Source organism: Coregonus clupeaformis, chromosome 16, assembly GCF_020615455.1.
Source record: "Coregonus clupeaformis isolate EN_2021a chromosome 16, ASM2061545v1, whole genome shotgun sequence".
Lineage (NCBI taxonomy): Eukaryota > Metazoa > Chordata > Actinopteri > Salmoniformes > Salmonidae > Coregonus > Coregonus clupeaformis.
The window spans coordinates 29368396-29512574 of record NC_059207.1 but is presented as its reverse complement, the minus strand read 5'-3'; the positions used below and the strand labels follow the sequence as shown (position 1 = coordinate 29512574).

At 44.1% G+C, this 144179-nt stretch overlaps 2 protein-coding genes across 3 annotated transcripts in view; both read left to right on the top strand.

The window, feature by feature from the left end:
• The first annotated feature begins 47242 nt into the window (after positions 1–47242).
• Positions 47243–90160, top strand: LOC121584471 (E3 SUMO-protein ligase PIAS2). 2 transcript variants are annotated; one of them, XM_041900359.2, is made up of 12 exons: positions 47243–47517; positions 47868–47955; positions 56115–56165; positions 57043–57133; positions 67017–67151; positions 67300–67405; positions 67636–67709; positions 68597–68757; positions 70214–70347; positions 84618–84786; positions 84940–85079; positions 88777–90160. In XM_041900359.2, the coding sequence occupies exons 1-12, from the start codon at positions 47406–47408 to the stop codon at positions 88998–89000; spliced, it is 1485 nt and encodes a 494-aa protein (XP_041756293.1). In that variant the 5' UTR covers positions 47243–47405; the 3' UTR covers positions 89001–90160. The 2 variants fall into 2 exon arrangements, with proteins under 2 accessions (XP_041756293.1, XP_041756294.1); XM_041900360.2 differs by having other exon boundaries at positions 47243–47530.
• Positions 90161–107197: 17037 nt separating this feature from the next.
• The window catches only part of cfap299 (cilia and flagella associated protein 299), a 375917-nt gene continuing 338935 nt past the window's right edge, over positions 107198–144179 (top strand). The window contains exons 1-2 of the mRNA XM_045225655.1: positions 107198–107319; positions 123476–123606. Coding sequence (XP_045081590.1) covers positions 107209–107319; positions 123476–123606 — 242 coding nt within the window. The 5' untranslated portion in view covers positions 107198–107208. The remainder of the gene's footprint in view (positions 107320–123475; positions 123607–144179) is intronic.

The following is a 144179-nucleotide window of genomic DNA, read 5'->3' as shown; positions in this document are numbered from 1 at the left end:
GTTGTCTAGTCACTTTACCTCCTACCTACAGTATACTGCTGCTTACCGTTCATTATCTATCCTGTTGTCTAGTCACTTTACCCCTACCGTATACTGCTGCTACTGTCTATTATCTATCCTGCTGTCTAGTCACTTTACCCCTACCTACAGTATACTGCTGCTACTTGTCTTATTATCTATCCTGCCTAGTCACTTTTACTCCTACTCTACAGTATACTGCTGCTACTGTCTATTATCTATCCTGTTGCCTAGTCACTTACCTGCATCAAGGTATATCACATACTTGCTCATTATCTATCTTATCTAGTCACTTTTACTCTCACCTACAGCATAATATTACTGTCTATTATCTATCCTGTTGTCTAGTCACTTTACCCTACCTACAGTATACTGCTGCTACTGTCTATTATCTATCCTGTTGCCTAGTCACTTTTACTCCCCTACCTACAGTATACTGCTGCTAATAATCAATATCTATCCTGTTGTCTAGTCACTTTACCCCTACCTACAGTATACTGTTAAGCAACAACATATTCATCTGTTGTTTGAATGCATTACCTCTCACTACAGGAGTAATGCAGCAGCACGCTCCAATATTCATCTGTTGTCTAGTCACTTTACCTCTACCTACAGCATACTGCCACAATGTTTATTATCTATCCTAAGGTTTAGTCATCTTTACTTACCTACAGTATACTGCTGCTACTGTCTATTATCTATCCTGTTGTCTAGTCACTTTACCCCTACCTACAGATACTGTTGTTGTCTGCACACTGTTCCGTGTCTAGTCACTTACCTCACTGCAGTAACCAAAAAGGTCGCTGGTTCTAACTCCCAAGCCGACTAAGTTAAAAATTCGTCGATGTGCCCTTGAGCGCGCACTTAACCCTAATTGCTCCTGTAAGTCGCTCTGGATAAGAGCGTCTACAATGACTAAACAATAAATGTATATGGAGACTACGGCAATGTTCACATCTATCCTGTTGTTCAGTCACTTTTACTCCCTGACTTACAGTATACTGCTATACTGTCTATTATCTATCCTGTTGTCTAGTCACTTTACCCCTACTCTACAGTATACTGGTTGCTACTGTCTATTATCTACCCTAAGCAATTAGCCATTGACTTTTAAACCTGTTATATACTGCTGCACAATACATACGCAGATCTACATTCAAATAATATCTCACTTTGTATATCATGGCATGTTCATATCTTCATCTATATTTTAGTCACGATTCTACCTACAGAAATATGCATGGCTATTGAGCATTTCTGATCATAATAGCCACAATTTCTACTGTATATAATGCTGGCACTAATAATATTCATCTGTTGTTTAGCTACTTACCTTACTGGGTGTTGTGGAGCACATACACATCTATTATTCATCTGTTAACTGAACATGCATTTCCCTACTACATAGACACTTAAGGCAATGAACACACATTTTCATCTCAAGGTTTAGCTAATTTTACTTCTTTACCTGGCAGGGCATTGCTGTATATTGTTCACATTTATCATCTGTTATTAGGCCATTAATTTTTACCGCAAAGAATGTTGGCATTGTCAATATTTCATCAAGGTTGGCCACTTACTTTTACCAGAGTATTATACATGTCAATATTCATCCATATTCATTACTTTTATCTCACCGCAGGACATTGCCACGTCAGCGATTATACCCATATTTAGGCCATTTTACTTAATGTATATATATGCATTGTTGCGCTGCTCATAGATCATCTTTAAGTTGTCAGTCACTTTATTTTCCACCAGGCGCACGGCGGCAACAACTAAGATCATCTGTTGTCAGTCACGATTTCACCAGCAGTATAATAATGCTACTGTCTTAATATTCAACTGTCTAGTCACTTTATTACTTCCTTTCATCTGCAGGATACACAAGTACAGCTGCCCATATCTATCCTGTTGTTCAGTCACTTTACCCTACCGTATGTATACTTGCTGGCAGCTGTCTTCACGATCATTCATGGTCTTAGACACACTTACCAGGAACTGCAGGTCGTTGGTTTAACTTTGCTGACTGCTAAAAACGGTCGATGTGCTCCTTGAGCAAGGCATTCTAACTCCTAATTTGCCTCGTAAGTCGCTCTGGATGGGAGTGTCTGCTAAATGAATAAATTGTTAAATGTAATGCAGTAGGCCACAAGCGCATTGTCTATTATCTATCCTGTTGTCTAGTCACTTTACTTCCTACCTACAGTATACTACGGCTACTGTCTATTATCTATCCACGTCTAGTGACTTTACCCCCCCGTATACTGCTGCTACTGTCTATTATCTATCCTGTTGTCTAGTCCTTTACCCCTACCTACAGTATACTACTCTACAATGTGTCTCACATTATCTATCCTTTCTTTCAAGTCGACTCTACCTCATGTGTATACTGCTGCTACTGCTCTATTATCTATCCTGTTTTCCTATCACTTTCACCTGCGTATCTGCTGCTACGGTCTATTATCTATCACTGTTGTCCGTAGTCCTTTTCCCCACTTTATACTGCTGGCAACATTCTATTATCTATCTATTGTCCTAGTCTAGCTCACTACCTACAGTCTCTGCTGCTACAATGTGTATCTATCCTGTAGTTGCAGCCTAGTCACTTTACCCTCCTACAGGTATACTGCTGCTACTGTCTATTATCTATCCTGTTGTCTAGTCACTTTTTACTACCTACAGTATACCGCTGCTACACTTGTCTATTATCTATCCTGTTTGCTAGTCCCTTTACCCCTACCTACAGTATACTGTGCTCTGTCTCATTATCTATCCTGTTGTCTAGTCACTTTACCCCCCTACAGTATACTTAACACTATCATCATTATCTATCCTGTTGTCTAGTCACTTTACCCCTACCTACAAGTATACTGCTGCTACTGTCTAATATCTATCATGTTGCTAGTCACTTTTACCCCTACCTACAGTATACTGCTGCTACTGTCTATTATAACTCTGTTTCTAGTCACTTTACCTACCTACAGTATACTGCTGCTCACTGTGTATTATCTATCCCATGTTTCTAAGTCACTTCTTCTACAGTATACTGCTGCTACTGTCTATTATCTATCCTGTTGCTAGTCATCCCCTACCTACAAAAAGTATACATCACTGCTACTGTCTATTATCTATCCTGTTGTCCTAGTCCTTTTACCCCTACCTACAGTATACTGCTGCTACTGTCTATTATCTATCCTGTTGTCTCCAATCACTTTCACCTACAGATACTGCTGCTACTGTCTATTATCTATCCTGTTATCTGTTTCACTTTTCTACCACAATACTGCTGCACTATTTCTATCCTGTTGTCCTGTCCTTTACCTACAGTATACTGCTGCGTCTATTATCTATCCTCTTTCAGTCACTTCTACTACCTACAGTATACTGCTACTACTCTATTATCATATCCTGTTATCCTAGTCCTTTACCCCTACCTCCAGTTATCTGCTGCTACTGTCTATTATCTATCCTGTTGTCCTGGTCACTTTACCCCTACCCACAGTATACTGCATTTCACTGTCTTTCTTCCTTTTGACTAATCAAAACTTTGCCAGCAGGTACTTAACCTTACTGTCTGTTTTCTATCCGATGTTCCATATCACTTTACCCTGGGGGACCTGCAGTGGACCATACCCACTGTCTATTATCTATCCTGTTGCCTAGTCACTTTACTACCTACAGTATACTGCTGTACTGTCTATTATCTATCCTGTTAGTCACTTTGGACATATACTGCTGCTGGCTGTCATATTATCATCATACTTTTATCACACCTTACCTACGGTATACTGCTGCTGTCTATTATCTATCCTGTTGCCCTAGTCACTTTACTACCTACAGTATACTGCTACAACACTGGTCTGTATTATCTATCCTTGCTGTCTAGTCACTTTACCTCTACCACATATATAAAAGCACCACTGTCTATTATCTATCCTGTTGTCCCGAGTCCTTTACCCCTACCTACAGTATACTGTTTCTTTGCTGTCTATTATCTATCCTGTTGCTAGTCACTTTTTGCCCCTACCTACAGTATACTGCTGCTACTGTCTATTATCTATCACCTTTGTCTAGTCACTTTACCTATTTACAATTGTATACTGACTACTGTCTATTATCTATCCTGTTGTCTAGTCCTTTACCCTACCTACATTTGCTGCTACTGTCTATTATCATCTGTTGTTATAATCACTTTACCCTACCTACAGTATGCTGGCCCTCACTGTCTATTATCTATCCTGTTGTCTAGTCACTTTTACCCCCTACCTACAGGCATAACCAAAAATTAAGCTGGTTCTAATCTAACGACTAATTAAGTCTATCGTGTACTTGTACTAGTCACTTTACCTATATTTGCTCCTGTATTAGTCGCTCTGATAACGTCTGCTAATATTCAAAATTTAATTTATAGTATCAGTATACTGCTGCTACAATGTCCTCACATTATCTCCTGTTGTGTAGTCCCTTTACCCCTACCTACAGTATACTGCTGCTACTGTCTATTATCTATCCTTGTTGTCCTAGTCACTTACTACCTACAGTATACTGTGCTACTGTCTATTATCTATCCTGTTGTCTAGTCACTTTACCCCTACCTACAGTGATACTGCTGCTAGTCTATTATCTATCCTGTTGTCTAGTCACTTTACCCTACCTACAGTAACCAAAAGGTCGCTGCTAATCCGTGTCGATTAGTTAAAATCCTGTTGTAGTCACTTTAGCTACACTAACCCTAATTGCTGCTGTAAGTTGCTACTGTCTAAGAGCTGTATCCTGTATGACTAGTATACCCCCTACCTACAGTATGCTGCTACTGTCTATAATCTATCCTGGTTGTCCTAGTCACTTTACCCCTACCTACAGTTATACTTACTTGCTACTGTCTATTATCTATCCTGTTGTCTAGTCACTTTACCCCTACCTACAGTATACTGCTCTACTGTCTGTTATCTATCCTGACTTCTTTTAATTCCTTTACCCCTACCTCAGATAAATGCTGCTACTGTCTATCTATCCTGTTGTCCCAGTCACTTTATACCCATTATACTGCTGCTACTGTCTATTATCTATCGCTGTTGCCTAGTCACTTTACTACCTACAGTATACTGCTGCTACTGTCTATTATCTATCCTGTTGTCTAGTCACTTCTTTCCCACCTACAGTATACTGCCGCTTACTGTCTATTATCTATCCTGTTGTCTAGTCACTTTACTTCCACTACCTACAGTATACTGCTGCTTTACTGTCTATTGTATCTATCCTGTTGTCTAGTCACTTTACTCCTACCTACAGTATACTGCTGCTACTGTCTATTATCTATCCTGATGTCTAGTCACTTTACCCCTACCTACAGTATACTGCTGCTACTGTCTATTATCTATCCTGTTGTCTAGTCACTTTACCCCTACCTACAGTATACTGCTGCTACTGTCTATTATCTATCCTGTTGTCTAGTCACTTTACTCACCTACAGTGGATAGTGCTGCTAATCTGTCTTTTATTACCATATCCTGTTGCTCTAGTCACTTTAAAATCCCTAACTAAAGTATACTGCTGCTACTGTCTATTATCTATCCTGTTGTCTAGTCACTTTGCTCCCTACCTACAGTATACTGCTGCTACCTATTATCTATCCTGTTGTCTAGTCACTTTACCCCTACCTACAGTATACTGCTGCTTTCACTGTCATTATCTATCCTGTTGCCCTAGTCTTTACCTACCTACAGTATACTGCTGCTACTGTCTATCTATCCTGTTGTCTAGTCACTTTACCCCCTACCTACAGTATACTGCTGCTACTGTCTATTATCTATCCTGTTGTCTAGTCACTTTACCTACCTACAGTAACTGCTGCTACTGTCTATTATCTATCCTGTTGTCCTGATAGACTTTATTCCCTACCTACAGTATACTGCTGCTACTGTCTATTATCTATCCTGTTGCCTAGTCACTTTACCCTACCTACAGTATACTGCTGCATACTGTCTATTATCTATCTGTTGTTAGTCACTTTACTACCTACAGTATACTGCTGCTACTGTCTATTATCTATCCTGTTGTCTAGTCACTTGCTACCTACCTACAGTATACTGCTGCGTACTGTCTATTATCTATCCTGTTGCCTAGTCACTTTACCCCTACTACAGTATACTGCTGCTACTGTCTATTATCTATCCTGTTGTCTAGTCACTTTACCCCCTACCTACAGTATACTGCTGCTACTGTCTATTATCTATCCTGTTGTCTAGTCACTTTACACCTACCTACAGTATACTGCTGCTACTGTCTATTATCATCCTAAGTTGCCTAGTCACTTTATCCCTACCTACAGTATACTGCTGCTACTGTCTATTATCTATCCTGTTGCCTAGTCAATTTACCCTACCTACAGTATACTGCTGCTACTGTCTATTATCTATCCTGTTGCCTAGTCACTTTACCCCTACCACAGTAACCGGTCGCTGCTAACCCTGACTGTTAAAATCTGCGATGTCCCTAGCAAGGACCATTGTTCCTGAAGTCCTTTTATAAGAGCGCCTGCGACTAAAGATGAGTACATATACTGCTGCTACTGTCTATTATCTATCCTGTTGTCTAGTCATTTACCTACACCACAGTATACTGTCTGCACTGTCTATTATCTATCCTGTTGTCTAGTCACTTTACTACCTACAGTATGCTGCTGCTACTGTCTATTATCTATCCTGTTGCCTAGTCACTTTACTTCCTACCACAGTATACTGCTGCTACTGTCTATTATCTATCCTGTTGTCTAGTCACTTTACCCCTACCTACAGTATACTGCTTACTGTCTATTATCTATCCTGTTGCAGAATCACTTTACACCACAGTATACGCGCACGATTAATCCTGTTGTCTAGTCACTTTATCCCCTACCTACAGTATACTGCTGCACAGCTGTCTATTATCTATCCTGTTGTCTAGTCACTTTACTACACAGTCATAATGCTGCTACTGTCTATTATCTATCCTGTTGTCTAGTCACTTTACTTCCCTACCTACAGTATACTGCTGTCTGTCTATTAATCTATCTGTTGTCTAGTCACTTCTACTCCCTACCTATTGCAGTATACTGCTGCTACTGTGTATTATCTATCCTGTTGCCTAGTCCCTTTGACTCTACCTACAGTATACTGCTGCTACTGTCTATTATCTATCCTGTTGTCCTAGTCACTTGACCCCTACCTACGGTATACTGCTGCTACTGTCTATTATCTATCCTGTTGCCTAGTCACTTTACCCCTACCTGCAGTATACTGCTGCTACTGTTATTTCTATCCTGTTGTCTAGTCACTTTCCCTACCTACAGTATACTGCTGCTACCTGTCTATTATCCTATCCTGTTGTCTAATTACTTACCCTCACACCACAGTATACTGCTGCTACTGTCTATTATCTATCCTGTTGTCTAGTCACTTTATCTCACCTACAGTATACTGCTGCTACTGTCTATTATCTATCCTGTTGTCTAGTCACTTTACTTACCTACAGTATACTGCTGCTACTGTCTATTATCTATTGCCTAGTCACTTTACCCCCTACCTACAGTATACTGCTGCTACTGTTTATCTATCCTGTTGTCTAGTCACTTTACCCCTACCTACAGGTATACTGCTGCTACTGTCTATTATCTATCCTGTTGCTAGTCACTTCACTTCTACCTACAGTATACTGCTTACTGTCTATTATCTATCCTGTTGTTAGTTACTTTACACCTACAGTATACTGCTGCTATCTGTCATTATCTATCCTGTTGTCTAGTCCTTTACCCCTACCTACAGGTATGCCACTGTGTATTATCTATCCTGTTGTCTAGTCACTTTACCCCCTACCCTACAGTATACTGCTGCTACTGTCTATTATCTATCCTGTTGCCTAGTCACTTTACCCTACCTACAGTATACTGCTGCTACTGTCTATTATCTATCCTGTTGCCTAGTCACTTTACCCTACCTACAGTATACTGCTGCTACTGTCTATTATTTATCCTGTTGCCTAGTCACTTTACTCCCACCTACAGTATACTGCTGCTACTGTCTATTATCTATCCTGTTGTCTAGTCACTTTACCCCTACCTACAGTATACTGCTGCTACTGTCTATTATCTATCCTGTTGCCTAGTCACTTTACCCCCTACCTACAGTATACTAGGCTGCTACTGTCTATTATGTTGCCTAGTCACTTTACCTACCTACAGTATACGCTGCTACTGTCTATTATCTATCCTGTTGTCCAGTCACTTTACCCCTACCTACAGTATACCGCTGCTACTGTCTATTATCTATCCTGTTGCCTAGTCACTTTTACTCCCTACCTACAGTATACTGCTGCTACTGTCTATTATCTATCCTGTTGTCTAGTCACTTTACCCCTACCTACAGTATACGCTGCTACTGTCTATTATCTATCCTGTTGCCTAGTCACTTTACCCCTACCTACAGTATACTGCTGCTACTGTCTATTATCTATCCTGTTGCCTAGTCACTTTACCCCTACCTACAGTATACTCTACTGTCTATTATCTATCCTGTTGCCTAGTCACCCCTACCTACAGTAAGCTGCTACTGTCTAATCTATCAATTGCTAGTCTCCTGCAGTATCCTAGCTTGCTCTGTTAATCGTCCTGTTGCTAATTACTTAAATGAAATACCTACAGTATACTGCTGCTTACTGTCTATTATCTATCCTGTTGTCTAGTCACTTTACTACCTACAGATACTGCTTGCTTACTGTCTATTATCTATCCTGTTGTCTAGTCACTTTACTCCTACCTACAGTATACTGCTGCTACTGTCTATTATCTATCCTGTTGCCTAGTCACTTTACTCACCTACAGTATACTGCTGCTACTGTCTATTATCTATCCTGTTGTCTAGTCACTTTACTCCCTACCACAGTATACTGCTGCTACTGTCTATTATCTATCCTGTTGTCTCAGTCACTTACCCCTACCTACAGTATACTGCTGCTACTGTCTATTATCTATCCTGTTGTCTAGTCACTTTACCCACCTACAGTATACTGCTGCTACTGTCTATTATCTATCCGTGTCTAGTCACTTTACTCCCTACCTACAGTATACTGCTGCTACTGTCTATTATCTATCCTGTTGTTTAGTCACTTTACCCCCTACCTACAGTATACTGCTGCTACTGTCTATTATCTATCCTGTTGTAGTCACTTTCCCCACCTACAGTATACTGCTGCTACTGTCTATTATCTATCCTGTTGTCTAGTCACTCTTTCCCTACCTACAGTATACTGCTGCTACTGTCTATTATCTATCCTGTTGTCTAGTCACTTTACCCCACCTACAGTATACTGCTGCTACTGTCTATTATCTATCCTGTTGCCTAGTCCCTTTACTCCCTACCTACAGTATACTGCTGCTACTGTCTATTATCTATCCTGTTGCCTAGTCACTTCACCCCTACCTACAGTATACTGCTGCTACTGTCTATTATCTATCCTGTTGTTCAGTCAATTTACCCTACCTACAGTATACTGCTGCTACTGTCTATTATCTATCCTGTTGTCTAGTCACTTTACCCCTACCTACAGTAACCAAAAAGGTCGCTGGTTCTAATCCCCAAGCCGATCTAGTTAAATCTGTCGATGTGCCCTTAGCAAGGCACTTAACCCTAATTGCTCCTAAGTCGCTCTGGATAAGAGCTGCTAAATGACAAAATGTAAATGTAAATGTACAGTATACTGCTGCTACTGTCTATTATCTATCCTGTTGTCTAGTCACTTTACCCTACCTACAGTATACTGCTGCTACTGTCTATTATCTATCCTGTTGTCTAGTCACTTTACTTCCTACCTACAGTATACTGCTCTACTGTCTATTATCTATCCTGTTGCCTAGTCACTTTACCCCTACCTACAGTATACTGCTGCTACTGTCTATTATCTATCCTGTTGTCTAGTCACTTTACCCCTACCTACAGTATACTGCTGCTACTGTCTATTATCTATCCTGTTGTCTAGTCACTTTACCCTACCTACAGTATACTGCTGCTACTGTCTATTATCTATCCTGTTGTCTAGTCACTTTACTCCCTACCTACAGTATACTGCTGCTACTGTCTATTATCTATCCTGTTGTCCTAGTCACTTTACCCCCTACCTACAGTATACTGCTGCTACTGTCTATTATCTATCCTGTTGCCTAGTCACTTTACCACCTACAGTATACTGCTGCTACTGTCTATTATCTATCCTGTTGTCTAGTCACTTTACCCCTACCTACAGTATACTGCTGCTACTGTCTATTATCTATCCTGTTGCCTAGTCACTTTACTCCCTACCTACAGTATACTGCTGCTACTGTCTATTATCTATCCTGTTGTCTAGTCACTTTACCCCTACCTACAGTATACTGCTGCTACTGTCTATTATCTATCCTGTTGCCTAGTCACTTTACTTTCCCTACGCTACAGTATACTGCTGCTACTGTCTATTATCTATCCTGTTGTCTAGTCACTTTACCCCTACCTACAGTATACTGCTGCTTTACTGTCTATTATCTATCCTGTTGCTCTAGTCACTTTACTCCCTACCTACAGTATACTGCTGCTACTGTCTATTATCTATCCTGTTGCCTAGTCACTTTACCCCTACCTACAGTATACTGCTGCTACTGTCTATTATCTATCCTGTTGTCTAGTCACTTTACCCCTACCTACAGTATACTGCTGCTACTGTCTATTATCTATCCTGTTGCCTAGTCACTTTACTCTACCTACAGTATACTGCTGCTACTGTCTATTATCTATCCTGTTGTCTAGTCACTTTACTCCCTACCTACAGTATACTGCTGCTACTGTCTATTATCTATCCTGTTGCCTAGTCACTTTACCCCTACCTACAGTATACTGCTGCTACTGTCTATTATCTATCCTGTTGCCTAGTCACTTTACCCCCCTACCTACAGTATACTGCTGCTACTGTCTATTATCTATCCTGTTGCCTAGTCACTTTACCCTACCTACAGTATACTGCTGCTACTGTCTATTATCTATCCTGTTGTCTAGTCACTTTACTCCCTACCTACAGTATACTGCTGCTACTGTCTATTATCTATCCTGTTGTCTAGTCACTTTACCCCTACCTACAGTATACTGCTGCTACTGTCTATTATCTATCCTGTTGCCTAGTTCCTTTACCCCTACCTACAGTATACTGCTGCTACTGTCTATTATCTATCCTGTTGTCTAGTCACTTTACCCCTACCTACAGTATACTGCTGCTACTGTCTATTATCTATCCTGTTGTCTAGTCAATTTACCCCTACCTACAGTATACTGCTGCTACTGTCTATTATCTATCCTGTTGTCTAGTCACTTTACCCCTACCTACAGTAACCAAAAGGTCGCTGGTTCTAATCCCCCAAGCCGACTAATAATCTGTCGATGTGCCCTTGAGCAAGGTACTTAACCCTAATTGCTCCTGTAAGTCGCCTCTGGATAAGAGCGTCTGCTAAATGACTAAAATGTAATGTAAAATGTACAGTATACTGCTGCTACTGTCTATTATCTATCCTGTTGTCTAGTCACTTTACTCCCTACCTACAGTATACTGCTGCTACTGTCTATTATCTATCCTGTTGTCTAGTCACTTTACTCCCTACCTACAGTATACTGCTGCTACTGTCTATTATCTATCCGAGTCACTTTACTCTACCTACAGTATACTGCTGCTACTGTCTATTATCTATCCTGTTGTCTAGTCACTTTACCCCTACCTACAGTATACTGCTGCTACTGTCTATTATCTATCCTGTTGTCTTAGTCACTTTACTCCCTACCTACAGTATACTGCTGCTACTGTCTATTTTATCTATCCTGTTGTCTAGTCACTTTATCCCTACCTACAGTATACTGCTGCTACTGTCTATTATCTATCCTGTTGTCTAGTCACTTTACCCCTACCTACAGTATACTGCTGCTACTGTCTATTATCTATCCTGTTGCCTAGTCACTTTACCCCCTACCTACAGTATACTGCTGCTACTGTCTATTATCTATCCTGTTGTCTAGTCACTTTACCCCTACCTACAGTATACTGCTGCTACTGTCTATTATCTATCCTGTTGCCTAGTCCCTTTACCCCTACCTACAGTATACTGCTGCTACTGTCTATTATCTATCCTGTTGTCTAGTCACTTTACCCCTACCTACAGTATACTGCTGCTACTGTCTATTATCTATCCTGTTGTCTAGTCACTTTACCCCCACCTACAGTATACTGCTGCTACTGTCTATTATCTATCCTGTTGCCTAGTCACTTTACCCCTACCTACAGTATACTGCTGCTACTGTCTATTATCTATCCTGTTGCCTAGTCACTTTCCCCTACCTACAGTATACTGCTGCTACTGTCTATTATCTATCCTGTTGCCTAGTCACTTTACTACCTACAGTATACTGCTGCTACTGTCTATTATCTATCCTGTTGCCTAGTCACTTTACTCCCCTACCTACAGTATACTGCTGCTACTGTCTATTATCTATCCTGTTGTCTAGTCACTTTACCCTACCTACAGTATACTGCTGCTACTGTCTATTATCTATCCTGTTGTCTAGTCACTTTACTCCTACCTACAGTATACTGCTGCTACTGTCTATTATCTATCCTGTTGCCTAGTCATTTTACCCCTACCTACAGTATACTGCTGCTACTGTCTATTATCTATCCTGTTGTCTAGTCACTTTACCCCTACCTACAGTATACTGCTGCTACTGTCTATTATCTATCCTGTTGTCTAGTCCTTTACCCCTACCTACAGTATACTGCTGCTACTGTCTATTATCTATCCTGTTGTCTAGTCACTTTACCCCTACCTACAGTATACTGCTGCTACTGTCTATTATCTATCCTGTTGTCTAGTCACTTTACTCCCTACCTACAGTATACTGCTGCTACTGTCTATTATCTATCCTGTTGTCTAGTCACTTTACCCCTACCTACAGTAACCAAAAGGTCGCTGGTTCTATATCCTAAGTTGAAATCTGTCGCTGTACCCTTGAGCAAGGCACTTAACCCTAATTGCTCCTGTAAGTCTCTCGATAAGAGCGTCTGCTAAATGACTAAAATGTACATGTAAATGTACAGTATACTGCTGCTACTGTCTATTATCTATCCTGTTGTCTAGTCACTTTACCCCTACCTACAGTATACTGCTGCTACTGTCTATTATCTATCCTGTTGTCTAGTCACTTTACCCTACCTACAGTATACTGCTGTTACTGTCTATTATCTATCCTGTTGTCTAGTCACTTTACCCCTACCTACAGTATACTGCTGCTACTGTCTATTATCTATCCTGTTGTCTAGTCACTTACCCCTACCCACAGTATACTGCTGCTACTGTCTATTATCTATCCTGTTGCCTAGTCACTTTGCTCCCTACCTACAGTATACTGCTGCTACTGTCTATTATCTATCCTGTTGCCTAGTCACTTTACCCCTACCTACAGTATACTGCTTGCTACTGTCTATTATCTATCCTGTTGTCTAGTCACTTTACTCCCTACCTACAGTATACTGCTGCTACTGTCTATTATCTATCCTGTTGTCTAGTCACTTTACCCCTACCTACAGTATACTGCTGCTACTGTCTATTATTTATCCTGTTGCCTAGTCACTTTACCCCTACCTACAGTATACTGCTGCTACTGTCTATTATCTATCCTGTTGTCTAGTCACTTTACCCCACCTACAGTATACTGCTGCTACTGTCTATTATCTATCCTGTTGCCTAGTCACTTTACCCCTACCTACAGTATACTGCTGCTACTGTCTATTATCTATCCTGTTGTCTAGTCACTTTACTACCTACAGTATACTGCTGCTACTGTCTATTATCTATCCTGTTGTCTAGTCACTTTACCCCTACCTACAGTATACTGCTGCTACTGTCTATTATCTATCCTGTTGCCTAGTCACTTTACCCCCACCTACAGTATACTGCTGCTACTGTCTATTATCTATCCTGTTGTCTAGTCACTTTACCCCTACCTACAGTATACTGCTGCTACTGTCTATTATCTATCCTGTTGTCTAGTCACTTTACTCCCACCTACAGTATACTGCTGCTACTGTCTATTATCTATCCTGTTGTCTAGTCACTTTACCCCTACCTACAGTATACTGCTGCTACTGTCTATTATCTATCCTGTTGTCTAGTCACTTTACCCCTACCTACAGTAACAAGTAACGCTGCTTCTAATCCCAGCCGACTAGTTAAAATCTGTCGATGTGCCCCTTGAGCAAGGCAGTATAACCCTACTTGCTCCCTGTAAGTCGCTCTGGATAAGACCGTCTGCTAAATCACTAAAATGTAAATGTAACTGTACAGTATACTGCTGCTACTGTCTATTATCTATCCTGTTGTCTAGTCACTTTACCCTACCTACAGTATACTGCTGCTACTGTCTATTAATCTATCCTGTTGTCTAGTCACTTTACCCCTACCTACAGTATACTGCTGCTACTGTCTATTATCTATCCTGTTGCCTAGTCACTTTACCCCCTACCTACAGTATACTGCTGCTACTGTCTATTATCTATCCTGTTGTCTAGTCCCTTTACCCCTACCTACAGTATACTGCTGCTACTGTCTATTATCTATCCTGTTGTCTAGTCACTTTACCCCTACCTACTGTATACTGCTGCTACTGTCTATTATCTATCCTGTTGTCTAGTCACTTTACCCCTACCTACAGTATACTGCTGCTACTGTCTATTATCTATCCTGTTGTCTAGTCACTTTACCCCTACCTACAGTATACTGCTGCTACTGTCTATTATCTATCCTGTTGTCTAGTCAATTTACCCCTACCTACAGTATACTGCTGCTACTGTCTATTATCTATCCTGTTGTCTAGTCACTTTACCCCTACCTACAGTAACCAAAAGGTCGCTGGTTCTAATCCCCAAGCCGACTAAGTTAAAAATCTGTCGATGTGCCCTTGAGCAAGGCACTTAACCCTAATTGCTCCTGTAAGTCGCTCTGGATAAGACGTCTGCTAAATGACTAAAATGTAAATGTAAATGTACAGTATACTGCTGCTACTGTCTATTATCTATCCTGTTGTCTAGTCACTTTACCCCTACCTACAGTATACTGCTGCTACTGTCTATTATCTATCCTGTTGTCTAGTCACTTTACCCCTACCTACAGTATACTGCTGCTACTGTCTATTATCTATCCTGTTGCCTAGTCACTTTACCCCCCTACCTACAGTATACTGCTGCTACTGTCTATTATCTATCCTGTTGTCTAGTCACTTTACCCCTACCTACAGTATACTGCTGCTACTGTCTATTAATCTATCCTGTTGTCTAGTCACTTTACCCCTACCTACAGTATACTGCTGCTACTGTCTATTATCTATCCTGTTGTCTAGTCACTTTATCCCTACCTACAGTATACTGCTGCTACTGTCTATTATCTATCCTGTTGTCTAGTCACTTTACCCCTACCTACAGTATACTGCTGCTACTGTCTATTATCTATCCTGTTGCCTAGTCACTTTACCCCTACCTACAGTATACTGCTGCTACTGTCTATTATCTATCCTGTTGTCTAGTCACTTTACCCCCTACCTACAGTATACTGCTGCTACTGTCTATTATCTATCCTGTTGTCTAGTCACTTTACCTACCTACAGTATACTGCTGCTACTGTCTATTATCTATCCTGTTGCCTAGTCACTTTACCCTACCTACAGTATACTGCTGCTACTGTCTATTATCTATCCTGTTGTCTAGTCACTTTACCCCTACCTACAGTATACTGCTGCTACTGTCTATTATCTATCCTGTTGTCTAGTCACTTTACCCCTACCTACAGTATACTGCTGCTACTGTCTATTATCTATCCTGTTGTCTAGTCACTTTACCCCTACCTACAGTATACTGCTGCTACTGTCTATTATCTATCCTGTTGTCTAGTCACTTTACCCCTACCTACAGTAACCAAAAGGTCGCTGGTTCTAATCCCCAAGCCGACTAAGTTAAAAATCTGTCGATGTGCCCTTGAGCAAGGCACTTAACCCTAATTGCTCCTGTAAGTCGCTCTGGATAAGAGCGTCTGCTAAATGACTAAAATGTAAATGTAAATGTACAGTATACTGCTGCTACTGTCTATTATCTATCCTGTTGTCTAGTCACTTTACCCCTACCAGTATACTGCTGCTACTGTCTATTATCTATCCTGTTGTCTAGTCACTTTACCCCTACCTACAGTATACTGCTGCTACTGTCTATTATCTATCCTGTTGCCTAGTCACTTTACCCCTACCTACAGTATACTGCTCTACTGTCTATTATCTATCCTGTTGTCTAGTCCTTTACCCCTACCTACAGTATACTGCTGCTACTGTCTATTATCTATCCTGTTGTCTAGTCACTTTACTCCTACCTACTGTATACTGCTGCTACTGTCTATTATCTATCCTGTTGTCTAGTCACTTTACCCTACCTACAGTATACTGCTGCTACTGTCTATTATCTATCCTGTTGTCTAGTCACTTTACCTACCTACAGTATACTGCTGCTACTGTCTATTATCTATCCTGTTGTCTAGTCAATTTACCCCCTACCTACAGTATACTGCTGCTACTGTCTATTATCTATCCTGTTGTCTAGTCACTTTACCCCTACCTACAGTAACCAAAAGGTCTGGTTCTAATCCCCATCCGACTAAGTTAAAATCTGTCGATGTGCCCTTGAGCAAGGCACTTAACCCTAATTGCTCCTGTAAGTCGCTCTGGATAAGAGCGTCTGCTAAATGACTAAAATGTAAATGTAAATGTACAGTATACTGCTGCTACTGTCTATTATCTATCCTGTTGTCTAGTCACTTTACCCCTACCTACAGTATACTGCTGCTACTGTCTATTATCTATCCTGTTGTCTAGTCACTTTACCCCTACCTACAGTATACTGCTGCTACTGTCTATTATCTATCCTGTTGCCTAGTCACTTTACCCCTACCTACAGTATACTGCTGCTACTGTCTATTATCTATCCTGTTGTCTAGTCACTTTACCCCTACCTACAGTATACTGCTGCTACTGTCTATTAATCTATCCTGTTGTCTAGTCACTTTACCCCTACCTACAGTATACTGCTGCTACTGTCTATTATCTATCCTGTTGTCTAGTCACTTTATCCCTACCTACAGTATACTGCTGCTACTGTCTATTATCTATCCTGTTGTCTAGTCACTTTACCCCTACCTACAGTATACTGCTGCTACTGTCTATTATCTATCCTGTTGCCTAGTCACTTTACCCCTACCTACAGTATACTGCTGCTACTGTCTATTATCTATCCTGTTGTCTAGTCACTTTACCCCTACCTACAGTATACTGCTGCTACTGTCTATTATCTATCCTGTTGCCTAGTCCCTTTACCTACCTACAGTATACTGCTGCTACTGTCTATTATCTATCCTGTTGTCTAGTCACTTTACCCCCTACCTACAGTATACTGCTGCTACTGTCTATTATCTATCCTGTTGCCTAGTCACTTTACCCCTACCTACAGTATACTGCTGCTACTGTCTATTATCTATCCTGTTGCCTAGTCACTTTACCCCTACCTACAGTATACTGCTGCTACTGTCTATTATCTATCCTGTTGCCTAGTCACTTTACCCCCTACCTACAGTATACTGCTGCTACTGTCTATTATCTATCCTGTTGCCTAGTCACTTTACCCCTACCTACAGTATACTGCTGCTACTGTCTATTATCTATCCTGTTGCCTAGTCACTTTACCCCTACCTACAGTATACTGCTGCTACTGTCTATTATCTATCCTGTTGTCTAGTCACTTTACCCTACCTACAGTATACTGCTGCTACTGTCTATTATCTATCCTGTTGTCTAGTCACTTTACCCCTACCTACAGTATACTGCTGCTACTGTCTATTATCTATCCTGTTGCCTAGTCACTTTACCCCTACCTACAGTATACTGCTGCTACTGTCTATTATCTATCCTGTTGTCTAGTCACTTTACCCCTACCTACAGTATACTGCTGCTACTGTCTATTATCTATCCTGTTGTCTAGTCACTTTATCCCTACCTACAGTATACTGCTGCTACTGTCTATTATCTATCCTGTTGTCTAGTCACTTTACCCCTACCTACAGTATACTGCTGCTACTGTCTATTATCTATCCTGTTGTCTAGTCACTTTACCCCTACCTACAGTAACCAAAAGGTCGCTGGTTCTACCCTCAAGTCTAAGTTAAAATCTGTCGATGTGCTCTGAGCACTTTACCCTACTCTACTGTAACTGCGCTCTGTCTATTACCCTGCTAAATGACTAAGTAATGTAAACGTACAGTATACTGCTGCTACTGTCTATTATCTATCCTGTTGTCTAGTCACTTTACTCCCTACCTACAGTATACTGCTGCTACTGTCTATTATCTATCCTGTTGTCTAGTCACTTTACCCCTACCTACAGTATACTGCTGCTACTGTCTATTATCTATCCTGTTGTCTAGTCACTTTACCCCTACCTACAGTATACTGCTGCTACTGTCTATTATCTATCCTGTTGTCTAGTCACTTTACCTACCTACAGTATACTGCTGCTACTGTCTATTATCTATCCTGTTGCCTAGTCACTTTACTCCTACCTACAGTATACTGCTGCTACTGTCTATTATCTATCCTGTTGCCTAGTCACTTTACCCCTACCTACAGTATACTGCTGCTACTGTCTATTATCTATCCTGTTGTCTAGTCACTTTACCCCTACCTACAGTATACTGCTGCTACTGTCTATTATCTATCCTGTTGTCTAGTCACTTTACCCCTACCTACAGTATACTGCTGCTACTGTCTCATTATCTATCCTGTTGCCTAGTCACTTTACCCCTACCTACAGTATACTGCTGCTACTGTTTATTACTATCCTGTTGTCTAGTCACTTTACTCCCTACCTACAGTATACTGCTGCTACTGTCTATTATCTATCCTGTTGCCTAGTCACTTTACTCCCTACCTACAGTATACTGCTGCTACTGTCTATTATCTATCCTGTTGTCTAGTCACTTTACCCCTACCTACAGTATACTGCTGCTACTGTCTATTATCTATCCTGTTGTCTAGTCACTTTACCCTACCTACAGTATACTGCTGCTACTGTCTATTATCTATCCTGTTGCCTAGTCACTTTACTCCCCTACCTACAGTATACTGCTGCTACTGTCTATTATCTATCCTGTTGTCTAGTCACTTTACCCCTACCTACAGTATACTGCTGCTACTGTCTATTATCTATCCTGTTGTCTAGTCACTTTACCCCTACCTACAGTATACTGCTGCTACTGTCTATTATCTATCCTGTTGTCTAGTCACTTTACCCCTACCTACAGTATACTGCTGCTACTGTCTATTATCTATCCTGTTGTCTAGTCACTTTACCCCTACCTACAGTAAACCAAAGGTCGTTGGTTCTAATCCCCACCGATTAAGTTAAAATCTGTCGATGTGCTCTTGAGCAAGGCACTTAACCCTAATTGCTCCTGTAAGTCGCTCTTGGATAAGAGCGTCTGCTAAATGACTAAAATGTAAATGTAAATGTACAGTATACTGCTGCTACTGTCTATTATCTATCCTGTTGTCTAGTCACTTTACCCCTACCTACAGTATACTGCTGCTACTGTCTATTATCTATCCTGTTGTCTAGTCACTTTACCCCCTACCTACAGTATACTGCTGCTACTGTCTATTATCTATCCTGTTGCCTAGTCACTTTACCCCCTACCTACAGTATACTGCTGCTACTGTCTATTATCTATCCTGTTGTCTAGTCCTTTACTCCCTACCTACAGTATACTGCTGCTACTGTCTATTATCTATCCTGTTGTCCAGTCACTTTACCCCTACCTACTGTATACTGCTGCTACTGTCTATTATCTATCCTGTTGTCTAGTCACTTTACCCCTACCTACAGTATACTGCTGCTACTGTCTATTATCTATCCTGTTGTCTAGTCACTTTTACCCCTACCTACAGTATACTGCTGCTACTGTCTATTATCTATCCTGTTGCCTAGTCCCTTTACTCCCACCTACAGTATACTGCTGCTACTGTCTATTATCTATCCTGTTGCCTAGTCACTTTACCCCCTACCTACAGTATACTGCTGCTACTGTCTATTATCTATCCTGTTGCATAGTCCTTTACCCCTACCTACAGTATACTGCTGCTACTGTCTATTATCTATCCTGTTGTCTAGTCACTTTACCCCTACCTACAGTATACTGCTGCTACTGTCTATTATCTATCCTGTTGCCTAGTCACTTTACTCCCTACCACAGTATACTGCTGCTACTGTCTATTATCTATCCTGTTGTCTAGTCACTTTACCCCTACCTACAGTATACTGCTGCTACTGTCTATTATCTATCCTGTTGCCTAGTCACTTTACTCCTACCTACAGTATACTGCTGCTACTGTCTATTTTCTATCCTGTTGTCTAGTCACTTTACCCCTACCTACAGTATACTGCTGCTACTGTCTATTATCTATCCTGTTGTCTAGTCACTTTACCCCTACCTACAGTATACTGCTGCTACTGTCTATTATCTATCCTGTTGTCTAGTCACTTTTACCCCTACCTACAGTATACTGCTGCTACTGTCTATTATCTATCCTGTTGTCTAGTCACTTTACCCCTACCTACAGTATACTGCTGCTACTGTCTATTATCTATCCTGTTGCCTAGTCACTTTACTCCTACCTACAGTATACTGCTGCTACTGTCTATTATCTATCCTGTTGCCTAGTCACTTTACCCCTACCTACAGTATACTGCTGCTACTGTCTATTATCTATCCTGTTGTCTAGTCACTTTACCCCTACCTACAGTATACTGCTGCTACTGTCTATTATCTATCCTGTTGTCTAGTCCTTTACCCCTACCTACAGTATACTGCTGCTACTGTCTATTATCTATCCTGTTGCCTAGTCACTTTACTCCCTACCTACAGTATACTGCTGCTACTGTCTATTATCTATCCTGTTGCCTAGTCACTTTACCCCTACCTACAGTATACTGCTGCTACTGTCTATTATCTATCCTGTTGTCTAGTCACTTTACCCCTACCTACAGTATACTGCTGCTACTGTCTATTATCTATCCTGTTGTCTAGTCACTTTACCCCTACCTACAGTATACTGCTGCTACTGTCTATTATCTATCCTGTTGTCTAGTCACTTTACCCCTACCTACAGTATACTGCTGCTACTGTCTATTATCTATCCTGTTGTCTAGTCACTTTACCCCTACCTACAGTAACCAAAAGGTCGCTGGTTCTAATCCCCAAGCCGACTAAGTTAAAAATCTGTCGATGTGCCCTTGAGCAAGGCACTTAACCCTAATTGCTCCTGTAAGTCGCTCTGGATAAGAGCGTCTGCTAAATGACTAAAATGTAAATGTAAATGTACAGTATACTGCTGCTACTGTCTATTATCTATCCTGTTGTCTAGTCACTTTACCCCTACCTACAGTATACTGCTGCTACTGTCTATTATCTATCCTGTTGTCTAGTCACTTTACCCCTACCTACAGTATACTGCTGCTACTGTCTATTATCTATCCTGTTGCCTAGTCACTTTACCCCTACCTACAGTATACTGCTGCTACTGTCTATTATCTATCCTGTTGACTAGTCACTTTACCCCTACCTACAGTATACTGCTGCTACTGTCTATTATCTATCCTGTTGCCTAGTCACTTTACCCCTACCTACAGTATACTGCTGCTACTGTCTATTATCTATCCTGTTGTCTAGTCCCTTTACCCCTACCTACAGTATACTGCTGCTACTGTCTATTATCTATCCTGTTGTCTAGTCACTTTACCCCCTAGCTACTGTATACTGCTGCTACTGTCTATTATCTATCCTGTTGTCTAGTCACTTTACCCTACCTACAGTATACTGCTGCTACTGTCTATTATCTATCCTGTTGTCTAGTCACTTTACCCCTACCTACAGTATACTGCTGCTACTGTCTATTATCTATCCTGTTGCCTAGTCCCTTTACCCCTACCTACAGTATACTGCTGCTACTGTCTATTATCTATCCTGTTGCCTAGTCACTTTACCCCTACCTACAGTATACTGCTGCTACTGTCTATTATCTATCCTGTTGCATAGTCCCTTTACCCCTACCTACAGTATACTGCTGCTACTGTCTATTATCTATCCTGTTGTCTAGTCACTTTACCCCTACCTACAGTATACTGCTGCTACTGTCTATTATCTATCCTGTTGCCTAGTCACTTTACCCCTACCTACAGTATACTGCTGCTACTGTCTATTATCTATCCTGTTGTCTAGTCACTTTACCCCTACCTACAGTATACTGCTGCTACTGTCTATTATCTATCCTGTTGCCTAGTCACTTTACTCCTACCTACAGTATACTGCTGCTACTGTCTATTTTCTATCCTGTTGTCTAGTCACTTTACCCCTACCTACAGTATACTGCTGCTACTGTCTATTATCTATCCTGTTGTCTAGTCACTTTACCCCTACCTATATCTACACTACTTCGTCTTCCAGGTCGAAAAATTGGATTTCTACATACATTTTTCCATTCTTCTAGAGAGTTTGAATTTTGGAGAACATGTTTCTAGAGAAACAACCAATCATTGCATAATAAATGTAAGGGTACATTCAACTTAGTGCTCATCAAGTACATAATCAAGCCTAGACCCACTTGGGTTTCCATGAAAGAAGCTGGATCGTGCAGGGAGTTGGGTTGGAGTTTTTGGTCGGTTTGGTAGTTGGGTTGGAGTTGTTGGTCGGTTTGGTAGTTGGGTTGGAGTTGTTGGTAGGTTTGGTAGTTGGGTTGGAGTTGTTGGTCGGTTTGGTAGTTGGGTTGGAGTTGTTGGTCGGTTTGGTAGTTGGGTTGGAGTTGTTGGTCGTTTTGGTAGTTGGGTTGGAGTTGTTGGTAGGTTTGGTAGTTGGGTTGGAGTTGTTGGTTGGTTTGGTAGTTGGGTTGGAGTTGTTGGTCGGTTTGGTAGTTGGGTTGGAGTTGTTGGTCGGTTTGGTAGTTGGGTTGGAGTTGTTGGTCGGTTTGGTAGTTGGGTTGGAGTTGTTGGTCGGTTTGGTAGTTGGGTTGGAGTTGTTGGTCGGTTTGGTAGTTGGGTTGGAGTTGTTGGTCGGTTTGGTAGTTGGGTTGGAGTTGTTGGTCGGTTTGGTAGTTGGGTTGGAGTTGTTGGTAGGTTTGGTAGTTGGGTTGGAGTTGTTGGTCGGTTTGGTAGTTGGGTTGGAGTTGTTGGTCGGTTTGGTAGTTGGGTTGGAGTTGTTGGTCGGTTTGGTAGTTGGGTTGGAGTTGTTGGTCGGTTTGGTAGTTGGGTTGGAGTTGTTGGTCGGTTTGGTAGTTGGGTTGGAGTTGTTGGTCGGTTTGGTAGTTGGGTTGGAGTTGTTGGTCGGTTTGGTAGTTGGGTTGGAGTTGTTGGTCGGTTTGGTAGTTGGGTTGGAGTTGTTGGTCGGTTTGGTAGTTGGGTTGGAGTTGTTGGTCGGTTTGGTAGTTGGGTTGGAGTTGTTGGTCGGTTTGGTAGTTGGGTTGGAGTTGTTGGTCGGTTTGGTAGTTGGGTTGGAGTTGTTGGTCGAGTTTGGTAGTTGGGTTGGAGTTGTTGGTCGGTTTGGTAGTTGGGTTGGAGTTGTTGGTCGGTTTGGTAGTTGGGTTGGAGTTGTTGGTCGGTTTGGTAGTTGGGTTGGAGTTGTTGGTAGGTTTGGTAGTTGGGTTGGAGTTGTTGGTCGGTTTGGTAGTTGCGTTGGAGTTGTTGGTCGGTTTGGTAGTTGGGTTGGAGTTGTTGGTCGGTTTGGTAGTTGGGTTGGAGTTGTTGGTAGGTTTGGTAGTTGGGTTGGAGTTGTTGGTAGGTTTGGTAGTTGGGTTGGAGTTGTTGGTCGGTTTGGTAGTTGGGTTGGAGTTGTTGGTCAGTTTGATAGTTGGGTTGGAGTTGTTGGTCGGTTTGGTAGTTGGGTTGGAGTTGTTGGTAGGTTTGGTAGTTGGGTTGGAGTTGTTGGTAGGTTTGGTAGTTGGGTTGGAGTTGTTGGTCGGTTTGATAGTTGGGTTGGAGTTGTTGGTCGGTTTGGTAGTTGGGTTGGAGTTGTTGGTCGGTTTGGTAGTTGGGTTGGAGTTTTTGGTCGGTTTGGTAGTTGGGTTGGAGTTGTTGGTATGTTTGGTAGTTGGGTTGGAGTTGTTGGTCGGTTTGGTAGTTGGGTTGGAGTTGTTGGTCGGTTTGGTAGTTGGGTTGGAGTTGTTGGTCGGTTTGGTAGTTGGGTTGGAGTTGTTGGTCGGTTTGGTAGTTGGGTTGGAGTTGTTGGTCGGTTTGGTAGTTGGGTTGGAGTTGTTGGTCGGTTTGGTAGTTGGGTTGGAGTTGTTGGTCGGTTTGGTAGTTGGGTTGGAGTTGTTGGTCGGTTTGGTAGTTGGGTTGGAGTTGTTGGTCGGTTTGGTAGTTGGGTTGGAGTTGTTGGTCGGTTTGGTAGTTGGATTGGAGTTGTTGGTCGGTTTGGTAGTTGGGTTGGAGTTGTTGGTCGGTTTGGTAGTTGGGTTGGAGTTGTTGTAGGTTTGGTAGTTGGGTTGGAGTTGTTGGTCGGTTTGGTAGTTGGGTTGGAGTTGTTGGTCGGTTTGGTAGTTGGGTTGGAGTTGTTGGTCGGTTTGGTAGTTGGGTTGGAGTTGTTGGTAGGTTTGGTAGTTGGTGTCACGAGTTACAAAGCCAGAACCCAGAAGCAGACCAGGACAAGGTAAGTTGAAACGAAGGTGAGTGTTTATTTACAAGTTCAAGAGTGATGCTGAATAATCCAGGGAACAGAGCGGGCGGCGTTGATTAGTTGTTGGGGGTGCAGTGGTTGATCCGATCATGGCTCGGCAGCCGCCGACCACCAGGCAGAGGTTGGATGAAGGTTCCGGACGAGTGACTGCAGATGGAACAAAACGGAGGTAAGTAAACAACAAATCAACAAAGTGCAAAACAACAAAACTAACGCTAGAAGCTCTACGACTGATACTCTGGTAAACCTACTGTTCATGGCTAACGATCCGGCAGGGAATGGATGTTAGGCCAGAGCCTAAGAAGGGTGATGATCAGGACCAGGTGTGCAGATTGCTGATGGGATGCAGGTGCGGAAATCAAGAGAGCTCCCCGGAGCGTTCCAGAACCCTCGGGAAACTGGAGATCCCGAGCAGAAAAACTAGTCCACAGACAGGACCCGACTCAGACTGCCGGGATCGTTACAGTACCCCCCTCCGACGAACGCCACCGGGCGGACTCCCGGAGCGCCAGGATGGAGGCGGTAGAAGTCACGGATGAGGTCAGCATCTAGGATCTGTCGCCGCGGGAATCCAACTCCTCTCCTCAGGACCATACCCCTCCCAGTCCACGAGATACTGGAAACCCCGGCCCCGCCGTCTGGAATCCATGATGCGTCGCACCGTGTAGGCAGGACCACCTCCGATCATCCGAGGAGGAGGAGGAGGAGGCGGAGGAGGCAACAGAGGACTGAGGAAAACAGGCTTGAGGCAGGAGACATGAAAGGTGGGATGGACTCTGAGCGTCCCTCGGGAGTTTGAGTCGAACTGCCACCGGATTGATCACCTTCTCCACCACAAACGGACCAATGAACTTCGGTAACAACTTCCTAGACTCAGTCCGTAAAGGAAGATCCCGTGGCCAACCAGACCCTATCTCCGGTGGTATAGGTGGGAGCGGGGATCCGGCGACGATTCGCCTGGAGCTGATACCGGTCCGAAACTCTAAGGAGTGCCTTTCTGGCCCGATGCCAGGTCCGGTGGCAACGACGAATATGGGCCTGAACAGAAGGCACTGAGAGCTCCTTCTCCTGAGAAGGGAACAAGGGAGGTTGGTAGCCATACAGGCACTGGAAGGGAGACATCCCAGTGGCAGATGTAGGGGAGAGTATTGTGGGCATACTCAACCCAAGGCAACTGAGAGACCCAGGAGGTGGGGTTGGAAGAGGCCAGGCAGCGTAGCGTGGATTCCATCTTCTGGTTGGCTCTCTCCGCCTGCCCATTAGATTGGGGGGTGAAAACCAGATGTGAGACTGACTGTAGCTCCAATGGCCAAACAGAAGGACTTCCAGACAGCAGAGGTAAACTGAGGGCCACGGTCGGAAACGATATCACTGGGCAAACCGTGGACCCTGAAAACCTCCCTAACCAGGATCTCGGACGTCTCCGAGGCAGAGGGAAGCTTGGCAATTGGCACAAAGTGGGCGAACTTGCTGAATCTGTCCACGATAAGTCAGAACGACCGTGTTCCCTCAGAAGCGGGCAACCCAGTGACAAAGTCCAGGGCCAGATGCGACCATGGTCGCCGGGAATAGGAAGGGGGTGAAGTAGTCCAGAGCTGGGCCGATTGGTACTCTTATTCTGCGCACACACTGGACAGGCAGCAACATAACCCCGAGTATCCTCGGCCATGGCAGGCCACCAAAACGTCTGCGAAGAAGCGCCATCGTCCGAGCCACGCCAGGGTGACAAGCCATCTTGCTGGCGTGGGACCATTTGAGGACCGCAGGACGAACCGACTCAGGCACAAACAACCGACCGGGTGGACCGTTACCGGGGACCGGGCTGCGTCCAAGGGCCGCCATCACCTCCTCCTCAATCTTCCACCTAACAGCTCCCACGACGCAGTTCCGGGGGAGAATTGTCTCGGTCTTGGACCCACTCTCCTCCGTCTTGGAGAACATCCGAGACAAGGCGTCCGCCTTTGCCGTTCTTAGATCCAGGTCGGAACGTCAGGGAAAAATTGAATCGTCCGAAAAACAACGACCACCTGGCCTGGACGGGAGTTGAGACGTCTAGCCGATTGCACGTAAGCAAGATTCTTGTGGTCAGTCCAGACAATAAACGGTTGCTCCGCCCCTCCAACCAGTGGCGCCACTCCTCCAAGGCAAGTTTCACCGCGAGAAGCTCCCGGTTACCCACATCGTAATTCCTCTCCGCAGGCGAAAGGCGACGAGAGTAGTAGGCGCAGGGATGGAGTTTACTGTCCGTGGAGCATCGCTGCGACAGGATGGCGCCAACTCCCACATCAGACGCTGCCCACTTCAACGCACGAACTGACGGGCCGTGTCCGGTTGAGAGAGAATCGGTGCGTTGGTGAATCGCCTCTTCAAATCCAGAAACGCTCGATCCGCCTCCGGATTCCACTTGAAGCTCCTGATACTGGAAGTCAAGGCAGTTAACGGAGCGGCCACACGGCTGTAATCCCCGGATGAATCTGCGGTAGAAATTCGCAAACCCCAAAAATCTCTGGAGCTGCAATCTCGTACCGGGCTGGGCCCATTCCAGAACCGCTCTAACCTTCTCCTGGTCCATCCTAATCTCTCCCCTGGAGATGATGTACCCGAGAAAGGATGTCGTGTGGGCGTGAAACTCGCACTTCTCGGCCTTCACGAACAGGCGATTCTCCAACAATCGCTGCAGAACCTGCCGGACATGCTGGACGTGGTCGGAAGGTTCCTTCGAGAAGATCAGAATGTCATCCAGATAAACAAACACAAAGAGACCGATCATATCTCTCAGGACGTCGTTCACCATACTCTGGAATACCGCTGGAGCATTGGTCAGTCCAAACGGCATCACCTGATACCGAAGTGACCCATCGGTGTATTGAAACCCGTCAACCACTCGTCTCCCTCTCTGATCCGGGACCATGTGATACGCATTGCGTAGGTCTAGCTTGGTGAACACCGTAGCACCCTGTAAGGAGTCGAAGGCAGAACTCATCAAGGGCAGGGGATACTTGTTCTTGACCGTGATGTCATTCAACCCCCGATAATCAATACACGGTCGAAGAGAGCCATCCTTCTTACCCACAAAGAAGAATCCTGCCCCCAGGGGTGATGACGAGGGACGAACGAGACCAGCAGCTAGGACTCCTTGATGTAGGTCTCCAAAGCCTCACGTTCAGGGCGGGAGATACTGTATAACCTTCCCTTTGGGGTAGACAGCTCCAGGGAACAGGTTGATGGCACAATCATATGGTCGGTGGGGAGGGAGTGACAGAGCCTTCTGCTTACTGAACACTTCCCCCAAATCGTGATATGTCTCGGGAACCAGGGACAAATCTGGGGGTTTAGCCTCAATCACCTGACTGGGAACCGAATGGGGACAGGCAGTCTTGAGACAGTTAGCATGACAATCAAGGCTCCAACTCGTTACCTTGCCCGTCACCCAATCGAACGTGGGATTGTGTTCCTTCAGCCAGGGGTATCCAAGGACCAGAGGAACATGGGAAGACGGCAGAATGAAGAATGAAATCATCTCCGAATGATTCCCCGACAACAGCATCTTAACCGGTTCAGTCCTCATCGTGATACGTGCCAGCCTACTGCCGTTCAGAGTGGTCGCTTCAATGGCTTCCGGCAATTGCTCCTTGGAAAGCCCCAGCTGTTCCACCAACTCGGCATCAAGAAAGCTTCCATCGGCACCTGAATCGATAAAAAGCGTTAATCGCTAAGCTCTGATTCCTGTTCACAAGGGTAGCCGGAAACGGGGTCTGACAGAGGTATTGAGAGGTCGAAACTGGCTCGCTAAAAGTCCTCCCAACTTTAGCGAGCCGCGCAGTTTGACGACCGCCGGGAACAGGTGGCGAGGTAATGTCCCGAACCACCACAGTAGAGGCAACAGTTAGTCCTACGTCTGAGTTGGCGTTCCTCCTTGGTTAACCCGTGCCGCCCTACTTGCCTTGGTTCCGAATCGGGAGACAGGACCTCTCCACTAATCCTGTGTGGTGGACGATGATCGACGTATTCTGGTCCAATCCCCGACCCGACTGGAACCTGAGAAGCTGATCGATTGGACGGACCCCATTGCTTCTCCCTCCTTCGCTCTCGGACTCGATTATCCACCCGAATAGACAAGGCTACCAAGCTGTCCAGGTCACTAGGCTCCGGATAGAGATCAACTCATCCTTGAGCTGCTCCGACAGACCCTGGTAAAAGGCCGCTTGCAGAGACTCCTCATTCCACCCACTCTCCACGGCCAACGTCTTGAACTCGATCACGAAGTCGGCCACGCTGCGAGTTCCTTGGTGAAGCGAAAACAGGCGCCTAGCTGCGTCCCTCCCTCGGACGGAATGGTCGAAAAAGCTTCCTCAGCTCGGCCGTGAACCCCGGGTATGAAGCCATGCAGGGGTCTTGTCGTTCCCAAACGGCTGAAGCCCACTCCAGCGCTCGACCACGCAGCAACTCAATCACAAAGGCTATCCTAGCCTTGTCTGTGGCATAAGAGTAGGGCTGTAGATCGAACACTAACCCACACTGCATAAGGAAAGAACGGCATCTTCCCAGCTCCCCCTCATATTTATCCGCGCCGGAACCTTGGGCTCACGGAAGGACACCGCTCCAGACGCGGCAGGCGAGATGGGTGAAACCGGTAGTGGATCCTCCACCGGAAACTCGCGCTGGTTCTGGACCTCCGTCAGACCGGTAGAAAGGTTCCGAACTGCCAACGCGATCTCCTGTAGCTCCGTGCTATGATGGCCCAACATCTTCTCCTGATGGGTAATGGCATGGCGAACAGAGTCCAGGTCCGCTGGGTTCATTACTGGCCGGATCGTTCTGTCACGAGTTACAAAGCCAGAACCCAGAAGCAGACCAGGACAAGGTAAGTTGAAACGAAGGTGAGTGTTTATTTACAAGTTCAAGAGTGATGCTGAATAATCCAGGGAACAGAGCGGGCGGCGTTGATTAGTTGTTGGGGGTGCAGTGGTTGATCCGATCATGGCTCGGCAGCCGCCGACCACCAGGCAGAGGTTGGATGAAGGTTCCGGACGAGTGACTGCAGATGGAACAAAACGGAGGTAAGTAAACAACAAATCAACAAAGTGCAAAACAACAAAACTAACGCTAGAAGCTCTACGACTGATACTCTGGTAAACCTACTGTTCATGGCTAACGATCCGGCAGGGAATGGATGTTAGGCCAGAGCCTAAGAAGGGTGATGATCAGGACCAGGTGTGCAGATTGCTGATGGGATGCAGGTGCGGAAATCAAGAGAGCTCCCCGGAGCGTTCCAGAACCCTCGGGAAACTGGAGATCCCGAGCAGAAAAACTAGTCCACAGACAGGACCCGACTCAGACTGCCGGGATCGTTACAGTTGGGTTGGAGTTGTTGGTAGGTTTGGTAGTTGGGTTGGAGTTGTTGGTCGGTTTGGTAGTTGGGTTGGAGTTGTTGGTCGGTTTGGTAGTTGGGTTGGAGTTGTTGGTCGGTTTGGTAGTTGGGTTGGAGTTGTTGGTAGGTTTGGTAGTTGGGTTGGAGTTGTTGGTAGGTTTGGTAGTTGGGTTGGAGTTGTTGGTCGGTTTGGTAGTTGGGTTGGAGTTGTTGGTCGGTTTGGTAGTTGGGTTGGAGTTGTTGGTCGGTTTGGTAGTTGGGTTAGAGTTGTTGGTAGGTTTGGTAGTTGGGTTGGAGTTGTTGGTAGGTTTGGTAGTTGGGTTGGAGTTGTTGGTCGGTTTGGTAGTTGGGTTGGAGTTGTTGGTCGGTTTGGTAGTTGGGTTGGAGTTGTTGGTCGGTTTGGTAGTTGGGTTGGAGTTGTTGGTCGGTTTGGTAGTTGGGTTGGAGTTGTTGGTCGGTTTGGTAGTTGGGTTGGAGTTGTTGGTAGGTTTGGTAGTTGGGTTGGAGTTGTTGGTCGGTTTGGTAGTTGGGTTGGAGTTGTTGGTCGGTTTGGTAGTTGGGTTGGAGTTGTTGGTCGGTTTGGTAGTTGGGTTGGAGTTGTTGGTAGGTTTGGTAGTTGGGTTGGAGTTGTTGGTCGGTTTGGTAGTTGGGTTGGAGTTGTTGGTCGGTTTGGTAGTTGGGTTGGAGTTGTTGGTCGGTTTGGTAGTTGGGTTGGAGTTGTTGGTCGGTTTGGTAGTTGGGTTGGAGTTGTTGGTCGGTTTGGTAGTTGGGTTGGAGTTGTTGGTAGGTTTGGTAGTTGGGTTGGAGTTGTTGGTCGGTTTGGTAGTTGGGTTGGAGTTGTTGGTAGGTTTGGTAGTTGGGTTGGAGTTGTTGGTCGGTTTGGTAGTTGGGTTGGAGTTGTTGGTCGGTTTGGTAGTTGGGTTGGAGTTGTTGGTCGGTTTGGTAGTTGGGTTGGAGTTGTTGGTCGGTTTGGTAGTTGGGTTGGAGTTTTGCCTCTCCATCAAGGTTGTACCGCCCTCTTGTGTTGAAAAGAACGTACTTCTGGTCCAGGAGCTGGGGAAAAAAGAAAATCTTACCATATATTTTTGTAACATAGCGTAAATTAATTTGATTACGTCTATTACCAATGTTATGATCCTTATGCAGCATTCACATTGTTGATTCAATGATTCGTTCAATAATTCAATGCTGATCAAGTCTCAAGTTTTTGCTTACCTGAGTTAGAGTACCTCATAATAGGCCATAGACCTGTAGACCACACTATTTACCAGGAGAGTTTTCATCTATTTTTTTCGTAGCTGTCTGTTTACCATCACAAACCGATGCTGGCACTAAGATTGCACTCAATGAGCTGCATACGGCCATAAGTAAACAGGAAAACGCTCATCCAGAGGCAGTGCTCCTAGTGGCAGGGGACTTTAATGCAGGCAAACTGAAATCCGTTTTACCTAATTTCTACCAGCATGTCACCTGTGCAACTAGAGGCAAAAAAAACTCTAGATCACCTTTACTCCACACACAGAAACACATACATGGCTCTCCCTCGCCCTGCCTTTGGTAAATCTGACAATAACACTATCCTCCTGATTCCTGCTTACAAGCAAAAACTCAAACAGGAAGTACCAGCTCAATACATGCTAAGCTTCAGGACTGCTTCACTAGCACAGACAGGAATATGCTCCAGCTTCATTAATAAGTGCATCGACGACGTCGTCCCCACAGTGACCGTACGTACATATCCCAACCAGAAGCCATGGATTACAGGCAACATCCACACTGAGCTAAAGGCTAGAGCTTCCACTTTCAAGGAGCGGGACACTAACCAGGACGCTTATAAGAAATCCCGCTATGCCCTCCGATGAACCATCAAACAGGCAAAGCGTCAATAAAGGACTAAAATGTAATCCTACTACGCCAGCTTTGACGCTCATCGGATGTGGCAGGGCTTTTAAACAAACGATCACGGATTACAAAGGGAAACCCAGCCGCAAGCTCCCAGTGACGTGAGCCTACCAGATGAGCTAAATGCCTTCTATGCTCGCTTCGAGGCAAGCAATACTGAACCATGCATGAGAGCACCAGTTGTTCCGAACGACTGTGTGATCGCGCTCTCCGTAGCCGATGCGAGTAAGACCTTTAAACAGGTTAACATTCACAAGGCCACAGGGCCAGACGGATTACCAGGACACGTACTCAGAGCATGCGCTGACAAGCTGGTGGGTGTCTTCACTGACATTTTGAACCTCTCCATGACCCAGTCTTTAATACCTTCATGTTTCAAGCAAGCCACCACAGTCCCTGTGCCCAAGAACGCCAAGGTAACCTGTCTAAATGACTGTCGCCACGTAGCACTCACATTTGTAGCCATGAAATGCTTTGAAAGGCTGGTCGTGGCTCACATCAACACCATCATCCCAGACACCCTGGAACCGCTCCAATTCGCATACCGCACCAACAGATCTACAGATGACACAATCTCTATTGCACTGCACACTGCCCTCTCCCATCTGGACAAGAGGAACACCTATGTGAGAAAGCTATTCATTGACTACAGCTCAGCGTTCAACATCATAGTGTTCTCCAAGCTCATCACCCTGGGACTTAACACCTCCCTCTGAACTGGATCCTGGACTTCCTGACGGGCCGCCCCCAGGTGGTGAGGGTAGGCAACAACACATCTGCCACGCTGACCCTCAACACGGGGGCCCCTCAGGGGTGCGTGCTCAGTCCCCTCCTGTACTCCCTGTTCACCCATGACTGCGTGGCCAAGCACGACTCCAACACCATCATTAAGTTTACTAATGACACGACGGTGGTAGTCCTGATGTCCTGATCACCGACGACGATGAGACAGCCTAAAGAGAGGAGGTCAGTGACCTGGCAGTGTGGTGCCAGGACAACAACCTCTCCCTCAACGAGGAGCTGATCGTGGACTACAGGAAATGGAGGGCCGAGCACGCCCCCCCTTCCACATCGACGGGGCTGTAGTGGCCCGGGTCGTGTGCTTCAAGTTCTTCTGTGTCCACATCACTACGTCTGGAACCAACAGGACCCTGAACAGCTTCTACCCCCCAAGCCATAAGACTACTAAATATTTAACCAAATAGCTACCTGGACTATCTGCATTGACCAAGTTTTCATTACTCATTGTGTATTTATTTATTGTGTATTTATTTATTGTGTATTTATTTATTGTGTATTTATTTATTGTTATTTATTTATTGTTATTTTCCTCTCTGCATTGATGGGAAGGGCTCGTAACGGCCGTAAGTTTCACTGTATTTGATGTTACCCTACATATTTATTATACACTGGATTCTTGGGATAGCTCAGTCTAATATATCTACTGCTGTACATATACATTCCTAATAAAATGCATACGCACTGTTACACCATGGGTTGTTAATTGGACATTTCTTGTGGTTATTTCGTATTTTTTATTATTTTTTATTATTGATTGTGTACCTGTGTGACATTTTATTGCATTATGAGGAACTAGTAACGTAAGCATTTCGCTGCACCTGCTATAACATCTGCTAAACTGTGTACGAGACCAATAAACTTTGATTTGATGTGATTTTGATTCATGATGACAGAACAAAAAAGGATGTCATTGTTTTCAACGACTAAAAGTAGTATTAGACCAAACCGGTTGTTGTTCTTCTTCTATGGTATTATGGCGGTCCGCAAACAAACGTTATGCCACCACCACCTACTGGATGGGGTGAAAACTGATAAACCTTAACGCAGAAATAATGGGGGAAGGGGGAAAAACATGTTCCAAAAGTAAACTAAAATAAATAAATGACTCCTTCAGTCGGATTCAAATGTCTAGTCAGGCCCCTACACAGGGAGCCTGAGAGGGGGGGGACCTCTTCATTCAGTATTCCCTGCAACGCTTTGACCATGAAGTCCTGGAGATCCAAAAATATTTTCGCCATCTTCACAATGTCTAGTTTCTTAGATGTTTTATTAGTTTGTCCAGTGCAATTTATCACTTGACAATAAACGCAACAAAGTCCACCTTCTTCACTATTAGTATTTCATGATCCCCTGATTAATGGCATTTCACCACAGGCTGTGGGGCCACTACCATCCACTACCATCCACTACCATCTCATCTCCACTCGCTCCTTCAGCTATTTGTACTGCCTCCACATAGGAGACCTGCTGGATGGCCCGGAGACCTGCTGGATGGCCCGGAGACCTGCTGGATGGCCCTGAGACCTGCTGGATGGCCCTGAGACCTGCTGGATGGCCCGGAGACCTGCTGGATGGCCCTGAGACCTGCTGGATGGCCCGGAGACCTGCTGGATGGCCCTGAGACCTGCTGGATGGCCATGAGACCTGCTGGATGGCCCTAAGACCTGCTGGATGGCCCTGAGACCTGCTGGATGGCCCTAAGACCTGCTGGATGGCCCTGAGACCTGCTGGATGGCCCTGAGACCTGCTGGATGGCCCGGAGACCTGCTGGATGGCCCTGTGACCTGCTGGATGGCCCTGAGACCTGCTGGATGGCCCTGAGACCTGCTGGATGGCCCTGAGACCTGCTGGATGGCCCTGAGACCTGCTGGATGGCCCGGATGCCAGCTACTGGGACCTCCTTCACCCTTACAGGGCACTCTGGGAACTCGGGAATGTGGTTCCCACCGCATTTGCAGCACTGTGCTTCCACAGACTCTTCACCAACGCATACAGTATGTATTCCTTCTGCGAACATTTGCCACGTGTCCAAACTTTTTACAATTATTACCCTGCAGCATTTTTTGTACATATCTCACATTACCCAAGTTCTTCATGAGTCGGGAGAAACATTTCATCAAACCGCTTTCCTCCTTCTTTCCGTCTATTGTTTGGATCAAGTGACGTGCGTCTACCACTCGCTAATGGCTTGTTCAAAACAACTGAGAACTTGGAATTCGGAACTTGAAAATCTCAATCTTCAGTATGACAACTGGGAACTCGTGGAAAAAACAAGCACCAACTGGGAACAATAATTTTCTTTACGCCGTACGTCATCTTCTTCACGCAATCTCGTGGCTCTGTTAGTTTTTAACCATATGATGAGGATTGTTCAGTGGACTATGGGATAGACATGGTTAATCAACAAACACGGAGCCAGGATTGAACATTGATACATCTCTGTTGCTAGGCAAGAACGTAATTGGTTTCTCTCCCTGGGTTCATGTGTTTGTTCTCTGGTCATCTGACCTGTCTTCGGTTGTCTTATCTGATGAAAGTCGCTCTGGATAAGAGCATCTGCTAAACGACTAAAAATGTTTTGTTTTTTTATGTAAATAAAACCAGGCCTCACCCTTTGTCTCTCCATGAGCGTCTTCCTGATTAAATTACAGCGTGACGGGGTGGGACATTAAAACCTCCCCACTATACCAACTAACCCTACACCCTTTAAACCTCCCCACTATACCAACTAACCCTCCACCCATTAAAACCTCCCCACTATACCAACTAACCCTCCACCCATTAAAACCTCCCCACTATACCAACTAACCCTACACCCTTTAAACCTCCCCACTATACCAACTAACCCTACACCCTTTAAACCTCCCCACTATACCAACTAACCCTACACCCTTTAAACCTCCCCACTATACCAACTAACCCTACACCCTTTAAACCTCCCCACTATACCAACTAACCCTACACCCTTTAAACCTCCCCACTATACCAACTAACCCTACACACTTTAAACCTCCCCACTATACCAACTAACCCTACACCCTTTAAACCTCCCCACTATACCAACTAACCCTCCACCCATTAAAACCTCCCCACTATACCAACTAACCCTACACCCTTTAAACCTCCCCACTATACCAACTAACCCTCCACCCATTAAAACCTCCCCACTATACCAACTAACCCTACACCCTTTAAACCTCACCACTATACCAACTAACCCTACACCCTTTAAACCTCACCACTATACCAACTAACCCTACACCCTTTAAACCTCACCACTATACCAACTAACCCTACACCCATTAAAACCTCACCACTATACCAACTATCCCTAAACCCATTAAAACCTCACCACTATACCAACTATCCCTAAACCCATTAAAACCTCACCACTATACCAACTATCCCTAAACCCATTAAAACCTCACCACTATACCAACTAACCCTTAACCCATTAAAACCTCACCACTATACCAACTATCCCTAAACCCATTAAAACCTCACCACTATACCAACTAACCCTACACCCATTAAAACCTCACCACTATACCAACTAACCCTACACCCATTAAACCTCACCACTATACCAACTAACCCTACACCCATTAAAACCTCACCACTATACCAACTATCCCTAAACCCATTAAAACCTCACCACTATACCAACTAACCCTTAACCCATTAAAACCTCACCACTATACCAACTATCCCTAAACCCATTAAAACCTCACCACTATACCAACTAACCCTACACCCATTAAAACCTCACCACTATACCAACTAACCCTACACCCATTAAACCTCACCACTATACCAACTAACCCTACACCCATTAAAACCTCACCACTCAAGAGTAACAAACAGCAGTAACATTGATTTATTGATGTATTGATTTATCTTAGATTCATGCTGACTACTTTGAGGATTTGTTTCTGGCTAAGTTGTTGATACGGTGGCTCAAGAGGGACAAACAGTAATATTTTACAAGCGAAGGTCTTTAGAGAGTATGATGGTCACTTCGCTTAGCTGAGTTCTGAAAGTAGCAAACCAAATCTAGCAAGTATTCAGACCCCTTCCCCTTTTCCACATTTTGTTACGTTACAGCCTTGTTCTATAATGGATTAAACATATACTTTTCCTCATATCTCTAAACACAATACCCCATAATGACAAAGCAAAAATAGGTTATCACATTTACATAAGTATTCAGACCCTTTACTCAGTACTGTGTTAAAGCACCTTTGGCAGCGATTACAGCCTCGAGTCTTCTTGGGTATGATGCTATAAGTTTGGCACAGGTTAAATGGGGAGTGTCTCCCATTCTTCTCTGCAGATCCTCTCAAGCTCTGGCAGGTTGGATGGGGAGTGTCGCTGCACAGCTATTTTCAGGTCCCTCCAGAGATGTTCGATCGGGTTCAAGTCCGGGCTCTCCTGCATTGTCTTGGCTGTGTGCTTAGGGTTGTTGTCCTGTTGGAAGGTGAACGTTCACCCCAGTCTGAGGTCCTGAGCGCTCTGGAGCAGGTTTTCATCAAGGATCTCTCTGTACTTTACTCTGTTCATCCTTCTCTCGATCCTGACTAGTCTCCCAGTCAATGCCGCTGAAAACATCCCCACAGCATGATGCTGCCACCACCATGCTTCACCGTAGGGATGGTGCCAGGTTTCCTCCAGACGTGACGCTTGGCATTAAGGCCAAAGAGTTCCATCTTGGTTTCATCAGACCAGGGAATCTTGTTTCTCAAGGTCTGAGAGTCTTTAGGTGCCTTTTCGCAAACTCCAAGCAGGCTGTCATGTGCCTTTTACTGAGGAGTGGCTTCCATCTGGCCACCCTACCACAAAGGCCTGATTGGTGGAATGCTGCAGAGATGGTTGTCCTTCTGGAAGGTTCTCCCATCTCCACAGAGGAACTCTAGAGCTCTGTCAAAGTGACCATCAGGTTCTTGGTCACCTCCCTGGGGGCAGAGGGAACACCTATACAGGTACTGATGAGGGGATATGAACCAGGTGTGTGTAAAAACAAGACAAAACAAATGGAATGATGAGATGAGGAGCGGCAGTGGCTAGAAGGCTGGTGACGATGAACGCCTAAGCCTGCCCGAACAAGGAGAGGAGGCAGCCTCGGAGGAAGTCATGACAGTACCAACAGCTCCCGATCACCAACGTCGTAGTTCTGCTCCGCCGAGGTGAGCTTCTTAGAGAAGAAGGCACAGGGGAGGAGCTTGGGTGGCGTGCCCAAGGGTTGGGATAGGACAACGCCGATAGGACAACACCGATAGTACAGCACCGATAGGACAGCACCGATAGGACAGCACCGATAGGACAGCACCGATAGGACAGCGCCGACCCCTACCTCGGACGCGTCCACCTCCACTACGAACTGTAGTGATGGATCGGGATGGGCCAGTACCGGGGCTGAGGTGAACAGAACCCTCAGGTTACTGAAGGCCCTGTCAGCCTCCGCAGACCAGCGGAGCCGGGACGGCCCAACCTTCAACAGAGATGTGATGGGAGCTGCGACCTTGCCAAAGCCCCGGATAAACCTCCGACTAGTAGTTGGCAAAGCCAATAAAGCGCTGCACCTCCTTAACCGTGGTTGGAATCGGCCAATTACTCACGGCTGAAATGCGATCTCCCTCCATCTCCACACCTGAGGTGGTAATGCGGTATCCAAGGAAGGAGAAGGACTTTTGAAAAAACAGACACTTTTCTGCCTTGGCATGAAGGTCATGTTCCAGCAGTCGGGCCAGACCTCTGCGAACCAGGGACACATGCTCAGCGCGTGTAGCGGAATAAACCAGAATGTAATCGATGTAGACCACTACACCGCGACCAAGCATGTCCTGAAACACCTCGTTCACAAAGGACTGGAAGACGGATGGAGCATTCATCAAACTGTAAGGCATCACCAGGTATTCGTAATGCCGAGGGCGGACCCCTTCTCCCGCTCCGATGGAGCCGGGCTGATGTTTGAGAGGTATACCTCCAGTTTTAGGAGGAATCCCTGGCAGAGGGCAGCTGGCCAATGGTGTGAAGTGTCCGTGTGAAAACAGTGCTTCAGGGTTACCTCCATTTTGAGGCCCTTATTCCTTCTCATGCCATAAATGTGGAAACCTCCTCCAGTACTGGTTATGGACCTTGACAATGTTTTACTGTGACATGAATTCTGCTGTGTTGAATTGACCATATTTTACTGTGACATGAATTCTGCTGTGTTGAATTGACCATCTTTTACATAAAATCTGTTGTATTGAATTGACCATCTATTACATGAAATACAGTGGGGGAAAAAAGTATTTAGTCAGCCACCAATTGTGCAAGTTCTCCCACTTAAAAAGATGAGAGAGGCCTGTAATTTTCATCATAGGTACACGTCAACTATGACAGACAAATTGAGATTTTTTTTCCCAGAAAATCACATTGTAGGATTTTTAATGAATTTATTTGCAAATTATGGTGGAAAATAAGTATTTGGTCACCTACAAACAAGCAAGATTTCTGGCTCTCACAGACCTGTAACTTCTTCTTTAAGAGGCTCCTCTGTCCTCCACTCGTTACCTGAATTAATGGCACCTGTTTGAACTTGTTATCAGTATAAAAGACACCTGTCCACAACCTCAAACAGTCACACTCCAAACTCCACTATGGCCAAGACCAAAGAGCTGTCAAAGGACACCAGAAACAAAATTGTAGACCTGCACCAGGCTGGGAAGACTGAATCTGCAATAGGTAAGCAGATTGGTTTGAAGAAATCAACTGTGGGAGCAATTATTAGGAAATGGAAGACATACAAGACCACTGATAATCTCCCTCGATCTGGGGCTCCACGCAAGATCTCACCCCCGTGGGGTCAAAATGATCACAAGAACGGTGAGCAAAAATCCCAGAACCACACGGGGGGACCTAGTGAATGACCTGCAGAGAGCTGGGACCAAAGTAACAAAGCCTACCATCAGTAACACACTACGCCGCCAGGGACTCAAATCCTGCAGTGCCAGACGTGTCCCCCTGCTTAAGCCAGTACATGTCCAGGCCCGTCTGAAGTTTGCTAGAGTGCATTTGGATGATCCAGAAGAGGATTGGGAGAATATCATATGGTCAGATGAAACCAAAATATAACTTTTTGGTAAATACTCAACTCGTCGTGTTTGGAGGACAAAGAATGCTGAGCTGCATCCAAAGAACACCATACCTACTGTGAAGCATGGGGGTGGAAACATCATGCTTTGGGACTGTTTTTCTGCAAAGGGACCAGGACGACTGATCCATGTAAAGGAAAGAATGAATGGGGCCATGTATTGTGAGATTTTGAGTGAAAACCTCCTTCCATCAGCAAGGCCATTGAAGATTAAACGTGGCTGGGTCTTTCAGCATGACAATGATCCCAAACACACCGCCCGGGCAACGAAGGAGTGGCTTCGTAAGAAGCATTTCAAGGTCCTGGAGTGGCCTAGCCAGTCTCCAGATCTCAACCCCATAGAAAATCTTTGGAGGGAGTTGAAAGTCTGTGTTGCCCAGCAACAGCCCCAAAACATCACTGCTCTAGAGGAGATCTGCATGGAGGAATGGGCCAAAATACCAGCAACAGTGTGAAAAAACCTTGTGAAGACTTACAGAAAAAGTTTGACCTGTGTCATTGCCAACAAAGGGTATATAACAAAGTATTGAGAAACTTTTGTTATTGACCAAATACCTATTTTCCACCATAATTTGCAAATAAATGCATTAAAAATCCTACAATGTGATCTTCTGGATTTTTTTTTCTCATTTTGTCTGTCATAGTTGACGTGTACCTATGATGAAAATTACAGGCCTCTCTCATCTTTTTAAGTGGGAGAACTTGCACAATTGGTGGCTGACTAAATACTTTTTTTCCCCACTGTATGTTGTATTGAATTGATTAATCTGTTGTACTGAATTGATTAATGGTGTCCACGTATGATGCTAAGTTTTTTGTAAAGCTTGTATTTTGTCATTGACAATATCAAGACAACTGGATCAGTTAGTCAATCATTTTATTTAAGCTTTTCCCACTTAAGTGGATGGGCTGTTGTGATGAGCCCCTGTGCAGTTGTTTACAGCATAAAGTTCCTATTCAGAGCAGAATCTCCAGGTGACATCTTGATGTCCTGGCAGCACATTCCAAATGAGGACTTGCAACCCATGCCAACCTACGCAATCCAACAAAGATGCCCTTCAGGCCTCATGAAGGACGGCTTCTAGAGACAACAGATGCTGACTTAAAGCTTGTGAAAGAAGGCAAGCTGAGGGTTGATTGGCTGAAGCAAAGGAAAGATATTCCACACCCTGATGGTCATCCTTTGACAGGATCCTCTGACCACTTTGTCTTAATGATCCATTTCAGGAGGATAACACCAAGGACACACTGAGACGGATGGAGCTCGTACCAGACCTGGCGTGGTGGGTGAAGGATGCACTGAGACGGACGGGGCTCGTACCAGAGCTGGCGGGGTGGGTGAAGGATGCACTGAGACGGACGGAGCTCGTACCAGAGCTGGCGTGGTGGGTGAAGGATGCACTGAGACGGACGGAGCTCGTACCAGAGCTGGCGGGGTGGGTGAAGGATGCACTGAGACGGACGGGGCTCGTACCAGAGCTGGCGGGGTGGGTGAAGGATGCACTGAGACGGACGGAGCTCGTACCAGAGCTGGCGTGGTGGGTGAAGGATGCACTGAGACGGACGGAGCTCGTACCAGAGCTGGCGTGGTGGGTGACGGATGCACTGAGACGGACGGAGCTCGTACCAGAGCTGGCGTGGTGGGTGAAGGATGCACTGAGACGGATGGAGCTCGTACCAGAGCTGGCGGGGTGGGTGACGGATGCACTGAGACGGATGGAGCTCGTACCAGAGCTGGCGTGGTGGGTGAAGGATGCACTGAGACGGACGGAGCTCGTACCAGAGCTGGCGTGGTGGGTGAAGGATGCACTGAGACGGACGGAGCTCGTACCAGAGCTGGCGTGGTGGGTGAAGGATGCACTGAGACGGACGGAGCTCGTACCAGAGCTGGCGTGGTGGGTGACGGATGCACTGAGACGGACGGAGCTCGTACCAGAGCTGGCGTGGTGGGTGAAGGATGCACTGAGACGGACGGAGCTCGTACCAGAGCTGGCGGGGTGGGTGACGGATGCACTGAGACGGATGGAGCTCGTACCAGAGCTGGCGTGGTGGGTGAAGGATAAACTGAGACGGACGGGGCTCGTACCAGAGCTGGCGTGGTGGTTGAAGGATGCACTGAGACGGACGGAGCTCGTACCAGAGCTGGCGTGGTGGGTGACGGATGCACTGAGACGGACGGAGCTCGTACCAGAGCTGGCGTGGTGGGTGACGGATGCACTGAGACGGACGGAGCTCGTACCAGAGCTGGCGTGGTGGGTGAAGGATGCACTGAGACGGACGGAGCTCGTACCAGAGCTGGCGTGGTGGGTGATGGATGCACTGAGACGGACGGAGCTCGTACCAGAGCTGGCGTGGTGGGTGACGGATGCACTGAGACGGACGGAGCTCGTACCAGAGCTGGCGTGGTGGGTGACGGATGCACTGAGACGGACGGAGCTCGTACCAGAGCTGGCGTGGTGGGTGACGGATGCACTGAGACGGACGGAGCTCGTACCAGAGCTGGCGTGGTGGGTGAAGGATGCACTGAGACGGACGGAGCTCGTACCAGACCTGGCGTGGTGGGTGACGGATGCACTGAGACGGACGGAGCTCGTACCAGAGCTGGCGTGGTGGGTGAAGGATGCACTGAGACGGACGGAGCTCGTACCAGAGCTGGCGTGGTGGGTGAAGGATGCACTGAGACGGACGGAGCTCGTACCAGAGCTGGCGTGGTGGGTGACGGATGCACTGAGACGGACGGAGCTCGTACCAGAGCTGGCGTGGTGGGTGAAGGATGCACTGAGACGGACGGAGCTCGTACCAGAGCTGGCGTGGTGGGTGAAGGATGCACTGAGACGGATGGAGCTCGTACCAGAGCTGGCGTGGTGGGTGAACTCCCAGGTAGCAGAGCAGCTTCTCTAGAATGAAGAAAAACATTTTTTAAACATGATGACCCCGCCGGCTCACATCTTTCTTGCGCCCAACATTCTCTACCACTACAACACTGCAGAGAACCAAAATGAGCAGCCAATCTTAACAAGGACTTGAATGGTGTGCAAACTGATCTTGACATGAACGGGCAAGCTGTCCCAGGTAAGTCTTTATTCTTCCTCATGTTGTTATTGTCTTTTTTAATGTCCTCCAGCTGTCATCATGCCTGCCATTCATTATATCATACATTATGGCTCAACCTGCACATTTCATCCAATCCACAGCTTAGCATTGTGTTGTCATATTGTATTATGTGCGATCATAGGTGAGAAGTTAGGTTGCTGTGACGGAATATGAGAACTACATATGCTCTTTATGTATACTGTGTCATTGGAGAGAGATTTCATGGGAGTTTGGTTTCGTGGTATAATGGTCTGCACTTCTTAGTATGTGTTGTTTTTACATTTAAATTGTGCAGACACTCTTATCCAGAGCGATTTACAGTTAGTGAGTACATACATTATTTTTTATATTTTTCATACTGGCCCCCCGTGGGATTACCACATTGTCTGTAACCAAATGTGTCTTATGTAATCAGGAACATCCCAAAGCCAATGTGGGGATCACTGTGAGACCTTGATTCTGCCATCAAACCTCAAGCCCTGCAGATCAACCTTGACCTTGGGATGTCATCCTCTTCAGGAGAAACTGGTACACAGGAACATAATCGCATAAAACTTTTAGTTTTTCCTCACAGCTATTGTTTAGCTGAGTGGATGTGAAATGCTTTTGGTTTGCTTGGTTTGATAGGTTATAGCTATGGTGATTAATGGCACTGCCAAGGTGGAGAGAAGGTCCAGGAAGATAGAAATCCTTGTGGATGTGGCGGAGCGGTTCCTTGGGCTGAAAGATTTCTCGGTGAAGGAGTTACATGGAATATTGTGACAAGCCGTACCAACTTCTCAGGCCCTAGAGCAGGGAGATATGGAGATTTGAAAGAAGGAAGAAGTGGGAGTTTTTGTTTTGTCAATTTACTATTTTTATTTGGGTCGATTAAGTTAGTTTCCCCATTAGGTATGGATTTTCTTTTTACCTTGTTTTGGTTTCAACCCGTCCAGTTGGTGGCAGCAATACACCTTTTGGGGTTGTAGTCCGCCATAAAACCCACAGAAGAAGAAGGACTTTGAGGAGCTACGGGTAGGCAGCGGCACAACGATTGATTTCGCTATTTTATAAATGTGTAGTGTCAGTTTAAAGGCGCTAGACTTTGCTTTATGTAGCCGAAAAAAAACTTAGCGAACTGTGAAATGATGCATATCTGTTGTTTTACCTAGTTAACATGTAGGTACCTAACAACGATTAGCCATCGGCTTAGGAAAGCCAAATCGTTTAGTAACAGCTAGCTAATGCACCTAAACATTGTTTTACTGCATAAAACAGGAAGCATGTTAACTGTTCGCTATATTGACGTTCAAATGTGTGGACTAGCATAGCTAGCTAGCTAACGTTAGTATTTCCAGTGTAGGCTAGCTATTTTCGCTAGATATGGACAGCTGTTAGCTAGCTAGCATCACACACGGGTATAAAATAAGGATACTTTCAGAGGATTGAGCTTGTAGACAAGGTGCCCTAGACTGCCATGATTTACTCTGCAAACATTACTGTAATGTAATAGATCAAATAAGATACTTTAGTTAGCTACGTGGAAGCTAGCTAGCCAACGTGAACTAGCCACCAATCTATTCTGGAGGTGTTTATTACGGCGTTTTGCAACAAAACCGTTTACTCCAAACGCTCTTCAACGTGACGTGAAAGCTGTTGGGTTCTTAAATGTAAATTGTAGTACATTTTAATTGTATGGTTGCCATTAGTCTGCAAAGTGTGGCACAAACTGCATATCTATAAGTGATCGCTTCTTCCATATGCTCTAAAGTGGAGTTAAGTCCCAAATTCTTCCAGCCACTTTATATATTTTTTAAAGGAGACACGACTGAACTACAACTTCCGTCTTAAGAACAAAATGGAAGTCGACCGCGTTTGGAGTAAACTGTTTTGCAACAATCGGCGTAATGAATACACCCCAGGTTAGTTGTTATTATTCTCGCTAGAAAAGTAAATCACAGCTGTTAGTGCAGGGCTTTCCAAACCCGGTTCCTGGAGAGCTACCCTGCTGTAGGTTTTTTGCTCCAACCCCAGTTGTAACTAACTTCATTTTATCAACCAGCGCATTAGTAGAATCAGGTGCGCTAGATTAGGGTTGGAGTGAAGACCTCTTCCAGGAACAAGGTTTGGGAGCCTTGTTCACATTGGCAGGTTGAAGTGACTCAAATCAAAATAAAAATACATATCCGACTCGAATCTGTTCTTTTTCCTACAGCCAAAAAAATAAATAAAATCGGATATTTCAAGCCAAGTCCAATAAAAATCTGATTCCTGGCCACGTGACTTGTCTGTGGTCAGATCTGATTTATTTGCCCTCAAGTGGTTTGTAGACTGTTATTTGGCATATCTTGTTGCTTCCTAGCTACTCTGTTCACAGTTTGATAAGAACATGTGGTAGCTAACTAGCTTGTAAATAGTTTACAAACAAATGAGTGAATGTGCTAGTAAGCTAAACAGCTACCAAGCTAGCAAGTTGACTGCTGTGGCTAGACAAAAAGGACTCGTTTTGGAAAGTTGGATCATTTTATTGAGGCTTTAAAAGTGTCCTTTACATTATGATTTTGAACATTAAAAGCAACTGGGAAACGTCTGTGGCAGGCATTTTCAGTGTATCTTGCTACACGTGGTCCTCTGTAGCTCAATTGGTAGAGCATGGTGCTTGTAACGCCAGGGTAGTGGGTTCGATCCCCGGGACCACCCATACGTAAAAATGTATGCACACATGACTGTAAGTCGCTTTGGATAAAAGCGTCTGCTAAATGGTATATTATTATTATATTATTACATAACTCCTGAGTGATGGGAAGCACCACCACCTATCAGCCTACACCACTGTGCACACACCTGTTGTTACTATGACAACTAGCTTAGCCATGTCAGCCAATGACTGCTGTCTGAACACTCGTCAGGCTCCGGACCTGGTAGAGTAAGAGAGGAATACCCCTGCCCCATAACAATACCTATTTGTGTACAGCGTTATTGTATAGCCTAACCAATTCTTATCCATGAGCGTGATTCTGCAGTCCCACAGTTTTCCGTTGCCTACCTGACCACAGTGTTGTTTTTCTATTTTAAAGTCAAGCTCGGCCTCACTGTTCTTCTTCTGCCTTGCCAATGCTATTCTCTCCCTGCTGGATGTTTGATTTGATCTAATGGCTCTGGCCTTATTCTCAGCATTTCAGATGCTTAGTGGTCACATATAAGACAACAGGAAGTAGACATTTAACAGCTGAAGGATGGACCATGTAATGAAGGGTCAGTTGGGGCTTTCTTCCTGTTCTGTTCTGTGGGGGCTGTGGATGGAGTATGTGGGAGGGATGGGACTGATCAACATCTTCATTTCCTGTTCTGTGGGGGCTGTGGATGGAGTATGTGGGAGGGATGGGACTTTAATTCACACGTATTATCAAATGTATCAATTGATCATCAAAATAGCTATATTCTGGGTAGTTTCACAATGTCAGTTAGCCATTAAGTTCTAGAAGACGTGTTTTGTGTTTTTGCTTTTAACAAGTTTCTAACCTGGCTGTGCCATGTAAGGATATCATTACATTTAGTCATTATAAAATGTCTTATTTTGTTAAAATATGTGCTTTAATATATTGCCTAGACGTGACATTGTGCTATATTTCCTCTGTATTAATTTAAATCTAGCTTTTACAATTGCATCCTAGTTAGCCTACATAGTTTTCCATTTGTAAACACATTTTACAATTTCAAAATGTGGCTAATCAATCATAATTTGAATGAAAGAAAACATGCGCATGAGAACCTGAGTTTTCCTATATTGGCAAGATGATTAGCAAAATTATTCATTACACTGTTCAAACAGATGAACATTGCTGCCTTACATTGACAATGTGTCCTCATGTCTGCCCTTGTCTTCCAGAGCATGGGATCAAGTTTCAGACTGTTGCTGGGCTTCACCGGGCGAAACACAAGCGGTCGCAAGCATGAACTCCTTCTGAGGGCCTTGCACCTCCTAAAGAACGCCTCCTGCAGTCCAGCCCAAAATCAAGGAACTTTATCAACAGCACTACCCCAGGGCGATAGACAGTAGTCTCCCCGACATAGCGGTCATCACGTCGACGTTCTTCTAGGCAGTGGAAGGTGGTGTTGGTGTTATCGTGGTGAGCTCTGACCTCACTGACCTGTCCCCCGACGGTGGTGTCGCCCTGGACTCTTACCTGCTATCTGATTCGCTGGTCCTGTCTGGTGATTCGCTGCTGCTACACGAGGAGACCAATAAGGAGCTGAGGATGAACCTCCAGCAGCCCGACCCTCTCATCCCCCCTGTCCACCCAGACGTCCAGATGAAGTCTCTGCCGTTCTACGACGTGTTGGACATCCTCATCAAACCCTCCAGCCTGGGTCAGTGTCTCTGGTAAATCTATCTAGGTGGAACCCTACCATATTACTGGGCAGGCTTTACGTTACTGGTGACGTGAATGATTACTGATAGACTCTGATTAGGTGTCTGAACGTTCGTTCACGCTGGTCACAATCGGTCCATTTCTTGTTGTAAATTCCATTTTTGAGCCTGAAATCAGCCTGTAGGCTCTAAACTTTAGACAGTTCTCCTAGATCCAATGATGGGTGTTGTCAATATCATAATAGCTTTCTGGTCATCTGGATACTGGCCAGGCTTGACGTTACTGACCAAAGACTGCAATGAAGTGTCTGAATGTTTGTGTCACAATCTGATGTCCTTATTCTATTAGGAGGCAGCACTGTTCAGAGATACCACCAAGAGAAATACTTCCTCTTCGCCTTGACGCCTCAACAAGTCAGGGAGGTGTGCATCTCCAGGTATGGCCTACCCTACCCTACCCTACTCTACCCTACCCTACTGTTACCCTACTCTACCCTACTCTACTGTTACCCTACTCTACCCTACTCTACCCTACTGTACTGTTACCCTACTCTACCCTACTATGCTGTTACCCTACTCTACCCTACTCTACCCTACTGTACTGTTACCCTACTCTACCCTACTCTACTGTTACCCTACTCTACCCTACTCTACTGTTACCCTACTCTACCCTACTCTACCCTACTCTACCCTACTCTACCCTACTCTACTGTTACCCTACTCTACTGTTACCCTACTCTACCCTACTGTACTGTTACCCTACTCTACCCTACTGTACTGTTACCCTACTCTACCCTACCCTACTGTTACCCTACTCTACCCTACTCTACTGTTACCCTACTCTACCCTACTCTACCCTACTGTACTGTTACCCTACTCTACCCTACTATGCTGTTACCCTACTCTACCCTACTCTACCCTACTGTACTGTTACCCTACTCTACCCTACTCTACTGTTACCCTACTCTACCCTACTCTACTGTTACCCTACTCTACCCTACTGTACTGTTACCCTACTCTACCCTACTGTACTGTTACCCTACTCTACCCTACTCTACCCTACTCTACCCTACTCTACTGTTACCCTACTTCACCCTACTCTACTGTTACCCTACTCTACCCTACTCTACTGTTACCCTACTCTACCCTACTGTATTGTTACCCTACTCTACCCTACTCTACTGTTACCCTACTCTACCCTACTCTACTGTTACCCTACTCTACCCTACTGTATTGTTACCCTACTCTACCCTACTCTACTGTTACCCTACTCTACCCTACTGTACTGTTACCCTACTCTACCCTACTCTACTGTTACCCTACTCTACCCTACTCTACCCTACTGTACTGTTACCCTACTCTACCCTACTCTACTGTTACCCTACTCTACCCTACTGTACTGTTACCCTACTCTACCCTACTCTACTGTTACCCTACTCTACCCTACCCTACTCTACCCTACTCTACTGTTACCCTACTCTACCCTACTGTATTGTTACCCTACTCTACCCCACTGTACTGTTACCCTACTCTACCCTACTCTACTGTTACCCTACTCTACCCTACTCTACTGTTACCCTACTCTACCCTACTCTACCCTACCCTACTCTACCCTACTCTACCCTACCCTACTCTACCCTACTCTACCCCACTCTACTGTTACCCTACTCTACCCTACTCTACTGTTACCCTACTCTACCCTACTCTACTGTTACCCTACTCTACCCTACTCTACTGTTACCCTACTCTACCCTACTCTACTGTTACCCTACTCTACCCTACTCTACTGTTACCCTACTCTACTGTTACCCTACCCTACCCTACTCTACCCTACTCTACCCTACTCTACTGTTACCCTACTCTACCCTACTCTACCCTACTCTACTGTTACCCTACTCTACCCTACTCTACTGTTACCCTACTCTACCCTACTGTACTGTTACCCTACTCTACCCTACTCTACCCTACTCTACTGTTACCCTACTCTACTGTTACCCTACCCTACCCTACTCTACCCTACTCTACCCTACTCTACTGTTACCCTACTATACTGTTACCCTACCCTACCCTACTCTACCCTACTCTACCCTACTCTACCCTACCCTACTCTACCCTACTCTACTGTTACCCTACTCTACCCTACTCTACTGTTACCCTACTCTACCCTACTCTACTGTTACCCTACTCTACCCTACTCTACCCTACTGTACTGTTACCCTACTCTACCCTACTCTACCCTACTGTACTGTTACCCTACTCTACCCTACTGTACTGTTACCCTACTCTACCCTACTCTACTGTTACCCTACTCTACCCTACTCTACTGTTACCCTACTCTACCCTACTGTACTGTTACCCTACTCTACCCTACTCTACTGTTACCCTACTCTACCCTACTCTACCCTACTGTACTGTTACCCTACTCTACCCTACTGTACTGTTACCCTACTCTACCCTACTGTACTGTTACCCTACTCTACCCTACTGTACTGTTACCCTACTCTACCCTACTATACTGTTACCCTACTCTACCCTACTGTACTGTTACCCTACTCTACCCTACTCTACTGTTACCCTACTCTACCCTACTGTATTGTTACCCTACTCTACCCTACTCTACTGTTACCCTACTCTACCCTACTGTACTGTTACCCTACTCTACCCTACTCTACCCTACTCTACTGTTACCCTACTCTACCCTACTCTACCCTACTGTACTGTTACCCTACTCTACCCTACTCTACTGTTACCCTACTCTACCCTACTGTACTGTTACCCTACTCTACCCTACTCTACTGTTACCCTACTCTACCCTACTCTACCCTACCCTACTCTACCCTACTCTACTGTTACCCTACTCTACCCTACTGTATTGTTACCCTACTCTACCCCACTGTACTGTTACCCTACTCTACCCTACTCTACTGTTACCCTACTCTACCCTACTCTACTGTTACCCTACTCTACCCTACTCTACCCTACCCTACTCTACCCTACTCTACCCTACCCTACTCTACCCTACTCTACCCCACTCTACTGTTACCCTACTCTACCCTACTCTACTGTTACCCTACTCTACCCTACTCTACCCTACCCTACTCTACCCTACTCTACCCTACCCTACTCTACCCTACTCTACCCTACTCTACTGTTACCCTACTCTACCCTACTCTACTGTTACCCTACTCTACCCTACTCTACTGTTACCCTACCCTACCCTACTCTACTGTTACCCTACTCTACCCTACTCTACTGTTACCCTACTCTACCCTACTGTACTGTTACCCTACTCTACCCTACTCTACCCTACTCTACTGTTACCCTACTCTACTGTTACCCTACCCTACCCTACTCTACCCTACTCTACCCTACTCTACTGTTACCCTACTCTACTGTTACCCTACCCTACCCTACTCTACCCTACTCTACCCTACTCTACCCTACCCTACTCTACCCTACTCTACCCTACTCTACCCTACTCTACTGGTACCCTACTCTACCCTACTCTACCCTACCCTACTCTACCCTACTCTACCCTACTGTACTGTTACCCTACTCTACTCTAATGTTACCCTACTCTACCCTACTCTACTGTTACCCTACTCTACTCCACTGTTACCCTACTCTACCCTACTCTACTGTTACCCTACTCTACCCTACTGTACTGTTACCCTACTCTACCCTACTGTACTGTTACCCTACTCTACCCTACTGTACTGTTACCCTACTCTACCCTACTCTACTGTTACCCTACTCTACCCTACTGTACTGTTACCCTACTCTACCCTACTGTACTGTTACCCTACTCTACCCTACACTACTGTTACCCTACTCTACCCTACTCTACTGTTACCCTTCTCTACCCTACTCTACTGTTACCCTACTCTACCCTACTGTACTGTTACCCTACTCTACTCTACTCTACTGTTACCCTACTCTACCCTACTCTACTGTTACCCTACTTTACTCCACTGTTACCCTACTCTACCCTACTGTACTGTTACCCTACTCTACCCTACTCTACTGTTACCCTACTCTACCCTACTGTACTGTTACCCTACTCTACCCTACTCTACCCTACTGTACTGTTACCCTACTCTACCCTACTCTACTGTTACCCTACTCTACCCTACTGTACTGTTACCCTACTCTACCCTACTGTACTGTTACCCTACTCTACCCTACTCTACCCTACTCTACCCTACCCTACTCTACCCTACTCTACCCTACTCTACCCTACTGTACTGTTACCCTACTCTACCCTACTCTACCCTACCCTACTCTACCCTACTGTACTGTTACCCTACTCTACTCTACCCTACTGTACTGTTACCCTACTCTACCCTACTGTACTGTTACCCTACTCTACCCTACTCTACCCTACTCTACTGTTACCCTACTCTACCCTACTGTACTGTTACCCTACTCTACCCTACTGTACTGTTACCCTACTCTACCCTACCCTACTGTTACCCTACTCTACCCTACTGTACTGTTACCCTACTCTACTCTACTCTACTGTTACCCTACTCTACCCTACTCTACTGTTACCCTACTCTACCCTACTCTACCCTACTGTACTGTTACCCTACTCTACCCTACTCTACCCTACTGTACTGTTACCCTACTCTACCCTACTCTACTGTTACCCTACTCTACCCTACTCTACTGTTACCCTACTCTACCCTACTCTACTGTTACCCTACTCTACCCTACTCTACCCTACTGTACTGTTACCCTACTCTACCCTACTCTACTGTTACCCTACTCTACCCTACTGTACTGTTACCCTACTCTACCCTACTGTACTGTTACCCTACTCTACCCTACTCTACCCTACCCTACTCTACCCTACTCTACTGTTACCCTACTCTACCCTACTGTACTGTTACCCTACTCTACCCTACTCTACCCTACTGTACTGTTACCCTACTCTACCCTACTGTACTGTTACCCTACTCTACCCTACTGTACTGTTACCCTACTCTACCCTACTGTCCTGTTACCCTTCTCTACCCTACTCTACTGTTACCCTACTCTACCCTACTGTACTGTTACCCTACTCTACCCTACTGTACCCTACTCTACCCTACTGTACTGTTACCCTACTCTACCCTACTCTACCCTACTGTACTGTTACCCTACTCTACCCTACTGTACTGTTACCCTACTCTACCCTACTGTACCCTACTGTACTGTTACCCTACTCTACCCTACTGTACCCTACTGTACTGTTACCCTACTCTACCCTAACGTACTGTTACCCTACTCTACCCTACTGTACTGTTACCCTACTCTACCCTACTGTACTGTTACCCTACTCTACCCTACTGTACCCTACTCTACTGTTACCCTACTCTACCCTACTGTACTGTTACCCTACTCTACCCTACTGTACTGTTACCCTACTCTACCCTACTCTACCCTACTGTACTGTTACCCTACTCTACCCTACTGTACTGTTACCCTACTCTACCCTACTGTACTGTTACCCTACTCTACCCCATGTACTGTTACCCTACTCTACCCTACTCTACTGTTACCCTACTCTACCCTACTGTACTGTTACCCTACTCTACCCTACTATGCTGTTACCCTACTCTACCCTACTCTACCCTACTCTACTGTTACCCTACTCCACCCTACTCTACTGTCACCCTACTCTACCCTACTCTACTGTTACCCTACTCTACCCTACTGTACTGTTACCCTACTCTACCCTACTCTACTGTTACCCTACTCCACCCTACTCTACTGTTACCCTACTCTACCCTACTGTACTGTTACCCTACTCTACCCTACTCTACCCTACTGTACTGTTACCCTACTGTACTGTTACCCTACTCTACCCTACTGTACTGTTACCCTACTCTACCCTACTGTACTGTTGCCCTACTCTACCTTACTGTACCCTACTCTACTGTTACCCTACTCTACCCTACTGTACTGTTACCCTACTCTACCCTACTGTACTGTTACCCTACTCTACCCTACTCTACCCTACTGTACTGTTACCCTACTCTACCCTACTGTACTGTTACCCTACTCTACCCTACTGTACTGTTACCCTACTCTACCCCATGTACTGTTACCCTACTCTACCCTACTGTACTGTTACCCTACTCTACCCTACTCTACCCTACTGTACTGTTACCCTACTCTACCCTACTGTACTGTTACCCTACTCTACCCTACTGTACTGTTACCCTACTCTACCCTACTGTACTGTTACCCTACTCTACCCTACTATGCTGTTACCCTACTCTACCCTACTGTACTGTACTCTCTACCCTCACTACTGTCCTTACCCTCCCACTCTACCCTACTGTACTGTTACCCTACTCTACCCTACTGTACTGTTACCCTACTCTACCCTACTGTACTGTTCTACCACCCTACTCTACCCTACTGTCCTGTTACCCTACTCTACCCTACTCTACCCTACTGTACTGTTACCCTACTCTACCCTACTGTACTCTTACCCTACTCTACCCTACTGTACTGTTACCCTACTCTACCCTACTGTACTGTTACCCTACTCTACCCTACTGTACTGTTACCCTACTCTACCCTACTCTACCCTACCCTACTCTACCCTACTCTACTGTTACCCTACTCTACCCTACTGTACTGTTACCCTACTCTACCCTACTCTACCCTACTGTACTGTTACCCTACTCTACCCTACTGTACTGTTACCCTACTCTACCCTACTGTACTGTTACCCTACTCTACCCTACTGTACTGTTACCCTACTCTACCCTACTGTACTGTTACCCTACTCTACCCTACTGTCCTGTTACCCTACTCTACCCTACTCTACCCTACTGTACTGTTACCCTACTCTACCCTACTGTACTGTTACCCTACTCTACCCTACTGTACTGTTACCCTACTCTACCCTACTGTACTGTTACCCTACTCTACTGTTACCCTACTCTACCCTACTGTACTGTTACCCTACTCTACCCTACTGTACTGTTACCCTACTCTACCCTACTCTACCCTACTGTACTGTTACCCTACTCTACCCTACTGTACTGTTACCCTACTCTACTCTACTGTTACCCTACTCTACCCTAATCTACCCTACTGTACTGTTACCCTACTCTACCCTACTCTACCCTACTCTACCCTACTCTACTGTTACCCTACTTCACCCTACTCTACTGTTACCCTACTCTACCCTACTGTACTGTTACCCTACTCTACCCTACTGTACTGTTACCCTACTCTACCCTACTCTACTGTTACCCTACTCTACCCTACTGTACTGTTACCCTACTCTACCCTACTCTACTGTTACCCTACTCTACCCTACTGTGCTGTTACCCTACTCTACCCTACTGTACTGTTACCCTACTCTACCCTACTGTACTGTTACCCTACTCTACCCTACTCTACCCTACTCTACTGTTACCCTACTCTACCCTACTGTACTGTTACCCTACTCTACCCTACTGTACTGTTACCCTACTCTACCCTACTCTACCCTACTCTACCCTACTCTACCCTACTGTACTGTTACCCTACTCTACCCTACTGTACTGTTACCCTACTCTACCCTACTGTACTGTTACCCTACTCTACCCTACTGTACTGTTACCCTACTCTACCCTACTCTACCCTACTGTACTGTTACCCTACTCTACCCTACTCTACCCTACTGTACTGTTACCCTACTCTACTCTACTGTTACCCTACTCTACCCTACTCTACCCTACTGTACTGTTACATTACTCTACCCTACTCTACCCTACTCTACCCTACTGTACTGTTACCCTACTCTACCCTACTCTACTGTTACCCTACTCTACCCTACTGTACTGTTACCCTACTCTACCCTACTCTACCCTACTCTACTGTTACCCTACTCTACTGTTACCCTACTCTACCCTACTCTACCCTACTCTACCCTACTGTACTGTTACCCTACTCTACCCTACTCTACCCTACTGTACTGTTACCCTACTCTACTCTACTGTTACCCTACTCTACCCTACTCTACCCTACTGTACTGTTACCCTACTCTACCCTACTCTACCCTACTCTACCCTACTCTACTGTTACCCTACTCTACCCTACTGTACTGTTACCCTACTCTACCCTACTGTACTGTTACCCTACTCTACCCTACTGTACTGTTACCCTACTCTACCCTACTCTACTGTTACCCTACTCTACCCTACTGTACTGTTACCCTACTCTACCCTACTCTACCCTACTGTACTGTTACCCTACTCTACCCTACTCTACTGTTACCCTACTCTACCCTACTGTACTGTTACCCTACTTCACCCTACTCTACCCTACTCTACCCTACTGTACTGTTACCCTACTCTACCCTACTCTACTGTTACCCTACTCTACCCTACTCTACTGTTACCCTACTCTACCCTACTGTACTGTTACCCTACTCTACCCTACTCTACCCTACTGTACTGTTACCCTACTCTACCCTACTCTACCCTACTGTACTGTTACCCTACTCTACCCTACTGTACCCTACCTTACCCTCACACCACAACTGACTCTTCTTACCACATTCCTTAGTAGTTCTGTTTCTAATTGTATTGGTTTTTGTTCTTTCTTAAAGGGACTTCCTACCAGGTGGCAGAAGAGACTACATGGTTCAGATACAACTGAGGTGAGAATGTTTGGAATGTATAGAATGCTGTGATTATTCCAGTAGGAATGTAGACGCCTCGAGCCCCAAGAACAGATTCACTAGGAACAGCTTTCTGGGGATGTGTTCTGATTGATTCACTAGAAACAGCTTTCTGGGAATGTGTTCTGATTGATTCACTAGAAACAGCTTTTTGGGAATGTGTTCTGATTGATTCACTAGAAACAGCTTTCTGGGGATGTGTTCTGATTGATTCACTAGGAACAGCTTTCTGGGGATGTGTTCTGATTGATTCACTAGAAACAGCTTTCTGGGGATGTGTTCTGATTGATTCACTAGAATGTGTTCTGATTGATTCACTAGAATGTGTTCTGATTGATTCACTAGAATGTGTTCTGATTGATTCACTAGAATGTGTTCTGATTGATTCACTAGAATGTGTTATGATTGATTCACTAGAATGTGTTATGATTGATTCACTAGAATGTGTTATGATTGATTCACTAGAATGTGTTATGATTGATTCACTAGAATGTGTTCTGATTGATTCACTAGAATGTGTTATGATTGATTCACTAGAATGTGTTATGATTGATTCACTAGAATGTGTTATGATTGATTCACTAGAATGTGTTCTGATTGATTCACTAGAATGTGTTCTGATTGATTCACTAGAATGTGTTCTGATTGATTCACTAGAATGTGTTATGATTGATTCACTAGAATGTGTTCTGATTGATTCACTAGAATGTGTTATGATTGATTCACTAGAATGTGTTATGATTGATTCACTAGAATGTGTTCTGATTGATTCACTAGAATGTGTTATGATTGATTCACTAGAATGTGTTATGATTGATTCACTAGAATGTGTTCTGATTGATGTGTTTCCTTGTAGGTTCTGTCTGTCAGAAACCAGTTGTCCCCAAGAAGACAACTACCCAAACAGTCTCTGCATTAAAGTCAATGGGAAGCTGTTCCCCATACCGGTATGTACTGGTTTCTGAACTGATCTAGGACCAGGGCCCCTCTGTCCATGCAATCTTATTCATTATGATCTATAAGGCAAAACGGATCCTAGATCAGCACAGTCTATGGTGAAAGTATTTGTGAATATGGGCCCTGATATCATTCATAAACATTGTTTTATTTCTATGCGGTTATATGAATAACATAAGGCTAACTTTAAAATTAACATACAGTGGTTCTTCCTTTAAAAGTTGCTTCATACTGCAGCACAGTCGCAGAATTCTATGGGTATTTAACTGTCAGCCATTGTTGCCACTAATGCTAGTTCGACCACCAGAGGGAGTCTTTGAGAAGCTGAGTTATTTGAAATGACATGGAGCTGTAGGCCTAAGAGTCCTGTTTTCTGTAGCTGTTTTAGCGTAACGTACTTATTGGCATAAAGGCCTACTTTATAGGCCTACCTAAAGCATACAAGTCATCCATGGCTTTAAATACAGCATCAGTCTAAAGTTTGAAGACATCAAAACTATGAAACAACACATATGGAATCGCGCAGTAACCAAAAAAAGTGTTAAACAAATCAAAATATATTATATTTGACATTTTTCAAATAGCCACCCTTTGCCTTGATGACAGCTTTGCACACTCTTGGCATTCTCTCAACCAGCTTCATGAGGTAGTCACCTGGAATGCATTTCAATTAGCAGGTGTGCCTTGTTAAAAGTTTAATCTGTGGAATTTCTTTCCTTCTTAATGCGTTTGAGCCAATCAGTTGTGTTGTGACACGAATGCATTTGACTGTTTTTAATATTGTCCATCAACCAAAGACACAGCGTCTACGGTGGTAGAAATACGTTATTGAATTAGATTTTTTGTTGTTGAACTATTTCAAAATGCATGTGTTTATTGGGCTACTGTGTCTTTAAATAGCATGCTCCTCCTACCCTTCCTGGTAAGTCTATTGTCCTGCTGATAGCCCATCATGGGTGGATGGCTTCTTTTTCTATTCCAATGTATTGAATGAATGTATTAATTACAGTCCTTTACCATTCTCATTCTCGGAGTGGAAACGTTGTTTGCAGAGTTCACAACCTGCTACACTTGGGAAAAACAAGTGTTTGAAAAAACACATTTTCACAATGCCTCCAGCTGACCATCACTACTGTAAACCGAGAACTGTATTCTAAAAATGAATACACAGCATCTACAGTGGTACAAATATATAGTTGAATTCTGAAAAAAGAAGAAAAGAAATACACTTTTTAAAATATATTTATTAGGCTACTGTGCTTCTGACAAAAACCATCAGGACAAGGAGATGTTTACTGGAGCCTACAGGACAAGGAGATGTTTACTGGAGCCTACAGGACAATGAGATGTTTACTGTAACCTACAGGACAAGGAGATGTTTACTGTAACCTACAGGACAAGGAGATGTTTACTGTAACCTACAGGACAATGAGATGTTTACTGTAGCCAACAGGACAAGGAGATGTTTACTGGAGCCTACAGGACAATGAGATGTTTACTGGAGCCTACAGGACAAGGAGATGTTTACTGGAGCCTACAGGACAATGAGATGTTTACTGGAGCCTACAGGACAAGGAGATGTTTACTGGAGCCTACAGGACAATGAGATGTTTACTGGAGCCTACAGGACAATGAGATGTTTACTGGAGCCTACAGGACAAGGAGATGTTTACTGGAGCCTACAGGACAATGAGATGTTTACTGGAGCCTACAGGACAATGAGATGTTTACTGGAGCCTACAGGACAAGGAGATGTTTACTGGAGCCTACAGGACAAGGAGATGTTTACTGGAGCCTACAGGACAATGAGATGTTTACTGGAGCCTACAGGACAATGAGATGTTTACTGGAGCCTACAGGACAAGGAGATGTTTACTGTAGCCTACAGGACAAGGAGATGTTTACTGGAGCCTACAGGACAAGGAGATGTTTACTGGAGCCAACAGGACAATGAGATGTTTACTGTAACCTACAGGACAAGGAGATGTTTACTGTAACCTACAGGACAATGAGATGTTTACTGTAGCCAACAGGACAATGAGATGTTTACTGTAACCTACAGGACAATGAGATGTTTACTGTAACCTACAGGACAAGGAGATGTTTACTGGAGCCTACAGGACAAGGAGATGTTTACTGGAGCCTACAGGACAATGAGATGTTTACTGTAACCTACAGGACAAGGAGATGTTTACTGTAGCCAACAGGACAATGAGATGTTTACTGTAACCTACAGGACAATGAGATGTTTACTGTAACCTACAGGACAATGAGATGTTTACTGTAACCTACAGGACAAGGAGATGTTTACTGTAGCCAACAGGACAATGAGATGTTTACTGTAACCTACAGGACAATGAGATGTTTACTGTAACCTACAGGACAAGGAGATGTTTACTGTAGCCAACAGGACAATGAGATGTTTACTGTAACCTACAGGACAATGAGATGTTTACTGTAGCCAACAGGACAATGAGATGTTTACTGGAGCCTACAGGACAAGGAGATGTTTACTGGAGCCTACAGGACAATGAGATGTTTACTGGAGCCTACAGGACAATGAGATGTTTACTGTAACCTACAGGACAATGAGATGTTTACTGGAGCCTACAGGACAATGAGATGTTTACTGTAACCTACAGGACAATGAGATGTTTACTGTAACCTACAGGACAATGAGATGTTTACTGTAACCTACAGGACAATGAGATGTTTACTGTAGCCAACAGGACAATGAGATGTTTACTGTAGCCAACAGGACAATGAGATGTTTACTGGAGCCTACAGGACAAGGAGATGTTTACTGGAGCCTACAGGACAATGAGATGTTTACTGGAGCCTACAGGACAATGAGATGTTTACTGGAGCCTACAGGACAATGAGATGTTTACTGTAACCTACAGGACAATGAGATGTTTACTGTAACCTACAGGACAAGGAGATGTTTACTGTAACCTACAGGACAATGAGATGTTTACTGTAGCCAACAGGACAATGAGATGTTTACTGTAACCTACAGGACAATGAGATGTTTACTGTAACCTACAGGACAAGGAGATGTTTACTGTAGCCAACAGGACAATGAGATGTTTACTGTAACCTACAGGACAATGAGATGTTTACTGTAGCCAACAGGACAATGAGATGTTTACTGGAGCCTACAGGACAAGGAGATGTTTACTGGAGCCTACAGGACAATGAGATGTTTACTGGAGCCTACAGGACAATGAGATGTTTACTGTAACCTACAGGACAATGAGATGTTTACTGGAGCCTACAGGACAATGAGATGTTTACTGTAACCTACAGGACAATGAGATGTTTACTGTAACCTACAGGACAATGAGATGTTTACTGTAGCCAACAGGACAATGAGATGTTTACTGTAGCCAACAGGACAATGAGATGTTTACTGGAGCCTACAGGACAAGGAGATGTTTACTGGAGCCTACAGGACAATGAGATGTTTACTGGAGCCTACAGGACAATGAGATGTTTACTGGAGCCTACAGGACAATGAGATGTTTACTGTAACCTACAGGACAAGGAGATGTTTACTGTAGCCAACAGGACAATGAGATGTTTACTGGAGCCTACAGGACAAGGAGATGTTTACTGGAGCCTACAGGACAATGAGATGTTTACTGGAGCCTACAGGACAATGAGATGTTTACTGGAGCCTACAGGACAATGAGATGTTTACTGGAGCCTACAGGACAAGGAGATGTTTACTGGAGCCTACAGGACAATGAGATGTTTACTGGAGCCTACAGGACAATGAGATGTTTACTGGAGCCTACAGGACAAGGAGATGTTTACTGGAGCCTACAGGACAATGAGATGTTTACTGTAGCCAACAGGACAATGAGATGTTTACTGTAACCTACAGGACAATGAGATGTTTACTGTAACCTACAGGACAATGAGATGTTTACTGTAACCTACAGGACAATGAGATGTTTACTGTAACCTACAGGACAATGAGATGTTTACTGTAGCCTACAGGACAAGGAGATGTTTACTGGAGCCAACAGGACAATGAGATGTTTACTGGAGCCTACAGGACAAGGAGATGTTTACTGGAGCCTACAGGACAATGAGATGTTTACTGTAGCCAACAGGACAATGAGATGTTTACTGGAGCCTACAGGACAATGAGATGTTTACTGGAGCCTACAGGACAAGGAGATGTTTACTGGAGCCTACAGGACAATGAGATGTTTACTGTAACCTACAGGACAAGGAGATGTTTACTGGAGCCTACAGGACAATGATATGTTTACTGGAGCCTACAGGACAATGAGATGTTTACTGTAACCTACAGGACAAGGAGATGTTTACTGTAGCCAACAGGACAATGAGATGTTTACTGTAACCTACAGGACAATGAGATGTTTACTGTAACCTACAGGACAAGGAGATGTTTACTGTAGCCAACAGGACAATGAGATGTTTACTGGAGCCTACAGGACAATGAGATGTTGACTGTAGCCTACAGGACAATGAGATGTTGACTGTAGCCTACAGGACAATGAGATGTTGACTGTAGCCTACAGGACAATGAGATGTTTACTGTAACCTACATAGTAAAGTGCCTGATTCCTTACATAAGGGAGAGCAGGTCATGTCCAGACTTTCTCAGTGACCTCAAGTACTCATTAACTCTGTCTTTAATGCTTTTTCGGGTTGCATCAGTCATGGACAGAAACCTCTGAGACACAGTGTTAATGATGAACACTCCGAGGTTCACTGGTAAGCCACGTTAGCCTCGGGATCCATCCCAGTTGGTATTCTGTGTCCACTCGTGGTATCTCTCTTCGGTAACACATCCTTGGAACAGCAGAACAGCAGAACAGTATAACGGTTCCGGACGGCCCTTGCTGTGCCTGGTGAGCAGTTCGTCAAGTTGCAACGAATACATGGATCATCTCAGCCAGGTTTTACCCGTGGTCGTGGAGCTGGGGGGTTTACCCGTGGTCGTGGAGCTGGGGGGAAGTGGTTTTACCCGTGGTCGTGGAGCTGGGGGGAAGTGGTTTTACCCGTGGTCGTGGAGCTGAGGGGGAAGTGGTTTTACCCGTGGTCGTGGAGCTGGGGGAAGTGGTTTTACCCGTGGTCGTGGTGCTGGGGGGAAGTGGTTTTACCACGTGGTCGTGGAGCTGGGGGAAGTGGTTTTACCCGTGGTCGTGGAGCTGAGGGGGGAAGTGGTTTTACCCGTGGTCGTGGAGCTGGGGGGGGGGTTTACCCGTGGTCGTGGAGCTGGGGGGGGGGTGCTACTAAAATGTAGTTTAAATAAAACATCTGCATTTTGAAAGTCTTTTTTTAATGATTATTTTATGAACGAAAACATAAAGATGTTGATGAACAGATACTGTATATGCGTCTATATGCATTACTTGGCCCAGTTACAGCTTCCTCTGACAACGTAGAGAAAAAATGTATATATTTTTGAGTGTGAAATTGCTTCATCTGACATTTTGCGGTTGCATGAGGCTCAGTGATTTACATCTACATTTTAGTCATTTAGCAGACGCTCTTATCCAGAGCGACTTACAGTTAGTGAGTGCATACATTTTTCATACTGCCCCCCCCCCCCCGTGGGAATCGAACCCACAACCCTGCCGTTGCAAGCGCCATGCTCTACCAACTGAGCTACGGGGGGGGGTCACAGGATCAGTAGGATATTAAATATAGGGGGGGTCACAGGATCAGTAGGATATTAAATATAGGGGGGTCACAGGATCAGTAGGATATTAAATATAGGGGGGGTCACAGGATCAGTAGGATATTAAATACAGGGGGGTCACAGGATCAGTAGGATATTAAATATAGGGGGGGGTCACAGGATCAGTAGGATATTAAATACAGGGGGGGTCACAGGATCAGTAGGATATTAAATACAGGGGGGGTCACAGGATCAGTAGGATATTAAATACAGGGGGTCACAGGATCAGTAGGATATTAAATACAGGGGGGGTCACAGGATCAGTAGGATATTAAATACAGGGGGGGTCACAGGATCAGTAGGATATTAAATACAGGGGGGTCACAGGATCAGTAGGATATTAAATACAGGGGGGTCACAGGATCAGTAGGATATTAAATACAGGGGGGGTCACAGGATCAGTAGGATATTAAATACAGGGGGGTCACAGGATCAGTAGGATATTAAATACAGGGGGGTCACAGGATCAGTAGGATATTAAATACAGGGGGGTCACAGGATCAGTAGGATATTAAATACGGGGGGTCACAGGATCAGTAGGATATTAAATACAGGGGGGGTCACAGGATCAGTAGGATATTAAATACAGGGGGGTCACAGGATCAGTAGGATATTAAATACAGGGGGGTCACAGGATCAGTAGGATATTAAATACAGGGGGGTCACAGGATCAGTAGGATATTAAATACAGGGGGGTCACAGGATCAGTAGGATATTAAATACAGGGGGGGTCACAGGATCAGTAGGATATTAAATACAGGGGGGGGTCACAGGATCAGTAGGATATTAAATACAGGGGGGGGCACAGGATCAGTAGGATATTAAATACAGGGGGGGTCACAGGATCAGTAGGATATTAAATACAGGGGGGGTCACAGGATCAGTAGGATATTAAATACAGGGGGGGTCACAGGATCAGTAGGATATTAAATACGGGGGGGTCACAGGATCAGTAGGATATTAAATACAGGGGGGTCACAGGATCAGTAGGATATTAAACAAACACTGAACTAGGCAACGGAAGCAGGAACATTCCTGGCTTTCATTCAAAATAAGTTATATTATTAAAACGGAGTCTGGTGCTCTCTAAGGCCACTGGGAGTAAACGGATACCGGACTGCACGCTGGTCAGAGGGTGATGACCGACAGAAGCCCAGTCTAGGAGCGGTCCTCTGTAGCTCAGCTGGTAGAGCACGGCGCTTGGTCCTCTGTAGCTCAGCTGGTAGAGCACGGCGCTTGGTCCTCTGTAGCTCAGCTGGTAGAGCACGGCGCTTGGTCCTCTGTAGCTCAGCTGGTAGAGCACGGCGCTTGGTCCTCTGTAGCTCAGCTGGTAGAGCACGGCGCTTGGTCCTCTGTAGCTCAGCTGGTAGAGCACGGCGCTTGGTCCTCTGTAGCTCAGCTGGTAGAGCACGGCGCTTGGTCCTCTGTAGCTCAGCTGGTAGAGCACGGCGCTTGGTCCTCTGTAGCTCAGCTGGTAGAGCACGGCGCTTGGTCCTCTGTAGCTCAGCTGGTAGAGCACGGCGCTTGGTCCTCTGTAGCTCAGCTGGTAGAGCACGGCGCTTGGTCCTCTGTAGCTCAGCTGGTAGAGCACGGCGCTTGTAACGCCAGGGTAGTGGGTTTGATCCCCGGGACCACCCATACGTAAACATTTATGCACACATGACTGTAAGTCGCTTTGGATAAAAGCGTCTGCTAAATGGCATATTATTATTATATTATTATGGTCTGTGTACAGAGGGAAACAAGATAAAGAAATGTAAATCCAATAAACAATATTACATTAAACAGTAATGTCAACAATCTCTATACGATTGACAATAAGAGAATAATAACGCACCATCATTCCTCTCAGGAGAATTACCATTACAGTTACACCAACTGGTAGGCGACTCACACACAATGGGAAGAGAGCTGGTGCAGATAGTTACCCCTCTACATAAACATGTCTTGTATTTACATATAACGACAGCAACAGGAAACGTGAAATAAAGTATTTTTTTTCTGACTTGCATTTGGTCAGAAATGCACAAATATCCCTGCAAATGAAAATGGTCTGATCGCCACGAAAAGCCAACCGAACTGAGAAATAAGTTTAGTTTTTATACTAACAAGTGGTTGCCATGGTGAATAATCCAATAATAATTGGTAGGACACGTAAAAGGAAACGGAACGGAGTTTACCGGAATCTCTAAATGAAAATACTGGCAGATCAATAAAATGTCCTTGTAGATCTAATTAAATTTAGAGGATTTTATACAATTATAATGCAGGGTTAATAATAAATGTAATATATTTGTAGGGGTTGATGCATTTTTCATTTGGGCTAATCTGGTCTGTGATATTGAGTCAGAAATGTACAATTTAAGAGTACTTAAGCATTAATTATCCATGCCTTCTGGGAATGTTCAAAAGTCAAAAAGTTATGGATGGAGTTAGACATTTTGCTGTCAGAAGTATTCAAATCAACGTCAGCCTTTTAAATGCTTATTATCCAAATGTTGAAAATGCGTGTGGGGCCACGGAGAGAAACAAAATGGTGCAGTTTGAGGCCATGTGGCGGAGAGTGATACGGGCGCTGGAGATGGGGGTGGGAGCAGGTGGGTCTGGGGCAGGGGGGTCTGGGCAGGGAGGATACGGGCGCTGGAGATGGGGGGGTGGGGGGCAGGTGGGTCTGGGCAGGGGGGATGGGGTTGATGGGGTGGGAGCAGGTGGGTCTGGGCAGGGAGGATGGGGTTGATGGAGATGGGGGTGGGAGCAGGTGGGTCTGGGCAGGTGTGATGTGGTTGATGGAGATCGGGGTGGGAGCAGGTGGGTCTGGGCAGGGAGGATGGGGTTGATGGAGATGGGGGTGTGAGCAGGTGGGTCTGGGCAGGGGGGATGTGGTTGATGGAGATCGGGGTGGGAGCAGGTGGGTCTGGGCAGGGAGGATGGGGTTGATGGAGATGGGGGTGTGAGCAGGTGTGATGTGGTTGATGGAGATCGGGGTGTGAGCAGGTGGGTCTGGGCAGGGGGGATGTGGTTGTTGTTTGTATGTGTATGTTTTGTATTGTCTAAACATACACATACACAAAAATAAAATTAAATCGTACAAAAAAAATCAATAAGGAAAAATGAAAAGCTCTGATTATTCATTATGAATATGTCACGGATTCAGCCGAGGCTCCTCCTCCTCGCTCGGGCAGCCTTCGGCGTTCGTCGTCCCCGGAGTACTAGCTGCTACCGATCTATGTTTCTGTGTTCTACTTGTCTTGTCTTTATTGTTCACACCTGGTTCCCATTAGGTATTGATTACTTCCCTATTTAACCCTCTGGCTCCCACTGGGTTTTGTGCATGTTTGGTTGCCGTCTGGTGAGCGGGTTTGTTTCTCACTGCGTGGAGGGTGTGTTCTTCACGTTACCTACGAGTAAAGTACGTTTTCAATTAGCTCTGTGTCCTGCGCCTGACTTCGTCCTACCGCGTCACACTGACCCCTGTTGTGTGTGTCACAAATAATTGAACACACACCACATGAGCAGATTAACTTGGTCGAAACATTTCTTTATTAAAGACGATCAGAAAGAATGTTGGTACTTATTTATTTTGATCCAAAGCCACGAATGAGTCACTCAGCTTTCTGCTGACAAATATAGATTTATGCTGTGAAATAGCCTACTAAATAGGCCAAGCATAAACAAATATGTTAATGTCACGGACGTTGAAGGACGGGTCAGACCAAGGCGCAGCGTGAAATGCATCCATGTTTATTAAACCGAATAAACATACAAAAACAACAAAAAGGCAACGAAACTCAACTCCGGGACCACCCGGTTCTCTCTCAACTCCGGGACCACCCGGTTCTCTCTCAACTCCGGGACCACCCGGCAGCTATTTTTGTTGTTGCTGCCTGATGCAAGACTCTAATACCAGAGAAGAGAGACTCTCGGACTGAAACATTCACACCTCCGTACATTTTACGAAAAGACAAGTCAATTTGTGCCACAGTTCAAACTACCGGTAGATCAGCGTTCTGACACCCCCTTGTGGTAGTGTGGTGCAATGACAGAATGATACAATTTACCGCAATCTGCCACCATCTACCACAAATGGTCGCGGCATAAGCTCAAAACCTTTTAAAGGAAGAACCACTGATGCTGTCATGTTTTGTTTTTAGGGTTACGCACCGCCCCCTAAAAATGGAGTGGAACAGAAGAGACCAGGAAGACCTCTAAACATCACCTCATTGGTCAGATTGTCCTCTGCAGTACCCAATCAGATGTCCGTAACGTGGGCACCTGAAATCGGAAAGGTAAGCACTAACATTGAGGATCAACGTACTCTTCACTATTTTATTGTGAATTGTATTTAAAGTAGTGGCCAACTTTCTGCATTATAGCCGTCATCAGCCTGTCGTTGTTCAAGCGGGCGTATAATTCTATTTCTGACTGTTGCTCCAGACGTATTCCGTGTCGGTGTACCTGGTGAGACAGCTCACATCACCTCTACTGCTGCAGAGGCTCAGGATGAAGGGCATCAGAAACCCAGAACACTCCAGAGCCCTGAGTAAGCACACACACGCTCATATGGTCACACACGCTCATATGGTCACACACGCTCATATGGTCACACACGCTCATATGGTCACACACGCTCATATGGTCACACACGCTCATATGGTCACACACGCTCATATGGTCACACACGCTCATATGGTCACACACGCTCATATGGTCACACACGCTCATGTGTTTAATCTGTAATGCCCCCCGACACCGTCCTCTTTCCTAATGCAGTAAAAGAGAAGCTGACAGCAGACCCTGACAGTGAGATCGCTACAACCAGTCTAAGAGTGTCGCTCATGTGCCCCGTAAGTAAAACCTGCTGGAAACAAGTGCATTTGATAGTCAGTTTGATAACAGAAAGATTTGGTGATTTGTTCATGTTTTCTGCTTCTTTCACTGTCCTCCTCTTTTTTTGTCTTTATCTATCTCTCCTCCCCCATCTCTCTCCTCCCCCATCTCTCCTCCCTCCCTCATCTCTCTCCTCCATCTCTCCTCCCCCATCTCTCTCCTCCCTCTCTCTCCTCTCTCTCTCCTCCCTCTCTCTCCTCCCTTCCTCTCCCCCATCTCTCTCCTCCCTCTCCCCCATCTCTCTCCTCCCTCTCCTCATCTCTCCCCCATCTCTTCTCCCTCTCCCCCAACTCTTCTCCCTCTCCCCCAACTCTCTCCTCCCTCTCCCCATCTCTCTCCTCCCCCATCTCTCTCCTCCCTTCATCTCCCCCATCTCTCTCCCCCATCTCTCTCCTCCCTCTCCCCATCTCTCTCCTCCCTCTCCCCATCTCTCTCCTCCCCCATCTCTCTACTCCCTCTCTCTCCTCCCTCTGTCTCCTCCCTTCCTCTCCCCATCTCTCTCCCCCCATCTCTCTCCTCCCTCTCTCTCCTCCCTTCCTCTCCCCCATCTCTCTCCTCCCTCTCTCTCCCCCATCTCTCTCCTCCCTCTCTCTCCTCCCTTCCTCTCCCCCATCTCTCTCCCCCATCTCTCTCCTCCCTCTCCCCCATCTCTCTCCTCCCTCTCCCCCTCCCTTCCTCTCCCCCATCTCTCTCCTCCCTCTCTCTCCTCCCTTCCTCTCCCCCATCTCTCTCCCCCATCTCTCTCCTCCCTCTCTCTCCCCCATCTCTCTCCTCCCTTCCTCTCCCCCATCTCTCTCCCCCATCTCTCTCCTCCCTCTCCCCCATCTCTCTCCTCCCTCTCCAGCTGGGTAAGATGCGCCTGACTGTGCCGTGTCGAGCTGTCACCTGTTCCCACCTGCAGTGTTTCGACGCAGCGCTCTACCTGCAGATGAATGAGAAGAAACCCACCTGGGTCTGTCCTGTCTGTGACAAGAAGGCTGCCTACGAGAGCCTCATCATCGACGGGTTGGTACCTCTCTCTAATAATTATTATAATAATACCTGGATCTGTCCTGTCTAATTCCTGGATCTGTCCTGTCTAATTCCTGGATCTGTCCTGTCTAATTCCTGGGTCTGTCCTGTCTAATTCCTGGGTCTGTCCTGTCTAATTCCTGGGTCTGTCCTGTCTAATTCCTGGGTCTGTCCTGTCTAATTCCTGGATCTGTCCTGTCTAATTCCTGGATCTGTCCTGTCTAATTCCTGGATCTGTCCTGTCTAATTCCTGGATCTGTCCTGTCTAATTCCTGGATCTGTCCTGTCTAATACCTGGATCTGTCCTGTCTAATTCCTGGATCTGTCCTGTCTAATACCTGGATCTGTCCTGTCTAATTCCTGGATCTGTCCTGTCTAATTCCTGGATCTGTCCTGTCTAATTCCTGGATCTGTCCTGTCTGTGACTAGAAGGCTGCCAGGGGGAAAGTACTGTTAGACTTCTCATTTGATTTGTTACTTTTATCATTTATAAAGAAAGGTAACACCTGATTTTACAGCCCGGTTATTGCAGTGGCAATAATCTTCTAACTTGTCTTAGTGTTTTAGCTGAGGTTAAAAACTGCTCTGAGTGGTATAAAGAGCAGAACTCAATACTGGAGTGTTCTATGGAAGTTTAGAACATTAATGGAATGTCAAAATGAACGTTATTGGAACATGGAAGTCTGTCTGTCCCTCTGACTGTCCCTCTGTCCCTCTGTTCCTCTGACTGTCCCTCTGTCTGTCCCTCTGTCTGTCCCTCTGTCTGTCCCTCTGACTGTCCCTCTGACTGTCCCTCTGTCTGTCCCTCTGTCTGTCCCTCTGTCCCTCTGTCTGTCCCTCTGTCTGTCCCTCTGTCTGTCCCTCTGACTGTCCCTCTGTCTGTCCCTCTGTCTGTCCCTCTGACTGTCCCTCTGTCTGTCCGTCTGTCTGTCCCTCTGACTGTCCCTCTGTCTGTTCCTCTGACTGTCCCTCTGTCTGTCCCTCTGACTGTCCCTCTGTCTGTCCCTCTGACTGTCCCTCTGTCAGTCCCTCTGACTGTCCCTCTGTCTGTCCCTCTGACTGTCCCTCTGACTGTCCCTCTGACTGTCCCTCTGACTGTCCCTCTGTCTGTCCCTCTGTCTGTCCCTCTGACTGTCCCTCTGTCTGTCCCTCTGACTGTCCCTCTGACTGTCCCTCTGACTGTCCCTCTGTCTGTCCCTCTGTCTGTCCCTCTGCCTGTCCCTCTGCCTGTCCCTCTGACTGTCCCTCTGTCTGTCCCTCTGTCTGTCCCTCTGTCTGTCCCTCTGTCTGTCCCTCTGACTGTCCCTCTGTCTGTCCCTCTGTCTGTCCCTCTGTCTGTCCCTCTGACTGTCCCTCTGTCTGTCCCTCTGTCTGTCCCTCTGACTGTCCCTCTGTCTGTCCCTCTGTCTGTCCCTCTGCCTGTCCCTCTGTCTGTCCCTCTGTCTGTCAGGTTATTCATGGAGATTCTGAATGACTGTTCTGATGTGGATGAGATCAAGTTCCAGGAAGACGGGACCTGGTGCCCCATGAGACCAAAGAAAGAGCCCCTGAATGTGTCCTCAACCTGCATCCCCAAAATAGAACGTAAGTCAAGCAGAATGTATTTGTTATAGAATAGGGAACAAGTTGGTCAAGTGGTCCAGAACAACTATAAATCACTGGATGGAGGTATCCATGTGTTCCAGCCATTACAATGAGCCCGTCCTCCTATAGACATCACTGCTATAAATATCTATAGTATACCTACTAGTGATGGGGGGGGGGGAAATCGATAGTTACATATCACAATTATTATTTTGGGACGATATTCTATCGATATTTGACTTGAGGTTTGGATAGGTAGCGCTGGCTAGTGCTGTTGTACCTATCGTTCATCATATAGCTTGTTTTCCATCTTTTTAAACAGGGATAGAAGGGGAGGGGCTGGAACACAGAGAAGGGGAGGGGCTGGAACACAGAGAAGGGGAGGGGCTGGAACACAGAGAAGGGGAGGGGCTGGAACACAGAGAAGGGGAGGGGCTGGAACACAGAGAAGGGGAGGGGCTGGAACACAGAGAAGGGGAGGGGCTGGAACACAGAGAAGGGGAGGGGCTGTAACACAGAGAAGGGGAGGGGCTGTAACACATAGAAGGGGAGGGGCTGGAACACATAGAAGGGGAGGGGCTGTAACACAGAGAAGGGGAGGGGCTGGAACACAGAGAAGGGGAGGGGCTGGAACACATAGAAGGGGAGGGGCTGTAACACATAGAAGGGGAGGGGCTGGAACACATAGAAGGGGAGGGGCTGGAACACATAGAAGGGGAGGGGCTGTAACACAGAGAAGGGGAGGGGCTGGAACACATAGAAGGGGAGGGGCTGGAACACATAGAAGGGGAGGGGCTGGAACACAGAGAAGGGGAGGGGCTGGAACACAGAGAAGGGGAGGGGCTGTAACACATAGAAGGGGAGGGGCTGTAACACATAGAAGGGGAGGGGCTGTAACACATAGAAGGGGAGGGGCTTGTTTTCAGCACGTTTTATTATTTTGATGACTGTTCAAAACTCCTTTTCTCATCTCTGCAGCAGACATATACTGAGTAATATGGAAGATGGAATCGCAATACATAGTGTATAGTAGAGTGTTAAGGGAAGCTGTTGATCTGGTGTTCTACTCTGTATTCCATGTCATAGAGAAGCTTTTCAGGAACTCAGAACACTTTATTTCATGAGGATAGGACTTACCACTGCTGAGATCTCATTTTCAAGTGATCGGAAAAAGGTCGCAGACAGGTCAGTGTTAATCCCTAGTCAATAATGGCACCAAATCAATTAATAACAAATTCAACATGTTTTGTCCAGTATCTCAAGATAGAGTTGTCATATTGTTATGACACACATCACCCCCACCACCACATCACCCCCACCACCACATCACCCCCACCACCACATCACCCCCACCACCACATCACCCCCACCACCACATCACCACCACCACATCACCCCCACCACCACATCACCCCCACCACCACATCACCCCCACCACCACATCACCACCACATCACCCCCACCACCACATCACCCCCACCACCACATCACCCCCACCACCACATCACCACCACATCACCCCCACCACCACATCACCCCCACCACCACATCACCCCCCACCACCACATCACCCCCCACCACCACATCACCCCCACCACCACATCACCCCACATCACCCCCCACCACCACATCACCCCCCACCACCACATCACCCCACCACCACATCACCACCACATCACCCCCACCACCACATCACCCCCACATCACCACCACATCACCCCCACCACCACATCACCCCCACCACCACATAACCCCCACCACCACATCACCATGGCCCAGCGTCGTCCAGGGTAGGGGAGGGAATGGCCGGCAGGGATGTAGCTCAGTTGGTAGAGCATGGCGTTTGCAACGCCAGGGTTGTGGGTTCGATTCCCACAGGGGGTATGAAAAAAAATAATAATAATGTAAGTCGCTCTGGATAAGAGCGTCTGCTAAATGATGTAAAATGTAAATGTAAATCACCACCACATCACCCCCACCACCACATCACCCCCACCACCACATCACCCCCACTACCACATCACCCCCACCACCACATCACCCCCACCACCACATCACCCCCACCACCACATCACTCACACCACATCAACCCACCACCACATCACTCACACCACATCACCCCCACCACCCCAACCACATCACCCACACCACATCACACACAATATCACATCACCCCCCACCACCACATCACCCCCCACCACCACATCACCCCCACCACCACATCACCCCCACCACCACATCACTCACACCACATCACCCCCACCACCCCAACCACATCACACACACCACATCACACACAGCCTTACACAGACACACACTAAGTCTGAACTGTAACACAAAAGGCTACTAGTCTAAAAACACAGCTTACGTCTAAGCTAGGCCAAAAGGCTACTAGTCTAAAAACACAGCTTACGTCTAAGCTAGGCCAAAAGGCTACTAGTCTAAAAACACAGCTTACGTCTAAGCTAGGCCAAAAGGCTACTAGTCTAAAAAACACAGCTTACGTCTAAGCTAGGCCAAAAGGCTACTAGTCTAAAAACACAGCTTACGTCTAAGCTAGGCCAAAAGGCTACTAGTCTAAAAACACAGCTTACGTCTAAGCTAGGCCAAAAGGCTACTAGTCTAAAAACACAGCTTACGTCTAAGCTAGGCCAAAAGGCTACTAGTCTAAAAACACAGTTTACGTCTAAGCTAGGCCAAAAGGCTACTAGTCTAAAAAACACAGCTTACGTCTAAGCTAGGCCAAAAGGCTACTAGTCTAAAAACACAGCTTACGTCTAAGCTAGGCCAAAAGGCTACTAGTCTAAAAACACAGCTTACGTCTAAGCTAGGCCAAAAGGCTACTAGTCTAAAAACACAGCTTACGTCTAAGCTAGGCCAAAAGGCTACTAGTCTAAAAACACAGCTTACGTCTAAGCTAGGCCAAAAGGCTACTAGTCTAAAAAACACAGCTTACGTCTAAGCTAGGCCAAAAGGCTACTAGTCTAAAAACACAGCTTACGTCTAAGCTAGGCCAAAAGGCTACTAGTCTAAAAAACACAGCTTACGTCTAAGCTAGGCCAAAGGCTACTAGTCTAAAAACACAGCTTACGTCTAAGCTAGGCCAAAAGGCTACTAGTCTAAAAACACAGCTTACGTCTAAGCTAGGCCAAAAGGCTACTAGTCTAAAAACACAGCTTACGTCTAACTAGGCCAAAAGGCTACTAGTCTGAAAACACAGCTTACGTCTAAGCTAGGCCAAAAGGCTACTAGTCTAAAAACACAGCTTACGTCTAAGCTAGGCCAAAAGGCTACTAGTCTGAAAACACAGCTTACGTCTAAGCTAGGCCAAAAGGCTACTAGTCTAAAAACACAGCTTACGTCTAAGCTAGGCCAAAAGGCTACTAGTCTAAAAACACAGCTTACGTCTAAGCTAGGCCAAAAGGCTACTAGTCTAAAAACACAGCTTACGTCTAAGCTAGGCCAAAAGGCTACTAGTCTAAAAACACAGCTTACGTCTAAGCTAGGCCAAAAGGCTACTAGTCTAAAAACACAGCTTACGTCTAAGCTAGGCCAAAAGGCTACTAGTCTAAAAACACAGCTTACGTCTAATCTAGGCCAAAGGCTACTAGTCTAAAAACACAGCTTACGTCTAAGCTAGGCCAAAAGGCTACTAGTCTAAAAACACAGCTTACGTCTAAGCTAGGCCAAAAGGCTACTAGTCTAAAAACACAGCTTACGTCTAAGCTAGGCCAAAAGGCTACTAGTCTAAAAACACAGCTTACGTCTAAGCTAGGCCAAAAGGCTACTAGTCTAAAAACACAGCTTACGTCTAAGCTAGGCCAAAAGGCTACTAGTCTAAAAAACACAGCTTACGTCTAAGCTAGGCCAAAAGGCTACTAGTCTAAAAACACAGCTTACGTCTAAGCTAGGCCAAAAGGCTACTAGTCTAAAAACACAGCTTACGTCTAAGCTAGGCCAAAAGGCTACTAGTCTAAAAACACAGCTTACGTCTAAGCTAGGCCAAAAGGCTACTAGTCTAAAAACACAGCTTACGTCTAAGCTAGGCCAAAAGGCTACTAGTCTAAAAACACAGCTTACGTCTAAGCTAGGCCAAAAGGCTACTAGTCTAAAAACACAGCTTACGTCTAAGCTAGGCCAAAAGGCTACTAGTCTAAAAACACAGCTTACGTCTAAGCTAGGCCAAAGGGCTACTAGTCTAAAAACACAGCTTACGTCTAAGCTAGGCCAAAAGGCTACTAGTCTAAAAACACAGCTTACGTCTAAGCTAGGCCAAAAGGCTACTAGTCTAAAAACACAGCTTACGTCTAAGCTAGGCCAAAAGGCTACTAGTCTAAAAACACAGCTTACGTCTAAGCTAGGCCAAAAGGCTACTAGTCTAAAAACACAGCTTACGTCTAAGCTAGGCCAAAAGGCTACTAGTCTAAAAACACAGCTTACGTCTAAGCTAGGCCAAAAGGCTACTAGTCTAAAAACACAGCTTACGTCTAAGCTAGGCCAAAAGGCTACTAGTCTAAAAACACAGCTTACGTCTAAGCTAGGCCAAAAGGCTACTAGTCTAAAAACACAGCTTACGTCTAAGCTAGGCCAAAAGGCTACTAGTCTAAAAACACAGCTTACGTCTAAGCTAGGCCAAAAGGCTACTAGTCTAAAAACACAGCTTACGTCTAAGCTAGGCCAAAAGGCTACTAGTCTAAAAACACAGCTTACGTCTAAGCTAGGCCAAAAGGCTACTAGTCTAAAAACACAGCTTACGTCTAAGCTAGGCCAAAAGGCTACTAGTCTAAAAACACAGCTTACGTCTAAGCTAGGCCAAAAGGCTACTAGTCTAAAAACACAGCTTACGTCTAAGCTAGGCCAAAAGGCTACTAGTCTAAAAACACAGCTTACGTCTAAGCTAGGCCAAAGGCTACTAGTCTAAAAACACAGCTTACGTCTAAAGCTAGGCCAAAAGGCTACTAGTCTAAAAACACAGCTTACGTCTAAGCTAGGCCAAAAGGCTACTAGTCTAAAAACACAGCTTACGTCTAAGCTAGGCCAAAAGGCTACTAGTCTAAAAACACAGCTTACGTCTAAGCTAGGCCAAAAGGCTACTAGTCTAAAAACACAGCTTACGTCTAAGCTAGGCCAAAAGGCTACTAGTCTAAAAACACAGCTTACGTCTAAGCTAGGCCAAAAGGCTACTAGTCTAAAAACACAGCTTACGTCTAAGCTAGGCCCAAAAGGCTACTAGTCTAAAAACACAGCTTACGTCTAAGCTAGGCCAAAAGGCTACTAGTCTAAAAACACAGCTTACGTCTAAGCTAGGCCAAAAGGCTACTAGTCTAAAAACACAGCTTACGTCTAAGCTAGGCCAAAAGGCTACTAGTCTAAAAACACAGCTTACGTCTAAGCTAGGCCAAAAGGCTACTAGTCTAAAAACACAGCTTACGTCTAAGCTAGGCCAAAAGGCTACTAGTCTAAAAACACAGCTTACGTCTAAGCTAGGCCAAAAGGCTACTAGTCTAAAAACACAGCTTACGTCTAAGCTAGGCCAAAAGGCTACTAGTCTAAAAACACAGCTTACGTCTAAGCTAGGCCAAAAGGCTACTAGTCTAAAAACACAGCTTACGTCTAAGCTAGGCCAAAAGGCTACTAGTCTAAAAACACAGCTTACGTCTAAGCTAGGCCAAAAGGCTACTAGTCTAAAAACACAGCTTACGTCTAAGCTAGGCCAAAAGGCTACTAGTCTAAAAACACAGCTTACGTCTAAGCTAGGCCAAAAGGCTACTAGTCTAAAAACACAGCTTACGTCTAAGCTAGGCCAAAAGGCTACTAGTCTAAAAACACAGCTTACGTCTAAGCTAGGCCAAAAGGCTACTAGTCTAAAAACACAGCTTACGTCTAAGCTAGGCCAAAAGGCTACTAGTCTAAAAACACAGCTTACGTCTAAGCTAGGCCAAAAGGCTACTAGTCTAAAAAACACAGCTTACGTCTAAGCTAGGCCAAAAGGCTACTAGTCTAAAAACACAGCTTACGTCTAAGCTAGGCCAAAAGGCTACTAGTCTAAAAACACAGCTTACGTCTAAGCTAGGCCAAAAGGCTACTAGTCTAAAAACACAGCTTACGTCTAAGCTAGGCCAAAAGGCTACTAGTCTAAAAACACAGCTTACGTCTAAGCTAGGCCAAAAGGCTACTAGTCTAAAAACACAGCTTACGTCTAAGCTAGGCCAAAAGGCTACTAGTCTAAAAACACAGCTTACGTCTAAGCTAGGCCAAAAGGCTACTAGTCTAAAAACACAGCTTACGTCTAAGCTAGGCCAAAAGGCTACTAGTCTAAAAACACAGCTTACGTCTAAGCTAGGCCAAAAGGCTACTAGTCTAAAAACACAGCTTACGTCTAAGCTAGGCCAAAAGGCTACTAGTCTAAAAACACAGCTTACGTCTAAGCTAGGCCAAAAGGCTACTAGTCTAAAAACACAGCTTACGTCTAAGCTAGGCCAAAAGGCTACTAGTCTAAAAACACAGCTTACGTCTAAGCTAGGCCAAAAGGCTACTAGTCTAAAAACACAGCTTACGTCTAAGCTAGGCCAAAAGCTACTAGTCTAAAAACACAGCTTACGTCTAAGCTGAGCCAAAGGCTACTAGTCTAAAAACACAGCTTACGTCTAAGCTAGGCCAAAAGGCTACTAGTCTAAAAACACAGCTTACGTCTAAGCTAGGCCAAAAGGCTACTAGTCTAAAAACACAGCTTACGTCTAAGCTAGGCCAAAAGGCTACTAGTCTAAAAACACAGCTTACGTCTAAGCTAGGCCAAAAGGCTACTAGTCTAAAAACACAGCTTACGTCTAAGCTAGGCCAAAAGGCTACTAGTCTAAAAACACAGCTTACGTCTAAGCTAGGCCAAAAGGCTACTAGTCTAAAAACACAGCTTACGTCTAAGCTAGGCCAAAAGGCTACTAGTCTAAAAACACAGCTTACGTCTAAGCTAGGCCAAAGGCTACTAGTCTAAAAACACAGCTTACGTCTAAGCTAGGCCAAAAGGCTACTAGTCTAAAAAACACAGCTTACGTCTAAGCTAGGCCAAAAGGCTACTAGTCTAAAAACACAGCTTACGTCTAAGCTAGGCCAAAAGGCTACTAGTCTAAAAACACAGCTTACGTCTAAGCTAGGCCAAAAGGCTACTAGTCTAAAAACACAGCTTACGTCTAAGCTAGGCCAAAAGGCTACTAGTCTAAAAAACACAGCTTACGTCTAAGCTAGGCCAAAAGGCTACTAGTCTAAAAACACAGCTTACGTCTAAGCTAGGCCAAAAGGCTACTAGTCTAAAAACACAGCTTACGTCTAAGCTAGGCCAAAAGGCTACTAGTCTAAAAACACAGCTTACGTCTAAGCTAGGCCAAAAGGCTACTAGTCTAAAAACACAGCTTACGTCTAAGCTAGGCCAAAAGGCTACTAGTCTAAAAACACAGCTTACGTCTAAGCTAGGCCAAAAGGCTACTAGTCTAAAAACACAGCTTACGTCTAAGCTAGGCCAAAAGGCTACTAGTCTAAAAACACAGCTTACGTCTAAGCTAGGCCAAAAGGCTACTAGTCTAAAAACACAGCTTACGTCTAAGCTAGGCCAAAAGGCTACTAGTCTAAAAACACAGCTTACGTCTAAGCTAGGGCCAAAAGGGCTACTAGTCTAAAAACACAGCTTACGTCTAAGCTAGGCCAAAAGGCTACTAGTCTAAAAACACAGCTTACGTCTAAGCTGGGCCAAAAGGCTACTAGTCTAAAAACACAGCTTACGTCTAAGCTAGGCCAAAAGGCTACTAGTCTAAAAACACAGCTTACGTCTAAGCTAGGCCAAAAGGCTACTAGTCTAAAAACACAGCTTACGTCTAAGCTAGGCCCAAAAGGCTACTAGTCTAAAAACACAGCTTACGTCTAAGCTAGGCCAAAAGGCTACTAGTCTAAAAACACAGCTTACGTCTAAGCTAGGCCAAAAGGCTACTAGTCTAAAAACACAGCTTACGTCTAAGCTAGGCCAAAAGGCTACTAGTCTAAAAACACAGCTTACGTCTAAGCTAGGCCAAAAGGCTACTAGTCTAAAAACACAGCTTACGTCTAAGCTAGGCCAAAAGGCTACTAGTCTAAAAACACAGCTTACGTCTAAGCTAGGCCAAAAGGCTACTAGTCTAAAAACACAGCTTACGTCTAAGCTAGGCCAAAAGGCTACTAGTCTAAAAACACAGCTTACGTCTAAGCTAGGCCAAAAGGCTACTAGTCTAAAAACACAGCTTACGTCTAAGCTAGGCCAAAAGGCTACTAGTCTAAAAACACAGCTTACGTCTAAGCTAGGCCAAAAGGCTACTAGTCTAAAAACACAGCTTACGTCTAAGCTAGGCCAAAAGGCTACTAGTCTAAAAAACACAGCTTACGTCTAAGCTAGGCCAAAAGGCTACTAGTCTAAAAACACAGCTTACGTCTAAGCTAGGCCAAAAGGCTACTAGTCTAAAAAACACAGCTTACGTCTAAGCTAGGCCAAAAGGCTACTAGTCTAAAAACACAGCTTACGTCTAAGCTAGGCCAAAAGGCTACTAGTCTAAAAACACAGCTTACGTCTAAGCTAGGCCAAAAGGCTACTAGTCTAAAAACACAGCTTACGTCTAAGCTAGGCCAAAAGGCTACTAGTCTAAAAACACAGCTTACGTCTAAGCTAGGCCAAAAGGCTACTAGTCTAAAAACACAGCTTACGTCTAAGCTAGGGCCAAAAGGCTACTAGTCTAAAAAACACAGCTTACGTCTAAGCTAGGCCAAAAGGCTACTAGTCTAAAAACACAGCTTACGTCTAAGCTAGGCCAAAAGGCTACTAGTCTAAAAACACAGCTTACGTCTAAGCTAGGCCAAAAGGCTACTAGTCTAAAAACACAGCTTACGTCTAAGCTAGGCCAAAAGGCTACTAGTCTAAAAACACAGCTTACGTCTAAGCTAGGCCAAAAGGCTACTAGTCTAAAAACACAGCTTACGTCTAAGCTAGGCCAAAAGGCTACTAGTCTAAAAACACAGCTTACGTCTAAGCTAGGGCCAAAAGGCTACTAGTCTAAAAACACAGCTTACGTCTAAGCTAGGGCCAAAAGGCTACTAGTCTAAAAACACAGCTTACGTCTAAGCTAGGCCAAAAGGCTACTAGTCTAAAAACACAGCTTACGTCTAAGCTAGGCCAAAAGGCTACTAGTCTAAAAACACAGCTTACGTCTAAGCTAGGCCAAAAGGCTACTAGTCTAAAAACACAGCTTACGTCTAAGCTAGGCCAAAAGGCTACTAGTCTAAAAACACAGCTTACGTCTAAGCTAGGCCAAAAGGCTACTAGTCTAAAAACACAGCTTACGTCTAAGCTAGGCCAAAAGGCTACTAGTCTAAAAACACAGCTTACGTCTAAGCTAGGCCAAAAGGCTACTAGTCTAAAAAACACAGCTTACGTCTAAGCTAGGCCAAAAGGCTACTAGTCTAAAAACACAGCTTACGTCTAAGCTAGGCCAAAAGGCTACTAGTCTAAAAACACAGCTTACGTCTAAGCTAGGCCAAAAGGCTACTAGTCTAAAAACACAGCTTACGTCTAAGCTAGGCCAAAAGGCTACTAGTCTAAAAACACAGCTTACGTCTAAGCTAGGCCAAAAGGCTACTAGTCTAAAAACACAGCTTACGTCTAAGCTAGGCCAAAAGGCTACTAGTCTGAAAACACAGCTTACGTCTAAGCTAGGCCAAAAGGCTACTAGTCTAAAAACACAGCTTACGTCTAAGCTAGGCCAAAAGGCTACTAGTCTAAAAACACAGCTTACGTCTAAGCTAGGCCAAAAAGGCTACTAGTCTAAAAACACAGCTTACGTCTAAGCTAGGCCAAAAGGCTACTAGTCTAAAAACACAGCTTACGTCTAAGCTAGGCCAAAAGGCTACTAGTCTAAAAACACAGCTTACGTCTAAGCTAGGGCCAAAAGGCTACTAGTCTAAAAACACAGCTTACGTCTAAGCTAGGCCAAAAGGCTACTAGTCTAAAAAACACAGCTTACGTCTAAGCTAGGCCAAAAGGCTACTAGTCTAAAAACACAGCTTACGTCTAAGCTAGGCCAAAAGGCTACTAGTCTAAAAACACAGCTTACGTCTAAGCTAGGCCAAAAGGCTACTAGTCTAAAAAACACAGCTTACGTCTAAGCTAGGCCAAAAGGCTACTAGTCTAAAAACACAGCTTACGTCTAAGCTAGGCCAAAAGGCTACTAGTCTAAAAACACAGCTTACGTCTAAGCTGGGCCAAAAGGCTACTAGTCTAAAAACACAGCTTACGTCTAAGCTAGGCCAAAAGGCTACTAGTCTAAAAAACACAGCTTACGTCTAAGCTAGGCCAAAGGCTACTAGTCTAAAAACACAGCTTACGTCTAAGCTAGGCCAAAAGGCTACTAGTCTAAAAACACAGCTTACGTCTAAGCTAGGCCAAAAGGCTACTAGTCTAAAAACACAGCTTACGTCTAAGCTAGGCCAAAAGGCTACTAGTCTAAAAACACAGCTTACGTCTAAGCTAGGCCAAAAGGCTACTAGTCTAAAAACACAGCTTACGTCTAAGCTAGGCCAAAAGGCTACTAGTCTAAAAACACAGCTTACGTCTAAGCTAGGCCAAAAGGCTACTAGTCTAAAAACACAGCTTACGTCTAAGCTAGGGCCAAAAGGCTACTAGTCTAAAAACACAGCTTACGTCTAAGCTAGGCCAAAAGGCTACTAGTCTAAAAACACAGCTTACGTCTAAGCTAGGCCAAAAGGCTACTAGTCTAAAAACACAGCTTACGTCTAAGCTAGGCCAAAAGGCTACTAGTCTAAAAAACACAGCTTACGTCTAAGCTAGGCCAAAAGGCTACTAGTCTAAAAACACAGCTTACGTCTAAGCTAGGCCAAAAGGCTACTAGTCTAAAAACACAGCTTACGTCTAAGCTAGGCCAAAAGGCTACTAGTCTAAAAACACAGCTTACGTCTAAGCTAGGCCAAAAGGCTACTAGTCTAAAAACACAGCTTACGTCTAAGCTAGGCCAAAAGGCTACTAGTCTAAAAACACAGCTTACGTCTAAGCTAGGCCAAAAGGCTACTAGTCTAAAAACACAGCTTACGTCTAAGCTAGGCCAAAAGGCTACTAGTCTAAAAACACAGCTTACGTCTAAGCTAGGCCCAAAGGCTACTAGTCTAAAAACACAGCTTACGTCTAAGCTAGGCCAAAAGGCTACTAGTCTAAAAACACAGCTTACGTCTAAGCTAGGCCAAAAGGCTACTAGTCTAAAAAACACAGCTTACGTCTAAGCTAGGCCAAAAGGCTACTAGTCTAAAAACACAGCTTACGTCCTAAGCTAGGCCAAAAGGCTACTAGTCTAAAAACACAGCTTACGTCTAAGCTAGGCCAAAAGGCTACTAGTCTAAAAACACAGCTTACGTCTAAGCTAGGCCAAAAGGCTACTAGTCTAAAAACACAGCTTACGTCTAAGCTAGGCCAAAAGGCTACTAGTCTAAAAACACAGCTTACGTCTAAGCTGGGCCAAAAGGCTACTAGTCTAAAAACACAGCTTACGTCTAAGCTAGGCCAAAAGGCTACTAGTCTAAAAACACAGCTTACGTCTAAGCTAGGCCAAAAGGCTACTAGTCTAAAAACACAGCTTACGTCTAAGCTAGGCCAAAGGCTACTAGTCTAAAAACACAGCTTACGTCTAAGCTAGGCCAAAAGGCTACTAGTCTAAAAACACAGCTTACGTCTAAGCTAGGCCAAAAGGCTACTAGTCTAAAAACACAGCTTACGTCTAAGCTAGGCCAAAAGGCTACTAGTCTAAAAACACAGCTTACGTCTAAGCTAGGCCAAAAGGCTACTAGTCTAAAAACACAGCTTACGTCTAAGCTAGGCCAAAAGGCTACTAGTCTAAAAACACAGCTTACGTCTAAGCTAGGCCAAAAGGCTACTAGTCTAAAAACACAGCTTACGTCTAAGCTAGGCCAAAAGGCTACTAGTCTAAAAACACAGCTTACGTCTAAGCTAGGCCAAAAGGCTACTAGTCTAAAAACACAGCTTACGTCTAAGCTAGGCCAAAAGGCTACTAGTCTAAAAACACAGCTTACGTCTAAGCTAGGCCAAAAGGCTACTAGTCTAAAAACACAGCTTACGTCTAAGCTAGGCCAAAAGGCTACTAGTCTAAAAACACAGCTTACGTCTAAGCTAGGCCAAAAGGCTACTAGTCTAAAAACACAGCTTACGTCTAAGCTAGGGCCAAAGGCTACTAGTCTAAAAACACAGCTTACGTCTAAGCTAGGCCAAAAGGCTACTAGTCTAAAAACACAGCTTACGTCTAAGCTAGGCCAAAAGGCTACTAGTCTAAAAACACAGCTTACGTCTAAGCTAGGCCAAAAGGCTACTAGTCTAAAAACACAGCTTACGTCTAAGCTAGGCCAAAAGGCTACTAGTCTAAAAACACAGCTTACGTCTAAGCTAGGCCAAAAGGCTACTAGTCTAAAAACACAGCTTACGTCTAAGCTAGGCCAAAAGGCTACTAGTCTAAAAACACAGCTTACGTCTAAGCTAGGCCAAAAGGCTACTAGTCTAAAAAACACAGCTTACGTCTAAGCTAGGCCAAAAGGCTACTAGTCTAAAAACACAGCTTACGTCTAAGCTAGGCCAAAAGGCTACTAGTCTAAAAACACAGCTTACGTCTAAAGCTAGGCCAAAAGGCTACTAGTCTAAAAACACAGCTTACGTCTAAGCTAGGCCAAAAGGCTACTAGTCTAAAAACACAGCTTACGTCTAAGCTAGGCCAAAAGGCTACTAGTCTAAAAACACAGCTTACGTCTAAGCTAGGCCAAAAGGCTACTAGTCTAAAAACACAGCTTACGTCTAAGCTAGGCCAAAAGGCTACTAGTCTAAAAACACAGCTTACGTCTAAGCTAGGCCAAAAGGCTACTAGTCTAAAAACACAGCTTACGTCTAAGCTAGGCCAAAAGGCTACTAGTCTAAAAACACAGCTTACGTCTAAGCTAGGCCAATAGGCTACTAGTCTAAAAACACAGCTTACGTCTAAGCTAGGCCAAAAGGCTACTAGTCTAAAAACACAGCTTACGTCTAAGCTAGGCCAAAAGGCTACTAGTCTAAAAACACAGCTTACGTCTAAGCTAGGCCAAAAGGCTACTAGTCTAAAAACACAGCTTACGTCTAAGCTAGGCCAAAAGGCTACTAGTCTAAAAACACAGCTTACGTCTAAGCTAGGCCAAAAGGCTACTAGTCTAAAAACACAGCTTACGTCTAAGCTAGGCCTACACCTGAGTTGTGTTTGGTGTTGATGCGTAACTCTGGTGATGGGAGGCTAAAAAGCAGGAAATAATTAGCATAGGCTCAGAAGAGACAGTGAACTAACTGCCTGCTAGCAGAACAGAAAGATAGATGGGACTCATTTTCAATTCACTGGTATCTAGCTGTGTTGTTATCGATTGGCTGTAGCCACAGAGTTCTGGTAGTTTTTAATCACAATCACAGAATTCCTTGCTTTCGCAATACAGCCAATGCCGCGCAGCGCTGCCGCTCACCCGGCTCGTTGCCACGGCGAACGGCGTCAGGCACGCGCCCTTACAGCTAGCAATCTAGCACTCGCAATGAAATAGGGTGGCAACGTGGATCTGGACCCTGACAACCCACGCATCAAAACAAACCTCTACTTTGTAACCTGCTGTTTTTTTGTTTCGTTTCTCTGAAAAAAATGACCGAAGGAAAAAACGTTTTTACCTGGTATTTCAGTCAAAAGATGTCCGATGACCGTGAAACACCCTCAGGACGTTCCCATACTTCTTGGCAATACAATGTCACATCCATCTTATTCTGATAGGTTGAGGAATAACACCACAAAGAGCTAAATTAGGAACACACCGATTTGGCAGGTTTTTTACAAAAAGGTGTCCCACTGATTTGAACGTTCTTAGCACGGCACCTGCTTTACGTTTTGGGTTCATATCAGTCAATATAACGCACAGTATTGGATTTAGACAATGTTTTCAAATGATTTATGTATTTAGACAACCACATTATTGTCATTTTAGAGAACAGATTTGTTTACTGCGTCTTTCTGTTGAATTCTCCCATAACATCCATTGTTGAGTCACCTAACACCCTACATATAGAATTGCAATACATATCATGTCGCCACCTAAGTATGGTGATAATTTAGTGAGGTCCAATTCCCAGCCTTAATACCTGCTGTTTAAGCCGTTGTTTAATACATTTAAACCCCGCCCCCCAGCGCGTCAGTGTGCTGTGGTCCCTGCCCACAGAGAGCCCAGCTCGACCAATAAGAAGGCAGGCGTGATCGACCTGACCCTGGAGAGCTCGTCAGAGGACGAGGAGCCTGACGCACCACTGAAGAAGAGATGCCTCTACAGGTCCAAGACAGAGGAGGTGTACGCCAAGGGGTGAGTTAACTGATCTGTAACTTAATTAGTCTTTAGGGGTGAAGTCAATATGGCCTCCATTATGGCCTGCAACCAACCAATCAAACCACACGATGAAGCTGTGTCTCAAATGTGTCTTAATCCATCTCTCCCTGGACTGTTTCTAATCCTCAGAGTGTTGCCCTATCAGCCGTCGACGGTGCGCCTGCCAAACGCCCAGGCCCTGGACACCTCCCACCGGACGACCTCGCTGGCCGACTACGCAGTCCCCTTCCACCACTCCCCCCTGTCCACCATCCCTACAGACATGCAGAGTAAGTCACCCCCCTGTCACCAGAGTAAGTCACCCCCCTGTCACCAGAGTAAGTCACCCCCCTGTCACCAGAGTAAGTCACCCCCCTGTCACCATCCCTACAGACATGCAGAGTAAGTCACCCCCTGTCACCAGAGTAAGTCACCCCCCTGTCACCAGAGTAAGTCACCCCCCTGTCACCAGAGTAAGTCACCCCCCTGTCACCAGAGTAAGTCACCCCCCTGTCACCATCCCTACAGACATGCAGAGTAAGTCACCCCCCTGTCACCAGAGTAAGTCACCCCCCCGTCACCATCCCTACAGACATGCAGAATAAGTCACCCCCCTGTCACCAGAGTAAGTCACCCCCCTGTCACCAGAGTAAGTCACCCCCCCGTCACCATCCCTACAGACATGCAGAGTAAGTCACCCCCCCGTCACCATCCCTACAGACATGCAGAGTAAGTCACCCCCCTGTCACCAGAGTAAGTCACCCCCCTGTCACCATCCCTACAGACATGTAGAGTACGTCACCCCCCTGTCACCAGAGTACGTCACCCCCCTGTCACCAGAGTACGTCACCCCCCTGTCACCAGAGTACGTCACCCCCTGTCACCAGAGTAAGTCACCCCCTGTCACCAGAGTACGTCACCCCCTGTCACCAGAGTACGTCACCCCCCTGTCACCAGAGTACGTCACCCCCCTGTCACCAGAGTAAGTCACCCCCCCGTCACCATCCCTCCAGACATGTAGAGTAAGTCACCCCCCTGTCACCAGAGTTTGTCACCCCCCTGTCACCAGAGTAAGTCACCCCCCTGTCACCAGAGTAAGTCACCCCCCTGTCACCAGAGTAAGTCACCCCCTGTCACCAGAGTAAGTCACCCCCCTGTCACCAGAGTACGTCACCCCCCTGTCACCAGAGTACGTCACCCCCCTGTCACCAGAGTACGTCACCCCCCTGTCACCAGAGTAAGTCACCCCCCGTCACCATCCCTCCAGACATGTAGAGTAAGTCACCCCCCTGTCACCAGAGTAAGTCACCCCCCGTCACCAGAGTAAGTCACCCCCCTGTCACCAGAGTAAGTCACCCCCTGTCACCAGAGTAAGTCACCCCCTGTCACCAGAGTAAGTCACCCCCCTGTCACCAGAGTAAGTCACCCCCTGTCACCAGAGTACGTCACCCCCTGTCACCAGAGTAAGTCACCCCCTGTCACCAGAGTAAGTCACCCCCCTGTCACCAGAGTAAGTCACCCCCTGTCACCAGAGTAAGTCACCCCCTGTCACCAGAGTAAGTCACCCCCTGTCACCAGAGTTAGTCACCCCCTGTCACCAGAGTAAGTCACCCCCCGTCACCAGAGTAAGTCACCCCCCGTCACCAGAGTAAGTCACCCCCTGTCACCAGAGTTAGTCACCCCCCTGTCACCAGAGTTAGTCACCCCCCTGTCACCAGAGTAAGTCACCCCCCGTCACCAGAGTAAGTCACCCCCCTGTCACCAGAGTTAGTCACCCAGCTAGTGTTGGAGCTAGGCTAGTTTTCCAGAAATTCTTTGTTTCCGTAATCAAGCGGGAATATGCATGGAAGGAAATCATGCAACCAGTATTTCTGGAAAACCTGTGAATTTCCTGAATTTTGCAATCCTAGTTGGAGCTTTGACCTCTTTGTCCTGCCGATCAAACAATGTCTGGTTATATGTCTGGTTATATGTCTGGTTATATGTCTGGTTATATGTTCTGGTTATATGTCTGGTTATATGTCTGGTTATATGTCTGGTTATATGTCTGGTTATATGTTCTGGTTATATGTCTGGTTATATGTCTGGTTATATGTCTGGTTATATGTTCTGGTTATACAGTGGGGAAAAAATGTATTTAGTCAGCCACTATTTGTGCAAGTTCTCCCACTTAAAAAGATGAGAGAGGCCTGTAATTTTCATCATAGGTACACGTCAACTATGAAAGACAAATTGAGAAAAAAAAATCCAGAAAATCACATTGTAGGATTTTTATGAATTTATTTGCAAATTATGGTGGAAAATAAGTATTTGGTCACCTACAAACAAGCAAGATTTCTGGCTCTCACAGACCTGTAACTTCTTCTTTAAGAGGCTCCTCTGTCCTCCACTCGTTACCTGTATTAATGGCATCTGTTTGAACTTGTTATCAGTATAAAAGACACCTGTCCACAACCTCAAACAGTCACACTCCAAACTCCACTATGGCCAAGACCAAAGAGCTGACAAAGGACACCAGAAACAAAATTGTAGACCTGCACCAGGCTGGGAAGACTGAATCTGCAATAGGTAAGCAGCTTGGTTTGAAGAAATCAACTGTGGGAGCAATTATTAGGAAATGGAAGACATACAAGACCACTGATAATCTCCCTCGATCTGGGGCTCCACGCAAGATCTCACCCCGTAGGGTCAAAATGATCACAAGAACGGTGAGCAAAAATCCCAGAACCACACGGGGGGACCTAGTGAATGACCTGCAGAGAGCTGGGACCAAAGTAACAAAGCCTACCATCAGTAACACACTACGCCGCCAGGGACTCAAATCCTGCAGTGCAAGACGTGTCCCCCTGCTTAAGCCAGTACATGTCCAGGCCCATCTGAAGTTTGCTAGAGTGCATTTGGATGATCCAGAAGAGGATTGGGAGAATGTCATATGGTCAGATGAAACCAAAATATAACTTTTTGGTAAAAACTCAACTCAACTCGTGTTTGGAGGACAAAGAATGCTGAGTTGCATCCAAAGAACACCATACCTACTGTGAAGTATGGGGGTGGAAACATCATGCTTTGGGGCTGTTTTTCTGCAAAGGGACCAGGACGACTGATCCGTGTAAAGGAACGAATGAATGGGGCCATGTATCGTGAGATTTTGAGTGAAAACCTCCTTCCATCAGCAAGGGCATTGAAGATGAAACATGGCTGGGTCTTTCAGCATGACAATGATCCCAAACACACCGCCCGGGCAATGAAGGAGTGGCTTCGTAAGAAGCATTTCAAGGTCCTGGAGTGGCCTAGCCAGTCTCCTGATCTCAACCCCATAGAAAATCTTTGGAGGGAGTTGAAAGTCTGTGTTGCCCAGCGACAGCCCCAAAACATCATTGCTCTAGAGGAGATCTGCATGGAGGAATGGGCCAAAATACCAGCAACAGTGTGTGAAAACCTTGTGAAGACTTACAGAAAACGTTTGACCTGTGTCATTGCCAACAAAGGGTATATAACAAAGTATTGAAAAACTTTTGTTATTGACCAAATACTTATTTTCCACCATAATTTGCAAATAAATTCATAAAAAATCCTACAATGTGATTTTCTGGATTTTTTTCTCTCTCATTTTGTCTGTCATAGTTGACGTGTACCTATGATGAAAATTACAGGCCTCTCTCATCTTTTTAAGTGGGAGAACTTGCACAATTGGTGGCTGACTAAATACTTTTTTTCCCCACTGTATGTCTGGTTATATGTTCTGGTTATATGTCTGGTTATATGTTCTGGTTATATGTCTGGTTATATGTCTGGTTATATGTTCTGGTTATATGTTCTGGTTATATGTCTGGTTATATGTCTGGTTATATGTTCTGGTTATATGTCTGGTTATATGTTCTGGTTATATGTTCTGGTTATATGTTCTGGTTATATGTCTGGTTATATGTCTGTGATGCTTTGAGTTCAGAGGAGGAGAGTGAAACAATATTTTCCCCTCTCATCTAGGTCTGGATCTGTTCTCACTGATCCAAGGTGACCGGCAGCATTACAGAGCTCCCATGTTCCTGGATAACCTGCAGGCTGTGCCCACTAGCGCCGCCCTGGTGTCCTCTTCTAGCCAGTACGAGCCCAGCTCTCACCACACTTCCACCTCTTCCTACGAAACTGGGGTTATTACCGGGGGAGGGGGAGGGTCCAACAGCATCTCAGACATCATCTCATTGGACTGATTCTCTTATCACTCAAAGGATCCTCCTATCAGAAGCCTTCAATGGCTGTGTCCGAAATGGTATCTTAATCCCTACATAGTGCACTACTTTTGGCCGTCCAGCCACTATATAGGGAATAGGGTGCCATTTGGGACACAGTCTCTGTCCACTGGGCCAGCGAGATCCCAGAGCTAGTGGTCTCCTTCCCTTCATCTGCATTGGCGTCTGGGTGCCAGTAACAGTAAAGTCGGGACACCGTGAAGTTGGGACACCGTAAAGTTGGGACACCGTAAAGTCGGGACACAGTAAAGTCGGGACACCGTAAAGTTGGGACACTGTAAAGTTGGGACACTGCAAAGTCGGGACACAGTAAAGTCAGGAAACAGTGAAGTCGGGACACCGTAAAGTCGGGACACTGCAAAGTCGGGACACCGTAAAGTCGGGACACCCTAAAGTCGGGACACCGTGAGGTCGGGACACCGTAAAGTCGGGACACAGTAAAGTTGGGACACAGTAAAGTTGGGACACATTATTTTATTTCACCCGGCCCCTGCTTTGTTAGGTCAGTGCTGATGGAAGGAAAAGATAGTTGGGAGGCACCCCACCCACAGACTCCAGCTGGTCTCACTGAGCTGGTCTCACTGAGCTGGTCTCACTGAGCTGGTCTCACTGAGCTGGTCTGACTGAGCTGGTCTCACTGAGCTGGTCTGACTGAGCTGGTCTCACTGAGCTGGTCTCACTGAGCTGGTCTGACTGAGCTGGTCTGACTGAGCTGGTCTCACTGAGCTGGTCTCACTGAGCTGGTCTCACTGAGCTGGTCTCACCAGCTAATGAGGAAGAGAAGAGAAGGGGAGGGGCTTTAACATGACACTTGACTTTCACCACCTGTCTGTCTTCACTTTATTGCTTTTTCTATTGGATGAACTGACATGGAAGCATTCAGCAGGAGGCGGGACAATGGCTATGGTTGACGGTGTCGATTGGTTGAAGCGGCTGCTTTTCAGTAGCTAGGGGAAGTTATCCCAAGGCAGCTCACTATTGTACTACTAACTAATTAGGGGTTCAAGCAGCGACGCTAGGTAAAACCCCATTGTACTGTGAGTTCAGTGAGTATTCATACCCCTTGACATATTCAAATCAAATCAAATTTTATTTGCCACATGCGCCGAATACAACAGGTGCAGACATTACAGTGAAATGCTTACTTACAGCCCTTAACCAACAGTGCATTTATTTTTAAATAAAAAAGTAAAATAAAAAAACAACAAAAAAGTGTTGAGAAAAAAAGAGCAGAAGTAAAATAAAATAACAGTAGGGAGGCTATATATACAGGGGGGTACCGGTGCAGAGTCAATGTGCGGGGGCACCGGCTAGTTGAGGTAGTTGAAGTAATATGTACATGTGGGTAGAGTTAAAGTGACTATGTATACATAATTAACAGAGTAGCAGCAGAGTAAAAAGATGGGGTGGGGGTGGGGGGGCAGTGCAAATAGCCCGGGTAGCCATGATTAGCTGTTCAGGAGTCTTATGGCTTGGGGGTAGAAGCTGTTGAGAAGTCTTTTGGACCAAGACTTGGCGCTCCGGTACCGCTTGCCGTGCGGTAGCAGAGAGAACAGTCTATGACTAGGGTGGCTGGAGTCTTTGACAATTTTTAGGGCCTTCCTCTGACACCGCCTGGTATAGAGGTCCTGGATGGCAGGAAGCTTGGCCCCAGTGATGTACTGGGCCGTACGCACTACCCTCTGTAGTGCCTTGTGGTCGGAGGCTGAGCAGTTGCCATACCAGGCGGTGATGCAACCAGTCAGGATGCTCTCGATGGTGCAGCTGTATAACTTTTTGAGGATCTGAGAACCCATGCCAAATCTTTTCAGTCTCCTGAGCCATGTTAGAGGGCTGTAAAACAGCAGCCATGAATCTAATCAAATTATTTGTCTAATATTTCCACATTTTGTTGTTACAGCTGGAATTCAAAATGGATTTAATTGATTGTTTTTCTCACCCATCTACACACAATACTCCATAATGACAAAGTGAAAACATGTTTTTAAACATTTGTGCAAATTTGTTGAAAATGAAATACAGAAATACCCCTGAGTCAATACATGTTAGAATCAAATCAAATCAAATCAAATTTTATTGGTCACATGCGCCGAATACAACAGGTGCAGACATTACAGTGAAATGCTTACTTACAGCCCTTAACCAACAGTGCATTTATTTTAAACAAAAAAAGTAAGAATAAAACAACAACAAAAAAAGTGTTGAGAAAAAAAGAGCAGAAGTAAAATAAAATAACAGTAGGGAGGCTATATATACAGGGGGGTACCGGTGCAGAGTCAATGTGCGGGGGCACCGGCTAGTTGAGGTAGTTGAGGTAATATGAATCACCTTTACACCTGTGAGTCTTTCTGGGTACGTCTCTTAAGAGCTTTCCACACCTGGATTGTAAAATATTTGCACATTATTCTTTTAAAAATTCTTCAAGCTCTGTCAAATTGGTTGTTGATCATTGCTAGACAGACATTTTCAAGTCTTGCCATAGATTTTCAAGCAGATTTAAGTCCAAATTGTAACTCGGCCACTCAGGAACATTCACTGTCTTGGTAAACAACTCCAGTGTATATTTGGCCTTGTGTTTTAGTTTATTGTCCTGCTGTAAGGTGAATTAGTCTCTGTGTCTGTTGGAAAGCAGACTGAACCAGGTGTTCCTCTAGTCTCTGTGTCTGTTGGAGAGCGGACGGAACCAGGTGTCCCTCTGGGATTCTGCCTGTGCTCTATTCTGTTTGTTTTTATCCTCCCAAACTCCTTAGTCCTTGTCGATGACAAGCACACCCATAACATGATGTAGCCACCACCATGCTTGAAAATATGGAGAGTGGTACTCGGTGATGTGTTGTGTTGGATTTGCCCCAAACATAACACTTTGTATTCAGGACATAACGTTTCTTTCTTTCCCACATTTTTACTTTAGTGCCTTATTGCAAATAGGATGCATGTTTTGGAATATTTTTTATTCTGTACAGACTTCCTTCTTTTCACTCTGTCAGTTAGGTTATTATTGTGGAGTAACTACAATGTTGTTGATCATCCACAGCCATTAAACTCTGTAACTGTTTTAAAGTCACCATTGGCCTCATGGTGAAATCCCTGAGTGGTTTCCTTCCTCTCCGGCAACGGAATTAGGAAAGACGCCTGTATCTTTGTAGTGACTGGGTGTATTGATACACCATCCAAAGTGTAATTACACTGAACAAAAATATAAAACGCAACATGTAAAGTGTTGGTCCCATGTTTCATGAGATGAAATAAAAGATCCCTGACATTTTCCATACACACAAAAAGCTTATTTCTCAAAAATGTTGTGCACAAATTTGTTTGCATCCCTGTTAGTTAGCATTTCTACTTTGCCAAGATAATCCATCCACCTGACAGGTGTGGCATATCAAGAAGCTTTAAACGGCATGATCATTACACAGGTGCACCTTGTGCTGGGGACAATAAAAGGCCATTCTAAAATGTGCAGTTTTGTCACACAACACAATGCCACAGATGTCTCAAGTTTTGAGTGTGCAATTGGCATGCTGACTACAGGAATGTTGCCAGAGAATTGAATGTTAATTTAGTGAAATGTTAATAAGGTGAAAACACTTAAATGACATCTCCGGAACCACTGGGCCGATCTAGACGAAACTTGACATATATCGTCGATTGACCAATGTCTCTCAATGCAATATTTTCCAGGCTAGCATCTCAAACAGCATGGCCAATAAACATTCACGTGGGCGTGGTCTTGCACATAAATCAGACACATTCATATTGTAACAAAACTTAGAACATTTGTACTGAACACTGTTGACACTCGACATTCAAATTGACCACACAGTGGCGCTATACATCTCTTGATCTGTTTTACTCAGAGTGATGAAATTTGGCACATGGTCAGGGAAATGAGTCTAACTAACCTGTTAATCATGGTTCAGTTTAGTCGCATGGTGGCGCTGTCGGACGGGAAAAAACATTTACGCAATCTCATGTATCCAAGATGGCGTAGCAGTGCGGTCGTGTTCTATGTGTGTGTCCGTGTAAATAGCCTGTTTTTTTTATTTATTTTTGGTATTTTTCATACATATTACCCTATCACACTTTTACATTTACGTCATTTAGCAGACGCTCTTATCCAGAGCGACTTACATGAGCAATTAGGGTTAAGTGCCTTACTCAAGGGCACATCGACAGATTTTTCACCTAGTCGGCTCGGGGATTAGAACCAGCGACCTTTCGGTTACTGGCACAACGCTCTTAACCACTAAGCTACCTGCCGCCCCCTTTTCATCTTTCTACTAAATATACTTTCCTGCAACCCGGAACGGATTCTATTATTGACTTACCTTTTATCTAGAATCTCCAGTTGAAACTAGTTAGCTATACTTGCTATTAGCCACCGTTAGCGGTTTTCACCCAGAACATCGGATTTTCTGCCGGAATAACTGAATCACTGGACATTAACACCGGATTGCAACTAGCTAGCCGCAACCGAATGGATGTTGCTGTTGGCTAATCACCACCGCCCCCGAAGCAAGCACCAGTTAGCCTTGAGCTAGCCTCGAGCCAGGGCCATATCCCGGCTATCTACCTCTCTGTCTACCGGACGGGAGTAGCCAACTAACTAGCTACTTGCTATTACCTACCAGCCAGCTCTAGCCTGGACTATTATCGGCCAGTCTGCACTGTCTGCACAGCGCGTCATCGACCCAGAACATATCGGTTTTTCTGCCGGAATCACTGGACCTTTAACTCCGGATCATCGCAACTAGCTAGCTGCAACCAAATGGATGTTGTTGTTGGCTAATCAGCCTTGAGCTAGCCTCGAGTCAGGCCCATCTCCCAGCTATCTACCTCTCTGTCAACCGGACTGGATCTCCTAGAGTCGACACGGAGCCCCGCCGATCCATCACGACTGGTCTGCCAACGTAATCATCTGTGATTTCAACAGGCTTCCCGTTGCGACGACCACGAAGATCCATCTGCTAGCCCCGGCCCGCTAGCACACGCAAACAACAGCCGTGCTTCCTGCTAGCCAGTACTGTAGCACCAATTCGAACTGCTCTCGGACTCACATATTGCTGTTCACTGGACCTTATGATCACTCAGCTGCACAGCTGATGCCTGCTGGACTGTTCCTTTACACAGTACCCTGTCCTGTTTATCTGTTTAGCCTCAGCCCAAACTTTCATCGCCATTACCAGTTGTTGTCTTTGCTCTCTCAAATAACACCTGTGATTGCTTTATGCCTCTCTCCCATGTGCATGCATTGCCTATTGCTGTTCCAGTTAGTTATTATTAAACAATTTCACTATAAAGCACCAAGTCCCTCTCAAACTGCCTCAAATAGCTCCTTTGTTCCAACCCCCATACACGCGGAGACCGGCTCAATCGGTGCCTCCAGTGATGCTATCTCTTTCATTGTTACCCAACGCTTAGGTCTACCTCCACTGTACACACATTGTGGTCCTCTGTAGCTCAGCTGGTAAGATTTGTTCCCCCCCCATCTATGCACGCATCTGTTCTTTTCTGCCTATCCTTCCATATCCTTGTTTGTACATAATGCCCTGAATCTATTCTACAACGCCCGGAAATCTGCCCCCTTTACTCTCTGTCCCCAACGCACTAGAAGACCAGTTCTTAAAGCCTTTAGCCGTATCCTTATTCTAGTCCTCCTCTGTTCCTCTGGTGATGTAGAGGTTAACCCAGGCCCTGCAGCCCCCAGAATCACTCCTACTCCCCAGGAGCTATCATTTGTTGACTTCTGTAACCGTAAAAGCATTGGTTTTTTGCATGTTAACATCAGAAGCCTCCTCCCTAAGTTTGAGTTATTCACTGCGTTAGCACACTCCGCCAACCCTGATGTTCTAGCAGTGTCTGAATCCTGGCTTAGGAAGGCCACCAAAAATTCAGAAATGTCCATCCCCAACTACAACATTTTCCGTCTAGATAGAACTGCCAAAGGGGGTGGAGTTGCAATCTACTGTAGAGATAGCCTGCAGAGCTCTATCATACTATCCAGGTCTGTGCCCAAACAGTTTGAGCTCCTACTTCTAAAAATCCACCTTTCCAGAAATAAGTCTCTCACTGTTGCCGCTTGCTACAGACCCCCCTCAGCCCCGAGCTGTGCCCTGGACACCATATGTGAATTGATTGCCCCCCATCTATCCTCAGAGTTCGTACTGACCTAAACTGGGATATGCTTAACACCCCGGCCAACCTACAATCTAAACTAGATGCCCTCAATCTCACACAAATTATCAAGGAACCTACCAGGTACAACCCTAAATCCGTAAACATGGGCACCCTTATAAATATCATCCTGACTAACTTACCCTCTAAATACACCTCCGCTGTCTTCAACCAGGATCTCAGTGATCACTGCCTTATTGCCTGCGTCTGTAATGGGTCCGCGGTCAAACGACCACTCCTCATCACTGTCAAACGCTCCCTAAAACACTTTAGCGAGCAGGCCTTCCTAATTGACCTGGCCCAGGTATCCTGGATGGATATCGATCTCATTCCGTCAGTAGAGGATGCCTTGATGTTCTTTAAAAGTGCTTTCCTCTCAATCTTAAATAAGCATGCCCCATTCAAAAAATTCAGAACTAAGAACAGATATAGCCCCTGGTTCTCCTCAGACTTGACTGCCCTTGACCAGCACCAAAACATCCTGTGGCGTACTGCATTAGCATTGAATAGCCCCGGCGATATGCAACTTTTCAGGGAAGTTAGGAACCAATATACACAAGCAGTTAGGAAAGCAAAGGCTAGCTTTTTCAAACAGAAATGTGCATCCTGTAGCACTAACTCCAAAAAGTTTTGGGACACTGTAAAGTCCATGGAGAATAAGAGCACCTCCTCCCAGCTGCCCACTGCACTGACGCTAGGAAACACTATCACCACCGATAAATCTACAATAATCGAGAATTTCAACAAGCATTTTGCTATGGCTGGCCATGCTTTCCACCTGGCTACCACTACCCCGGTCACCAGCTCTGCACCCTCCGCTGCAACTTGCCCATGCCCCCCCGCTTCTCCTTCACACAAATTCAGACAGCTGATGTTCTGAAAGAGCTGCAAAATCTGGACCCCTACAAATCATCTGGGCTAGACAATCTGGACCCTTTCTTTCTAAAATTAGCCGCCAAAATTGTTGCAACCCCTATTACTAGCCTGTTCAACCTCTCTTTCGTAACGTCTGAGATCCCCAGAGATTGGAAAGCTGCTGTGGTCATCCCCCTCTTCAAAGGGGGTGACACTCTAGATCCAAACTGTTACAGACCTATATCCATCCTGCCCTGCCTTTCAAACGTTTTTGAAAGCCAAGTTAACAAACAGATTACCGACCATTTCGAATCACACCGTACCTTCTCCGCTATGCAATCCGGTTTACGAGCTGGTCATGGGTGCACTTCAGCCACGCTCAAGGTCCTAAACGATATTATAACCACGATTGATAATAGACAGTACTGTGCAGCCGTTTTCATTGACCTGGCCAAGGCTTTCGACTCTGTCAACCACCGCATTCTTATTGGCAGACTAAATAGCCTTGGTTTCTCAAATGACTGCCTCGCCTGGTTCACCAACTACTTCTCAGATAGAGTTCAATGTGTCAAATCGGAGGTCCTGTTGTCTGGACCTATGGCAGTCTCTATGGGGGTGCCACAGGGTTCAATTCTTGGGCCGACTCTTTTCTCTGTGTATATCAATGATGTCGCTCTTGTTGCTGGTGATTCTCAGCTCCACCTCTACGCAGACGACACCATTTTGTATACATCTGGCCCTTTATTGGACACTGTGTTAACAAACCTCCAAACGAGCTTCAACGCCATACAGCACTCCTTCCGTAGCCTCCAACTGCTCTTAAACACAAGTAAAACTAAATGCATGCTCTTCAGTCGAACGCTGCTGGCACCCACCCACCCGACTAGACTCACTACTCTCGACGGGTCTGACCTAGAGTATGTGGACAACTACAAATACCTAGGTGTCTGGTTAGACTGTAAACTCTCCTTCCAGACTCACATTAAGCATCTCCAATCCAAAGTTAAATCCAGAATCTGCTTCCTATTTCGCAACAAAGCCTCCTTCACTCATGCTGCCAAACATGCCCTCGTAAAACTGAATAGCCAACAAAATAGCCTCCAACACTCTGCTCAGCAAATTGGATGTAGTCTATCACAGTGCTACTCGTTTTGTCACCAAAGCCCCATATACTACCCACCACTGTGACCTGTACGCTCTTGTTGGCTGGTCCTCACTACATATTCGTCGTCAAACCCACTGGCTCCAGGCCATCTATAAATCACTGCCAGGCAAATCCCTGCCTTATCTTAGCTCATTGGTCACTATAGCAACACCCACCCGTAGTATGCGCTCCAGCAGGTATATCTCACTGGTCATCCCCAAAGCCAACACCTCCTTTGGCCGCCATTCCTTCCAGTTCTCTGCTGGGAAAAAAGTATTTGATCCCCTGATGATTTTTTATGTTTGCCCACTGACAAAGAAATGATCAGTCTATAATTTTAATGGTAGGTTTATTTGAATAGTGAGAGACAGAATAACAACAAAAAAATCCAGAAAAATGCATGTCAAAAATTTTATAAATTGGTTTGCATTTTAATGAGGGAAATAAGTATTTGACCCCCTCTCAATCAGAAAGATTTCTGGCTCCCATGTGTCTTTTATACAGCTAACGAGCTGAGATTAGGAGCACACTCTTAAAGGGAGTGCTCCTAATCTCAGCTTGTTACCTGTATAAAAGACACCTGTCCACAGAAGCAATCAATCAATCAGATTCCAAACTCTCCACCATGGCCAAGACCAAAGAGCTCTCCAAGGATGTCAGGGACAAGATTGTAGACCTACACAAGGCTGGAATGGGCTACAAGACCATCGCCAAGCAGCTTGGTGAGAAGGTGACAACAGTTGGTGCGATTATTCGCAAATGGAAGAAACACAAAATAACTGTCAATCTCCCTCGGCCTGGGGCTCCATGCAAGATCTCACCTCGTGGAGTTGCAATGATCATGAGAACGGTGAGGAATCAGCACAGAACTACACTGGAGGATATTGTCAATGATTTCAAGGCAGCTGGGACCATAGTCACCAAGAAAACAATTGGTAACACACTATGCTGTGAAGGACTGAAATCCTGCAGCGCCCACAAGGTCCCCCTGCTCAAGAAAGCACATATACAGGCCCGTCTGAAGTTTGCCATTGAACATCTGAATGATTCAGAGGAGAACTGGGTGAAAGTGCTGTGGTCAGATGAGACCAAAATCGAGCTCTGGCATCAACTCAACTCGCCGTGTTTGGAGGAGGAGGAATGCTGCCTATGACCCCAAGAACACCATCCCCACTGTCAAACATGGAGGTGGAAACATTATGCTTTGGGGGTGTTTTTCTGCTAAGGGGACAGGACAACTTCACCGCATCAAAGGGATGATGGACAGGGCCATGTACCGTCAAATCTTGGGTGAGAACCTCCTTCCCTCAGCCAGGGCATTCAAAATGGGTCGTGGATGGGTATTCCAGCATGACAATGACCCAAAACACACGGCCAAGGCAACAAAGGAGTGGCTTAAGAAGAAGCACATTAAGGTCCTGGAGTGGCCTAGCCAGTCTCCAGACCTTAATCCCATAGAAAATCTGTGGAGTGAGCTGAAGGTTCGAGTTGCCAAACGTCAGCCTCGAAACCTTAATGACTTGGAGAAGATCTGCAAAGAGGAGTGGGACAAAATCCCTCCTGAGATGTGTGCAAACCTGGTGGCCAACTACAAGAAACATCTGACCTCTGTGACTGCCAACAAGGGTTTTGCCACCAAGTACTAAGTCATGTTTTGCAGAGGGGTCAAATACTTACTTCCCTCATTAAAATGCAAATCAATTTATAACATTTTCGACATGCATTTTTCTGGATTTTTGTTTTGTAATTCTGTCTCACTGTTCAAATAAACCTACCATTAAAATTATAGACTGATCATGTCTTTGTCAGTGGGCAAACGTACAAAATCAGCAGGTGATCAAATACTTTTTCCCTGTATTTAACTCTGTGTTGTTGTTTTTATCGCACTGCTTTGCTTTATCTTGGCCAGGTCGCAGTTGTAAATGAGAAAAACTTGTTCTCAACTGGCTTACCTGGTTAAATAAAGGTGAAATAAAAAATAAAAAATAGAAACATTGGCTCATAGTCGACATATTGCTTGAGCTAGAGGCCTGGAAAATATTGCGTTTAAACTTTAAAGGGGTGTAAATGTTCAAACTTTTAAATGAAGTTGGGATCCTTAACATTAAGAAAAATCCCTAACCGTAAAAAAGGTTTTTTGGTTTTTCTTCCCCCACAAAATGTAAAATCACAAAACATTTTCCGTGTTAACTAGATGATATAAAGGCCTGGGGAATTCACGTGGAATTCTATACATTTGTATTGTTTTAATGATAAAAGGCTGTTTAAACTTTAAGGAAAATTGTCAATTTGTCACATCCCTAGTACATAGATGCTACCAAATTTGGTGCCAGTCGGTCCAGCGGTTCTGGAGAAGAAGACATTTTAAAGTAGTCAACATCATTGAAAATGTACCAAAAGCATATTGCATCATGTGTTCGATGTTGAGTTCTGATATTTTGTAGGCATGGTAAGGAGTACAGAAGTAGCTCATCCTAGGGCGACGTGTCCAATGTGTCCTGATGGTGGCGCTATGGGGCCAAAGCTTAAATCCGGCATGGCTGCTTGCAGCTATATTTAACAGTGGATTTGTGTTCCCCTTTCTGTCACAGCAATAATAATCCACCACACCATACATTGACCACAAATAAATAAATAGAAACTTGAGCGCCAAGAGTGCTCAAATGCCATCTTTCCCAAAATGTTGAAAATATGTTTTGTATTTAGTTTTACCTTGTGTATGTACCATCTAATTACTTTTGCCATCTTGTATTTGTATTTATTATGGATATCCATTAGCTGCTGCCAAGGCAGCAACTACTCTTCCTGGGGTCCAGCAAAATTAAGGCAGTTATACAATTTTAAAAACATTACAATACATTCATAACAGATTTCACAACCCTCAGGCCCCTACTCTACTACCACATATCTACGACACAAAATCCATGTGTGTGTTTGTATGCATGTGTCTGTGCCTATGTTTGTGTCAGTCCCCACTGTTCCATGAGGTGTATTTTTATGTTGTTTTTTTTAACCTAATTTAACTGCTTGCATTAGTTACTTGATGTGGAATAGAGTTCCATGTAGTCATGGCTCTATGTAGTACTGTGCGCCTCCCATATTCTGTTCTGGACTTGGGGACTGTGAAGAGACCTCTGGTGGGGTATGCATGGGTGTCTGAGCTGTGTGCTAGTAGTTTAAACAGACAGCTCGTGCATTCAACATGTCAATACCTCTCACAAATACAAGTAGTGATGAAGTCAATCTCTCCTCCAATTTGAGCTAGGAGGGATTGACATGCATAAACTCAGCAAAAAAAGAAACATCCCTTTTTCAGGACCCTGTCTTTCAAAGATAATTCGTAAGAATCCAAATAACTTCACAGATATTCATTGTAAAGGGTTTAAACACTGTTTCCCATGCTTGTTCAATTAACCATAAACAATGAATGAACATGCACCTGTGGGACGGTCGTTAAGACACTAACAATTAAGGTAATTAAGGTCACAGTTATGAAAACTTAGGACACTAAAGAGGCCTTTCTACTGACTCTGAAAAACACCAAAAGAAAGATGCCCAGGGTCCCTGCTCATCTGCGTGAACTTGCCTTAGGCATGCTGCAAGGAGGCATGAGGACTGCAGATGTGGCCAGGGCAATAAATTGCAATGTCCGTACTGTGAGACGCCTAAGACAACGCTACAGGGAGACAGGACGGACAGCTGATCGTCCTTGCAGTGGCAGACCACGTGTAACAACACCTGCACAGGATCGATACATCTGAACATCAAGTCGCGGTTTTGTCTCACCAGGGGTGATGGTCGGATTCGCGTTTATCGTCAAAGGAATGAGCGTTACACCGAGGCCTGTACTCTGGAGCGGGATCGATTTGGAGGTGGAGGGTCAATCATGGCCTGGGGCGGTGTGTCACAGCATCATCGGACTGAGCTTGTGGTCATTGCAGGCAATCTCAATGCTGTGCGTTACAGGGAAGACATCCTCCTCCCTCATGTGATACCCTTCCTGCAGGCTCATCCTGACATGACCCTCCAGCATGACAATGCCACCAGCTATACTGCTCGTTCTGTGTGTGATTTCCTGCAAGACAGGAATGTCAGTGTTCTGCCAAGGCCAGCAAAGAGCCCGGATCTCAATCCCATTGAGCATGTCTGGGACCTGTTGGATCGGAGGGTGAGGGCTAGGGCCATTCCCCCCAGAAATGTCCGGGATCTTGCAGGTGCTTTGGTGGAAGAGTAGGGTAACATCTCACAGCAAGAACTGGCAGATCTGGTGCAGTCCATGAGGAGGAGATGCACTGCAGGACTTAATGCAGCTGGTGGCCACACCAGATACTGACTGTTACTTTTTTGCTGAGTTTATTATTAACATTAGCTCTCTGTATACATTCAAGGGCCAGCCGTGCTGCCCTGTTCTGAGCCAATTGCAATTTTTCCTAAGTCCCTCTTTGTGGCACCTGACCACACGACTGAACAGTAGTCCAGGTGCAACAAAACTAGGGCCTGTAAGACCTGCATTGTTGATAATGCTGTTAAGAAAGCAGAGCAGCGCTTTATTATGGACATACTTCTCCCCATACTAGCTACTGTTGTATCAATATATAATATGTTTTGACCATGACAGTTTACAATCCAGGGTTACTCCAAGCAGTTTAGTCTCCTCAACTTGCTCAATTTCCACATTATTCATTACAAGATTTAGTTGAGGTTTAGGGTTTAGTGAATGATTTGTTTCAAATACAATGCTTTTAGTTTTTGAAATATTTAGGACTAACTTATTCCTTGCCACCCATTCTGAAACTAACTGCAGCTCTTTGTTAAGTGTTGCTGTCATTTCAGTCGCTGTAGTAGCTGACCTGTATAGTGTTGAGTCATCCGCGCACATAGACACACTGGCTTTACTCAAAGCCAGTGGCATGTCGTTAGTAAAGATTGAAAAAATTAAGGGGCCTAGACAGCTGCCCTGGGGAATCCCTGATTCTACCTGGATTTTGTTGGAGAGGCTTCCATTAAAGAACACCCTCTGTGTTCTGTTAGACAGGTAACTATTTATCCACAGTATAGCAGGGGGTGTAAAGCCATAACACATTTTTCCATCAGCAGACTATGATCGATAATGTCAAAAGCCGCACTGAAGTCTAACAAAACAGCCCCCACAATCTTTTTATCATCAATTTCTCTCAGCCAATCATCAGTCATTTGTGTAAGTGCTGTGCTTGTTGTTTGTCCTTCCCTGTCTTGGAGCATCCCTTTTGTATTTTGTGTAAAATTGTATACAAGTTAATATCCCCAAATCCAAAATGGTTTCCGGACCACAACAGTCCCAACTTTTGAACCTTTAGTTTGTTGGTTATGAATCAGGATATTTTAACACATTTAATATCCATGTTCACAGAACCAAATGTAGAGCTAAGTTGTCCTTCTTTGTTGAAATGCTTTGTTAAACATAGCCAAAAGCAATCAGGGCCTGAGAGAGTGCATTTTATTTAATGTATAAACTTGTACATTGTTAAGGCAAATCATGTTTAAAGTGTATAGAATGGCATTTAGACCACAGCCTGGTATGGGATGAGGACCTACCCACTAAAACGTTATGACTGTTACATTAGATTAAGTTAGGTTAATGTTTTAAAATGGAAACTGAATTTAAGGAATAGATATGTTGATATTTTATGGAGAATATAGCCCTACTTACCTGGTAACTTTACAGCGCCTTGCTAAATATTCACCCCCCTTTGCATTTTTCCTATTCTGTTGCCTTACAACCTGGAATTAAAATAGATTTTTGTGGGGTTTTGTATAATTTGATATACACAACATGCATACCACTTTGAAGATGCACATTTTTTTTTTATTGTGAAACAAACAAGAAACAAGACAAAAAAACAACTTGAGCGTGCATAACTATTCACCCCCCCCAAAGTCAATACTTTGTAGAGCCACCTTTTGCAGCAATTACAGCTGCAAGTCTCTTGGGGTATGTCTCTATAATCTAGCCACTGGGATTTTTGCCCATTCTTCAAGGCAAAACTGCTCCAGCTCCTTCAAGTTGGATGGGTTCCGCTGGCGTACAGCAATCTTTAAGTCATACCACAGATTCTCAATTGGATTGAGGTCTGGGCTTTGACTAGGCCATTCCAAGACATTTAAATGTTCCCCTTAAACCACTCGAGTGTTGCTTTAGCAGTATGCTTAGGGTCATTGTCATGCTGGAAGGTGAACCTCCGTCCCAGTCTCAAATCTCTGGAAGACTGAAACGGGTTTCCCTCAAGAATTTCCCTGTATTTAGCACCATCCATCATTCCTTCAATTCTGACCAGTTTCCCAGTCCCTGCCGATGAAAAACATCCCCACAGCATGATGCTGCCACCACCATGCTTCACTGTGGGGATGGTGTTCTCGAGGTGATGAAAGGTGTTGGGTTTGCGCCAGACATAGCGTTTTCCTTGATGGCCAAAAAGCTCAATTTTAGTCTCATCTGACCAGAGTACATTCTTCCATATGTTTGGGGAGTCTCCCACATGCCTTTTGGCGAACACCAAACATGTTTGCTTCTTTTTTTCTTTAAGCAATGGCTTTTTTTCTGGCCACTCTTCTGTAAAGCCGAGCTCTGTGGAGTGTACGGCTTAAAGTGGTCCTATGGACAGATACTCCAATCTCCGCTGTGGAGCTTTGCAGCTCCTTCAGGGTTATCTTTAGTCTCTTTGTTGCCTCTGATTAATGCCCTCCTTGCCTGGTCCATGAGTTTTGGTGGGCGGCCCTCTCTTGGCAGGTTTGTTGTGGTGCCATATTCTTTCAAATTTTTTATAATGGATTTAATGGTGCTCCGTGGGATGTTCAAAGTTTCTGATATTTTTTTATAACCCAACCCTGATCTGTACTTCTCCACAACTTTGTCCCTGACCTGTTTGGAGAGCTCCTTGGTCTTCATGGTGCCGCTTGCTTGGTGGTGCCCCTTGCTTAGTGGTGTTGCAGACTCTGGGGCCTTTCAGAACAGGTGTACAGTGGGGGAAAAAAGTATTTAGTCAGCCACCAATTGTGAAAGTTCTCCCACTTAAAAAGATGAGAGAGGCCTGTAATTTTCATCATAGGTACACGTCAACTATGACAGACAAAAGGAGGAAAAAAAATCCAGAAAATCACATTGTAGGATTTTTTATGAATTTATTTGCAAATGATGGTGGAAAATAAGTATTTGGTCAATAACAAAAGTTTCTCAATACTTTGTTATATAACCTTTGTTGGCAATGACACAGGTCAAACGTTTTCTGTAAGTCTTCACAAGGTTTTCACACACTGTTGCTGGTATTTTGGCCCATTCCTCCATGCAGATCTCCTCTAGAGCAGTGATGTTTTGGGGCTGTCGCTGGGCAACACAGACTTTCAACTCCCTCCAAAGATTTTCTATGGGGTTGAGATCTGGAGACTGGCTAGGCCACTCCAGGACCTTGAAATGCTTCTTACGAAGCCACTCTTCGTTGCCCGGGCAGTGTGTTTGGGATCATTGTCATGCTGAAAGACCCAGCCACGTTTCATCTTCAATGCCCTTGCTGATGGAAGGAGGTTTTCACTCAAAATCTCACGATACATGGCCCCATTCATTCTTTCCTTTACACGGATCAGTCGTCCTGGTCCCTTTGCAGAAAAACAGCCCCAAAGCATGATGTTTCCACCCCCATGCTTCACAGTAGGTATGGTGTTCTTTGGATGCAACTCAGCATTCTTTGTCCTCCAAACACGACGAGTTGAGTTTTTACCAAAAAGTTATATTTTGGTTTCATCTGACCATATGACATTCTCCCAATCCTCTTCTGGATCATCCAAATGCACTCTAGCAAACTTCAGACGGGCCTGGACATGTTTTATGTCATTATTTTCTACTCCTTATATACAACCATGTTATTTTCTACTTCCTGTATATAACCATGTTATTTTCTACTCCATATAAATGTATATAGTCATATTTTACTAATTTTTTATTCTTTACTCACTGTCACTATTTCTATTTCTATTTTATCTTATCGTTCTACATTTACATTTTACATTTTAGTCATTTAGCAGACGCTCTTATCCAGAGCGACTTACAGTTAGTGAGTGCATACATTTTTCATACTGGCCAGTTCTCTCTGCATTGTTGGAAAAGGACCCTTCAGTAAACACTGTTAGTGTACACCTGTTTTCTACGAAGCATGTGACAAATAACATATGATTTGACCTCCCCTCCCCAGGTGACTTTTACAGTAGACCAGATCCGTGCGATCATGGACAAGAAGTCCAACATCAGGAACATGTCTGTGATCGCCCATGTGGACCACGGGAAGACCACGCTCACAGATACCCTGGTGTGTAAGGCTGGCATCATCGCTGGCGCCCGGGCTGGCGAGACGCGTTTCACAGACACCAGGAAAGATGAGCAGGAGAGGTGCATCACATTCAAGTCAACGTAGGTGTTCCTGCAAGACAATATACCTGGTCATCCTCAATGAATGACCTGCAGAGAGCTGGGACCAAAGTAACAAAGCCTACCATCAGTAACACACTACGCTGCCAGGGACTCAAATCCTGCAGTGCCAGACGTGTCCCCCTGCTTAAGCCAGTACATGTCCAGGCCCGTCTGAAGTTTGCTAGAGTGCATTTGGATGATCCAGAAGAGGATTGGGAGAATGTCATATGGTCAGATGAAACCAAAATATAACTTTTTGGTAATAACTCAACTCGTCGTGTTTGGAGGACAAAGAATGCTGAGTTGCATCCAAAGAACACCATACCTACTGTGAAGCATGGGGGTGGAAACATCATGCTTTGGGGCTGTTTTTCTGCAAAGGGACCAGGACGACTGATCAGTGTAAAGGAAAGAATGAATGGGGCCATGTATCGTGAGATTTTGAGTGAAAACCTCCTTCCATCAGCAAGGGCATTGAAGATGAAACGTGGCTGGGTCTTTCAGCATGACAATGATCCCAAACACACTGCCCGGGCAACGAAGAGTGGCTTCGTAAGAAGCATTTCAAGGTCCTGGAGTGGCCTAGCCAGTCTCCAGATCTCAACCCCATAGAAAATCTTTGGAGGGAGTTGAAAGTCTGTGTTGCCCAGCGACAGCCCCAAAACATCACTGCTCTAGAGGAGATCTGCATGGAGGAATGGGCCAAAATACCAGCAACAGTGTGTGAAAACCTTGTGAAGACTTACAGAAAACGTTTGACCTGTGTCATTGCCAACAAAGGGTATATAACAAAGTATTGAGAAACTTTTGTTATTGACCAAATACTTATTTTCCACCATAATTTGCAAATAAATTCATAAAAAATCCTACAATGTGATTAACTGGATTATTTTTTCTCAATTTGTCTGTCATAGTTGATGTGTACCTATGATTAAAATTACAGGCCTCTCATCTTTTTAAGTGGGAGAACTTGCACAATTGGTGGCTGACTAAATACTTTTTTTCCCCCATAGGCAACAACTGTGTAATAATTATGCAATAATTCTTTTTTTGATTTGTACATTGTGTTTGACATTCTTTTGTCAATTTCACAGGGTTGTTCCAATGCTTTATCAATTCCATGGTTTACAGGCTACATTTAGGCTCCTTTATACTATTTTTTTAAAATAAATGGACAACATCCAAATGTATTGGTCAGCAATAACCCATTGCATTTGATTGGTAAAATTGTAAGTAAAATACATTTGATTGGTAGGCCTAAAAATAAAAATAAATACAGGCTAAAACATTCTAAGGACTATCCAAAATATGCGTGTAGTGACGCACAGCACAGGACACGTGTTGGCACACCATGTGAACCAAAAGTCTCTCAACATCCTCCTTAAACTAGGCCTAGATAATTACCATGGTCCATGTAAATAACTGTCCATGTTTCAAGTAAAGATACAAAGTATCTCTGGGAAAGATGAAGGCGCGAGCGCCTCTTTGGCGCCACCCAGCAGTGATTCTCGTGCAGGTTGCTATGGTAATCGGCCAGCGTAAGTAAATAACAGTAAAATATGGAGGAGGACAACGCTGCCGCGGCTCTCGACAATATTGTGACGGAATTTCACACATACGAAGATTTCCTCGACTCTCAAATTACGTCTTTGGACTTGTATTATCTCGAGGTAACGTTTTAAAAGTGTTTGCAAATGTTTTGATAAATTGCTGCCAGCGTTTACCCCCACACCCGACGTGTCGTTGGCAAGTTGGCAAGCCAAACTTCCTTTGCTAACGTTACGTAGCTAGCTAACCTAGCGATAGATTAACATAGCTTGCCATATGCAGTTGGCATTACTTGGTTGACATTGCTATTGTACCCCCTTGTGCAATGCAAAAAGTTCTGTGTAGTCTACCTTGGAACATGTTTGTTGTGGTAGTCAAAATTATCAGGCGGTAGGTGGCAGTATAGGCCTTGACTTCAGTGAGTCATTCATTGGTACGTTCATTAAGGAATAAAGTCAAAGCTGTGTTCGAATATCCATACCAACATACTGTATACTACATACTTAATGAGTATGTACTACATACTATTAGTTCATTTTAGTATACTGTAAACGAACGGTGTCGTTTCAGTTGAGCCTGGACACTTACTGACAGTTGTGGCTGCTTCACGTGATGTATTGTTGTTGTCTACCTTCTTGCCCTTTGTGCTGTTGTCTGAGCCCAATAATGTTTGTACCATGTCTTGTGCTGCTACCATGTTGTGCTGCTGCCATGTTGCTACCTTGCTGTGTTGTCATGTGTTGCTGCCATGTTATGTTGTTGTCTTAGGTCTCTCTTTATGTAGTGTTGTGTTGTCTCTCTTGTTGTGATGTGTGTTTGGTCCTATATTTATATATAATACTTTTTTAAATCCCAGCTCCCGTCCCCGCAGGAGGCCTTTTGCCTTTTGGTAGGCCGTCATTGTAAATAAGAATTTGTTCATAACTGACTTGCCTAGTTAAATAAAGGTTAAAATAATAATAAAAAAGTGTACTACTAGTGTTACGCCTGTCTACCGGAAGTTGATGCTGTTGCTATGCAACATCTTACTAGCTTGTTGGCGTAACACGTTACTGGCAAGATGTTTTACGACTTCGGGTGTGTTCGTAAATTCATTCTGGAGTGCCAGAGTGCGCTCTGGGGGTTCGTAAATTCAGAGCGTTGTCAATTTGTAAATCCAGAGCGTTGTCAGATTGTCTGTTCGTAAATTCAGAGCGTTGTCAGATTGTCTGTTTGTAAATTCAGAGCGTTGTCAGATTGTCTGTTCGTAAATTCGAGCGTTCAGAACGCACACTGGAGGAGTCGGGTTGATTCAAGCGTTCTGACCCCACAACGGCAGTCAAGCACCCAAGCTAACTGGCTAGCTACTTCCAATACAAATGAGAGACCTCACTGACCATTTTACTCGCCCTAGCAGAGCTGGTTAGGCTGTTTTCATGTTATCCAGAGCGTTGGTGACTGTAACAGTGCTGGCAACAATTTAATTACGCCTTTTTTCCCCCCGACGTTTACTGACACCGGCGGTATTCAACGGGGGTTGAGGGTTCTTAACTAGTTCATCAGTTATTCTGCGCTCTGGCACACTCAGACGAGAGTGTTCTGAAATTGGAGTAGATAGCCAGAGCGAATTTACGAACGCACCCAAATTAACAATGTCAATTGAGAACGCACAGGGACTATACCACTTAGCTAAGATAAGAATGACGTGAATAATCAAGTCAATGGGTAGTTAGTTAGATATCATATAATTAATATACTGGCAAGTTCAATGTATTAGGAGCAGACTAACGTTAGGTAACTTAGCTAGCTAACATACCGGTACACATACTGCTGTAATGCTATGCGGTTCGGAAGGATAGCGTAGCTAACAAATTATCAGACAACATTTTTTTAAATTATTTTTTATTTTATTTTTTATTTAACCAGGTAAGCCAGTTGAGAACAAGTTCTCATTTACAACTGCGACCTGGCCAAGATAAAGCAAAGCAGTGCGATAAAAACAACAACACAGAGTTACATATGGGGTAAAACAAAGTCAAAAATACAACAACAAAAAAAAATATATACAGTGTAACTCTGTGTACAGTGTAACATAACGTGTAACTTAAGTTATTTGAAAAGTAATTACTTTATTACATTACTCAACATTTTCTTAACATTTGTCATAATTAGTTAAAGCAATGAATTTGTATCCTCTCTCGTCAGACTTCGGCTGCATATTTTCCGCCATTTTCATCAAATCTGAAAACATTGTGAAGCCACGCCCATTTTCGGAATAATTGGATTATGGGCCCTAAAAGCACGGAAATAGTGTCCACTGCTTGTATACTTAAGCAATAAGACCCGAGGGGGTGTGGCATATTTACATGTACTTTTTAGTTATTTAGCAGACGCTCTTATCCAGAGCGATTTACAGTTAGTGAGTGCATACATTTTCATTCTTCTGCACATCTATCACTCCAGTGTTAATACTAAATTATAATTGTAATTATTTTGCACTATGGCCTATTTATTGACTTACCTCCATAATTTACTACATTTGCACACACTGTATATGGCCAATATACCACGGCTAAAGGCTGTTCTTATGCACGATGCAACGCGGAGTGCTAGGACACAGCTCTTAGCCGTGGTATATTGGTCATATATCACAAACCCCCGAGGTGCCATATTGCTATTATAAACTGGTTACCAACGTAATTAGAGCAGTAAAAATAAATGTTTGTCATACCCATGGTATACGGTCTGATATACCACGGCTTTCAGCCAATCAGCATTCAGGGCTCGAACCACCCAGTTAATAATTGGTATTTTGCCGAATGTAGTACGACATCAGGGAACCTTTGACATACTAACTATATCCATACTATGACCAATAAGCATACTACATACTAACTATATCCATACTATGACCAATAAGCATACTACATACTAACTATATCCATACTATGACCAATAAGCATACTACATACTAACTATATCCATACTATGACCAATAAGCATACTACATACTAACTATATCCATACTATGACCAATAAGCATACTACATCTACTACATACTATACTATATATCCATACTATGACCAATAAGCATACTACATACTAACTATATCCATACTATGACCAATAAGCATACTACATACTAACTATATCCATACTATGACCAATAAGCATACTACATACTAACTATATCCATACTATGACCAATAAGCATACTACATACTAACTATATCCATACTATGACCAATAAGCATACTACATACTAACTATATCCATACTATGACCAATAAGCATACTACATACTAACTATATCCATACTATGACCAATAAGCATACTACATACTAACTATATCCATACTATGACCAATAAGCATACTACATACTAACTATATCCATACTATGACCAATAAGCATACTACATACTAACTATATCCATACTATGACCAATAAGCATACTACATACTAACTATATCCATACTATGACCAATAAGCATACTACATACTAACTATATCCATACTATGACCAATAAGCATACTACATACTAACTATATCCATACTATGACCAATAAGCATACTACATACTAACTATATCCATACTATGACCAATAAGCATACTACATACTAACTATATCCATACTATGACCAATAAGCATACTACATACTAACTATATCCATACTATGACCAATAAGCATACTACATACTAACTATATCCATACTATGACCAATAAGCATACTACATACTAACTATATCCATACTATGACCAATAAGCATACTACATACTAACTATATCCATACTATGACCAATAAGCATACTACATACTAACTATATCCATACTATGACCAATAAGCATACTACATACTAACTATATCCATACTATGACCAATAAGCATACTACATACTAACTATATCCATACTATGACCAATAAGCATACTACATACTAACTATATCCATACTATGACCAATAAGCATACTACATACTAACTATATCCATACTATGACCAATAAGCATACTACATACTAACTATATCCATACTATGACCAATAAGCATACTACATACTAACTAACATATCCATACTATGACCAATAAGCATACTACATACTAACTATATCCATACTATGACCAATAAGCATACTACATACTAACTATATCCATACTATGACCAATAAGCATACTACATACTAACTATATCCATACTATGACCAATAAGCATACTACATACTAACTATATCCATACTATGACCAATAAGCATACTACATACTAACTATATCCATACTATGACCAATAAGCATACTACATACTAACTATATCCATACTATGACCAATAAGCATACTACATACTAACTATATCCATACTATGACCAATAAGCATACTACATACTAACTATATCCATACTATGACCAATAAGCATACTACATACTAACTATATCCATACTATGACCAATAAGCATACTACATACTAACTATATCCATACTATGACCAATAAGCATACTACATACTAACTATATCCATACTATGACCAATAAGCATACTACATACTAACTATATCCATACTATGACCAATAAGCATACTACATACTAACTATATCCATACTATGACCAATAAGCATACTACATACTAACTATATCCATACTATGACCAATAAGCATACTACATACTAACTATATCCATACTATGACCAATAAGCATACTACATACTAACTATATCCATACTATGACCAATAAGCATACTACATACTAACTATATCCATACTATGACCAATAAGCATACTACATACTAACTATATCCATACTATGACCAATAAGCATACTACATACTAACTATATCCATACTATGACCAATAAGCATACTACATACTAACTATATCCATACTATGACCAATAAGCATACTACATACTAACTATATCCATACTATGACCAATAAGCATACTACATACTAACTATATCCATACTATGACCAATAAGCATACTACATACTAACTATATCCATACTATGACCAATAAGCATACTACATACTAACTATATCCATACTATGACCAATAAGCATACTACATACTAACTATATCCATACTATGACCAATAAGCATACTACATACTAACTATATCCATACTATGACCAATAAGCATACTACATACTAACTATATCCATACTATGACCAATAAGCATACTACATACTAACTATATCCATACTATGACCAATAAGCATACTACATACTAACTATATCCATACTATGACCAATAAGCATACTACATACTAACTATATCCATACTATGACCAATAAGCATACTACATACTAACTATATCCATACTATGACCAATAAGCATACTACATACTAACTATATCCATACTATGACCAATAAGCATACTACATACTAACTATATCCATACTATGACCAATAAGCATACTACATACTAACTATATCCATACTATGACCAATAAGCATACTACATACTAACTATATCCATACTATGACCAATAAGCATACTACATACTAACTATATCCATACTATGACCAATAAGCATACTACATACTAACTATATCCATACTATGACCAATAAGCATACTACATACCTATATCCATACTATGACCAATAAGCATACTACATACTAACTATATCCATACTATGACCAATAAGCATACTACATACTAACTATATCCATACTATGACCAATAAGCATACTACATACTAACTATATCCATACTATGACCAATAAGCATACTACATACTAACTATATCCATACTATGACCAATAAGCATACTACATACTAACTATATCCATACTATGACCAATAAGCATACTACATACTAACTATATCCATACTATGACCAATAAGCATACTACATACTAACTATATCCATACTATGACCAATAAGCATACTACATACTAACTATATCCATACTATGACCAATAAGCATACTACATACTAACTATATCCATACTATGACCAATAAGCATACTACATACTAACTATATCCATACTATGACCAATAAGCATACTACATACTAACTATATCCATACTATGACCAATAAGCATACTACATACTAACTATATCCATACTATGACCAATAAGCATACTACATACTAACTATATCCATACTATGACCAATAAGCATACTACATACTAACTATATCCATACTATGACCAATAAGCATACTACATACTAACTACTATCCATACTATGACCAATAAGCATACTACATACTAACTATATCCATACTATGACCAATAAGCATACTACATACTAACTATATCCATACTATGACCAATAAGCATACTACATACTAACTATATCCATACTATGACCAATAAGCATACTACATACTAACTATATCCATACTATGACCAATAAGCATACTACATACTAACTATATCCATACTATGACCAATAAGCATACTACATACTAACTATATCCATACTATGACCAATAAGCATACTACATACTAACTATATCCATACTATGACCAATAAGCATACTACATACTAACTATATCCATACTATGACCAATAAGCATACTACATACTAACTATATCCATACTATGACCAATAAGCATACTACATACTAACTATATCCATACTATGACCAATAAGCATACTACATACTAACTATATCCATACTATGACCAATAAGCATACTACATACTAACTATATCCATACTATGACCAATAAGCATACTACATACTAACTATATCCATACTATGACCAATAAGCATACTACATACTAACTATATCCATACTATGACCAATAAGCATACTACATACTAACTATATCCATACTATGACCAATAAGCATACTACATACTAACTATATCCATACTATGACCAATAAGCATACTACATACTAACTATATCCATACTATGACCAATAAGCATACTACATACTAACTATATCCATACTATGACCAATAAGCATACTACATACTAACTATATCCATACTATGACCAATAAGCATACTACATACTAACTATATCCATACTATGACCAATAAGCATACTACATACTAACTATATCCATACTATGACCAATAAGCATACTACATACTAACTATATCCATACTATGACCAATAAGCATACTACATACTAACTATATCCATACTATGACCAATAAGCATACTACATACTAACTATATCCATACTATGACCAATAAGCATACTACATACTAACTATATCCATACTATGACCAATAAGCATACTACATACTAACTATATCCATACTATGACCAATAAGCATACTACATACTAACTATATCCATACTATGACCAATAAGCATACTACATACTAACTATATCCATACTATGACCAATAAGCATACTACATACTAACTATATCCATACTATGACCAATAAGCATACTACATACTAACTATATCCATACTATGACCAATAAGCATACTACATACTAACTATATCCATACTATGACCAATAAGCATACTACATACTAACTATATCCATACTATGACCAATAAGCATACTACATACTAACTATATCCATACTATGACCAATAAGCATACTACATACTAACTATATCCATACTATGACCAATAAGCATACTACATACTAACTATATCCATACTATGACCAATAAGCATACTACATACTAACTATATCCATACTATGACCAATAAGCATACTACATACTAACTATATCCATACTATGACCAATAAGCATACTACATACTAACTATATCCATACTATGACCAATAAGCATACTACATACTAACTATATCCATACTATGACCAATAAGCATACTACATACTAACTATATCCATACTATGACCAATAAGCATACTACATACTAACTATATCCATACTATGACCAATAAGCATACTACATACTAACTATATCCATACTATGACCAATAAGCATACTACATACTAACTATATCCATACTATGACCAATAAGCATACTACATACTAACTATATCCATACTATGACCAATAAGCATACTACATACTAACTATATCCATACTATGACCAATAAGCATACTACATACTAACTATATCCATACTATGACCAATAAGCATACTACATACTAACTATATCCATACTATGACCAATAAGCATACTACATACTAACTATATCCATACTATGACCAATAAGCATACTACATACTAACTATATCCATACTATGACCAATAAGCATACTACATACTAACTATATCCATACTATGACCAATAAGCATACTACATACTAACTATATCCATACTATGACCAATAAGCATACTACATACTAACTATATCCATACTATGACCACTAACATACTACATACTAACTATATCCATACTATGACCAATAAGCATACTACATACTAACTATATCCATACTATGACCAATAAGCATACTACATACTAACTATATCCATACTATGACCAATAAGCATACTACATACTAACTATATCCATACTATGACCAATAAGCATACTACATACTAACTATATCCATACTATGACCAATAAGCATACTACATACTAACTATATCCATACTATGACCAATAAGCATACTACATACTAACTATATCCATACTATGACCAATAAGCATACACATACTAACTATATCCATACTATGACCAATAAGCATACTACATACTAACTATATCCATACTATGACCAATAAGCATACTACATACTAACTATATCCATACTATGACCAATAAGCATACTACATACTAACTATATCCATACTATGACCAATAAGCATACTACATACTAACTATATCCATACTATGACCAATAAGCATACTACATACTAACTATATCCATACTATGACCAATAACATATACATACTAACTATATCCATACTATGACCAATAAGCATACTACATACTAACTATATCCATACTATGACCAATAAGCATACTACATACTAACTATATCCATACTATGACCAATAAGCATACTACATACTAACTATATCCATACTATGACCAATAAGCATACTACATACTAACTATATCCATACTATGACCAATAAGCATACTACATACTAACTATATCCATACTATGACCAATAAGCATACTACATACTAACTATATCCATACTATGACCAATAAGCATACTACATACTAACTATATCCATACTATGACCAATAAGCATACTACATACTAACTATATCCATACTATGACCAATAAGCATACTACACATACTAACTATATCCATACTATGACCAATAAGCATACTACATACTAACTATATCCATACTATGACCAATAAGCATACTACATACTAACTATATCCATACTATGACCAATAAGCATACTACATACTAACTATATCCATACTATGACCAATAAGCATACTACATACTAACTATATCCATACTATGACCAATAAGCATACTACATACTAACTATATCCATACTATGACCAATAAGCATACTACATACTAACTATATCCATACTATGACCAATAAGCATACTACATACTAACTATATCCATACTATGACCAATAAGCATACTACATACTAACTATATCCATACTATGACCAATAAGCATACTACATACTAACTATATCCATACTATGACCAATAAGCATACTACATACTAACTATATCCATACTATACCAATAAGCATACTACATACTAACTATATCCATACTATGACCAATAAGCATACTACATACTAACTATATCCATACTATGACCAATAAGCATACTACATACTAACTATATCCATACTATGACCAATAAGCATACTACATACTAACTATATCCATACTATGACCAATAAGCATACTACATACTAACTATATCCATACTATGACCAATAAGCATACTACATACTAACTATATCCATACTATGACCAATAAGCATACTACATACTAACTATATCCATACTATGACCAATAAGCATACTACATACTAACTATATCCATACTATGACCAATAAGCATACTACATACTAACTATATCCATACTATGACCAAATAAACATACTACATACTAACTATATCCATACTATGACCGACCAAACATACTACATACTAACTATATCCATACTATGACCAACAAGCATACTACATACTAACTATATCCATACTATGACCAATAAGCATACTACATACTAACTATATCCATACTATGACCAACAATAGCATACTACACTAACTATATCCATACTATGACCAATAAGCATACTACATACTAACTATATCCATACTATGACCAATAAGCATACTACATACTAACTATATCCATACTATGACCAATAAGCATACTACATACTAACTATATCCATACTATGACCAATAAGCATACTACATACTAACTATATCCATACTATGACCAATAAGCATACTACATACTAACTATATCCATACTATGACCAATAAAGCATACTACATACTAACTATATCCATACTATGACCAATAAGCATACTACATACTAACTATATCCATACTATGACCAATAAGCATACTACATACTAACTATATCCATACTATGACCAATAAGCATACTACATACTAACTATATCCATACTATGACCAATAAGCATACTACATACTAACTATATCCATACTATGACCAATAAGCATACTACATACTAACTATATCCATACTATGACCAATAAGCATACTACATACTAACTATATCCATACTATGACCAATAAGCATACTACATACTAACTATATCCATACTATGACCAATAAGCATACTACATACTAACTATATCCATACTATGACCAATAAGCATACTACATACTAACTATATCCATACTATGACCAATAAGCATACTACATACTAACTATATCCATACTATGACCAATAAGCATACTACATACTAACTATATCCATACTATGACCAATAAGCATACTACATACTAACTATATCCATACTATGACCAATAAGCATACTACATACTAACTATATCCATACTATGACCAATAAGCATACTACATACTAACTATATCCATACTATGACCAATAAGCATACTACATACTAACTATATCCATACTATGACCAATAAGCATACTACATACTAACTATATCCATACTATGACCAATAAGCATACTACATACTAACTATATCCATACTATGACCAATAAGCATACTACATACTAACTATATCCATACTATGACCAATAAGCATACTACATACTAACTATATCCATACTATGACCAATAAGCATACTACATACTAACTATATCCATACTATGACCAATAAGCATACTACATACTAACTATATCCATACTATGACCAATAAGCATACTACATACTAACTATATCCATACTATGACCAATAAGCATACTACATACTAACTATATCCATACTATGACCAATAAGCATACTACATACTAACTATATCCATACTATGACCAATAAGCATACTACATACTAACTATATCCATACTATGACCAATAAGCATACTACATACTAACTATATCCATACTATGACCAATAAGCATACTACATACTAACTATATCCATACTATGACCAATAAGCATACTACATACTAACTATATCCATACTATGACCAATAAGCATACTACATACTAACTATATCCATACTATGACCAATAAGCATACTACATACTAACTATATCCATACTATGACCAATAAGCCATACTACATACTAACTATATCCATACTATGACCAATAAGCATACTACATACTAACTATATCCATACTATGACCAATAAGCATACTACATACTAACTATATCCATACTATGACCAATAAGCATACTACATACTAACTATATCCATACTATGACCAATAAGCATACTACATACTAACTATATCCATACTATGACCAATAAGCATACTACATACTAACTATATCCATACTATGACCAATAAGCATACTACATACTAACTATATCCATACTATGACCAATAAGCATACTACATACTAACTATATCCATACTATGACCAATAAGCATACTACATACTAACTATATCCATACTATGACCAATAAGCATACTACATACTAACTATATCCATACTATGACCAATAAGCATACTACATACTAACTATATCCATACTATGACCAATAAGCATACTACATACTAACTATATCCATACTATGACCAATAAGCATACTACATACTAACTATATCCATACTATGACCAATAAGCATACTACATACTAACTATATCCATACTATGACCAATAAGCATACTACATACTAACTATATCCATACTATGACCAATAAGCATACTACATACTAACTATATCCATACTATGACCAATAAGCATACTACATACTAACTATATCCATACTATGACCAATAAGCATACTACATACTAACTATATCCATACTATGACCAATAAGCATACTACATACTAACTATATCCATACTATGACCAATAAGCATACTACATACTAACTATATCCATACTATGACCAATAAGCATACTACATACTAACTATATCCATACTATGACCAATAAGCATACTACATACTAACTATATCCATACTATGACCAATAAGCATACTACATACTAACTATATCCATACTATGACCAATAAGCATACTACATACTAACTATATCCATACTATGACCAATAAGCATACTACATACTAACTATATCCATACTATGACCAATAAGCATACTACATACTAACTATATCCATACTATGACCAATAAGCATACTACATACTAACTATATCCATACTATGACCAATAAGCATACTACATACTAACTATATCCATACTATGACCAATAAGCATACTACATACTAACTATATCCATACTATGACCAATAAGCATACTACATACTAACTATATCCATACTATGACCAATAAGCATACTACATACTCAATTTATGTCACAAATAGTATGGTTAGTGAGAGGAAGCCCAGTGGCCGACAGTGGGAGAAGATGGATTTTGGCCGACATTCTGCACATTTTCTCATCGATGACATTTGAGCTCAATACAGTTTTCTGTTCCCAAAATTAGAATATGTTATGAACAGTGGACTACGTTTTGTAGACTTTAACCTTTGCCAAAGTTGTAAAAAATTGCGTTGTTTAGAAGGAGTGCAAAGGCGAATTGAGTTAACCCGCACTTCACAGAGTTGGTGTTTCCTAATGGGATTATGCAGATGTATGGTAGAACGGGCCAATAGGATCTCGCTAGCTCCTGCTTGGCTCTGCCCACCATCTTGCTTGTTCTGCCCACTATGAATCATTTGTTCCTATTGGAAACGACAGGCTGTGGTCTATCTTGGTTTAGTTATACAAATCTTTGATAATACTATCCAGAAATACTCCAAAGAAGTCAAACTGTTCAACTCAGTGTTTTCCACAAAACAATGCACATTTTTGTGCTAGCCCTGCACTGGCACACCTTAGTCACCTAATCACCAAGCCTTTTGATTTGTTGAAATAGATGTGTTCATGCTTGGTTAGAACCCAAATGTGCACTGTCACTGTCCGGTGGCCCTCCAGGAGACTGTTGAGAAACCCCTAGCTTTATGCAATCATCATTCTACAACACCTAGGCTTAGCCTTCTTGTCCAATCTATAATCCATCTAGTGTTGGCTCCCTTAGCCAATGTCTAGGCTTTAACTCAGAGGTCTAACACTGTCTGTGGCGGATTTGAACCCAGTTGGTTGATTTCCATAAACAAACTGAACGTGGCCCCCTGTTGTCCCTGACAGGAATAAATGGTACATTTATCTTATTATCTCCTTGCTTACTTAGGATTTGTTAATGTGGCGTTAAAGAGATGAGGTTTATAAACAAGTCAGCTGTTAGTTAACTAGGTCTAGTATATCTCATTAGCCAGAATAATATGCAATTGTTGAGGCCCCCTGTGGACTAATAACTAATACATTTATTATCTGACTGCTTGCTTACTTTTGTTAATGTTAATGTGGTGTTAAAGAGATGAGTCACTCGCTAGGCCTAGTTTAGGTCATTAGCCCACAATATAATATTCACTTTAAAGTGTGCCTTGTTTCAGCACTTCCTCCCAGAGACAGTTGGGTCATTCCTAGGCAGAGAATGTTTATGTTAAATGACAGTGATTAGCATCATGGAAATATTTATTTATTTATTTTCCTGAGAAGGGACTCATTTTTATCAGTCTAATCAATCCAACAAAGACATTTTTAAAAAATCCTCCAAAAAAATGGTGGTCATGAAAAAGGGCTAAATTAGTTTATACTGAACAAAAATAGACACAACATGCAACAATTTCAAAGATTTTACTGAGTTACAGTTCATATAAGGAGATCAGTCAATTTAAATAAATAAATTAGGCCCAAATCGATGGATTTAAAATGACTGGGAATACAGATATGCATCTGTTGGTCACAGATACCTTTAAAAAAAAGTAGGGGCGTAGATCAGAAAACCAGTCAGTATCTGGTGTGACCACCATTTGCCTCATGCAGAACGACACATCTCCTTCGCATAGAGTTGATCAGGCTGTTGATTGTGGCCTATGGAATGTTGTCCCACTCCTCTTCAATGGCTGTGCGAAGTTGCTGGATATTGGCGGGAACTGGAACACGCTGTTTTACACGTTGATCCAGAGCATCCCAAACATGCTCAATGGGTGACATGTCTGGTGAGTATGCAGGCCATGTAAGAACTGGGACATTTTCAGCTTCCAGGAATTGTGTACAGATCCTTGCGACAAGGGGCCGTGCATTATCATGCTGAAACATGAGGTAATGGAGGCGGATGAATGGCACGACAATGGGCCTCAGTATCTGCCATCTGACCGGTACAGTTGAAACCGGGATTAATCCGTGAAGAGCACACTTCTCCAGCGTGCCAGTGGCCATCGAAGGTGAGCATTTGTCCACTGAAGTCAGTTACGACGCCGAACTGCAGTCAGGTCAAGACCCTGGTGATCCTTTTTCAGTTCATGAAACATGGGACCAACACTTTACATGTTGCGTTTATATTTTTGTTCAGTGTAGTTTGACTGTCCAATCTTTTTTTTTTTAATCTTTTTTTTAAATATATGTAAATATTTTTTGATCCCTGTCAAAGGGGGGGTATTTGTCAGTCAATATGAGAAATGTCATAAATTCAGTTCACAGAAGGCCACTAGGCCTATATAGCTTGGCCAGCAGATGGGACTATCGACTATTGCTGAGGAGTTACATAACGTTCAGCTGAATAGCCGGGCCGTGCTGGAACACCTGTGTCCACAGAGGGTAGAACACAACACGTATCTCACCTGGTTATCAGCCATGGACAAACAGTATCAAACTCTATCACCTCCCTCACCTGGCTGGTCAGGTGTGGACACACTGCAGTCAACCCAGGTCTAGGCTAAACTTGCGCAGTCATGACTTGTGTAGGTATTGATCAAGTGTGTTGTTGCCAATGGTTTTTCTATGGACACTTTAACTGACACTGTTGTTTGATAGCATTTAGGCCTAGGTTAGTCAAGTGTACATTTCTGAAAATCTGACTAGGGTTTTCCCCAGTCAGGTATTTAGAGAGTTGGTATATTGAGGTTTCAGCGTTATGATATTCAAAATAAAAAAAAATTGGCCCAACTCTCTAAATACATTGCTCTGGTTTGCTCTGGTTTGCCCTATAACATCTAGGCCTACAGGAAACCCCAACAACCAGTCAGAAGTTTATTTAGATAACATTTTTGGTTTGAGTCCATTCAGCAACATGATCTCAGTTGTTTAAAACAAGCAAATCAAGTTTGAATAGCAGAACTCAGAACAGTCAAATGGATTCAGTCAATGAGCCTTGACGTGACAACGAATGAAGACAGTGAACACCAATCACTGACCGAATAAAGCTATTTTGGAAACAATAGAACTCTAGCAGAGACTGGTTTGCTTGGAATGGTTTGCCACATGAAAGATGAAGGAAATAAAAATTTTCCCTGACTTTTCTGGATGCCGAGGCCTGAGGACTGGCTGGATGAGGACTGTCTGGGCTTGGCTTAGCCTAGTTTGGGTAGTAGAATGACATGTGGCGCAAGCCTTGATCCAACAAGCCAACCAGCCACAGGCCTGGGTTGGGTTGGGCTTAAAAGGGGATAGCTCTGTTTAGATGACTGGTCATGATGATGTGTACATATCAAGCTATGTCCTTACCACAGATTTGACCACAAGCATGCTGCCTCCCTTAACCTAACCCCAACGACCTCCGCTATGCACACACACACACACACACAATCTTTTTTAAAATCTACAATTAATCTTTAGCTGACTGTCCACTTGTGTTTTGCATTGTCTGCTCCAGCCTCCATTCAAAAAGAAGCACAACGTGTGTGTGTGTCTGTTTATTTTGATTGGTTCATCAGGATGAGGAGTTGGCCCGCCAGCTGGTGGAGCTTGGCTATAGGGGTAGCGGAGAGGTCCTGAAGAGGGAGGAATTTGAGACCAGGAAAGCAGCTGCAGAGGCTTCCAGGCTCTCCAAGAGGAGCCAGCAAAAGTAAGTCAGTTAGCTTCACTCTGTCTGTCTGTCAACTGGTGACCGCAGTGCTCTCCAAGGGGAAGGCACTGTCTGTCTGTCAACTGGTGACCGCAGTGCTCTCCAAGGGGAAGGCACTGTCTGTCTGTCAACTAGTGACCGCAGTGCTCTCCAAGGGGAAGGCACTGTCTGTCTGTCAACTAGTGACCGCAGTGCTTTCCAAGGGGAAGGCACTGTCTGTCTGTCAACTAGTGACCGCAGTGCTTTCCAAGGGGAAGGCACTGTCTGTCTGTCAACTAGTGACCGCAGTGCTCTCCAAGGGGAAGGCACTGTCTGTCTGTCAACTAGTGACCGCAGTGCTCTCCAAGGGGAAAGCACTGTCTGTCTGTCAACTAGTGACCGCAGTGCTCTCCAAGGGGAAAGCACTGTCTGTCTGTCAACTGGTGACCGCAGTGCTCTCCAAGGGGAAGGCACTGTCTGTCTGTCAACTAGTGACCGCAGTGCTCTCCAAGGGGAAGGCACTGTCTGTCTGTCAACTAGTGACCACAGTGCTCTCCAAGGGGAAGGCACTGTCTGTCTGTCAACTGGTGACCACAGTGCTCTCCAAGGAGAAGGCACTGTCTGTCTGTCAACTAGTGACCGCAGTGCTCTCCAAGGGGAAAGCACTGTCTGTCTGTCAACTAGTGACCACTGCTCTCCAAGGGGAAGGCACTGTCTGTCTGTCAACTAGTGACCACTGCTCTCCAAGGGGAAGGCACTGTCTGCTTGGGCTTGTGTCTTTGTGTGTGTTTTGTAATTACATTGCTGGATTTGACTTCATTGTAGAAAGGAAAATGTTGTGATGATTTCAGCTTGATCCGACATCCGCAGTGATTACGATCTCTGTGAATGTCGTCTGGGATATTATTATGTTTTATTTAATCAGGGGAGCCCTTTGAGACCAGGGTCTCATTTTCAATGGTGCCCTGAGGACAACATATTCAACACAAACATTCCAATACAAAATAAATAAAAACTACAGGTTACAATTCCAAAAACGAGAATTTCAACACCACAATTCATTTGTAAATTTAATCAAAACAAATGCAATTCTCATTTAACAAATTCAACATTAAACTCTTAAACTGCCCTAGCAGCATCAGGGAATCAAGACGCAGGGAGTTCTGCAGGTTATTCAAAAAATGGGGGGCATTAAAACTGAAGGCAGATTTACCTAATTCGGTGGAGACCCGAGGAACCTCAAGAGTTAACCAACCCTGTGAACGGGGTAGGTATCTTAAAGTTAGGTAAGTCAGAAGCTTGTGTAGTAGAGCTTTGTAAACAGAAAGGGAATAGTGAAGTGATCTACGGAACTTTAATGAGGACCAGCCAACCTTTTGATACAGGATGCAGTGATGCGTATTAAAACTGTTACGTGTGATAAAGTGAAAGGCGCTATGGTAGACTGCATCCACAGGTTTAAGAGCAGTGGCTGCTGCATTCTGGTAAATGGAGTCAACGTAGTCAAGAACTGGCAGGAAAGTTGACTGCACAATCTGCTTCCTGCTGTTTAGGGAGATGCAAGATCTATCTCTAAAAAAGAAGCCCACTGTAAATCTTAGCTTTTTAACTAGCTCATCAGTATGTTTTTTAAACGTTTAATCCTTGTCAATCCAAATGCCCCGATATTTATAGGCGGGAACCCGATCGATTAGAGAACCATACAATAAATAAATATGTAGTCCATCTGAAACATTTTTGTGAGAATTAGAGAACAACATGGATTTAGACTTGCCCACATTAAGTACAAGTTTTAAACCAACCAGGGCTTTCTGACGTTTTAAACCAACCAGGGCTTTCTGACGTTTTAAACCAACCAGGGCTTTCTGTTAGGTAACAAGGTCCCATTGCAGCTCTAACAACGCCTGGTCTACAGTTGGAACGGGATACATAACAGGATCGTCTGCATACAGATGAATATTGCAAGTTTTAACAGATAGACCAATATTATTTATATATTTAGTAAAGAGAACATGTCCCAATACCGAGCCCTGTGGTACACCTTTCATAATATCCAGGAAACTAGACTTAAAACTATCAGAAATCACACATTGTATCCTGACAGATAATTCTCAAACCACTTGCAAGAAGCCTGATCCAGGCCTATTTCAGTCAACTTTTGAATGAGAACTTGATGTTCAACAGTGTCAAAGGCCTTGGAAAAGTCTATAAATAAGGCAGCACAATGATTTTTATGATCCAAGCAATTTAACACATTTAAATCAAGCGTAGCAGCTGAAACTGTGCTGTATCCTGGTCTAAAACAGGATTTGTGCACATTAACAATAGAGTGAGAAGTTAAAGTTCTCTGCTGAGAGTTGGCCAGGGATTCTAAAACTTTGGAAAGGCAAGAATATTTTGAAATTCGACGGTAGTTATCTAAGTCAGAAGTCTATTGCAGTGTGCAGGTTGTTAATCTGGGTTGGTGATAGGAGACATAGCCTGGTCCCAGATCTGTTATTGCTGTCTTCTTACAAACTCCAGATGTAGGACTAGGCTAGAGGAGACTCCCCCGTAGATGAACTGAAACCATCTCAAACTCTCTGCTAGAGGAGGTGAACTTGCTGAAACATGTTCATACTTGATTTAGCCGTTTGATGAGGAACTATGTCTTTAATGTAGCCTATTCCCTCTGTGCCCTGGTGTGACCTGGCTAAAAGTTAACCATTTATGACGTTCATCACCAAGGCAAATATCGTGCTGTAACTCCGAGGCTACCCCTGAGAACATTCTCACTAGGGTACTGAGGTAATCCTAGATAAACTCTAAACCTAGGCTACCCCTGAGAACATTCTCACTAGGGTACTGAGGTAATCCTAGATCAACTCCAAACCTAGGCTACCCCTGAGAACATTCTCACTAGGGTACTGAGGTAATCCTAGATCAACTCCAAACCTAGGCTACCCCTGAGAACATTCTCACTAGGGTACTGAGGTAATCCTAGATAAACTCCAAACCTAGGCTACCCCTGAGAACATTCTCACTAGGGTACTGAGGTAATCCTAGATCAACTCCAAACCTAGACTATCCCTGAGAACATTCTCACTAGGGTACTGAGGTAATCCTAGATCAACTCCAAACCTAGGCTATCCCTGAGAACATTCTCACTAGGGTACTGAGGTAATCCTAGATCAACTCCAAACCTAGGCTACCCCTGAGAACATTCTCACTAGGGTACTGAGGTAATCCTAGATCAACTCCAAACCTAAGCTATCCCTGAGAACATTCTTACTAGGGTACTGAGGTAATCCTAGATCAACTCCAAACCTAGGCTATCCCTGAGAACATTCTCACTAGGGTACTGAGGTAATCCTAGATCAACTCCAAACCTAGGCTACCCCTGAGAACATTCTCACTAGGGTACTGAGGTAATCCTAGATCAACTCCAAACCTAGGCTACCCCTGAGAACATTCTCACTAGGGTACTGAGGTAATCCTAGATCAACTCCAAACCTAAGCTACCCCTGAGAACATTCTCACTAGGGTACTGAGGTAATCCTAGATCAACTCCAAACCTAGGCTATCCCTGAGAACATTCTCACTAGGGTACTGAGGTAATCCTAGATCAACTCCAAACCTAGGCTACCCCTGAGAACATTCTCACTAGGGTAGTGAGGTAATCCTAGATCAACTCCAAACCTAGGCTATCCCTGAGAACATTCTCACTAGGGTACTGAGGTAATCCTAGATAAACTCCAAACCTAGGCTATCCCTGAGAACATTCTCACTAATCCTAGATCAAGGGTCTCCAACCTTTTCTAGCATGAGAGCTACTTTTAAAAAATGTAACATGTCGCGAGCTACTCATTTTTTTCTAGCTTTTGAAGTAGGCACATTCTTCTCTTCTCCTCTCCCCTGCAACTTTTCCCCGGGTCCTTAGTGTACAAGAGAAAGTAGTGCACTATGTTTTCTGTCAATATAAAAACCTTGGTTTCTTGCCAAGTCTCCTCCCCAAGTTTGAGTTATTCACTGCGTTAGCACACTCTGCCAACCCTGATGTTCTAGCAGTGTCTGAATCTTGGCTTAGGAAGGCCACCAAAAATTCAGAAATTTCCATTCCGAAATACAACATTTTCCGTCTAGATAGAACTGCCAAAGGGGGCGGAGTTGCAATCTACTGTAGAGATAGCCTGCAGAGCTCTATCATACTATCCAGGTCTGTGCCCAAACAGTTTGAACTTCTACTTCTAAAAATCCACCTTTCCAGAAATAAGTCTCTCACTGTTGCCGCTTGCTACAGACCCCCCTCAGCCCCCAGTTGTGCCCTGGACACCATATGTGAATTGCTTGCCCCCCATCTATCCTCAGAGTTCGTACTGCTTGGTGACCTAAACTGGGATATGCTTAACACCCCGGCCGTCCTACAATCTAAACTAGATGTCCTCAATCTCACACAAATTATCAAGGAACCTACCAGGTACAACCCTAAATCCGTAAACATGGGCACCCTCATAGATATCATCCTGACTAATTTACCCTCTAAATACACCTCCGCTGTCTTCAACCAGGATCTCAGCGATCACTGCCTCATTGCCTGCGTCTGTAATGGGTCCACGTTCAAACGACCACCCCTCATCACTGTCAAACGCTCCCTAAAACACTTCAGCGATCAGGCCTTTCTAATTGACCTGGCCCGGGTATCCTGGATGGATATTGACCTCATTCCGTCAGTAGAGGATGCCTGGATGTTCTTCAAAAGTGCTTTCCTCTCCATATTAAATAAGCATGCCCCATTCAAAAAATTCAGAACTAAGAACAGATATAGCCCCTGGTTCACCCCAGACTTGACTGCCCTTGACCAGCACAAAAACATCCTTTGGCGTACTGCATTAGCATCAAACAGTCCCCGCGATATGCAACCTTTCAGGGAAGTCAGGAACCAATATACACAATCAGTTAGGAAAGTAAAGGCTAGCTTTTTCAAACATAAATATGCATCCTGTAGCACTAACTCCAAAAGGTTTTGGGACACTGTAAAGTCCATGGAGAATAAGAGCACCTCCTCCCAGCTACCCACTGCATTGAGGCTAGGAAACACTGTCACCACCGATAAATCTATGATAATCGAGAATTTCAAGAAGCATTTTGCTACGGCTGGCCATGCTTTCCACCTGGCTACCACTACCCCGGCCATCAGCTCTGCACCCTCCGCTGCAACTTGCCCATGCCCCCCGCTTCACCTTCACCCAAATTCAGATAGCTGATGTCCTGAAAGAGCTGCAATATCTGGACCCCTACAAATCAGCTGGGCTAGACAATATGGACCCTTTCTTTCTAAAATTAACCGCCGAAATGGTCGCAACCCCTATTACTAGCCTGTTCAACCTCTCTTTCATATCGTCTGAGATCCCCAGAGATTGGAAAGCTGCCGGGGTCATCCCCCTCTTCTAAGGGGGTGACACTCTAGATCCAAACTGTTACAGACCTATATCCATCCTGCCCTGCCCTTCGAAAGTATTTGAAAGCCTAGTTAACAAACAGATCACCGACCATTTCGAATCCCGCCGTACCTTCTCCGCTATGCAATGCGGTTTCCAAGCTGGTCATGGGTGCACCTCAGCCACGCTCAAGGTCCTAAACGATATAATAACTGCGATTGATAAAAGACAGTACTGTCTTCATCGACCTGGCCATGGCTTTTGACTCTGTCAATCACCGCATTCTTATTGGCAGACTAAATAGCCTTGGTTTCTCAAATGACTGCCTCGCCTGGTTAACCAACTACTTCTCAGATAGAGTTCAATATGTCAAATCGGAGGGCCTGTTGTCTGGACCTCTGGCAGTCTCTATGGGGGTGCCACAGGGTTCAATTCTCGGGCCGACTCTATTCTCTGTGTATATCAATGATGTCGCTCTTGCTGCTGGTGACTCTCAGATCCACCTCTACGCAGATGACACCATTTTGTATACATCTGGCCCTTCATTGGACACTGTAATAACAAACCTCCAAACGAGCTTCAATGCTATACAACACTCCTTCCGTGGCCTCCAAATGCTCTTAAACGCTAGTAAAACTAAATGCATGCTCTTCAATCGAACGCTGCTTGCACCCGCCCGCCCGACTAGAATCACTACTCTCGGCGGGTCTGACTTAGAATATGTGGACAACAACAAATACCTAGGTGTCTGGTTAGACCGTAAACTCTCCTTCCAGACTCACATTAAGCATCTCCAATCCAAAGTTAAATCTAGAATCGGCTTCCCATTTCGCAACAAAGCCTCCTTCACTCATGCTGCCAAACATGCCCTTGTAAAACTGACTATCCTACCAATCCTTGACTTCGGCGATGTAATTTACAAAATAGCTTCCAACACTCTACTCAGCAAATTGGATGTAGTCTATCACAGTGCCATCCGTTTTGTCACCAAAGCCCCATATACTACCCACCATTGTGACCTGTACGCTCTCGTTGGCTGGCCCTCACTACATATTCGTCGCCAAACCCACTGGCTCCAGGTCATCTATAAATCACTTATAGGCAAATCCCCGCCTTATCTTAGATCATTGGTCACCATAGCAACACCCACCCGTAGTATGCATTCCAGCAGGTATATCTCACTGGTCATCCCCAAAGCCAACACCGCCTTTGGCCGCCATTCCTTCCAGTTCTCTGCTGCAAATGACTGGAACGAACTGCAAAAATCTCTGAAGCTGGAGACTCTTATCTCCCTCACTAACTTTAGGCAACAGTTGTCAGAGCACCTTACCGATCACTGCACCTGTACACAGCCCATCTGTAATTAGCCCACCCAACTACCTCATCCCCATATTGTTATTTACATTATTCATTTTGCTCATTTGCACCCCAGTGTCTCTATTTGCACATCATCTTCTGCACATCTCCAGTGTTAATACTCAATTGTAATTATTTTGCACTATGGCATATGTATTGCCTTACCTCCATAACTTACTACATTTGCACACACTGTATATAAATTTTCTATTGTGTTATTGACTGTATGTTTTGTTTACCCCATATGTAACTCTGTGTTGTTGTTTTTATCGCACTGCTTTGCTTTATCTTGGCCAGGTCGCAGTTGTAAATGAACTTGTTCTCAACTGGCTTACCTGGTTAAATAAAGGTGAAATAAAAAAAAATAGATATATATATTTAGCAGATGTTATTGCGGATGTAGCGAAATGCTTATGTTCCTAGCTCAAACAGTGCAGTAGTATCTAACAATTCACAACAATACACACAAATGTAATTCTACCCACATGTACATATTACCTCAACTACCTCAACTAGCCGGTGCCCCCGCACATTGACTCTGCAACGGTACCCCCCTGTATATAGCCTCCCTACTGTTATTTTATTTTACTTCTGCTCTTTTTTTCTCAACATTTTTTGTTGTTGTTGTTGTTTTATTTTACTTTTTTATTAAAAAATAAATGCATTGTTGGTTAAGGGCTGTAAGTAAGCATTTCACTGTAATGTCTACACCTGTTGTATTCGGCGCATGTGGCCAATACAATTTAGATTAGATTTTATTTGAAATCTCAAAGTAAAAGATTGGAATTAAGAAATATATAAATATTAGGACGAGCAATGTTGGAGTGGCTTTGACTAGAATACAGTATATACATATGAATTGAGTTAAACAGTATGTAAACATTATTAAAGTGACCAGTGATTCCATGTCTATGTACATAGGGCAGCAGCCTCTAAGGTGCACGGTTAAGTAACTGGGTGGTACCCGGTTAGTGACAGTGACTAAGTTCAAGGCAGGATACTGGGTGGAGGCCAGCTAGTGATGGCTATTTAACAGTCTGTTTTTCAGTCTCTCGGTCCCAGCTTTGATGCACCTGTACTGACCTCGCCTTCTGGATGATAGCGGGGTGAACAGGCCGTGGCTCGGGTTGTTGATGTCCTTGATTATCTTTTTGGCCTTCCTGTAATCAGGCCTACCACTGTTGAGTCATCTGCAAACTCAATGATTGAGTTGGAGGCGTGCGGGTGAACAGGGAGTACAGGAGGGGGCTGAGCACGCACCCTTTTGTGGCCCCTGTATTGAGGATCAGCGTAGTGGAGGTGTTGTTTCCTACCCGTCAGGAAGTCCAGGACCCAGTTGCACAGGGCGGGGTTCAGACCCAGGGTCCCGAGCTTAATGATGAGCTTGGAGGGTACTATGGTTTTGAAGGGTGAGCTGTAGTCAATGAACAGCTTTCTTACATAGGTATTCCTCTTGTCCAGATGGGATAGGGCAGTGTGCAGTGTGAGGTGATTGCATCATCTGTGGATCTATTGGGGCGGTATGCAAATTGAAGTGGGTCTAGGGTGTCAGGTTAGGTTGAGGTGATATGATCCTTAACAAGCTTCTTAAAGCACTTCATGATGACAGAAGTGAGTGCTACGGGGCGATAGTCATTTAGTTCAGTTACCTTTGCTTTCTTGGGTACATGAACAATGGTGGACATCTTGAAGCAAGTGGGGACAGCAGACTGGGATAGGGAGAGATTGAATATGTCCGTAAACACTCCAGCCAGCTGGTCTGCGCATGCTCTGAGGACGTGGCTAGGGATGCCGTCTGGGCCGGCAGCCTTGTGAGGGTTAACACGCTTAAATGTCTTACTCACGTCGGCCACGGAGAACGAGAGCCCACAGTCCTTGGGAGCGGGCCACGTCGTTGGCACTGTGCTATCCTCAAAGTGGGCGAAGAAGGTATTTAGCTTGTCTGGGAACAATATGTCGGTGTCCGCGACGTGGCTGGTTTTCCCTTTGTAATCCGTGATTGTCTGAAGTCCCTGCCACGTACAGGACGTCTCGTGCCTGAGCCGTTGAGTTGCGACTCCACTTTGTCTCTGTACTGACGTTTTGCCTGTTTGATTGCCTTACTGAGGGCATATGTCATGGTTCCACCTGTCACCAGAGGGCGACAGAGACCATCTTAGAGACAATAATGACACTCAGGTGTATTCTATCACTAATTATGATTTCCCTTTTAAGAGAGGTGTGTTTTCTGTTTCCCTTTGCAGAAGCTTGATTCGTTTACCATGTGTGTTTGTCTCCTGAGTGAGTTTTCTAGCCCTAGTGTTTGTTGATTTCCCAGTATTTCTGTGATCCTTCTGTTACCAATTCTCAGTAAAGTATTTACGTTTATCCTAAACCACTGATTCCTCGTCTGGTCTCTTCTCTGCTCCTGGGTCCAACCTCCTCACTTCACAGCATAGCTGCACTGTTTGTATTCGACCATATTCCAAGTCACCTTGCCGTGGTTAAATGTGGTGGTTCGTGCTTTCAGTTTTGCGGGAATGCTGCCATCTATCCACGGTTTTTGGTTTGGGTAGGTTTTAATAGTCACAGTGGGAACAACATCCCCTATACACTTCCTGATGAACTCAGTCAACCATGTCAGTGTATACTTCAATGTTATTCTCAGAGGCAACCCGGAACATCTCCCAGTCCGCGTGATCAAAACAATCTTGAAGCATGGATTCCGATTGGTCAGACCAGCGTTGAATAGACCTTAGCACGGGTAGTTCCTGTTTGAGTTTCTGCCTATAGGAAGGAAGGAGCAGAATGGAGTCGTGATCTGATTTGCCCAAGGGAAGGCGGGGGGAGGGCCTTGTAGCCATCCCGGAAGGGAGAGTAACAGTGGTCGAGAGATTATGAAGCGCGAGTCTACCTCCTCGCCCTGAGCTCGTCTACCTCCTCGCCCTGAGCTCGTCTACCTCCTCGCCCTGAGCTCGTCTACCTCCTCGCCCTGAGCTCGTCTACTTTATTGGCGAGTAATATACTCAGAGCGGTGGAATGTGTTTACGCCTCCTGAGGCGGACTAGAAGTCTACTCCGAATACCTCTTCTCCGCCGGCCGCATGTTGGAGTTAAATTGCCTTGGGGGGTACGAACAAAAGATCCAATTTGGGAAAGTCGTATTTCTGGTCAGAATGATATCCAAAAGTTATTTCCGGCTGTATGTAATAACACAAAAAACATTCCTGGCTAATAATGTAAGAAATAACACACAAAAAAACAAAATACTGCAAAGTTGCTTTGGAGCTAGAAGCAGAGCTGCCATGTCTGTTGCTGAGGAGCTAGAAGCAGAGCTGCCATGTCTGTTGCTTTGGAGCTAGAAGCAGAGCTGCCATGTCTGTTGCTGAGGAGCTAGAAGCAGAGCTGCCATGTCTGTTGCTTTGGAGCTAGAAGCAGAGCTGCCATGTCTGTCGGCGCCATCTTACTTGTCTGATGAGTATGCTGGCCATGGAAGAACTGGGACATTTTCAGCTTCCAGGAATTGTGTACAGATCCTTGCGACATTGGGCCGTGCATTATCATGCTGAAACAGAAGGTGATGGCAGCGGATGAATGGCACGACAATGGGCCTCAGGATCTCGTCACAGTATCTCTGTGCTTTCAAATTGCCATCGATAAAACACAGTTGTGTTTGTTGTCCGTAGCTTATGCCTGCCTGCCTGCCTGCCTGCCCATACCATAACCCCACCACCACCATGGGGCACTCTGTTCACAACGTTGACATCAGCAAACCGCTCGCCCACACAAGGTACAGTTAAAACCGTGAATTATCCTTGAAGAGCACACTTCTCCAGCGTGCCAGTGGCCATCGTGGTGAGCATTTGCCAACTGAAGTCGGTTACGAAGCCGAACTGCAGTCAGGTCAAGACCTTGGTTAAGACAACGAGCACACAGATTAGCTTTCCTGATACAGTTTGTGCAGAAATTATTTGGTTGTCCAAACCCACAGTTTCATCAGCTGTCCGAGTGGCTGGTCTCAGACGACCCGCAGGTGAAGAAGCCGGATGTGGTGGTCCTGGGCTGGTGTGGTTACATGTGGTCTGCGGTTGTGAGGCCGGTTGGACGTACTGCCAAATTCTCTAAAACGACGTTGGATGCGGCTTATGGTCGAGAAATGAACATTACATTCTCTGGCAACAGCGCTGGTGGACATTCCTGCAGTCAGCATGGCAGTGGCACGCTCCCTCAAAACTTGAGACATCTGTGGCATTGTGTTGTGTGACAAAACTGCACATTTTAGAGTGTCCTTTTATTGTCCCAAGCACAAGGTGCACCTGTGTAATGATCATGCTTTTTAATCAGCTTCTTGAAATGCCACACCTGTCAGGTCTCTTTGGAAATTATAAATGCTCACTAACAGGAATGTAAACAAATTTGTGCACAACATTTGAGAGAAATAAGCTTTTTGTGCGTATGGAACATTTCTGAGATCTTTTATTTCAGCTCATGAAACATGGGACCAACACTTTACATGTTGCGTTTATATTTCTGTTCAGTGTACTTTTGGAATTGTTTGGCGAGCTACTCATAGGTGGGCTGTGAGCGATCGACCAGTTGTAGACATTTACATTTTACATTTTAGTCATTTAGCAGACGCTCTTATCCAGAGCGACTTACAGTTAGTGAGCGCATACATTTTTTCTTTTTTCATAGACCCCTGTCCAAGATAAACTCCAAACCTAGGTTACTCCTGACAACATTCTAACTAGGGTACTGATGTAATCCTAGATCAAGCGTTGTGGTTATGGCTTGTTTTGATGACTCTCCTCAACACACACACACACACACACACACACACACACACACACACACACACACACACACACACACACACACATTTTTTTGAGGTATCCAAACATTTACTTGTTGGGTGTTGAATTTGATTGAAGTCTTAGATGCTTATCCAACAGGCTAGGTGTAGGTTTGTTTTCATGCAGGTGTGTGGGTGTGTGTGACCTTCAGACAGTGACACCAGTGAAATTGGAGCCCCCCTCACACCTGCAGACAGGAGAGTGACTGTCTGAGATATCAGTCCCCCTCTCTTTCATCTTTCCCCAGCAGGATCACATACAGTAAATAGATCTGGAGTACTGTTGGAGAGGGATTGAATATCAGGCTATTGTACTGTGCTCCCTCCCTATCAGCATCAGATCACACCGTAGTTAGGCAGCCTCTAGTTTTATCTCAGGGCTCTTTGGAGAGTGTTCAAGAGCTGTAGGAAGGTGTGTGTGTGTCTGTGTGTCTGTTTGTGTGTGTCGGAACTAAGAAGGTTTAAGGAGGTTCCAGGGACATCTGACTGGTACTGTGTTACTACTACCCTGTGGTATTACTACCCTGTGTTACTGCTACCCTGTGGTATTACTACCCTGTGTTACTGCTACCCTGTGGTACTACTACCCTGTGGTACTACTACCCTGTGGTACTACTACCCTGTGTTACTACTACCCTCCCACTACTACCCTGTGTTCCTACTACCCTCCCACTACTACCCTGTGTTACTACTACCCTCCCACTACTACCCTGTGTTCCTACTACCCTCCCACTACTACCCTGTGTTACTACTACCCTCCCACTACTACCCTGTGTTACTACTACCCTCCCACTACTACCCTGTGTTACTACTACCCTCCCACTACTACCCTGTGTTACTACTACCCTCCCACTACTACCCTGTGTTACTACTACCCTCCCACTACTACCCTGTGTTACTACTACCCTCCCACTACTACCCTGTGGTACTACTACCCTGTGGTACTACTACCCTGTGTTACTACTACCCTGTGTTACTACTACCCTATGTTACTACTACCCTGTGTTACTACTACCCTCCCACTACTACCCTGTGTTCCTACTACCCTCCCACTACTACCCTGTGTTGCTACTACCCTCCCACTACTACCCTGTGTTACTACTACCCTCCCACTACTACCCTGTGTTACTACTACCCTCCCACTACTACCCTGTGTTACTACTACCCTCCCACTACTACCCTGTGTTACTACTACCCTCCCACTACTACCCTGTGGTACTACTACCCTGTGTTACTACTACCCTGTGGTACTACTACCCTGTGTTACTACTACCCTGTGGTACTACTACCCTGTGGTATTACTACCCTGTGGTACTACTACCCTGTGTTACTACTACCCTGTGGTATTACTACCCTGTGGTACTACTACCCTGTGTTACTACTACCCTGTGGTACTACTACCCTGTGGTACTACTACCCTCCCACTACTACCCTGTGGTACTACTACCCTCCCACTACTACCCTGTGTTACTACTACCCTGTGTTACTACTACCCTGTGTTACTGCTACCCTGTGTTACTACTACCCTGTGTTACTACTACCCTGTGGTACTACTACCCTGTGTTACTACTACCCTGTGGTACTACTACCCTGTATTACTACTACCCTGTGGTACTACTACCCTGTGTTACTACTACCCTCCCACTACTACCCTGTGGTACTACTACCCTGTGTTACTACTACCCTGTGGTTCTACTACCCTGTGGTACTACTACCCTGTGGTACTACTACCCTCCCACTACTACCCTGTGGTACTACTACCCTGTGTTACTACTACCCTGTGTTACTACTACCCTGTGGTACTACTACCCTGTGGTACTACTACCCTGTGTTACTACTACCCTGTGGTACTACTACCCTGTGGTACTACTACCCTGTGTTACTACTACCCTGTGGTACTACTACCCTGTGGTACTACTACCCTGTGTTACTACTACCCTGTGTTACTACTACCCTGTGTTACTACTACCCTGTGGTACTACTACCCTGTGTTACTACTACCCTCCCACTACTACCCTGTGTTACTACTACCCTGTGTTACTACTACCCTGTGGTACTATTACCCTGTGGTACTACTACCCTCCCACTACTACCCTGTGGTACTACTACCCTGTGGTACTACTACCCTGTGGTACTACTACCCTCCCACTACTACCCTGTGGTACTACTACCCTGTGGTACTACTACCCTGTGTTACTACTACCCTGTGGTTCTACTACCCTGTGGTACTACTACCCTGTGGTACTACTACCCTGTGTTACTACTACCCTGTGGTTCTACTACCCTGTGGTACTACTACCCTGTGGTACTACTACCCTCCCACTACTACCCTGTGTTACTACTACCCTGTGTTACTACTACCCTGTGGTACTACTACCCTGTGTTACTACTACCCTGTGGTACTACTACCCTGTGGTACTACTACCCTGTGTTACTACTACCCTGTGGTACTACTACCCTGTGTTACTACTACCCTGTGTTACTACTACCCTGTGTTACTACTACCCTGTGTTACTACTACCCTGTGGTACTACTACCACTACCCTGTGTTACTACTACCCTGTGTTACTACTACCCTGTGTTACTACTACCCTGTGTTACTACTACCCTGTGGTACTACTACCCTGTGTTACTACTACCCTGTGGTACTACTACCCTGTGGTACTACTACCCTGTGTTTCTACTACCCTGTGGTACTACTACCCTGTGTTACTACTACCCTGTGTTACTACTACCCTGTGTTACTACTACCCTGTGGTACTACTACCCTGTGTTACTACTACCCTGTGGTACTACTACCCTGTGGTACTACTACCCTGTGGTACTACTACCACTACCCTGTGTTACTACTACCCTGTGTTACTACTACCCTGTGTTTCTACTACCCTGTGGTACTACTACCCTGTGGTACTACTACCACTACCCTGTGTTACTACTACCCTGTGTTACTACTACCCTGTGGTACTACTACCCTGTGGTACTACTACCCTGTGGTACTACTACCCTGTGTTACTACTACCCTGTGGTACTACTACCCTGTGTTACTACTACCCTGTGTTACTACTACCCTGTGTTACTACTACCCTGTGTTACTACTACCCTGTGTTACTACTACCCTGTGTTACTACTACCCTGTGGTACTACTACCCTGTGTTACTACTACCCTGTGTTACTACTACCCTGTGGTACTACTACCCTGTGTTACTACTACCCTGTGGTATTACTACCCTGTGGTACTACTACCCTGTGTTACTACTACCCTGTGTTACTACTACCCTGTGGTACTACTACCCTGTGGTACTACTACCCTGTGGTACTACTACCCTCCCACTACTACCCTGTGGTACTACTACCCTGTGGTACTACTACCCTCCCCACTACGTGGTACTACTACCCTGTGTTACTACTACCCTGTGTTACTACTACCCTGTGGTACTACTACCCTGTGGTACTACTACCCTGTGGTACTACTACCCTCCCACTACTACCCTGTGGTACTACTACCCTGTGTTACTACTACCCTGTGGTTCTACTACCCTGTGGTACTACTACCCTGTGTTACTACTACCCTCCCACTACTACCCTGTGGTACTACTACCCTGTGTTACTACTACCCTGTGGTTCTACTACCCTGTGTTACTACTACCCTCCCACTACTACCCTGTGGTACTACTACCCTGTGGTACTACTACCCTGTGTTACTACTACCCTGTGGTACTACTACCCTGTGGTACTACTACCCTGTGGTACTACTACCCTGTGTTACTACTACCCTCCCACTACTACCCTGTGGTACTACTACCCTGTGGTACTACTACCCTCCCACTACTACCCTGTGGTACTACTACCCTGTGTTACTACTACCCTGTGTTACTACTACCCAGTGTTACTACTACCCTGTGGTACTACTACCCTGTGGTACTACTACCCTGTGTTACTACTACCCTGTGGTACTACTACCCTGTGGTATTACTACCCTGTGGTACTACTACCCTGTGTTACTACTACCCTGTGGTACTACTACCCTGTGGTACTACTACCCTGTGTTACTACTACCCTGTGGTACTACTACCCTGTGGTACTACTACCCTCCCACTACTACCCTGTGGTACTACTACCCTCCCACTACTACCCTGTGTTACTACTACCCTGTGTTACTACTACCCTGTGTTACTGCTACCCTGTGTTACTACTACCCTGTGTTACTACTGCCTGTGGTACTACTACCCTGTGTTACTACTACCCTGTGGTACTACTACCCTGTATTACTACTACCCTGTGGTACTACTACCCTGTGTTACTACTACCCTCCCACTACTACCCTGTGGTACTACTACCCTGTGTTACTACTACCCTGTGGTTCTACTACCCTGTGGTACTACTACCCTGTGGTACTACTACCCTCCCACTACTACCCTGTGGTACTACTACCCTGTGTTACTACTACCCTGTGTTACTACTACCCTGTGGTACTACTACCCTGTGGTACTACTACCCTGTGGTACTACTACCCTGTGTTACTACTACCCTGTGGTACTACTACCCTGTGGTACTACTACCCTGTGTTACTACTACCCTGTGGTACTACTACCCTGTGGTACTACTACCCTGTGTTACTACTACCCTGTGTTACTACTACCCTGTGTTACTACTACCCTGTTTTACTACTACCCTGTGGTTACTACTACCCTGTGTTACTACTACCCTGTGGTGCTACTACCCTGTGTTACTACTACCCTGTGGTACTACTACCCTGTGTTACTACTACCCTCCCACTACTACCCTGTGTTACTACTACCCTGTGTTACTACTACCCTGTGGTACTATTACCCTGTGGTACTACTACCTTTCCCACTACTACCCTGTGGTACTACTACCCTGTGGTACTACTACCCTCCCACTACTACCCTGTGGTACTACTACCCTGTGGTACTACTACCCTGTGGTACTACTACCCTGTGGTTCTACTACCCTGTGTTACTACTACCCTGTGTTACTACTACCCTGTGGTACTACTACCCTCCCACTACTACCCTGTGGTACTACTACCCTGTGGTACTACTACCCTGTGGTACTACTACCCTCCCACTACTACCCTGTGGTACTACTACCCTGTGGTACTACTATCCTGTGTTACTACTACCCTGTGGTTCTACTACCCTGTGGTACTACTACCCTGTGGTACTACTACCCTGTGGTACTACTACCCTGTGTTACTACTACCCTGTGGTTCTACTACCCTGTGGTACTACTACCCTGTGGTACTACTACCCTCCCACTACTACCCTGTGTTACTACTACCCTGTGTTACTACTACCCTGTGGTACTACTACCCTGTGTTACTACTACTCCTGTGGTACCTACTACCCTGTGGTACTACTACCCTGTGTTACTACTACCCTGTGTTACTACTACCCTGTGTTACTACTACCTGTGTTACTACTACCCTGTGTTACTACTACCCTGTGGTACTACTACCCTGTGTTACTACTACCCTGTGGTACTACTACCCTGTGGTACTACTACCCTGTGGTACTACTACCCTGTGGTACTACTACCCTGTGGTACTACTACCCTCCCACTACTACCCTGTGTTACTACTACCCTGTGTTACTACTACCCTGTGTTACTACTACCCTGTGTTACTACTACCCTGTGGTACTACTACCCTGTGTTACTACTACCCTGTGTTACTACTACCCTGTGTTACTACTACCCTGTGGTACTACTACCCTGTGGTACTACTACCCTGTGTTACTACTACCCTGTGTTACTACTACCCTGTGGTACTACTACCCTGTGTTACTACTACCCTCCCACTACTACCCTGTGGTACTACTACCCTGTGTTACTACTACCCTGTGTTACTACTACCCTGTGGTACTACTACCACTACCCTGTGGTACTACTACCCTGTGGTACTACTACCCTGTGGTACTACTACCCTGTGTTACTACTACCCTGTGGTACTACTACCCTGTGTTACTACTACCCTCCCACTACTACCCTGTGGTACTACTACCCTCCCACTACTACCCTGTGGTACTACTACCCTGTGGTACTACTACCCTGTGTTACTACTACCCTGTGGTACTACTACCCTGTGTTACTACTACCCTGTGGTACTACTACCCTGTGGTACTACTACCCTGTGGTTCTACTACCCTGTGGTACTACTACCCTGTGTTACTACTACCCTCCCACTACTACCCTGTGTTACTACTACCCTCCCACTACTACCCTGTGTTACTACTACCCTCCCACTACTACCCTGTGTTACTACTACCCTCCCACTACTACCCTGTGGTACTACTACCCTGTGGTACTACTACCCTGTGTTACTACTACCCTGTGTTACTACTACCCTATGTTACTACTACCCTGTGTTACTACTACCCTCCCACTACTACCCTGTGTTCCTACTACCCTCCCACTACTACCCTGTGTTACTACTACCCTCCCACTACTACCCTGTGTTACTACTACCCTCCCACTACTACCCTGTGTTACTACTACCCTCCCACTACTACCCTGTGTTACTACTACCCTCCCACTACTACCCTGTGTTACTACTACCCTCCCACTACTACCCTGTGGTACTACTACCCTGTGTTACTACTACCCTGTGGTACTACTACCCTGTGTTACTACTACCCTGTGGTACTACTACCCTGTGGTATTACTACCCTGTGGTACTACTACCCTGTGTTACTACTACCCTGTGGTATTACTACCCTGTGGTACTACTACCCTGTGTTACTACTACCCTGTGGTACTACTACCCTGTGGTACTACTACCCTCCCACTACTACCCTGTGGTACTACTACCCTCCCACTACTACCCTGTGTTACTACTACCCTGTGTTACTACTACCCTGTGTTACTGCTACCCTGTGTTACTACTACCCTGTGTTACTACTACCCTGTGGTACTACTGCACCCTGTGTTACTACTACCCTGTGGTACTACTACCCTGTATTACTACTACCCTGTGGTACTACTACCCTGTGTTACTACTACCCTCCACTACTACCCTGTGGTACTACTACCCTGTGTTACTACTACCCTGTGGTTCTACTACCCTGTGGTACTACTACCCTGTGGTACTACTACCCTCCCACTACTACCCTGTGGTACTACTACCTGTGTTACTACTACCCTGTGTTACTACTACCCTGTGGTACTACTACCCTGTGGTACTACTACCCTGTGTTACTACTACCCTGTGGTACTACTACCCTGTGGTACTACTACCCTGTGTTACTACTACCCTGTGGTACTACTACCCTGTGGTACTACTACCCGTGTTACTACTACCCTGTGTTACTACTACCCTGTGTTACTACTACCCTGTGTTACTACTACCCTGTGGTACTACTACCCTGTGTTACTACTACCCTCCCACTACTACCCTGTGTTACTACTACCCTGTGTTACTACTACCCTGTGGTACTATTACCCTGTGGTACTACTACCCTCCCACTACTACCCTGTGGTACTACTACCCTGTGGTACTACTACCCTGTGGTACTACTACCCTGTGTTACTACTACCCTGTGGTACTACTACCCTGTGGTACTACTACCCTGTGTTACTACTACCCTGTGTTTCTACTACCCTGTGGTACTACTACCCTGTGGTACTACTACCCTGTGTTACTACTACCCTGTGGTTCTACTACCCTGTGGTACTACTACCCTGTGGTACTACTACCCCTCCACTACTACCCTGTGTTACTACTACCCTGTGTTACTACTACCCTGTGGTACTACTACCTGTGTTACTACTACCCTGTGGTACTCACTACCCTGTGGTACTACTACCCTGTGGTACTACTACCCTGTGTTACTACTACCCTGTGTTACTACTACCCTGTGTTACTACTACCCTGTGTTACTACTACCCTGTGTTACTACTACCCTGTGGTACTACTACCACTACCCTGTGTTACTACTACCCTGTGTTACTACTACCCTGTGTTACTACTACCCTGTGTTACTACTACCCTGTGGTACTACTACCCTGTGTTACTACTACCCTGTGGTACTACTACCCTGTGGTACTACTACCCTGTGTTTCTACTACCCTGTGGTACTACTACCCTGTGTTACTACTACCCTGTGTTACTACTACCCTGTGTTACTACTACCCTGTGGTACTACTACCCTGTGTTACTACTACCCTGTGGTACTACTACCCTGTGGTACTACTACCCTGTGGTACTACTACCACTACCCTGTGTTACTACTACCCTGTGTTACTACTACCCTGTGTTACTACTACCCTGTGTTTCTACTACCCTGTGGTACTACTACCCTGTGGTACTACTACCACTACCCTGTGTTACTACTACCCTGTGGTACTACTACCCTGTGGTACTACTACCCTGTGGTACTACTACCCTGTGGTACTACTACCCTGTGGTACTACTACCCTGTGTTACTACTACCCTGTGGTACTACTACCCTGTGTTACTACTACCCTGTGTTACTACTACCCTGTGTTACTACTACCCTGTGTTACTACTACCCTGTGGTACTACTACCCTGTGTTACTACTACCCTGTGTTACTACTACCCTGTGGTACTACTACCCTGTGTTACTACTACCCTGTGGTATTACTACCCTGTGGTACTACTACCTGTGTTCACTACTACCCTGTGTTACTACTACCCTGTGGTACTACTACCCTGTGGTACTACTACCCTGTGGTACTACTACCCTCCCACTACTACCCTGTGGTACTACTACCCTGTGGTACTACTACCCTCCCACTACTACCCTGTGGTACTACTACCCTGTGTTACTACTACCCTGTGTTACTACTACCCTGTGGTACTACTACCCTGTGGTACTACTACCCTGTGGTACTACTACCCTCCCACTACTACCCTGTGGTACTACTACCCTGTGTTACTACTACCCTGTGGTTCTACTACCCTGTGGTACTACTACCCTGTGTTACTACTACCCTCCCACTACTACCCTGTG

Coding starts and splice junctions, on each gene's coding strand:
- LOC121584471 (XM_041900359.2), top strand. CDS start 47,406: ATGAACCTCCAGCAGCCCGACCCTCTCATCCCCCCTGTCCACCCAGAC. Junction 47,956..56,114: donor AGGGAGGTGTGCATCTCCAG/GTATGGCCTACC, acceptor TCTTTCTTAAAG/GGACTTCCTACCAGGTGGCA. Junction 56,166..57,042: donor ATGGTTCAGATACAACTGAG/GTGAGAATGTTT, acceptor GTTTCCTTGTAG/GTTCTGTCTGTCAGAAACCA.